General features: G+C 40.5%; 3 protein-coding genes across 6 annotated transcripts; 2 read left to right on the top strand and 1 right to left on the bottom strand.

Moving 5' to 3' along the window:
- Positions 1-37500: 37500 nt before the first annotated feature.
- On the top strand, positions 37501-103629 carry znf462 (zinc finger protein 462). 4 transcript variants are annotated; one of them, XM_047372228.1, is made up of 13 exons: positions 37501-38258; positions 76692-76948; positions 77161-82355; positions 82562-82696; positions 85263-85693; positions 87291-87409; positions 89441-89638; positions 93772-94027; positions 94120-94256; positions 96089-96312; positions 97910-98294; positions 99297-99423; positions 99891-103629. In XM_047372228.1, exons 2-13 carry the CDS (start codon positions 76732-76734, stop codon positions 100108-100110), a joined length of 7644 nt encoding a protein of 2547 aa, XP_047228184.1. In that variant the 5' UTR covers positions 37501-38258; positions 76692-76731; the 3' UTR covers positions 100111-103629. The 4 variants fall into 4 exon arrangements, with proteins under 4 accessions (XP_047228184.1, XP_047228182.1, XP_047228183.1 ...); XM_047372226.1 differs by having other exon boundaries at positions 37503-38258; positions 85266-85693; positions 99294-99423; XM_047372227.1 differs by having other exon boundaries at positions 37503-38258; positions 96092-96312; positions 99294-99423.
- A 4784-nt stretch (positions 103630-108413) lies between these two features.
- On the top strand, positions 108414-116587 carry rad23b (RAD23 homolog B, nucleotide excision repair protein). The gene is made up of 10 exons (XM_047372880.1): positions 108414-108612; positions 109260-109341; positions 111971-112050; positions 112320-112510; positions 112597-112652; positions 112939-113066; positions 114317-114455; positions 114577-114704; positions 115942-116112; positions 116250-116587. The coding sequence occupies exons 1-10, from the start codon at positions 108547-108549 to the stop codon at positions 116361-116363; spliced, it is 1155 nt and encodes a 384-aa protein (XP_047228836.1). The 5' UTR covers positions 108414-108546; the 3' UTR covers positions 116364-116587.
- Positions 116588-118546: 1959 nt separating this feature from the next.
- On the bottom strand, positions 118547-122750 carry klf4 (Kruppel-like factor 4). Its single transcript, XM_047372879.1, has 5 exons — positions 122062-122750; positions 121836-121944; positions 120403-121270; positions 120009-120179; positions 118547-119611 (listed from the first exon to the last, which is right to left on the bottom strand). Exons 1-5 carry the CDS (start codon positions 122064-122066, stop codon positions 119436-119438), a joined length of 1329 nt encoding a protein of 442 aa, XP_047228835.1. The 5' UTR covers positions 122067-122750; the 3' UTR covers positions 118547-119435.
- Positions 122751-144179: the final 21429 nt, after the last annotated feature.

Raw genomic sequence — 144179 nt, 5'->3', positions numbered from 1 at the left:
TTGAAATCGGCCTTAAATAAAAGGATCTTCAATCAGACTTAAAGACAACTATTATCCACAAGCTGTCAAACTACTGAACTCTGGACAATAATACTGCACGAAACCACATCTGTGGCACTTTATTTGCCTATTTCTGTTGCATGATGTGTACTTTTTTTGAAACACCTAACAATAACAAGCACACAGAAATGAACTGAAGAGAGCAAGATCTTAAGAACACAAAAAACAGCAAAAAAAACGGTCAAAATACATACATAAAAGAAAATCAAAACCTAAACCTTCAAACTGTATCGACTCAGGACAACTACAGTACCTTGCGAAAGTATTCGGCCCCATTGAACTTTTCAACGTCTTGCCACATTTCAGGCTTCATACATAAAGATATAAAATTCTAATTTTTTGTGAAGAATCAACAACAAGAGGGACACAATCGTGAAGTGGAATGAAATTTATTGGATGTGTCAAACTTTAACAAATAAAAAACTGAAAAGTGGGGCGTGCAATATTATTCGGCCCCCTTGCGTTAATACTTTGTAGCGCCACCCTTTGCTGCAATTACAGCTGCAAGTCGCTTGGGGTATGTCTCTATCAGTTTTGCACATCGAGAGACTGAAATTCTTGCCCAGTCTTCCTTGCAAAACAGCTCGAGCTCAGTGAGGTTGGATGGAGAGCGTTCGTGAACAGCAGTCTTCAGCTCTTTCCACAGATTCTCGATTGGATTCAGGTCTGGACTTTGACTTGGCCATTCCAACACCTGGATACGTTTATTTGTGAACCATTCCATTGTCTCCAACATCCCCCGGGATCTGGTCGAAGCTCTCCCGGAGGTGGGAGTTGAATACATCCCTGGCCGAGGGCTCCGCCAGGCGTTCCCAGCAGACCCTCACTATGCGCTTGGGCCTGCCGAGTCTGTCCGGCTTTCTCCTCCTCCAGCGGATCCAACTCACCACCAGGTGATGATCAGTGGACAGCTCAGCCCCTCTCTTCACCCGAGTGTCCAAAACATGCAGCCGAAGGTCTGATGATACGACAACAAAGTCGATCATCGACCTCCTGCCTAGGGTGTCCTGGTGCCAAGTGCACGGATGGACACCCTTATGTTTGAACATGGTGTTCGTTATGGACAATCCGTGACTAGCACAGAAGTCCAATAACAAAACACCACTCGGATTCAGATCGGGGAGGCCATTCCTCCCGATCACGCCTCTCCAGGTGTCACTGTCGTTCCCCACGTGGGCGTTGAAGTCCCCCAGCAGAATAATGGAGTCCCCGGGAGGGGCACTTTCCAGCACCCCCGACAGGGACGCCAAGAAGGCAGGGTACTCTGCACTACCACTTGGCCCGTAGGCTGAAATGATAGTCAGAGACCTCTCCCCAACCCGAAGGCGCAGGGATACAACCCTCTCATCCACTGGGGTAAACCCCAACACGAGACGGCTGAGCTGGGGGGCAACAAGCAAACCCACACCAGCCCGCCGCCTCTCCCCGTGGGCCACTCCAGAGTAGAAGAGAGTCCAACCCCTCTCAAGGAGATGGGTTCCAGAGCCCACACTGTGCGTGGAGGCGAGCCCGACTATTTCTAGTCGATATCTCTCGACCTCCCGCACAAGCTCAGGCTCCTTCCCCCCCAGTGAGGTGACATTCCACGTCCCTAGAGCCAGCCTAAGCATCCGGGGATCGGGCCGTTGAGGTCTCCACCTTCGTCCGCCACCCAATCCTCTTTGCACCGGTCCCACACGGTTCCCCCTGCAGGTGGTGGGCCCACTGGGGGATGGCCTCGCGTCTCTCGTTCGGGCTTGGCCCGGCCGGGTCCCGCGAGGAGCAACCCGGCCACCAGGCGCTCTCCGACGAGTCCCGACCCCAGGCCTGGCTCCAGGGTGGGACCCCGGCTCCGCCGTACCGGGCGACGTCACGTGCCTCGATATTGTGTTCTTCATGAGGGGTTCTTGAACCATTCTTTGTCTGACCCATCACCTAGAACCTGTTTGCCATGGGAGACCCTACCAGGGGCATTTAGGCCCCAGACAACATAGCCTCTAGGATCATTTGAGCACTCAAACCCCTCCACCACGTTAAGGTGACGGTTCAAGGAGGGGGTGTCCGAGTGGACCATGTTCTCTGCATCTATTGTCGATGCTGCTGCCCATAGCTGCGGCCGTAAGGTCTGCGGTGCCTGTCGTGGCGGCAATCCCAGAACCCGGTGGTGGACACCGGCAGTAAGGGTTGCTGTTAAGCTGAAGAAGGAGTCCTATCGGCTGTGGTTGGCTTGTGGGACTCCTGAGGCGGCTGACGGGTACCATGAGGCCAAGCGTGCTGCGGCCCGGGCTGTGGCAGAGGCAAAAACTCGGGCCTGGGAAGAGTTCGGTGAGGCCATGGAGAAGGACTACCAGTTGGCCTCGAAGCGATTCTGGCAAACCGTCCGGCGCCTCAGGAGGGGGAAGCAGTGCTTTGCCAACACTGTTTATAGTGGGGGCGGGAGACTGCTGACCTCGACTGAGGACATTATCGGGCGGTGGAAGGAGTACTTCGAGGATCTCCTCAATCCTGCCATCACGCATTCCGTGGTCGAAACAGAGGCTGGGGACTCGGGGTTGGACTCTTTCGTCACCCAGGCTGAAGTCACCGAGGTGGTTAAAAAGCTCCGCGGTGGCAAGGCTTCGGGGGTTGATGAGATCCGCCCTGAGTACCTTAAGTGTCTGGATGTTGTAGGGCTGTCATGGTTGACACGCCTCTTCAACATTGCGTGGCGGTCAGGGACAGTGCCTCTGGACTGGCAGACTGGGGTGGTGGTCCCCCTTTATAAGAAGGGGGACCGGAGGGTGTGTTCCAACTACAGGGGGATCACACTCCTCAGCCTCCCTGGTAAGGCCTACGCCAGGGTATTGGAGAGGAGAGTCCGACCGATAGTCGAACCTCGGCTTCAGGAGGAACAGTGTGGTTTTCGTCCCAGCCGTGGAACACTGGACCAGCTCTATACCCTCTACAGGGTGCTCGAGGGTTCATGGGAGTTTGCCCAACCGGTTCACATGTGTTTTGTGGACCTGGAGAAGGCATTCGGCTGTGTCCCTAGTGATGCCCTGTGGGGGGTGCTCCAGGAGTATGGAATCGGGGGCCCTTTATTAGGGGCCATCCGGTCCCTGTACGAGCGGAGCAGGAGTTTCGTCCGCATTGCCGGCACTAAGTCGGACCTGTTCCCAGTGCATGTTGGACTCCGGCAGGGCTGCCCTTTGTCGCCGGTCCTGTTCATAACTTTTATGGACAGGATTTCTAGACGCAGCCAAGGGCCAGAGGGGGTCTGGTTTGGGGACCAGTGGATTTCGTCTCTTCTTTTTGCGGATGACGTGGTCCTGCTGGCCCCCTCTAGCCAAGACCTACAGCATGCGCTGTGGCGGTTCGCAGCCGAGTGTGAAGCGGCTGGGATGAGGATCAGCTCCTCCAAGTCCGAGGCCATGGTACTCGACCGGAAAAGGGTGGCTTGTCCTCTTCAGGTTGGAGGGGAGTTCCTGCCTCAAGTGGAGGAGTTTAAGTATCTCGGGGTCTTGTTCACGAGTGAGGGAAGAATGGAGCGGGAGATCGACAGACGGATCGGTGCAGCTGCCACAGTAATGGGGGCGCTGTGCCGGTCCATTGTGGTGAAGAGAGAGCTGAGCCGAAAAGCAAAGCTCTCAATTTACCGGTCGGTCTACGTTCCTACCCTCACCTATGGCCATGAACTTTGGGTCATGACCGAAAGAACGAGATCACGGATACAAGCGGCTGAAATGAGCTTCCTCCGTAGGGTGGCCGGGCACTCCCTTAGAGATAGGGTGAGGAGCTCGGCCATCCGGGAGGAGCTCGGAGTAGAGCCACTGCTCCTCCACATTGAGAGGAGCCAGTTGAGGTGGCTCGGGCATCTATACCGGATGCCTCCTGGACGCCTTCCTCGGGAGGTGTTCCTGGCACGTCCCACCGGGAGGTGGCCCAGGGGACGGCCCAGGACACGCTGGAGGGACTATGTCTCTCGGCTGGCCTGGGAACGCCTTGGGCTCCCCCTGGAGGAGCTGGAGCAGGTGTCTGGAGAGAGGGACGTCTGGGCGTCTCTGCTGAGTCTGCTGCCCCCGCGACCCGGTCCTGGATAAGCGGAAGACGACGAACGAACGAACGAACCATTCCATTGTAGATTTGGCTTTATGTTTTGGATCATTGTCTTGTTAGAAGATAAATCTCCGTCCCAGTCTCAGGTCTCTTGCAGACTCCAACAGGTTTTCTTCCAGAATGGTCCTGTATTTGATCCCATCCATCTTCCCATCAATTTTGACCATCTTCCCTGTCCCTGCTGATGAAAAACAGGCCCAAACCATGATGCTGCCACCACCATGTTTGACAGTGGGGATGTTGTGTTCAGGGTGATGAGCTGTGTTGCTTTTACGCCAAACATATCGTTTTGCATTGTGGCCAAACAGTTGGATTTTAGTTTCATCTGACCAGAGCACCTTCTTCCACACGTTTGGTGTGTCTCCCAGGTGGCTTGTGGCAAACTTTAAACGAGACATTTTATTGATATCTTTGAGAAATGGCTTTCTTCTTGCCACTCTTCCATAAAGGCCAGATTTGTGCAGTGTACGACTGATTGTTGTACTATGGACAGACTCTCCCACCTCAGCTGTAGATCTCTGCAGTTCATCCAGAGTGATCATGGGCCTCTTGACTGCATCTCTGTTCAGTCTTCTCCTTGTTCGAGATGAAAATTTAGAGGGACGGCCGGGTCTTGGTAGATTTGCAGTGGTCTGATACTCCTTCCATTTCAATATGATTGCTTGCACAGTGCTCCTTAGGATGTTTAAAGCTTGGGAAATATTTTTGTATCCAACTCCGTCTTTAAACTTCTCCACAACAGTATCTCGGACCTGCCTGTTGTGTTCCTTGGTCTTCATGATGCTCTCTGCGCTTTGAACAGAACCCTGAGACTATCACAAAGCACGTGCATTTATATGGAGACTTGATTACACACAGGTGGATTCTGTTTATCATCATCAGTCATTTGGGACAACATTGGATCATTCAGAGATCCTCACTGAACTTCTGGAGTGAGTTTGCTGTACTGAAAGTAAAGGGGCCAAATAATATTGCACGCCCCACTTTTCAGTTTTTTATGTGTTAAAAAAGTTTGACACATCCAACAAATTTCATTCTACTTCACGATTGTGTCCCACTTGTTGTTGATTCTTCACAAAAAATTTGAATTTTATATCTTTATGTTTGAAGCCTGAAATGTGGCAAGAGGTTTACCAGTTCAAGGGGGCCGAATACCTTCGCAAGGCACTGTAAATACATAATTGCACCACACTTTTGAGAGTTTTACTGAATTTTGAAAAGCATTTATATATTTTTTCTTTAATTTCAGGAGGGATAACTACTTTTGCTGATCTATCACATAAAGTCCCAATAAAACATACTAACGTCTTTGGATTTAATGTGACAAAATCTATAGGTATGAATTTTTTTGTAAGGCACTGTGTGTTGATAGAGGAAGGGCAGGATGGGTTTATTCAGGGGATGTGACTGATTTCACATCTTCTAAGCTTATTTCTTTGTTTTAAAATAAAAAGAAATTACCATCTTTTGTCCCAGGTCAGTTTCCCCTGTATTCTGGTTGTTTGGGTTTCTAAATGGGGCTTGGTGACCATTACCTGTTTGTGGGAATGATGATATATCCCCATCATCCTACCTGCCATCCTAGCTCCATCTTACTGTAGCATCTTTGTTCTACCTCATCATTGTCTAACTGTCATAATAATCCCATCTTGGAAAAAGTAGAAAACTGAGTCAGGAGTTGTTTCTTGGTTAATCTAGATGTAGGGTTTTGAAGTATCCATGGCATCCAAATCCTCTGCATATAGTCTATTAGGTTGATTGAATAGCAGCATTCAAGCAGTTCAAGGTTAACTTCCATTGACCATGTGTGTCAGTGAGGATGCCACTTTCTCATCAAACTTTTCCAGTTCCCAAATATCTGTATGCAGACCCTGTTTATCTGGGTAATGTCTGAACTGGCATGGCATCATTTATATGTGCATATACTCTTAATAATACAGACAGCAATTCAGCCATAAAGTGGTAAAGTAAAATCTACATGACATCACAGAGCAAAATCACCAAAAGCTGAGGTGAATAGTTCACAGATGTCACCAACTTTCTACAGAGTCAATAGATGCAGATCTCCACACTTCAGGGGGTCGTCAGATTAGCTCAAGAACGGTGCCTAGAGAGCCTTATGGAATAAATATTTATCATGCCTGGCAATTGTCTTTTTGTCTGGCTATCCAATGGACAAATCTGGCTTTGACATTTACCAGAAGAACGGCACTTGCCTGATTGCAACATGTTAAATGTAAAATTTGGTTCAGAGGGGTTTATGGTGTGGAGTGTTTTCAACTGAATTGGCCTCTTAGCACCACTGAAGGGAGCTCTTAGTACTTTCTGCGAAAGTGCACGATCATCTCGACAGTCTTGAGTGGATTGAATTCCAGGGGGTTCTGACCAATTCAGTTTCAATTCAGTTTATTTATATAGTCCCAATTCACAACACACGTCGTCTCAAGGCACTTCACAACAGTCAGGTACATACATTCCAATTAATCCTAATCATTGAACAGTGCAGTCAGATTCAGTTATTTATTCAAATTGGATAAAAAGTTTTGCTATCTAAAGAAACCCAGCAGATTGCATCCAGTCAGTGACTTGCAGCATTCACTCCTCCTGGATGAGCATGTAGAGACAGTGGACAGTCACTGGTGTTGACTTTGCAGCAATCCCTCATACTGAGCAAGCATGTAGCGACAGTGGAAAGGAAAAACCCCCTTTTAACAGGAAGAAACATCCAGCAGAACCAGGTTCAGTGTGAGCGGCCATCTGCCACGACCGACTGGGGGTTTGAGAGAACTGATAAACTCTGACCCTGTTTTTAAGGTCAGAGTCTGAAAGAGAGCACATATAATTAGTTACAGTAAAAGCTCAGTCAGTAGCTATGTTTGGTCATAGCTGAAAGACAGGGCCAAGTGGATCATCGGTAGAAGGTGAGCATTAAGTTGTTGCCAGCAGAAGCTTGGACGATGCCCCCCTCCAGAAAGGTGTCACAAGTAGATAGAGTCAGGTCAGGTGTAGCTTCTAGGAAGAGAAAAGCGAGAGAACATAAAGTTAAAAGCTGAAATAACAGCAAATAATCCAAAATTGGAGAGTAGTGTGAGAATGTAGTGAAGAGAGTGAAAGTGGTCATTATGTCCTCCAGCAGCCTAAGCCTATAGCAGCATAACTACAGAGATAGCTCAGGATAACCTAAGCCACTCTAACTATAAGCTTTATCAAAAAGGAAAGTTTTAAGCCTAGCTTTAAAAGTAGACAGGGTGTCTGCCTCATGGACTAAAACTGGGAGCTGGTTCCACAGGAGAGGAGCTTGATAACTAAAGGATCTGCCTCCCATTCTACTTCTAGAGACTCTAGGAACCACCAGTAAACCTGCAGTCTGAGAACGAAGTGCTCTGTTAGGAACATATGGAACAATCAGATCTCTGATGTATGATGGAGCTAGATCATTAAGGGCTTTATATGTGAGGAGGAGAATTTTAAATTATATTCTGGATTTAACAGAGAGCCAATGAAGGGAAGCTAAAATAGGAGAAAAATGATCTCTCTTTTTAATTTTCATCAGAACTCTTGCTGCAGAATTTTGACTTAGCTGAAGGCTTTTAACTGCATTTTGTGGACATCCTGATGGTAAAGAATTACAATAGTCCAGCATTGAAGTAACAAATGCATGGACTAGTTTTCTGAAGCATTTTTTGTGTATAATAGCCAGTTTGTCATATTGGAGCTTCTCTTGGTGGTCAAAATGCTATTAAAACACAGAAAAGGTGAGTTTTCAACAATTTGGTTGGGATTTAAGAGGTCTCTCTTGAAAATGATATTTTATGTCTCAGCGAGATTTAGCCTGGAGAAATTGAGGTGAAATAGAATTAAACAAAAAAATTCAACCAGGGAAACATCTGTCTTGACCATGCAGCATAAAGTAGAGCAACAGGTTCTGCAGCAGATGATATTCACTCATCTCATCCTGCATTGAGTCTGGTTTTATTTGAGAGAAGCATCTGAGAGAGCTTAATATCACTGTGGCAGCTTCTCCAACAAACTTGGAACAACCTGCCTGCCAAGCATCTAAATTCATGTACAGGGCAAATTGCTGTCATTACCAACTACTCCCTACATCAGTAAAACTGTCAACAATCTAATAATGTCACTTCACAGCTGCTTAACTTATATGAGGCATGTACCTGCTGATTTCTAAATGAGATGTAAGTATACTTTATGTCACAGAAAAATGCCATTTAAAAAGCTTTTGATTCATATCTAACACAATTCAAAACACTGCGTATGCACACACATCTAAATTATATGTATATAAATTATATGTATATATGTCAATCTTCCATGAAAAAAGGTCAGAATGTATCTGAAGAGCAATGCAGTGGTTTGAAACTCCCTTCTGGTAAAAAATTACATGTCTGCACAATTTTTGACAGAATGTATTTGTACCAGCAGAATCAAATCCTTTCAAACATTTTAAATACTTTTCATGTCTTTTGATGGTAGGCCCATTCCCCCGTTCAACTGAGATTATCAGGGCTGCACAAATTTCTGGAATATTTCATTCCAGGATTTTATAGCCAGGGCTGTGCAGATGTTCTTCAGATATCCACAGAGGTTTTATTGGACTCACATTAGACATTATCGACAGGTATGTTGCTTTCTGTCCATCTTGTTTTAAGTGGTGTGCTTTGGATTATTATCAAGATGGAATATTCCTACTCTGGCACCCTTCTAGAAGCTGCTAGTCACCTTGTGAGCCAGTATTTTGACATATCCACAGACACGGTGTCATCTATAAATGTCATCTCCTCAACAAAATCTACACACATGGTTTACTGTCAAGACAGGACATTTACTGTGGTGATCCTGGCTTAGCGCAGGTGAATTCAGAAAAACAGGTGCGGCAGCAGCAGCCCTGCTAATGAAATAAGATATTTTACTCAGTAAAACTATTAAGATGTGATGGCAAAATCAAGCATTTACTGCGTCCTTCCAAAAATATCAGCATCACAGATAAGTTGTTTAAAATAAATCCATCATTTAGTGCAGCAGCAAAATCACACACACCACAAATTTGAGAAAAATCCAACTTTTAATATGAACAAGTTCATTGAATGGGGGGAAATATGCCACTTTAACAAAGTCACCGCTGTCACTGTTGCTGGTATTGTACAACCCTGTTTTTATTTTTCAACAGGACAGCATTTAGTCTTTTCCTATAATATTTCATAAGGTTGGAGCACCTAGACAGATGGATTTTTTATCATTCCTCTGTACAACAGTCTCTCCAGATCATCCAAATTGCTAGGTCCTGTTTTATCTTCTCCTTTTTCAGCTCACCAAACATTAATTTATACAGGACTGAGGCTTTGGGACTGAGTTGGCAATTAAAGATGTTGCTTTTGTGCTTGGTGAGCCCATTCAATGTTTATTTTTGGCCATTTCTTTTAGATTATTAATACTCAACGAGAACACCTTTTTAGTTTCTAAATTTGGTATTAAAACTATTCTGGTATTCTAAAATTCTAACAAGATTCCTAGCACATTTAAAAGAGAAATGGCCCCACAGCATTATATTTCCTCCACCTAAAAGTGCGCATGAGGTGCTTTTAGACATTTTCATTTTTGCTTTCATTTTTGTCCAGCCTTGTTTGTCTCAGTTGCAGCTGTTTTAAACAGCCTAGTTATAGCTCTGCCTGTAGATATGATCAAGTTTAGGTAAGCAGATATTTGGTTATGACAATTTCTTGACTTAGGAAGATCAACACACATCTTACATGAATGATGAAAGAAACTGATGTCTGTATGACGCCATGTTACTGTTTGTGTATACTCTGGCCAACTTTAAAATGTATTTTATTGGAAATAACAAGTGTGTAACCCATATTAAAAAAAATTCAGTTATTTCTAAACATTGGATTTTTGTACCCTGCTAAATTAATGCAAGGATTGGACTTTCCATCCTTGCTAGATCCTGGGTTTCTGGTGCCTATCTCCAACAGACTCTGGGAGATAGCTGGAGTACCCGGAGAGAAGCAATGTATGCAATAGGAGAACATGCAAACTCTATGTAGAAAGACCACAGGTTGGGATTCATACCCAGGTCCATACAACAGTCTCACTGTCCTGTCGTGCAACCCAGGTAGAATTTTTTTAATTTAATGTGAGATTATAATAACAATAATTATAAATGTGATTTATGAAGCATTTTAATAGAAAAAAAGATCTCATAGTATTGAAACAATAAGAGTAATAGAAAATCAAAATACGATAAACTAAAAACTCATAGGTCAGGGGAAATGCTTGTTTAAAAAGGGAAGTCTTTAAGGCCCTGTGGTGGTCAGGGAGGGAGCTCCAAAGGTAGGGGGCAGCTGCAGTCCATAATGAACACGCTGCAGCAATAAATAAACAGACTAATTTTAAGATGTGTTACATATCTTTACCAGGGCTATTGATAAAAGCAAAGGAAGCTGCATGTGAGCAATTTTGAAGAGTGGCTAAGGGAAATTGGCCTCTTTGTCACATTATATTTATAACCAAGGAAACAGGAAGTCATAGATTATTAATATAATGTCATGATGTAGGGTTGTTTGGTGTTTGGTTTCGGGTTTCTTCTTATGTTTTTCACAGTTAAGGTTTTGACTCATGCTTTTTGTTTTGTCATCTTGTTCATGTTTTGTCAAGTATGGTTTTTGGATCTGGTTATGCTTTTGCTTCATGTTTTTCTAGTTTGTGTTCAAGAGTCTGTTTTGCTCCAGTCACGTCTTGTTCTATTAATTAAGTTTATTCAGTTCACCTGCTTCAAGTTAATCTGGCTCCTTGCTCCACCTGGTTTTCACGCCATATATTCACACCTGTTCTGTTTAGTCTTGGCAGAAACATCTTTCATTCTCATGCTCATGTCTGGCTCATGTCTAGTTCTCTAACCAAGTCTTGTTTTTTTTTTGATCATGCCATGCCTGTCTTGCCTGCCCGTTTGTTTTGTTCCTGCCTCCTGCTGAGTGTGAGTTTTTGTAAATTAAACCTTTTCTTCACTTACCATCACGCTGCCTGCTCGTCTGCATTCTGGGGTCCAATTCCAAGTAAACCGTGACAGAACCGTGACATATAAAGTCCCTAGACAACAATCAACTTGAAAAAGAGAAGTGTACATTTCAAAACATGCTTCATTTATGTTTATTTCATAGGACATTTTGAGGAAAATTTTATGCTAACAATTATTTCTTATTTCTTTTTCAATTATTTTCAATGATTTTTGCAACTAAATAACCTTATTTAAATTAACTGTCTTTTATAAGCATGGTCTTTTAGAGACACATTTGATTAATTTAAATGCTGTGGATGGAGGGCGCTGTAATCCTTAAGAAATATTAAATAGATTTAGGATCTTCACTTGTACTGTATGAAAAGTTGTTTATATCTTAAATGACCAAACAAACCATCTTTGTAATGGTATACAGCATGGCAATGTGATCACCTTCATAATGAAACAAAGAGAGGTTTTAGACATTCAGTATTCTGTGATAAAATCTCAAACTATAGGTCTAACATCGCTTTTAACTCAGAGTGTGAAATCTGGGGGAAATCCTGCTGTCATGCTTAATATGAAATGTAACAGTTTTTTCAATGAAAATTGTGGTTTGTTTCCAGACCTTGCATTGTTTACTGGTATATGAGCAGAAACCTTAATTGACTGACTCATCTTGCTTACTTAGCTGCATCAAAGAATAAAAAGGCATTAATATATGTTGATGTCAACATTAATCCATTAAAAAGTTGTAGACCATAACTGATGTGATGACATCAGTATTGGTAGGAAACCCTGATTAACTGTCTCAGAGGACAACATGGACAAACCCTTATTTTTAACAGCTCGATGCAGATGTGCAGAACTGCTCCTTGATCCTTAGGGCCTCCTGCTAGGCTGGAGGCCTAAGAGGAACTAGATTCTCACAGGACATATTGTCAAATCTACCAGCTGTACACATACTAGAGAAACCCTCCTAGTTTGTAAGTTATTTCAATAGAATCTTACTTAACAGTGAATTTGATCATTTTTGCTCATGTCCGGGTTTGAGCTGTGGAAGGGGGGGTTGTCAGGGGTCCCCCTTGGTGTGGTGTCATTTCCTGTTTGGCAGCCTATTTTCCTTGAGGGATGTGTGGGCCCCGCTGTGGGTCTGCACTGGGCTTTTGTGGGGATCTTGTCCTCTATGGGGGGCTACATCACCAGGCAGGATTGCACTGTGGCATCCCTTGGACTTTGTGAGTTCTGCCTGCCAAAGTGGGTTGATGCCTGTCAGGCAAGGGTTCCCAGGAGGCTTCCCCACCTCAATGCAAGGAACTTGAGTAAGCGCCTGGCTACTGGGGTAACCTTGCTGTGTCTGGGGTTTTGGTGCCCAGCATCAAAACTTTTGCCTTGTTGGCATTGGGACAGCTGTTCCTGTGCTTTGTTGTGGACCTGCCTCTGTGTTGGTCGCATGACTATCCTGTGGGGATGCCTGGTGTTTGTCTGCCTGGGGCTGCTGCATCTTTAAGGGGCCAAGCCTACTTGCATTTCCTGATTAGGCACTGAGTGTTGCGAGGTTTCTATCCCTCTTATCTAACTTCTGGCAACTTCTTAGGTTGACACTTCCACACACATATCTATCCCTTACAAACCCATGCATCAACACACCCATACATTTACAGTAATCCAAATGGCCGAAGGTCATAGAAATATGGTACAAGTTCCAAACAATTAGGCTCCCATTTCAAGATATCCCTTTTCTAGAGTGAAACATGCAGGCAACCAACTTATCCTACTCAAAACTGCGAACCACAAAAAAACAGGAAGAGAAAAAATTATATTTTTTGTAATGTTTTTCACTGCTGAACTCAAGTTTATATTTATATGCAGTAGTAGTTATCTTATAGTTAACTTGAAATTAATTATGTCCAGCAATACACATTCTGTCATACAGTTAATTCATTTCATCATTGGCTCAATAATTAACTGAACAAGTTGTGTTTAATGCAGAATTCAAAACAAAAGATCAATAAAAAAAAGGTTAATAGCTTTGTGGATATCTGGTGGGCTAAACTGGAAGTGGACCCTCACCTTTCTGCTCCATAATCTGTGTAAAAAAGCCTGTATGGATATTCAACATTAATGTTTTATCTCATTTGAAACACTTTAGGCATCTGGACAAATTACACATAGCATTATTTTTTTCTATTTTTAACATAAAATTGAAATAAAAACAAATAGCAACTATCTTAGTTATTTTTAATGTTTCTCTGAGTACAAATTATTATTTGATATCCAAAGGATTTTTAAATATCTCAGACTTAATTTATTTAATATAATCTCAGGTAGACATTTTTTAACATGCCATTTTCACTAATAGGAATGTAATTTTGGCGCCTTAAATACAATTGTAAATAGTAAGAAAGAGGTTTTGACCACAGGAGAAAAGCTAGTATGGATGATTAAATAAGTAATAAGACACACAAGTCTGGATTTATAATCTCACAGCAACCCGCCAATCAGAAATTGGTCTGCGTGTGTGTGTGTGTGTGTAGCAATGTCCAAACTATGAAATAGTGCAAAAATTAACAATTGAAGAGTATATTGGCTATATTCAGTATTTAAAGATGAAGGTGTGGCATTTGTTAACTGCATGCAGATCCTTCTTTTGCCATATGCGATGTTTTTTTTTTGGTTGTAAAGATTCTTATTCAACTGAAGTAAATGACGTGTGCGTCTCGACCTAAGATGCTGTGTTTTGATCAAAATTAAGCTGCTGCATTTGTGCTGCCACAGTTTTGACAGTGCCAGTATGTTGTGTGTTACCAGCTCATTGTAATTCATTGGAAAACTGGCTTTGCTTATTTTGCATATTTTGGTGAGATCATGTTCTTTCCTGTGGCTATGTGAATACTTAATTCAAGGCAAATATATCCAGGAAATCCCGGTTGGTGTATAAAGATTTTTATCATCTAAAGAGGCCTGTAACTAGTAGTAAAAACCATTCATTAACTTTGTCCACAAGAGCTGAAAGCAACACCAAGCAGTTTAGGCCGTTGCATTAGGCAGCAAATAGTTGCAACAGAATTGTCATAACACTATTTTACAGGGAAAGTGAGAAAAGATCAAATTTCACTTCGATATCACATCAAGTTTTCTGCAATGCATGTTTGCTGTAGCGATATCACAAGAATCCACCTTTAAATGCTTCCTCAAGAGTTGTTTTCACAAATACAAAGATGCACACACAGACACACACAGACAGTCATGCTTTGGCTCACACACGCAGGCCTGTGAATGCACACAAACACTGAGAGAACTGTCAGTTCATCTGAAAACCCTTTACAAGTTATCATATCGTTCAGCCCAAAGGACATCCTCTTTGAACGAGGCCCCGTTCTCAGACACACCATTTCATTTGTCCTCATAATTCTGGCTTAGCACAGCTGACAAGTGTGATGTCCTTTTGCGTGCCCCGGCTGAGGGGAGGGGAGAAAGTGCTGACATGGACACTTGTCCCATGAATTTCAGCCCAAGTGACGGGAATCTGCTGATGCTGCCGACTGTCAGGAGGAAATCTCAACAAAGAAGTGAAATTAAATGACGACAACTTCTTCGGAGTTACACCACAGCTTTAATATTTCATATCTGCTTCCAAATCTTCCACGTCTATTTATTGTCTGACCTTATGAGAGCGCAGGTTCAAAGAATCAAGGAAATAGACAAGATAACAATGTCCTTTCATGGATCCTGGCCACTGATTTTTTTCACTGTTTGGAATTTCAAAGAACGCCTAAATTATTCCCAAAGAGTGCAAAGGAAATTGGATTATTAAGCATTCCAGTCATGCTTTTAATTTCAAGAAGAAATTCACATTCTGAATTGCTCTGTCAACACAATTTAATGCATTGCTCGCAAATGGTTTAGAAATACTTTTGCTTGCTGTTTGTTAAACATTGTTCAAAAATACGTTAATTGCCCTGAATTGTTTAAGTTAAATGTTGACCAAAAGAAAAAAAAAATCCATATAATTCTTGGAAATTAGGCAGATCAGTATTCAAAGGATACCAAACACTGAAAGCATGACATAGTTCTGATGGGATTTAATTAACTAAAAAGAGTAGTCCATAACCACCCTTCTCATTTTATTGTGTGTGTAAAATATAAAAAAAGGTTTAAGGGATATGAATACTCTAACAACGGTTTAAACAAGAGGAAATAATAAGTGAAATGAAAGTACCCAGTCATTTAAAGGAAAACACAACAGAAATTCAGGTCACAATAATGCCTTGAGTACTGATTTTTGGGACTAGACCCAAAAGGATTATTTTACCAACTGTACACAGTTGACACACATTTGTTGCAGCATTTTACAGCATCATCACCATCATCAAACAAAAAAAATAAAAAAGAACATTTAACGAGTTTAAGAAATAGTCAAATTCTTGAAACCTTACAGTAGATGTTTAAGAAAAAAACATCCATGATTATATTTGACCTCATCCTAATGTTTTGTTGTGGTTTTCCCCCCTCAGGAAGTGGCACACTTTCATTTATTTCTTATGATTGGATGACATCCTTGGTGCAAAGGTGTGACCTTGGAGAGACCGTGCCATATTGTTGAAGTCACAGAGGTGCTTTTTATGTGCCGTATCTTCTCACATGTGAGGGAATGGAGCTGGAAAATCGCGTATTTTATGAAATATGTGCTTGTGGTGTTATTGCGATCGTTTCATTTGAGTTTGCTGACAGATCAAAAAGCCATTAAAAAAAAACAGAAGTTTACAGAGGATCTCATCTTACAATAAAACCTCCTGAGGATTGTTGGGATTCTGATGTAAAGACACAAATCAGTCTGCACTGAATCCTGCCTAGAGTACAGATAAATCTGTTGGCAAAACGACTACTGCTTTGGATGGAGTAGCTATATTTCTGACCAATCAGCATGCTCTCTTTGGGACTGAAGCTTTGCACTGTTTAATTACAGAAAGTGTTTGTCTCAAAGGAAAACTAGCTTGTTAAGATATTTACTGTTATTGTGCTTAGTATCTAAATCCTGTGTTCTGAACAACTCCGCTGACTTTGTAATGGCACCATAAATGTACTGTTTCACCAAACAGACTACATTTACCACTGTGAAAAAAATACTGTGAACTAACATGTAGATATGTCTGAAACCAAGAGGGATGTGTCTCAAACCCTGAGCCCCTGCTTCTTGTGTGCATTGCAAATAATTACATGCAGGCAATAGGAGAGATCAGATGGTTTTCTTATGATTTTAAATGAATAAAAAGTGTACAGTAGTAAAATATTGATAGAATAGAATAGAAATAAACAAGCTCATTGTTATGTCCAAAAAGAAGCAAGAAGAGGAAAAAAACGTATTAAATCCGACCCCTGTGCCTATATGATATGTAAAGTGACCATAAAAAACACCTTGTAGTCTTTTGGCACCCATGGAGTCTTGAAATGTATCAGTCTATGACCAAAACTTTGCTTTCTTGGTTGAAATCCATGTTCTCGACCCAGTCCTCGAATGCAGCCACCTGCAGCTGGTTTGAATCAGAATCCCCATTAAAAAACACCAATGTTTGTAGACATTGCTTTTTAGCCCTAAAAATCAGCATTTACCAGTTTTAACATAAACACTACAATGGTTGATGAGGAATATTGCTTGACTGCCTGAGAGTATTTATCTACTTTGTTTTTTTCTTTTGCTGTTCACCTGAGTTTTCATTGTTGCCTGATTCAGAGCGCCTAGTTGGGTTTCCATTTGAGATAAAGAAAATCACTAGACTTCATTCTTTAAAACTTAAGAAAACCTTTTTAATGCCAAAGAAAATCTGTCTAGTCTAGTTCTGGTTAAATACGGGCCTTGGTGAGAATCTGCAACTTCAGGTATTACTACGTTTAAACTGTGTTTTTCTTTTTTTTTTACTTACCAATTGTTTCTGTTAGATTTAATTTGGTTTAACTAAAACTGCTTGTTTGGGTTTTCTTTTAGGTTTAGGCATTTAACAGATTAGTTCAGATTTCAGCACCTCCTATCATATAATGGGCAATCCTACAAGAAAAACTGGCAATCTGCAAGAGTTGAACATCTCTTTTCACATATGCTCTCCATCCAATTGGACTACGTTTAACATGTTTTGCAAAGAAGAATGTTTCCTAAAAGTTTCAAAATTTCAAATAAAATGATTGACAAAAGAAATTATACTGTCAATATAGGGAATTTATTAGGAAACTGTAAGGTCAAGCTTGATTGATTAACATTGACTTACAGAGAAATGCTTAAGAGTACAGTGAGAAATATAAAAGGAAATGTTAACTGTTTCTCAGACGTTTCTGTGATTGTTGGCAATAAATGTTGCTCCCATGTTTGTCTCTCCACAGCAATCCTGACTCTGCCCGTATTAGCTGAGATGCTTTTAAAGGGAGCTGACATCAAAATGAATTAAATAGGGTTTGCTGACAGAATACATATCAAATCTTAGGACATGCAATGGTGGGGCTGCGGCATTTGCAAGGCTTATGACTTCTGCTGAGGCTGTGGATCCATCGCGCCTCCTTCGGCACTCCTCTTCTCACTGCGGTTTAGATGAGGAAAAAGGAAGGAGAAAAGGGAAAGGGAGAGAACTCTTGATCACCTGCTTTGTCTGAAGTGAGTCACCTTGCAAATATATGAATAGCAAATGCAGGAAAAGTAATCTGGTGGCGCACAAGTACATCCTCCCATTTGCATATCTGCCAGCCCCTGTGTTTAGCTGCTGCATTTTAACACTTGGCATCTATGAAAACGCAAAGGTATGCATATATTTTCCCCCTTTTTGTTACTACACCTTTCTTTTTTGCAGATCTCTCACTTTTGTCTCCTCAATCCTGGACATGTTTTCCCCTTCATCTATCTGCTTTCCCCCTCTCTACCCCACCCATGCTTTTCTTCTCCTTAGGTCTCCCTCAGACATCAGGGTGAAGTTCCTTTCCCCCCACAGGGTGCTTGACAGGGTAGCAGGTGGAACGAGGACCAAATGACAAATATTCCGTTCCTTTTTCTCCCTGTATCTCTCACTCACTGTCCTGCCAGAGGCTTTCCTCAGTTATCCTTCCTCCTTCCTTCCAACAGCTTTCTATATCTGAGCACATTGATATTCAAATCTGATCCAGGCCCAGTTCCTATATTTGAGCTGTGGAACTTGAACTTGGTTATCTAGAGACTAGATAACCAAGAGAGAGAAGAGTTGCACAATATCCCAAGCCCGACTAAATGACATCCTCAGACCTCTGGCTAAATAAATGTATACAGTAAAAATACACAATGCTGCATACAGAGCCTTGAAGAAGTGTTCATACCTCTTGAACGTCTTACATTTCACCACATTTTAGCAGAAATGTATAATATGCATTTGCAGTCAGCCCCTCTGATTTAATACATTTTTACTGTTTTCTATTTATTTTGTGGCAGTAGTTACCTTTATTTTCTAAGTTGACGGAAAGGGAAAAGGGGTGGAGAGAGAGAGAGAGAGAGAGAGAGGGGAAGACATGCAGCAAAGATCAAGGCGTCGGGACTCTAACATTGCCTCCGTACATATGTCGCGCGCTTTACCTCTGCGTCACCGCCTCACCTCACCCCTCTTATTCAATACTTTGTAGAACGGCCTTACCCCTTATTCATTGCAAAGTAGCTCAAACTCAGTCAGATTGGATGGAGACCACAGATTCTCCATTGGATTTTGGTCTGGACATTGCTAGGCCATCCAAAAGCATGAATATGCTTTGATCCAAGCCATCCTATTATTGCTCTGGCTGTATTTAGATCTATCGTCCTACTTGAAGGTGAACCTTCACCCAGCCTCAAGTCTCTGGAAGCCTCTAACAGGTTTTCTTCCAAAATTGCCCTGTGTTTAGCTCCATGTTCTCATCATATCTGACCAGCTTCGGTATTCATTTGCATTAGACATTTTGAAAAACGTGGATCCTTTTCCTTCCTCTTGAAAATTATGCCATACTTTATTTTGATTGATAACAGTGACGCAGTTGGTAGCACTGTAGCCTTGCAGCAAGAAGGTCCTTGGTTCAATTCCCGGCCGGGGGTCTTTCTGCATGGAGTTTGCATGCTCTCCCTGTGCATGTGTGGGTTCTCACCGGGTACTCCGGCTTCCTCCCACAGTCCAAAGACATGCCAGTTAGGTTAATTGGTAACTCTAAATTGTCCTTAGGTGTATGAATGAGTGTGTGCATGGTTGTTTGTGTGTTGCCCTGCAATGGACTGGCGACCTGTCCAGGGTGTACCCCGCCTCTCGCCCATAGACTGGAGATAGGCACCAGCTCCCCCACAACCCACTATGGAATAAGCAGTAGAAAATGACTGACTGACTGATTGGGATTTATATTATATATAAAGGTTATGGCTGTAATGGGACAAAATGTGGAAAAGCTGTAGGATAATGTTCAATTAAAATGTGAGTGCAAGATGTAATGCACATCAAATATGTGTGCAGATTAGGTCCACATTATCTTCCTTCTGTAGAGAAGATCCAAGAGGAGAGGTGAGGAAGGACTGTTTCCCTGTCTGCTGTTGCTCTTACTGACATGGTCCCACATGACATGTGAATGAAGCCAGAGTCTAGCATCTGGCCATGAGTTATCATTATCTTTGCCATCTCCTCTCTGATGAATCTACCGCAGCTCCTTGCTGAGGAGCACGGCTTTATTTAATGGGCTCTTTCAGCCGTGGTTTGCCAGACAGAAGCCTCTTACAAACCCATTTAAAGAAGGTTCTATGGATTTCATGGTTCCCCAGGCACTCTCTCCTCCTTTCAATAAGGGGAAGTCCAAGGCTTTATCCATCCGTCAATGGGTCAGGGGAACAGTGGATGCAGCAGTTTTTTTAATCCCTGAGATGCCACTGTCCACTCTGTGCTCGGCTGTTCTCTGATAGGACAGGCTTGTTGTGCAGCTCTCACCTGGGGACGTTTGAGTTCCTATGGCAGAGCAGATTTATTGTTGTACAGATGAGGATAAAGTCCGGCCATCTTGGACTGTGCCTGCAGACAGGAACTCAGATAAAAGGTTGGAGGGAGCAATAGAGAAATATTGGATTCAGGTGCTTCTCAAGTAAATACACATCTACTCATGGGCTGCACAAACATGCCTGCCTCAAATTTGTTTTTTTATCATTTTGCTGTGAATTGTACATGAGCACCAAGAAGAATCACATTTGCAGGAAAGGATAACAAGACCGTAACTAAAATAAAATGAATTTACATGCCACCTTTCATAGTGATAAAAAAAAATCCCAGTGACAAACAGGCAGTTGTATATTTGTATGGTTGATGTTTAACAGCTACATCGACAAAATTTGCAGTATATCTTGGTGGATTCAAATGGACATTAAACAAAAACATGAGACCTCAAAAATAAGGAAACTTCATTAGAAACATCTGAAACAGGGTATAAAATTAAAGAAATAAAAAAGCTTACAAATAAATTATATTATGAGATTTATTTTCACCTTTTTGCTATTTTCTTTACTGATCGCTGTGGCAAGACAAACTTAGCTCCACGCCCAGTCTTATTTGCCCCAACTCTAATTGTCTAAAACCTTCAGGAATTGCTCTGAGCACAGGTATGAGCAAATTTAGGGGAGTAGCTGTTTTCTTGAGTTATGAAGATCAACACATGTCCTGGGTTTTCAAAGAAATTTGTCACAACTAATTTTTTAAGTTAAAATTTCAAAATGTTGCTCTGACTACAGATACATGCACACTTAGGTTAGTAATTATTTTCTAGCCATTTCCTGACATATAAAAGGCCCCATACATGTACCTTACCTAATTGATTGATTCATTTTTTCCCTTTTAAAAAGTCTTGACCCATGTTTAGAGAGGCTTTGGCCCTCGACAGGCTTTCCCCTGGGTCGGGTCCTGTCACGGCAACCTGTGCTACATGTCTTCACCACATTCTCTTTCTGTCTACTTTCAAGAAATGACAAAATGAAGACCACTGGTGGCGCAAAATAAATCTTTTAAAAAACAAAGTCCTGCTATTTTAAAATGTTCACAATGTACAAAATTCACAATGTCTTAGAAAGGGAAGTAGGCCAACGGCATTACATATCCTCCACCACGCCAATCCAGGATGGTAACCTTGGGTCCTTCTCCAGTCTTGTTTGTCACAATTCCAATGTTGTCTGATGTTTAAATGGTTTACATTATTGCTCTGACTGTAGATATGGGTTGGTTTGGGTGAGTAGTTAGTTTCCTGTAGTGATTCGCTTGATTGTTGCATGTTTTCTTGTCTTTCCCATTTTGAAGAGTGACCAGTTGAAATGGGCTTCTAGATGATGTCATATTTATAGCCCAGGAGAATAGAGAGTTATTAACTACCGATTAAACTACTCAACTTAGGATGTATGTCATGAATTAAAATGTTTCATTTACATATATTTAAAAGGATTTATGTATGAACACCAATGATATTGCAAAAGGAAGTAATTTCTTAAAAATATTTTCCTGCTAAATAAATTTACTCTAAAAGGTTATAGTGTAATGTTATGCTGCTGCAACAAAATAATTATCATGTAATATTAACTTTGTGTTTATTTGGTGTGGCACTTTTTCTGAGAATCTTTGGCTGAATGAAGATATTTGACACCATCAGATTTATGAACACATCATTAGCAGAGTGATAGTGTCAACAACATGTTTGTGCTTCGGTATTTTTGTGCACCTCTTCACTGCTTCTTTTGAGTTCTCTATGGGATGGTTAAAACATTTTTTACATCCGCCTTTAAAAAATTTTTCATTTCACTTATGCTTCCATCAAATTATTGTTGTTTTGAAGAACACATTTTTGACTACAAACCAATTACAGGTCCTTCTCAAAATATTAGCATATTGTGATAAAGTTCATTATTTTCCATAATGTCATAATGAAAATTTAACATTCATATATTTTAGATTCATTGCACACTAACTGAAATATTTCAGGTCTTTTATTGTCTTAATACGGATGATTTTAGCATACAGCTCATGAAAACCCAAAATTCCTATCTCACAAAATTAGCATATCATTAAAAGGGTCTCTAAACGAGCTATGAACCTCATCATCTGAATCAACGAGTTAACTCTAAACACCTGCAAAAGATTCCTGAGGCTTTTAAAACTCCCAGCCTGGTTCATTACTCAAAACCCCAATCATGGGTAAGACTGCCGACCTGACTGCTGTCCAGAAGGCCACTATTGACACCCTCAAGCAAGAGGGTAAGACACAGAAAGAAATTTCTGAACGAATAGGCTGTTCCCAGAGTGCTGTATCAAGGCACCTCAGTGGGAAGACTGTGGGAAGGAAAAAGGGTGGCAGAAAACGCTGCACAACGAGAAGAGGTGACCGGACCCTGAGGAAGATTGTGGAGAAGGGCCGATTCCAGACCTTGGGGGACCTGTGGAAGCAGTGGACTGAGTCTGGAGTAGAAACATCCAGAGCCACCGTGCACGGGCGTGTGCAGGAAATGGGCTACAGGTGCCGCATTCCCCAGGTCAAGCCACTTTTGAACCAGAAACAGCGGCAGAAGCGCCTGACCCGGGCTACAGAGAAGCAGCACTGGACTGTTGCTCAGTGGTCCAAAGTACTTTTTTCGGATGAAAGCAAATTCTGCATGTCATTCGGAAATCAAGTTGCCAGAGTCTGGAGGAAGACTGGGGAGAAGGAAATGCCAAAATGCCAGAAGTCCAGTGTCAAGTACCCACAGTTAGTGATGGTCTGGGGTGCCGTGTCAGCTGCTGGTGTTGGTCCACTGTGTTTTATCAAGGCCAGGGTCAATGCAGCTAGCTATCAGGAGATTTTGGAGCACTTCATGCTTCCATCTGCTGAAAAGCTTTATGGAGATGAAGATTTCATTTTTCAGCACGACCTGGCACCTGCTCACAGTGCCAAAACCACTGGTAAATGGTTTACTGACCATGGTATCACTGTGCTCAATTGGCCTGCCAACTCTCCTGACCTGAACCCCATAGAGAATCTGTGGGATATTGTGAAGAGAACGTTGAGAGACTCAAGACCCAACACTCTGGATGAGCTAAAGGCCGCTATCGAAGCATCCTGGGCCTCCATAAGACCTCAGCAGTGCCACAGGCTGATTGCCTCCATGCCACGCCGCACTGAAGCAGTCATTTCTGCCAAAGGATTCCCAACCAAGTATTGAGTGCATAACTGTACATGATTATTTGAAGGTTGACATTTTTTGTATTAAAAACACTTTTATTGGTCGGAAGAAATATGCTAATTTTGTGAGATAGGAATTTTGGGTTTTCATGAGCTGTATGCCAAAATCATCCGTATTAAGACAATAAAAGACCTGAAATATTTCAGTTAGTGTGCAATGAATCTAAAATATATGAATGTTAAATTTTCATCATGACATTATGGAAAATAATTAACTTTATCACAATATGCTAATATTTTGAGAAGGACCTGTATATGTTTGTTTGCATTGATTTATTTCTCCTCTAAAGGATGAAAAACAACAAATCTGTGATGGGGTAAATGTTTTTTCAAAGGCTAAATCTCTTCCAAGCTACAAAAGAAATCCTAAAAATATAGTAGATCTTAACTAAAACTGAAAAAGTCCTTGGTTCAAATCCAGGCTTGGGCTGTTTCTGCATGGAGTTTGCATGTTCTCTCTGTACATGCGTAGTTTTTTTTCTCCAGGGTACTCGGGCTTTGTCCAAAAACATATCATGTAGGTCAATTGGTCTCTCTAAATTGCCCTTTGGTGTGAATGGGTGTGTGCATGGTTGTTTGTCCTGTGTGTCTCTGTGTTGCCCTGCGATGGACTGGCGACCTGTCCAGGGTGTACCCTGCCTCTCACCTGTAGACCACTGGAGATAGGTCCCAACTTCTCCAAACAATCCATAAATTTTTCATTATTATAAAGCTTCAAAAGTAATTATTTTGCCATGATAAATTTGCTAAAATAGATTTAGATTTAAAATAGATTAAAATAAGTTTTTAGACCAATGTCATTCAGGTAGTTAAAAGCAAGAAAGATGTAGTAATTTTAAGTCCTTATAAATCAGGAGAGAGAAACATCTGTTATTTTTGAAAGCATCATCTGCAATGACTCAGTTTGCCAAAGAGACATTTTAAGAAAATGCATCTTTAAGGACGGTGCTGCTGAAACCTTTAACCAGATTTACTCTTCTACCTCCACTTTGCCCTGTAACACTGTAGATGAGCTGGTAGATAACTTTCATTCTAAAATCTCAGACATCATTGATTCAATTGCTCCAATTAAAGTGAAAGTCGTTTCTGGGATGAAAATATCTCCGTGGAGAAGTGCTCCACCAGTCAGAAGTGAAAAACAGGAGTGTCGAAAAGCTGAACGCAGGTGGCAAAAGACTGGACTCCAGGTTCACTATATTATCTATAAAGAGAGACTATACAGATATAACCTACAACTGAAAAATGCAAGGGAATCTTTCTTTTCTGAGATCATCAGCAAAAACATGAACAATGCTCGTGCATTATTTGCCACGGTCGACAGGTTAACAAACCCTCCTGTAACTGTAGCATCTGAACTCCCCTCTACCAGGGCCTGCAATGAATTTGCTCAACTCTTTACTGAAAAAACCCAAAAGATCAGAGGGGCAGTCAGCACATCCACATCACCTCCAGTACCAATGTTGTCTCCAACTAGAACTGATTTTGACAAAATTTCCCAATTTCACCAAATAAACTACAAAATCTTAGAAGAAATCGTACAGCAACTAAGCTCTTCTTCCTGCTGTCTCGATCTTTTACCCACAGATTTCCTTAAGAAAGCTTTGCCTGTAATAACATCTGATTTAACACAAATAATAAACACGTCCCTTTTGTCTGGTGTTTTCCCCCAGGCCCTAAAAACAGCAATTATCAAACCTCTATTGAGAAAGAGCAACTTGGACAAGCTGCTACTACAGAACTACAGGCCTATATCAAACCTCCCCTTCATCAGTAAGATTATTGAAAAATCTGTGTTTCAACAGTTAAACAACTTCCTAACAACAACCAACCGCTTCGATGTCTTCCAGTCAGGCTTCCTGCTCACCACAGTACAGAGACTGCTCTTGTGAAGGTGTTCAATGACATCCGTATAAATGCAGACTGAAGAAGAACCACAGTGCTGGTATTATTGGACCTTAGTGCAGCATTCGACACTGTTGATCACTCCATTTTATTAGAGCGCCTGGAAAACTGGGTCGGCCTTTCTGGTACAGCACTCAACTGGTTTAAATCCTACTTGAAGGACAGCGACTTTTTTGTGTCAGTAGGTAACTTTACATGAGAGACCACAAAAATCACATGTGGCGTTCCCGAAGGATCCATCTTAGGGCCCCTCCTATTCAATATCTACATGCTCCACCTAACTCAGATTTTCATAAACTACAACGTAAGTTATCATAACTATGCAGACGACACAACTACACATTACGATGTCACCAGGTGACTATGAACCCATTCAAGCGCTGGGTAAATGCTTAGAAGAAATCAATGCATGGACGGGCCAACATTTCCTTCAGCTGAATCAAAACAAAACTGAAGTAATAATCTTTGGACCAAAGGAAGAGCGTTTAAAAGTCAGCACACAGCTTCAGTTAATACAGCTAGAAACCACCAGTCAGTCTCGAAACCTGGGTGTAGTGATGGACTCAGACCTGAACCTTCAGGGGCACATAAAGACAGTAACAAGGTCGGCCTTCTATCATCTAAAGAACATCTCCAGGATTAAAGGACTAATGTCTCAGCAGGACCTTGAAAAACTAATTCATGCGTTCATCTTTAGTAGAATTGATTACTGCAACGGTGTCTTCACAGGTCTGCCTAAAACGTAGATCAAACAGCTGCAGTTGATCCAGAACGCTGCTGCCTGCGTCCTCACTAGAACTAATAAAGTGGACCACATCACCCCGGTTCTAAAGTCCCTACACTGGCTCCCTGAAGCTCAGAGAATAGAGTTTAAAATACTTCTGTTAGTCTATAAATCACTGAATGGCTTAGCACCAAAATACATTACAGACTTGTTGTCAGTGTATCAACCACCCAGACCTCTCAGGTCTTCTGCCTCAAATCTACTCTGCAGAACCAGAACCAGAACCAAACATGGAGAAGCAGCTTTTAGTTCTTATGCTCCACTAATCTGGAATTAACTCCCAGAAAACTGTAAAAGCGCCAAAACCCTAAGTTGCTATAAATCAAGATTAAAAACTTATTTGTTTAGAGTGGTCTTTGACTGTGCCATCTAAATATTATTAGTTACGTTTTCTGTCCAATTTTCCTTTTGTTTTCCTATCCATCATTCTATTCTCTTTATTTTTTTTTATTACCTCTGTTGTTTGATTTTCTGTATCATTGTAATGTTTTTCCTTATGTACAGCGCCTTGAGTGCCTTGTTGCTGAAAAGCGCTATATACAGGTCCTTCTCAAAATATTAGCATATTGTGATAAAGTTCATTATTTTCCATTATGTCATGATGAAAATTTAACATTCATATATTTTAGATTCATTGCACACTAACTGAAATATTTCAGGTCTTTTATTGTCTTAATACGGATGATTGTGGCATACAGCTCATGAAAACCCAAAATTCCTATCTCACAAAATTAGCATATTTCATCTGACCAATAAAAGAAAAGTGTTTTTAATACAAAAAACGTCAACCTTCAAATAATCATGTACAGTTATGCACTCAATACTTGGTCGGGAATCCTTTTGCAGAAATGACTGCTTCAATGCGGCGTGGCATGGAGGCAATCAGCCTGTGGCACTGCTGAGGTCTTATGGAGGCCCAGGATGCTTCAATAGCGGCCTTTAGCTCATCCAGAGTGTTGGGTCTTGAGTCTCTCAATGTTCTCTTTACAATATCCCACAGATTCTCTATGGGGTTCAGGTCAGGAGAGTTGGCAGGCCAATTGAGCACAGTGATACCATGGTCAGTAAACCATTTACCAGTGGTTTTGGCACTGTGAGCAGGTGCCAGGTCGTGCTGAAAAATGAAATCTTCATCTCCATAAAGCTTTTCAGCAGATGGAAGCATGAAGTGCTCCAGAATCTCCTGATAGCTAGCTGCATTGACCCTGCCCTTGATAAAACACAATGGACCAACACCAGCAGCTGACACGGCACCCCAGACCATCACTGACTGTGGGTACTTGACACTGGACGTCTGGCATTTTGGCATTTCCTTCTCCCCAGTCTTCCTCCAGACTCTGGCACCTTGATTTCTGAATGACATGCAGAATTTGCTTTCATCCGAAAAAAGTACTTTGGACCACTGAGCAACAGTCCAGTCAGTGCTGCTTCTCTGTAGCCCAGGTCAGGTGCTTCTGCTGCTGTTTCTGGTTCAAAAGTGGCTTGACCTGGGGAATGCGGCACCTGTAGCCCATTTCCTGCACACGCCTGTGCACGGTGGCTCTGGATGTTTCTACTCCAGACTCAGTCCACTGCTTCCGCAGGTCCCCCAAGGTCTGGAATCGGCCCTTCTCCACACAATCTTCCTCAGGGTCCGGTCACCTCTTCTCGTTGTGCAGCGTTTTCTGCCACACTTTTTCCTTCCCACAGACTTCCCACTGAAGTGCCTTGATACAGCACTCTGGGAACAGCCTATTCGTTCAGAAATTTCTTTCTGTGTCTTACCCTCTTGCTTGAGGGTGTCAATAGTGACCTTCTGGACAGCAGTCAGGTCGGCAGTCTTACCCATGATTGGGGTTTTGAGTGATGAACCAGGCTGGGAGTTTTAAAGGCCTCAGGAATCTTTTGCAGGTGTTTAGAGTTAACTCGTTGATTCAGATGATTAGGTTCATAGCTCGTTTAGAGACCCTTTTAATGATATGCTAATTTTGTGAGATAGGAATTTTGGGTTTTCATGAGCTGTATGCCAAAATCATCCGTATTAAGACAATAAAAGACCTGAAATATTTCAGTTAGTGTGCAATGAATCTAAAATATATGAATGTTAAATTTTCATCATGACATTATGGAAAATAATGAACTTTATCACAATATGCTAATATTTTGAGAAGGACCTGTAAATAAACTTGACTTGACTTGACTTGGAAGTATTCTCCATCCTCAGTCTCTTGATTGTGTCCTAGAGAATTTGGAGCCACTAGTTAACAGCATTATCAGGGGCAATCACTTCACTGGAGTCAGACAGTGAGGATTTGAAAGTCATAAAGTTCTCAACAATGATAAATTATCTGCCAACACACACATAAAACACATAAAAAACACATTTTCCTGTATCAATTGTGAATTTTGTGTTCCTCTTTAAAAAAAATATGAAAACTTCAATAAAAACATGTTTATATCAACAAAATCTTAGGCATAGTATATATGACATTCTGCTAGAAAAACAGAAAATGCATTATTGCTTTTAGCTGCTTTGTGCAGACTTAAAAACAGCAAACATTTTTGCATAGTCTTTCATGGTCCCCAGTGTAGTAATCACAGTGTCTATTATTTTCCCAACACATCCTGTTTTTAACACCCTATAACACACATGCAGTTTTATAAATGAGCAAAATGAAGCAAAATAATGCACAAATTTATCTTTACAAAAACATCTTTAAAGTTTAACATTTTGATTACAGGATGAGTGGGTGCTAAGTAAAAAATATTCCTTAATTTTAGAGATCAAATCGTCCCAACATGACCTTAAAAGCATTACTTTGCTATGCATGACTGATCTAGAACCAGCTTGACAAAAACTAACCTCCTTGCTGTGGGTCCATTCCACTGACACTGAGGAATTTGAAACATCTGTAGTGGGGGAATTAAGCCCACTCCTCTTTACAAAAAAACTGTCTAAATCCTTTAGGTACTTAGATTCCACTCACATCTCAAGCTTCAGCTTCCTTTGCATAGGATTAAGGTTCTAAGACTGCCTTAGCTATTCCATGACTTTACTGTAGTTCATCTTTACCCAATTCTTTATTTTATGTTATTTTTGGGTCACTGCCATCCCAAGAGACCCAAACAGGACCCATGTACAGTGTTCTAGCTGAGGAAACAAGGTTGACTAAATAGTTTAACAAAACAAAGTAGCCTAATTTTGGTATAAATTGCTCTGTAAATATTTGAAGATCTGAAAAATAAAAATGGTCTCTCATGATGACTTTTTTTAAACGAAAAGCATATAAAATGTTGGCGTTGATTGCTTTCTATTTTTCTTGAAAGGATTTTTGAGAATTTTTGAGAATTTGTGTCTATTCAAGTAACCAGAAATGGGACACTTTCTTTTGAAACACTTGCTGCATTTAACCAAGAGAAATAAATAGGGGCACTAAGGGCTGTTTTTTTGTAAAAATTGCTGAATATTTGTGGCCCTAGTTACTAAAAAACTAAAACAAAAGCAACAAAACATGGTTAATAAAATTTGTCCTATACTAAAATCTTCATGTTTTAGGTTGATTTTAATATGTCAGTAAAAATCATGGATGATTTTTAAAAATAGTGTCCATCTGCATCAGCTGCCTGTGCTGGCAGACCTCAATTGTGGTGGAGGGCAGCACTGAATCATTTTGAAAGCTGCAAAAGGCCCACGGCTGCACTTTGGTCACCTGTGATATAGATGTTGTTTGGAAAACCTAAGATAGGCCCATATCTGTGCCTGCTGTAGCAGGGCTCAGCAAGATTGCAATCTATTGCAGTCACCATTGGTGACACACTAAGAAAACTACACACCAATGGCTGTGTAGCTGTTATCTTCATCCTATGAGGGAAGATCTGGCATGGAGTTGTAGAACAAGGATGATTGATGGTGATTTTCTATCTACTTCACTAACGAATAATCACAACAACTGCTTTACCTTCTCAACGAGCTTCTTGCTGATGGTCTTGAATCTCTTTCCAGCCTTCTGCAGATCTACAAAATCATTAATGGCATCTTTTGTCAGCTTACTGGTCTTCCCAATAGTGGTGGATGAGTTGGAATAGAAGAAACGGATTCAGGTTTATACACAGAAGTCCTACTTACGGCGCCGCACAAGCAGGCAGCATGCTTCAGCACTGATGCTCTTTACAGGAAGGGTCAGAGAGACCCTATCTGCTGAGGAGGCTGAGGTCCTTTGGAGTGCAGGGGAGCGCTGTTAAAGCGAAGTCACTACGAGCGTATGAAAACCGTTTGCACACATTAGCACACATTTAACTTATCCAAACAAGACTCCTGAAGAAGTACTTCACCATGACCTTAAATTCAGCTGAAATGGTATTTTATTCCACCTAGGATGTTCCTGAGATTGCCAGAATATCCGCTGTTATGATCAGAACCTGTTTATTTAGATGCCTGTCAATAGATGTCAAGTGATTGATCGTATTCAACTAGTTTGGAACTCAGTAAGCTTTGAAATAATCCACAAATAACTTATGAGTAAGGTAATGCTTTTCAGCTTTGAATCATTAAGAACAAGAAGTAATTCTAAAAGTAATTCTAAGCAACAAGAGCAGGTAAATGTTTTTAATTATATATGGAAAGTTATGCAACAGTTTAATGCTTATAGTGGAGACTGTAGTATATATGAGAATGGGTATGCACCTTCACATAGTCCCTGGGATGAATGAATAGCAGTACATGGATAGGTTATTTTGTTTATTCTACTAAAAATGTAGAATTTGTTAAGATGGGTCATGTCAAAGTCCTTTCAGCTATTGTTCTATTAAACAATATTACAATCAATAGTGCTGAAGATACAGTAGAAGTCACAAATACATAACAGCTGTGACATCAATATTTTACAAATGTATTTGGAGAAATAAAAGCATTTTTTTAAATATCAAAAACAACAAATTAAATATTTTTTACTCTATTCTATTGTTTGCAATCACAGCTTGAAGCTTCCTGCAAGACAGCTCAGATTCTTCTAAAGCTCACTTCTGCTTTTAAGGAACACATATTTATTGCTTTAACTTTGGCACTTTTTTTGTTGTGTATTGTATGTATGACAAGGGTGGTCATACATACAGGTGGGGAATTTGTATGTTTGTATGTGTTCCAGTAGAGATGAGATATACAAGGCCATGAAGGTGTATCTCCCCTATATGGATGCCTTTTTTTTTTTAAAGAGATTTTAATATAATTATTATTATTTAATATTAATATAAAATATCTTGAGTGAATACAGAATGCAGTTTTCAAATTATTTTATTTTGTCACATGTGAATGTGACTATCAAGCCTTCTTGGCACCACATTCAGGAGGTACTTCTGAGCACAGCCCCTGTAGAGGAGACCCCTGGGCAAACCCTGAGACACTGGAGGGACTAAATGTTGCCTGCAAATGCCTGGGGATCCCCCAAGATGAGCTCGAGAGTGTCACTGGGGAGGTTTTCTAAATTTGTCCCCTGTATCTGTTACTGATGCATGAAAAAAACAAACAGACAGAAAGACGGACGGACGGACGGACGGACAGATGGATGGATAGACGAATATTCCTTATGCAACTGACCGTTTGCCTAAAAGCGGCATATATGTAACAGTTGATACTGAATATTTTTTTCTGTAAACATATCGTTGCTCAGTTCCAGCTCAAATGTTCTGCCTAAACTTTATCCACATGATTTGTTTACATGATTTGTTTACAGCATCTTTATGTGCAAACTTCTGATGCTAAAAATTGTGTGGAGGAAATTGAAAAGGTTTTCTTTCGATGAGCCCTGTACATTTTCCTCAGACGGTTGATTTAACGCTATAAGCATTCCTGTGAGTGGTTTTCTCCATATGTCCTTTAGCCTATTGAAAGTGTGTTATTTTCTTATATCCTTACTGCCTGTTCCAGGTAAAGCATTTCATTTCAAACGACTAGGCAATTGCTTCCTAGGTTGTAGTTAGGTTTGAAAATTTAACTTTCTTTCACCTTCTCTTTTCTAATGGAAACTATAACATCCAAACTTGTATCTCTTCACATGGTCAAAGTTCTAACTGATACTGGATTCATAGACTTTTCTTAAAAATGTACAGAATACAAAAAACACATTTGTTTCCTTACGCTGTTTAAAGCAATTCATTTTCAGGCATTAGCTCATATTTATTTCATTACTGTTTTAGAGTAGTATCTGCTGAATGCTTATGATTGGTTTGATTGGCTGAAAGTAGAAGGGCTATGAGTAATTGCAAATAATTTGATTTTTAAACAAAATAATTTAACCTGTCTTCTTCTCTCCAAGCAAGTTAAACATCTAAGAATGATTTGCTGATCCATTCTGGACTAAGTGAAGTACAGTGGATTCAGATCTAGTCTTCATAAGTGGACTATACCCAAAGATGTATTTCTGAATAATCTCTCTTTTTTCCCTTAAATAGTCTAACGAAGTTAGACCCAAAATTGTTCCTAGTTCTTAAAATACCCAAAAGATTTCCTGTCATCAGTCATTATCTACCTAACAAAACATTCTCTCCTGATTTCCCACTGCTTTGGCCATCTGAATCTCTGGTGGAAGGTCCTTTTTTAGCTGTGCAGGCTAAGGTTGGAAGGTGTGAGGGGGAGGCCAGACCAGTGGGGATGTCCTGGCGCAACCTGCCCTACGTTGTATGCCGGATTCCTGACCATCTCATATTAATCAGATTTCCTGCTGCAGCCATATGTCCAAGCAGCATGATAAACCCTCACTGCTCCCCAGCACCTCTTAGGATGCACTGTCAACACAGCATGTGTTTGTCTACAGTACACACGTTGCTCCTCAAGAGGTATTCCTTCAAATAACTGCTGAGACATTGAATATGTTTGGCATGAGTAACTGAGGTGGCTTTTGACTTTTTTGGTGAGTAACGGGTGGTAGAGAAACAGCAGAAACAGTAACATTACATCTGAGGTAAACGTGAAGGAGGAGGTAGCCACTTTTTGGCAAAGTGAACGTTGCCACATTGTTAGGGAAATACATGGGGCTATGGACGTCACTGCAACAGGAGAACTGGCACAATGGAAGTGCATTAACCAAAGCTCATTCCTGTTTCCATCTGTCACCTCATCCTTAACAGGATGTTACATACTTTGCATTCTTACACGACCTCATTCCCAAGGTGCTATAGCTTAGATAGTTTATTTCGCCCTGCTTAGCGACAATGTGGAGGAGATACTTGTGTTTCAACTCTGGTGACAAGGATAGGATACTGATAACACAGAGAGCAAAAATCATTTGTCCATCTGAAGCTTTCTATTTGGTTCCACAAAGAGATGCATCTCGCCATCCATAATTCATAGAAAAATATCAAAAGAGGGAACATTAACACTTGTCAAACATGATTAACTACGCAAGTATCTTGTATCACAAACTGAATTCCCTTCTGCATGGATGCCTGGATGTCAGACAGCAATCCCCAGTGAGACTGGACAATAACTAAGTCTGAGGTTTTCATGTGGCACAAGCAGGAGAGGGAGAAATGCTGGAATATTGATACAGTTGGATATATTAGAATGCTGAGGAGATTTCTCTCAGTGTTCATGAAAATAATCAATAATGGCTATATTTTCGTCAGATTAATCAGATGGCCATGCATTGTCCTATAATGAAAAGCAAAAATAAAGATAAAAATACAGTCATAAAAACTTCTGATCTTCCCATTTCATTCATTTTATTTATAAAACATACAGTGCCTTAGAAACCTACTCATACTCCTTACCTTTTACTAATTTTATCATGTCACAACCATAAGCTTTATTGTATTTTATTGGGATTTCATGTCATGTGATAAACAACACAATGTACCACATAGTTGTAAAGTGCAAGGAAAGACAATTCTGTAAGGAACTTTGTTAGAGAACATAAGTGAAAAAAAAAGAATCATGAAAACCAAGGAACACAGCAGACAGGTCAGGGATAAAGTTGTGGGGTTGCTTTGATAGTGGCCTTCAGGTCATCTGCATTGTTGGGTCTGTTGTTTCTTATTTTCATTTTGACAATAATCCATAGATTCTCTATATGGTTCAGTTCAGGTTAGTTTTCTGGCCAATCAAGCACAGAAACACCATGGTCATTGAACCAACTTTTGGTACCACTAGCAGTGTGAGCAGGTACTAAGTCCTGTTGGAAAATTAAATCAGCATTTAGCTTGTCAGCAGAATGAAGCGCTCTAAAGTTTCCTAATAAATGGCTGTGTTGACAGTGGACTTCAGAAAACACAGTGGACCAACACCAGTAGATGTCATGGCCCCCACAATCATCACTGGCTGTAGAAACATCCCTCTGGACTTCAAGCAACATGGATTCTGTGTCTCTCCACTCTTCCTCCAGACTCTGGGAACTTGATTTCCAAATTAAGTGCAAACTTTACTTTCATCTGCTTTTGGCAATATCTCAGGTTCAGGATAGGATTTGTTTGTGCATAGCAGTTCTTGATGCGCAGACTCCAGCCTCAGGCCTCTCTTTGTGAAGCTTCCTTTAAATTGTTGACTAAATTTTGCTTCATAGTCCTCTCAAGGTTGCAGTTATCCCTGTTGCTGGTGCAACTATTCCTATCACACTTTTTCCTTCCATTCAGTTTTCTATTGATATGCCTGGATACAGCACTCTGTGACAAACCAGCTTCTTTACTGATGGCATTTTGCGGCATACCCTCCTCGTGGAGGGAGTCAATGACCGTGTTCTAGATATTTGCAGTCTTCCCTATTTGTGTAAGCAACTGACTCATGAAACCCTTGCAGGTGTTTTGATTTAATTAGCTGATTAAGGTGGGAAACTTTTTCACAGTGTTCTAATTTTGTGAGACAAATTGTTTTGGGTAAGCCATAATCATCAAAATTGCAAAATACAAAGGCTTGAAATATTTCACTATGTGAAATGAATCTATAAAAGATAGGAGTTTAACTTTCTGAAATGAGTGACATCAAATATTGAACATTTCACAAAATTCTAAATTTTTGAGATGCACCTGAATGTAATTTGGGTGCATCTGTGTTCATGCAGTAAAACATCTAAAACATGCAGGATACCAGCCTTCGACAACCAAGGTTTCCCACCCCTGACCTAAACAGACAACCCTGGCAAAGTAACAATAATCAGAGGAAAAGCTTTATTGTAACTTAAGAGGAGCTGCAAAGATCAAGAGGTCAGGTGGGAGACTTGCAATGATTAGACCTCCAATCTACAGATCTGGCCTTTATGGAAGACTACAGCTACTTAACACATGGCAATTCCAAAACCATATTGACTGCACATGCATAAAAGCAAAAGAAAACATCACGCTCTCCCTCTTTATACCGCCCTGGGCAACCTCCCATGTGGTCCAAAACCCCCACTGGTTTCAACACACCCGATTTAAATAAATGGTTTATTACCATGCTCCTGCAGAAACTAATGTAAGATGATTCTTCAGATGAATAACTCAGGGGGGCTGAACATAAATGCGCACCACACCTTTCAGATTTTTATCAGTGTAAATGTTTTAAAAAACATATATAATTTTCCTTCCACTTCAGAGTTATACAGCATGTTGTGTAGGTCTATAAAAATATCAATGAAATACTTAAAAATGTATGGTTGTAAAGTGACAACATTTTTAAAGTTTATATGGGGTAAATACTTTTTGGGGCAATGTGTAAGGTCCTAGATAACAGATCTTCACCAGCAAGAGGACCAAGGAGTCCTGCAACAGATGGCATTTCCCAACCCCTCCCCTCTCACTCCACCAGGGCCCATATATCAGCAACACAGACTCAGTCTGGGATTAGATGGAGGAGCAAAAGCTGCTGGGTAGCCTAAATCTACAGAAGAACCGTGGTAAGTTCTCCGTGATGCTTCAAAAAACCTACTAGCCAACAATCCTGAAGAGCTGTTTGCTGATTAATAGACGAGTGGATCCTGAGCCAAATACTGACCTGTTGTGTGAAGGCTTGTAAGGCCTTCAGAATGTTCTTAATCTGCAAAATATGACCTAAAAACTCAGCTGATTTCTGCTTGAAATCCAACAAAAGCGAATAAACCATGCTGCCTAGGATACAGTACAACAAATCTGAGGTAAAATAAAAACACTGATCGGATAAATTGTAAAGCTGGAACACATCTTTCTTCTCTCCAAATCAAAATGTTCCATCAAAATAAGTCCCTAAAACATTTTGCAACAGCTCGTTGTCCATGTGGACCTCATGTGATCACCCTGCAGAGTCCTTTTTGTTGAGCAGGACTATAAACTCATGAACATCAGCTGTTGTAAATGGTTGGATGGATACAGCTGGTCCTGATTTTTTTCTATTTGTAGTTCATTTGAATTAAAACAAACTGGCTAAGTTTAAGCTAAACGGAAACTGGTTCTTATCTTAGACTGCCGAGTGTTATAAACTATTTTAGGAGCCTCGTAATACACTTCCACAATCAACTGGGACATTATTTCTCGTCATTTCTTAAACCTATGGGTATTTATTAAAATACGATAGACTCTCTCTTTCAAATTTGATTTTCATGATTGTCAAATAATTGATTTATTTCAACTGTGAATACCTCTGAACTCTAAATAGGTTTGTACATCTGTTTCTGGCTCTTGAATCCTGTCAAATAATCAGTGCTGATTTCTTTAGGAAATAAATGACCAAATTAGATTTTTGACTAAATTATTTTCTTTTTTTGTTTTAATGGTCTTCATCCACTGTCAAAATTGAATGATATGGTGCTAGAATTACTACAATCAGTCATCCACCCATTCATTCACTGACAGTAAGCTACATTGTAGCCACAGCTGCCCTGGTGGCGGACTGACAGAATTGAGGTTGCCATACAATCGGCACCACGGGCCCATCTGACCACCATCAGCTGGCAAGGCAGGTGAAGTGTCTTGCCCAAGGACACAACGACTGAGACGGACAGAGCAGGGGTTCGAACCAGCAACCCACCTAATACAGGATGAACCCCTACCACCTGAGCCACTGTTGTCCAAAAATATGAGAGCTTCTCAGATTTTATTTTTCCTTCCTAAAACTCCTGCTTACTGGTAAATTTAACTTTTTTATTTTCATTTCTCAATTATTGCTCAGACTGTAACTATCAACAAGTTCAGACAAGTTGCCATTTCCTGACACCCAACTTGAATGGCATTTTCTCTTATCCTTGCCATTTTGAAGATTGGTCAATATATAATGTTAGAATTAGATAGAAAGATGTAGGAGTACCAAAACCAACAAATACAGAAATATTCACAGATACGTATTCACTAAGAAAAACGCTCTCAGGTGATTTATTACACTATAGTTGCTCAATCATGCAAGGCAGGTAGGTTGCCTCTCCTCACTAGCCACCCACCCATCCATAAATGCCTGCGTGCCCTCTTCCTTGCTTCTTGCAACTCAAATCCCCAACCCCCTCATCCCACCCCAGGCATCCAACCCCATCCGTTTACTACTGACATACATCTGAGCAGGACCCTTGCACCTTTTGTGCTGGGCCCTTTGTTAGCTGGTCACAGCAGTAGCCTGGAGGAGCACATCAGCCATGTTTTTTTTTTTGTGTGTGTGTGATTGGAGCAAGGACATAAAAATAAAATTAAATGGGAAGTGGGATTTATGTGAATGTATTAATTTGAATAACCATTTTGTTGTTTATAAATAGCTACAGGGTCCTCCACTCTTACTAAATATGTGTTTTTGACAATTGTTTCTATATATATATATATTTATGGAAATATCTATCTTTCTATGTATGGTGATGATGTGAAGCTGCAGCATCACCAAGGTGAACTGCAGATAACCTCATGACGTTGCGCACATAGTATGCCAGCCTATATAAAATTCACGTTGGCCGCATGTATCTGCTGGTGCTCTGAGCCGCTGATAAGGCTTTGCAGATCACCTGACTTCAATCTAGATGAAGGATGAGCTTCTCGGGTATAGATATTGTCCATCCTGCTGATGCTCCCTCCTCGTCTCATCGTAAACTCTTGTGCACCCTCTGGTGCTTGCTAGTCTCCCAAACTTCTTTGTGTAGCCTGCTTTGCAGATTGTCTTCCTTGTCTGTGTGGTTGCTCATTATTCAGAGACAGACGGATCTCAGGTCATCTGCAGCTGCAGCGAAGGAGAAGCAGGAAAGATGGCGATCATCTATTAGACCGACCGGGCGCACGCATGAAAAACGAGGACAACTTTCGGGAGGATCGCTCGAGGAGAAGATTGTACCAGTGAGTTTTTGGTTTTAATCTCCCCTTGCTTGTGATTATGTGTCCAGATTCGTCAAGATTTCTGCTGGGCTTTCAAGGTCCAAGAGAACGTCGGTGTGGTAGATCATGGGATATAATTTGGAGAGCGCCTCGTGAATGACCTGGAAAGAGCTGCGTGCTCGCTCGTTTTCAGTCCAGGGTCCAGACGTGGAAGTCGGGGCGAGATTTTTTAGTGACTAGGCAGCCCAAAGTCAAGTGGGTCTTCTCGCTTCCCAAGCCGCCACTTCCTCGCTTATGTCGCCTTTTGGTTTGTTGTGAAAGTGACACAAGGAAATGGACGCGGCGGCAGCGTTGGTGCTGGCGCAAACTAAGAAGCTCGCCTGCGTGCTTCGGCAACACCGGAGCAGAGTGTTTTGTTATTTCGCCGGCATGTCTGGTCAGGGGAATTAATCGGTGCCTCCCCCCCTCTCTGTGGTGCCTGCGCGGTAGCTTCGTGGAGGAGCCATTGCTCCCGGTTGCTCTCCTCTCCCAAACCAGACTCCATTAGCGACACAGAGGAGCTGCCATAGCCGCTGGTCCAGCCACACACACACACACACACACACTCACACTCACCATGAAAGCCATGTCCAGTGCTTTCCTATCCCCTCCTCCTCTCAGCTTCTAGAGAAAGAAACCTTATCAGCTAGCGATTTTTGGACTCGGTTCTCCACAGCGTTGGAGCTAGATATCTCCAAGATAACCCCCAGTTTGGTTCTACCTATATTATGTTCTAAGCTTTTTGTTCTTAGGTGCTTATTGCTACAGTGTTACCAGCTTAACTTCTTGGAGGTGCTGTTTTGCTTGTCACTGGTCTCAAGTCAGGTATGTCACACAAAGTAGGGCTTCACCATAAAATGGAGGAAGGGAAGATGAGTCTCCAAGGAGAGCCCCTGGAGTCAGACAGGCAGGCTGAACAAAGGTTGTGTTCAGAATGAGCTCATCCACCTTTTCTTCATCTTCTTCTTCCTCCTCCTTCTTCAGCTCTTCTTCTGCTTTTTCAGCTCGGAAGTTTTAGTGTGCTGAATGAAAGCAGAAGAACTTTGAAAGTGGTGGAGCTTTCAAGGTTTTAACTCCCATGAGATTGCTGCGTTCATTCACATGCATACTAATAGGCATGGGCTGGTTACTGGTATTAAGGTTTTTAAAAAGTGAACGTTTGAAAACCACTCAAATTTAAAATTATTTTGTTCATCTGGTTCAATCTCATTTTAATGAGATGCAATTGAAATTACTGGAGTGAATAGAATTTTCTAATCTGGAGCATGAGGTTGCATATACACTCCCCTACCTGTAGCTGTGCACTGCCGGTCAGCTGGCTGAAAAAGGACCACTATATTTCTTGGGTGCTGGTCATTTTGCCTCTTTGCAATTAAAGTGAATACTTTATTTATCTCAGGAGGGAAATTATTTTGTCAAAGTAGCATCTAACAACACAAATGTTGCACCTTTTTGTATAGTTTTGGCCATTTCGTGTCCAAGTGTTTCAGGTACAAAATGGTGCAGTCTGCCACAGGACAAGTGGAGCTGACCATGTGTCAATTTCAACCTGCTTTGATAACCAGTGATTTAAATTATTTTTCTACTTTCTGCTCATAGTCTCTTGTAATGAAAATTGTTTATTTCTCCAAGAAACTACTGGTTGATCAGCATCCAGGGGTCTTGTTTCATAAAATTGATGAAAACTAAACTAAAATGAAACAGGAAGTCTTATAGAAGGGTTGTAGAAAATAATAATTTTCAGGACTTCTGTGGCTATATCTCTATAGTCTTAATATACTTAACTAAATAAAGATATGCAGTGGTTAAAGTGCATGGTTTGTTTATGGCTTAGAAATTAAAATAGGAAGAGACAAAATGGCAATTTGAGCCAACAAGTTGGCAAAGGAGCAAACGAAGACCAATTTATTCTGTCAGCTAATATTAGCTTGTACTAAATAGCTTATCATAACTTATCATAACATGAGATAAATGTTCTGGATCATATTTATAACTGTCAACATATTATTTTGGCAGCAGTAGGATTATTTGTTGCTCTTTCGTGTCTTTTAATACGTATTGTACTTTGGTCCTGTATGGTCTTTTAAAGTGATTTATAAACCAAACTGGATTGGAATGGACTCGTAAAAGAAATTAGCTCATTTTAGGTTTTTGTTTAAAATTTGTCTTTTATTTCTTTATACAGGAACTTCTTTTGAGACTCCTTGTCTCATTCATAAGAGAGACCTGTTTGTTTAAAATTTAAAGGCATAATTAGCATAATACTCTAATACCTTGAGACTTTTCTCAAAGTGATCATAATGTGAAAATCTAATACTGGCCCATGGCATCTTACAAACTTACATCGGAAGATCTTTAGCAGAAACATTTAGAACATTCTACGCAGTGGTTCCCAAATGTTTTATAAAAAACTACTAGCAAATTGTCCAAGTACCACAATGCTGTCAGACATTTCAAACATTATTGCAAATCTTTGTCACAAGATGACAATTTTTTGAAACCCTCTGGTACAGTTGTTTGAAGGATGCCATTTAAATATGCATTACAGTCTTCCTCAAAATTTTAAATTTCCAAGTTTTTAAGTTGCAAACAATGGCAGAAATATCCCCAGAAGTTGAAATTCTGGTGTGAAAATTGGACAACAAAATCCAATATGGCTGCCTTGCATATAACACTTGATGGCTGCCGTTAAAATGGTTTATTTGCGGCCACGTTGCTGATGGTGTAGGGGTTAAGCACGCGACCATATACAGAGGCTACAGTCCTCGAAGCGGCCGTCCCGGGTTGGAGTCCCGGACCCAGCGACATTTGCCAAATGTCTTCCCCTCTTTCCTGTCTGCTTACTGTCAAAAAATAAAAAATAAAGGCCACTAGTGCTGAAAAAATCTTTTAAAAAAAATGGTTTATTTGCTATTTTTTTGTACATTTAACTAGAACACATTGCATTAGGTTTGAAGGCACTCCCAGGTCTAAGTTTCGACTGTAGTGGTAAATAAAACACATGGAGCTGCCACATGTTCCTAATAAGATTGTACAAGGAGTTCTTCAGATTTGTTCCTCCACTCTATTCTTCTGAGATGTTTTTGATGAAGCTGAAGATCAGTATGCTTGGACTACATCCCAGTCAATTTATTTGTATTTATTTAGCAAATTGCTGTGCCAAAACTACTTGTCAGTGTGGGTAGTCCACGTAGCACCAGTACTGCTTATTGCACAGTTTGAGACCCCTGGTTCTAACTACTGGTGGCCGTGGGGATTGGATTTTAAAAGCAGAAGAGTACCTTTTTTTTTTTTTTTTTTTTGTTTGTTTTTTTGGTCATGCAGGTAGTTAATGTTCAACAAAGTGGTGTCAACACACACATTTGCACACACACTCTTCTGTTTGAGTTTGTGTGAGTGAGTGAGTGAAGCAATGGATGTTGCAGGCAGCTTCTTATAGGAAGTTCTCATGATGATTCTTGCTTTGTTGTGGATCAGTTTCCAGGCTACCCTATCATGCACCCGCTGGTGGCTTTATTTTCAAAATAAAAGCAGATCTACAGAACTTATGATAGTTTGGACTTAAGGGAGTGGAGATCTTGGCTGCACATGTCCTTTTTATTACACAATTACTTGTATTGATGTGGTTTTCAATCAGATCAGGTGTCATGCATGAACATACTCTGCATTCTCTTCTCAGCCTTAGGTGACATCTTGTGCATAATAGACTAAAGGTGTCCAGTTTTCTTGGAGATTGAAAGGAGGTGTGCTTGTAGGCTGCTGAGTGCGTGTGTGTGTTCTGCAGCTCTCCTAGCCACTGTGTGAAATCTTGCTGACAAGAAGCCTGTGAGCTTGACACAGTGTGTTGCGACAAAGCTGGGGCTGGGAAGAGCAATCAAAATGGTGGCCACGCTCCTTCTCTCCCCACCTTGGTAGGGCAGACAAGTTCTCGAGGAGGAGCCGATAGAGGACAAGCAGGCGAGAATCTGCTGTGGTAGACACATTCGCTTGGCAAGACAGGCTGCCTGCAGTGGATCTTGTCTGCTGGAAGCTGTTGCAAATGAGCTGAAGGGTGATTCAGGTCTTTTGGTGGCAGAAGCTCCAGTGCAGATAGCTGGTGCTCTGTTTGCACTTCCAGCTCAAGCTTCAGTTTTCACAAGTGTGCAACACATTCCAGGCCAGGAGTTATTTTTTTCTGCACAAACAGCTGATTGATAGGATTCTACCTTTGGGGTTTCAGAGTCTTTGAGACTCCTAAAGTCCATTGGTCAATTTTACTGCTGTAGCAATAAATGCACATCTTAATAAAGATTGGAAAGCACCATTTTTAATGCTTTCGTATGCTAAATGTTAATCTGGACAATCAATCAATAATCTGATCATCAGAAACTGAAGCAGAGAGAACCTAAATCAAATATTTACATGTAAACTGGTCCTTTGGTGTTTTGTAAAGGTTGTTGGACTTAAAGCCTTTTATCAGTTCATATGAACCTATGCTTTCACCTTTTTTATCCAGTTTGTTTCAGAATATAAATTCACATCTTAAACTAAATATATACTCAAATGTTCTTGAATTTATAATTTTGCACACATCTAAAACTTTTAGTTTTAAATATGTGATAGTTTTCTTACATATCTCTGAGCATTTTAATCAAAATTCTGAATAACTATAGAAAATTACTCATTCAACAATAATCCTAAAGTCCTAAATAGGATGCAACTGGACTTCTCTCATTTCTTGAAGACGTTTGAACTCTCATCTCAAAAGATTTCTTCAGTTCTGATTATGGATTAAAAGTATCAGGCTGATGCATTGTAGCCAGAACGATGACACTGATTGGGCCGCTACGGTCACTAATAGGGCCATTATAGTCACGTTGGGCAATAAGAAAACAATATAATCACATTTGCCACATCTGGTGTTTTAAGATAGAATAAAATAAAAGCCATTAAAACAGAGTGAGGGGAAAAAGTATAAGTATAGATATACAGAAAGTCTGAGAATGGTTAGTGTTGAAATCTGTGTGTGGAACTGTAACCAACAGAGGCCCTTTGGTGAACCTTTGTGGCTCCTATCTTAACTGCAGATGTCTTTCTTTTTGTTTCTATATGTTCTCTGCTTGTAACCTCAAAGGACCAGTTTCCTCCAGTCATTCACTTCAGTAAATTTGGAAAATTCTTCAGCTCCACAATAAAAAAACAAAAACAATGTTGTATAAATTTTTTAATTGATTTAATTTATACTTCTCCTAAAATTAAAATATCAAACCTTTTTATGGATTATTATAATTTACATTTAAGACATACCCAATTTAATACCTTCAATTTACCTTATTTAAACACTTCAGCAATTCAAATATAACTTTCTTAAATTGGTGTTTTTCAGCGCAGGTATGTGACACTACTGCTTTTATACCCATAGGTTGCCTAACTTTAACATTTTCCTATGGTATACAGTCAACTTATAACTGTTGCTGATGATGCCCATTTGTTTTACAAGCCAAACTTCTAAATATACATTTTTCCAAGATGATGGAGCTAGTTGTAGATAACATAAGAGCACATTGATTATAATTGTCTAAACATACCTATTTAATAGCAGTTTTTGGAGTAGAAAACATTTACAGATCAGGCTGAATGTCTAGGGATAATTTCCTTTCAATTGTGCTTCCCTGTAAAAGAGGTAGGGGTTGGACTGATCAACCTTCTTTCAGGCCAATATCGCATAACTTTCTGTCTTTGATGAGTAATTCAGATTTCTTTGTAAGAACTATAAGATATACATAAGGAAAAATGATCTGAAGTTCTTAGTGTTGTTGCATTTAATGAATAAAAACTTTTTTTGCTTTTTGATCATTTGACCCTCTGATCACCGGTCAGAGTAGGTCATATAAAAATTACATGATTGCTGCATCTCTACTCATTGGTTTTGTAGTTTTTCTCCACGGCATGACACCACCTGAATTCCTCAGCTAGAGCCACAGAAAAAATCTAACAAACTAATCAACAAAAGAAAATGATGGAAAAGCCATGATGAACAAGTGTGCAAAATTAAAATGTAATTTAAAAGCTAGTGTGGAAATTGTACATGTATTTTAGGCTACCTAGGGACTTTAAAGACCTTGTAGAAACCCTTTACCTGAATTGAAGGATCTGAATAACTTTTCACTGCAGCTCATAACTAATCAATAACTTATTGACTTGATTTGGAAGCACGCTTGTCCTAATTTAAATTAACACCAAAATTCAGCTCTATTTTTGTACAATCCTAAAAGCTGTAATGTTTTTGAGGTGTTTCAGGTTCACAGCGAAAACTATTTTAACTGGTAAGACAGGGGATCAAAAGACCGAGACCTCTGTGATGGTTTGAATGCTGGAAGGAAGTGGTCATGTAGCTCATCACTCACCCTGTTTCTCTATCGTTACCTCCTCCTCTCTGTTTCACACGTACACAGCATCTCCCCTATTCCTTCCCCTCCCATCGTCCTAACCTCACTCATTCAGTTACTCACACCGCATGATGCACTCCTCCATTCTTCTCTACCTGGGGCGGTGAAGGAGGCCAGGAGAGACGCACAAAAGCAAATTGAAATGCTCCAGTGACTGCTTTCTTGACGTGATGCATGGCTCATTTGATACAGTCTGGCCCTGCTGTTACACTAGCAACCAAAGTACTGGACAGATAAATACTACAGAGAAAATCCCTTCCTTTTGTCTCTAGCTTTGTGCTGATTTTCATCTTCGGATGTCCTGAAACCTCCAAGTTTCTTTGAGATTGTGTGAAAACTGTTGTTATTTACAGTATCATGTTTTATGCTGTGTAACTTTTGGCCTGTTTTAAAGAGCAAAACGCACCATCATGTCTGGGTTTTAGGTAGAACAAGGAAGTGGCTTGGTAGAGATGTCATTCCAGTTTCTGTTATCAGTTGCCACGTTACACTGCTGCAGAACTGGTTCCTCCTCTTTGCTTTCCATCTGAACATCACAGTTCATAGAGTTTCCATTCCTGGAGAAAAAAAGGGTTTGTAGCTCTGGGAAGTTGTCTCCTCTCAACATGTATGTACCTAAGGAGCAGATTTAAAGAAATCATGGGTGTAAAGTGACTGTGCTGATGTGATGGTGTGTCCTGTGGGATAAATGTTGAGTCTTATGGTTTGCAAATTCATCATGATTTAATGTCCTTCTGCAGTAGGACACAGTGAACCTACTCTCAGCCTCAAGCTGCCTGTGGGAGAGGGAGGAAAAGAAAAAAAAACAAAAACCTCTGGCTTCTTTGGAGACGCCCGTTCCTTAGGCAGTGTGGTGCCTCTGGACAAGGCCTTCATTGAGCAGGAACAGGACTGGTCTTGTAGGGAGAGATCCACGCTGGCTTAGCCTCTGAGACAACAGAGCTGTCCATCCACGATTAAATATTTAGAAGTTCGGAAAGGAGGTCCCAGTGGTAAGTTAATATTGATGCGTCTCTCGTCTTTCCCATCTCAAACTTGTTGAGTTACCTCAAAAGGCCAGTTTGGTGGATCTAGAGAAGAAGATACCCTCCTCATCTCATCTAAACGGTGAAGGTTTTTACTGTTTCCTGAGGGTAATCTGCTCGAGTTTACATTTTGAGCTCATAGGTTATTTTTCTGGTTTTACTGCTTCCCTTATCCTCCTGTGGTTACTCTGAAATGCTCTGTCCTGACTAGCTTGTAACCTCACCCACCTCCTGTAACTGAAGTAACTGCCATGTCAGGCTTACAAGGAAGTCGGCATTGCAGTGTTTTCTGGCAGTTGTCCACTGAGTGCAACTCACAAGAAACCCTTCAGTGCATCCTGCAGCTTTTTCTCGTGATCTGTTTCTGGGGAAGAAACACAGAGTCGGAGGGGCCCTTTTTTTTTTGTGTCATTAGAGACGTAGTTGGAATGAATTCGAGTTGTGATGGGAACCTTTGGTGGGAGGAATAAAAGGCATACAGTGCCTCTCACAAGTATTCATACTCATTTTTGGCACTAACAGCTGTAGGTCCTTTGGGCTACTGAAATTGTTCCTCCTTCATCTCTGCAAAATAGCTGAAGCTCAGTCAGATTGGATGGAGAGCTTCTGTGAATGTCAGTTTTTGAGTCTTGCCAAAAATTCCCAATTGGATCTTAGTCTGGAGTAAATATGTGTCGATCCAAACTAACTCAGTCTCAAGTCTTTTGCTGCCTTCTACAGGTGTGGTTCCAGGATTTGCCTTTTTATTTAACTCACTTCAAGAAAAACATACCCAAAGCATGATGCTGCCAACATTATGTTTCCTAGTGAAGATTGAATGTTTAGAATGAGTGTTTGCAAGTAGGCCAGAAAGCAGAAATGTAATCTCATCTGACCAGAACACCTATTTCTACTTGTTTTGCCAGTTTGTTGGATGGCACTACTTATGGCTTTCTTATCACTACTCTTCCATAAAGGCCAGATCGGTTGGGTGCAGATTTGTGGCATGCAGGACTGATAGTTGTCCCGTCAATAGGTTCTCCCCTTCTGAGCCGTGAAATTCTGCAGCTCCTCTGGAGTTACCAGTGGTCTTGGCTGTTTCTCTGATGGCAGTTTAGGTCGTCAGCCATGTCTTTAGACCGTGTCTTTAGCCATGTAGATTTTTACAGTTATGCCGTTGTGCTTTCCATTTTCACATGATTGATCAAACAGTGCTCCATGAGATGTTCCTAGCTTATAATCTTGCTTTAGAAGATAATATTGCTTTAAATGTCTTCACAGGTTTATTCCTGACCTGTCATCGTGTTCCTTGGTCTTCATGATGCTGTTTGTTCACTGATGTCCTCTAACAAGCCTCTGAGGCCATCACTGAACAGTTGTGTTTTTACTGATATTAAATTTCACACAGGTGGAAACTTTAATATCAGTAAAGTTGACTTCAAAAGCCGATTGGTTGCAGAGGATTTTAATTAAGGGTATCAGATTAAAGGGTTTCATGTTCAGAAGTGTATTACCAAAAAAATAAATAAACTATGTATCATTTTTCATGCACCTCACATCTTTGCATTACTTTGTGTTGGTGTATCACAAACAATGCCAAAGAGATACACTGAAGATAGAGCTTGTAGTATGACAAAATGTATGACAAGTAGTTCAGGGGGTCCGATTACTTTTGCAAGGTGGTGTATCATGGGGAGATTTTGTGCTTAATACCTGGAGTTTGTGTTTCTGAAATGATGCAGAATTTAAAAGAGAAGGCAGCAGATTGATTTGAGGGAGGAAACTATTTCCTTGGAGAAGCGATCTTCCAAGGCTGCATGGAATGTAAGGTTTCCTGGACTAATTGTCCTTGTGGAAAAGCACTTCCTGGTTTCTCTGTGAGGTCTGTCCTTGTCTCCTTGGTCATGTTTGTTTAGCCCATGCATGAGCAGATGTGCTTCAGTTTTAGGAGCTCTGAGTCAGCTCTCCCGTTCGACAGTGGATATGTTCTGGTTAGACTTGCTTGTTTTTTTTTTTTTTTTTTCCCTTTAGCCTACTTGTGTATATGATTTAATTTCTCTGAATTGTTTTTAAAACCAAATGGAAGAAAGCTCTTGAGAAAACCAAATATACCCACCTAACTACCTAAAATAGTAAAAATAATCACACCTGAAGCTATTATTAAATTGTGCACTTAATTGTTTTTAGATGGAATATTTAATCATGTTGCAGAGGGTTGCCCGGAGATTCATCCCTCATGCTTTCCTCTCCGATGTTATTTAGGAGCCCACATTTTTTATTTACACAAGCATTCATGCATCTTCTAAAAGTTTTGATGGCAGGATTACTGTAAGTTTTTTATATAGAGGCAAGATAACCAGACTTTGGATGCGGTCTTCAGCTTCTGTCACTGTTGACAAGAGCAAAACCACACATCTCACTTCTGCTTTTTGCGTCTCGGCCATGACAGCCTGTAGGAAGAACCGGCAGGAGGGGAGGCTGCTTGCTCAGGTCTGCGCTCTTAAAGCTAAATACTTCCATCTGTGTAACAGGATAGCCGAGGCGAGCAGCTCCTCCACTTTGCTCGAGCAGGACGGTCAAAGACCTTGAGGAGCACAAAATGGCTGGCCAGCCATGCCACTGATACACCGGCGCGATTGGCTGTGTCTCCTTGACCGCTGCAGGGTCTGTCTGTGTGAAATGGAGTCCTCTGTGTGGAGCGTTGGCCCAGCCTCAGCTCTGATGCAGAAGATAATTCTGTCAGCCTCGAGAGGGAGAGACACGAGAGCAGCCAAGTGAGGTGACTATACTAAGAGAAGGCTGAGCAGAAGACTTTCAGGTTACTGCTCAGTAGACTTCCTTCCTCATTTAATCTTGATTTGTGTTGGGAGATATTTTCACTTTGCATCAGATGGCAATGGAAAGGTTCAGCTTATTTATTTTTTTGGTTTTCTAACAAGGATAAAGCAAGTGATACAATGAGGGTATTTGTTATCGAACCTTCACACCCAGGAGGCTCTCACTGAGGAATTCACCAGCTAGTTGTTTTCTGAACATTTCAGCCCTGAAGGTCACATAAATACTTCTGAGAGACTCAGATCTGAATGCAGATGCAAAAAGCTCATATTCTGATTGTATTTTTCTTGCTGGCGAGTCTTCACCATGACAACCTGAAGATGGTAACGACAGAGACGATGGCCCTTAAATGGCTGCTTCTTTGTAATCTGCCTGGTCATTATCATCTGAGCAAAAAGAGGCCAAATGTTGTCACCAAGTGCTCTGTGCTGCAGTCGTCCCTCTTTGAGAAGTAACAATCTGAGCCCTTTGCTGAGCACAAAGGCTACCCTTGGAGCAAGGTTACTTGTTCCATGATGGCCAGCTTCTATCTCCCTCTTTTCCCTCTCCCCAGTGTAGCTTTAGAGAGAAACGTTGAAAAAGAGAGCTGGACATATTAGGAAAGGAAATGTCTCAGTTTGTATTGCAGAACTGAAAAGAGGAGAACGAGTTAACTAATCTCACTGCATGGGTGATGCCAGGTAACCATCTGCCACAGATAAAGAGCTCAACACACAGGGTTCCTACTCTTGTCTGGACAACCTTAAAACGTATAGTTTACTTTTTAACATCTCCATGTCAGGATTGGTATATATAAGAGAAAATTAAGTATGGAATAATGCTTAGGTTTCCAGATTTATTCCTTAATATATTTTCTGAAAGATAAAGAATATCTTTAAAAAATACTTCACAGATTTTATCTTTAAATTGCCTCAACAAATCTTGTGTTTAACCTTTTAACCATATTGACTGAGATTCTACAGATAAAGGAGCAGTCATTGAAAAATAATGAAGGGTCATTTCCCAGCTTTTGTTGGCCTCTGGACAACATAATTTGTTTTTTTTTGCAAAATAACTACTATTTTCTTATAGCTAAGGTACCACAATAGCAAACTGGGGTTTAAAGCATCTGTATTTACTGTACAGCAGTGGTTCTCTATTTTTTTTATACCACTAAGTTTTCCAAAGACCACCATTCTGTCAAGAAATTTGGGAATTTGTACCACAACAGGTGTTTGTCACCAAAGATATAAATAAACAAAATAAAACGTAACCCTTTAGATAGGCATTCTATTCTTATTCAGAAGTACAAATTTGAAAGTTGGAAATTTAAAAAATAATTCCTCATTAAGCTGGAATTCCCATGGGAAATGCGGAACTCCAAACCCGGTAGTTTTTTTTTATTTTTTTTTTATCATTGAATCTTTTTAACATATGGTACTGTACAGCCACTATTTGGATTAGTGTTAGAAAGTATGCAGAGATATACATTGCTGTTGGCTTCTATTACTAATAATAGTTACCTTGGCCATTGAGTAAAATAACTGGCAAATCTAATGCCTGATGTGTTTGAAAAAATTCATCTTTTTGGCTGTTTGGGCTTATTAGCTCTACATGCTACATACATGCTAATAAGGAATGGGCACTGTGACCCAGTCTAAGCATCAATCCTGCAAAGCTTCCGTCCCATCTATGAATGATTTGGTGAGACTGTAGTTGACCCTTCATATGTTTGTCACTAAAATGATTACCTGTGATACACCTTTCTTTTGTGTAAGGTTCAACCCTTTTAAAGGGTGTAATTCTTCCTTAAAGTGAGAAAATTTAATGCCAGTACTGTTTACCTTGCAAAATGTTGATTTAAAAAATAACGTCATAGTAACACTAAAAACAACCTAAGGACCATCAGTGGTAGGTCTACGTTTATCCTAGTGGAAGAATAATGGATGCAGGATAAGACAGTCCAGATTTGACAAGTTTAAGTGTTTATAGATTTTGAAATCGGTCAATTCAGACCCCAAGTTGGAGGTCAGACATACAGATAAAATTTATGCTTATACTATTCTTTTCTTAAGGCATATGTTTTATACTCAGTTATCTAAAACATACAAACGAATGGAAGCTTGAAATGGAAAATATATAGGAACCCCGAGCTCTTAGACTTTGCAGTATAGACAATCCAGATGTTAAATAAAAAACGTTCCTGTCTCTGGGATAATGGCCGTATTATTCCAACCAGGAGCCCATGTTAGGAGCACAGCTGTATCCCTCCTCCCTTCCACCTTCCTGCTATTTTTGATCTCAGGACTAGCTTGGAACCTTCAGTCAGCCGAATGCTTTGAGGTTCAAAGATCAAAATGGCTCTGCTAGTTGTCCTCCATTACAGAGGTGGCATGTGTTCAAGCTGTTATGCATTAACTAAACTGACACTGAGAATGTTTTTTGAATCCGTTTTTTTTAAAGCATCACTGAAGCTGCAAACCCTGCAGACAATCTTCTTGTTTAGCTGGAATCTTTAGATAAGGGACCCCTATCCTGCTGCCATGAGGTGTTTCTCTCTCTTACTTGCTCTGAATGTGACACAAGTGAAGGTCAGGCAGGAGACAGATCAGCAAATCTTGCTGGACTGCAGTGTCTGAAAGGCTCTGCACATGTATTTATGGCTCCTCTGAGGCAGACTGGAATCATAACGCAGATCTTCTCAATGTTCACTAGAACCTTGTCAAAAACCTTGATGTTATTATAAATACACAGAACTGAACTTACCTAGGAGGGAGCCAAATAATACATGTATAAAAATTTGAATCAACCAAATGCCTTAGTTATACCAGAAACATGGTGACAAAAAGAACAAAATGACAGAATGAAGGCCATGTCTACTTGAGGTCACCATTCTATGATGGACGGTCCTCTTAAGCGGAAGCTTTGAGGGAAAAAATAAAAAACTACCAAGAGGCCTACAGCAAAGCTAAAAATAACTGAAGGTCTGTATGGTTGAATCTGTCTGCGACTTGCACTATTCTTGAGTTGTGTGTGTTCTGCATACTTCTAAGCTTTCCTCAAGGCAACAACATAAAAGATGTCTTCTGGCCAAGATGTCCATTTTAATGTTAATTTCTCCAAGCATGTGGTTAATTCTCAAGCCAGGAAGCAGAACTTGTCGTCTGAAGAAATCAAGATAGAAATCTTAATTTGTAAACGTGGAGCACTGGGACACGGAGTGCAGATCTAAACCCTATACTACACAGCTGTTTAGTTGGGAGGTATGAAAGTTTGGAGGATCAAGAAGAAGTGGTAGCTTGAGGGTAATGTCCCAAACCTAGATTCTGAGAGCTTAAGAGCTGCTTGAGATTCCACAGATGCAGCTGCAGTCTGTTGTAATACTTGACGAGTTTGTCCAGACCTATTTGAAAGAGAACATTGTTTTTGTTTTCTATAAATGTAAAAAAAAAATATATATATATTGATTTTTAAAGTACAGCATCTTACAAAAGTGAGTACACCACACCCTTGAATACACATTATTGTAAATATTGTATAATATCTCTCAATCGGACAACACTGTATATATAACACTTTGATACAATGTAAAGTTACCAGTGTACAGTTTGTGTAACAGTGGAAATTTGCTTTCCACTCAAACTAACTCAACACACAGCCGTTAATGTCAAACGGTTGGCAACAAAAGTGAGTACACTCCTAAGTGAAAATGTTCAAATTGTGCCCAATTAGCCATTTTCTCTCCTAGTTGTCACGGGACTGATTAGTGTTACAAGGTTTCAGGTGTGAATGAGGAGCAGGTGTGTTACATATGGTGTTGTTGCTCGCACACTCTCATACTGGTCACTGGAAGTTCAACATGGCACGTTATGGCAAAGAACTTCCTGAGGATCTGAAAAAAAGAGATGTTGCTCTACATAAACATTGCCTAGACTGCAAGAAGATTGCCAATACCCTGAAACTGAGCTGCAGCAGGGGGCCAAGACCATCCAGCGGTTTAACAAGACAGGCTCCACTCAGAACAGGCCTCGCCATGGTTGACCAAACAAGTTGAGTGCATGTGCTCAACTACAAATTTGGAGGGTGTCTTTTGAAAGTGGACATATGAGTGCTGTCAGCATGGCTGTAGAGGTTGAAGGGGTGGGTGGGTCAGCCTTTCAGTGCTCAGACCCTACGCCGCACACTGCATCAAACTGGTCTGCATAACTCATCCCAAATGGAAGCCTCTTCTAAAGATGCTGCACAAGAAAGCCTGCAAACAAATTGTTGGAGACAAGCAGACTAAGGACATGGATTACTGGAACCATGTCCTGTGGTCTGACGAGAACAAGATAAACCTATTTGGTTCAGGTGGTGTCATGTGTGTGGCAAGCGATAACCAGGTGAGGAGCACAAAGGAAAGTGCGTCTTGCCTACCTATGTTCAAGCGTGGTGGTGGGGGTTTCATGGTTGGGGCTGCATGAGTTCTGCCAGCTGTGGGGTGCTACAGTTCAATGAGAGAACCATGAATGCCAACATGCACTGTGACATACTTGGCAGAGGATGATCCCCTCCCTTCAGAAACTGGTCCGCAGGGCAGTGCTCCAATATGATAACGACCCCAAACACACCTCCAAGATGACCACTACCTTGCTAAAGAAACTGCGGGTAAAAGTGCTCGACTAGCCAAGCATGTCTGCAGATCTAAGTCCTATACAGCATCTGTGGGGCATCCTGAAATAGAAGGTGGAAGAACACTAGGTCTCTAACATCCACCGGCTCTACAGGTCCTTCTCGAAATATTAGCATATTGTGATAAAGTTCATTATTTTCCATAATGTCATGATGAAAATTTAACATTCATATATTTTAGATTCATTGCACACTAACTGAAATATTTCAGGTCTTTTATTGTCTTAATACGGATGATTTTGGCATACCCAAAAAAAAACCAAAATTCCTGTCTCACAAAATTAGCATATTTCATCCGACCAATAAAAGTGTTTTTAATACAAAAAATGTCAACCTTCAAATAATCATGTACAGTTATGCACTCAATACTTGGTCGGGAATCCTTTTGCAGAAATGACTGCTTCAATGCGGTGTGGCATGGAGGCAATCAGCCTCTGGCACTGCTGAGGTCTTATGGAGGCCCAGGATGCTTCGATAGCGGCCTTTAGCTCATCCAGAGTGTTGAGTCTTGAGTCTCTCAACGTTCTCTTCACAATATCCCACAGATTCTCTATGGGGTTCAGGTCAGGAGAGTTGGCAGGCCAATTGAGCACAGTGATACCATGGTCAGTAAACCATTTACCAGTGGTTTTGGCACTGTGAGCAGGTGCCAGGTCGTGCTGAAAAATGAAATCTTCATCTCCATAAAGCTTTTCAGCAGTTCGAAGCATGAAGTGCTCCAAAACCTCCTGATAGCTAGCTGCATTGACCCTGCCCTTGATAAAACACAGTGGACCAACACCAGCAGCTGACACGGCACCCCAGACCATCACTGACTGTGGGTACTTGACACTGGACTTCTGGCATTTTGGCATTTCCTTCTCCCCAGTCTTCCTCCAGACTCTGGCACCTTGATTTCCGAATGACATGCAGAATTTGCTTTCATCCAAAAAAAGTACTTTGGACCACCGAGCAACAGTCCAGTCCTGCTTCTCTGTAGTCCAGGTCAGGCTCTTCTGCCACTGTTTCTGGTTCAAAAGTGGCTTGACCTGGGGAATGCGGCACCTGTAGCCCATTTCCTGCACACGCGTGTGCACGGTGGCTCTGGATGTTTCTACTCCAGACTCAGTCCACTGCTTCCGCAGGTCCCCCAAGGTCTGGAATCGGCCCTTCTCCACAATCTTCCTCAGGGTCCGGTCACCTCTTCTCGTTGTGCAGCGTTTTCTGCCACACTTTTTCCTTCCCACAGACTTCCCACTGAGGTGCCTTGATACAGCACTCTGGGAACAGCCTATTCATTTAGAAATTTCTTTCTGTGTCTTACCCTCTTGCTTGAGGGTGTCAATAGTGGCCTTCTGGACAGCAGTCAGGTCGGCAGTCTTACCCATGATTGGGGTTTTGAGTGATGAACCAGGCTGGGAGTTTTAAAGGCCTCAGGAATCTTTTGCAGGTGTTTAGAGTTAACTTGTTGTTTCAGATGATTAGGTTCATAGCTCGTTTAGAGACCCTTTTAATGATATGCTAATTTTGTGAGATAGGAATTTTGGGTTTTCATGAGCTGTATGCCAAAATCATCCGTATTAAGACAATAAAAGACCTGAAATATTTCAGTTAGTGTGCAATGAATCTAAAATATATGAATGTTAAATTTTCATCATGACATTATGGAAAATAATGAACTTTATCACAATATGCTAATATTTTGAGAAGGACCTGTATAATGTCGTCATTGAGGAGTGGAAGAGGACTGCAGTGGCAACCTGTGAAGCTCTGGAGAACTAAAATGCTCAAGAGAGTTTAGGCAGTGCTGGAAAATAATGGTGGCCACACCAAACATTGACACTTGGGCAATTTTGGACATTTTCACTTGAGACAGTATTCACTTTTGTTGCCGGCACTTTAGACATTATTGCTGTGTTTTAATTATTTGGACAGCAAATTTACACTGTTATACAAGCTGTACACAAAACTGAAAGGGGCGTACTCACTTTTGTAACATGCTGTAGGTATATTACAGCTGCTGTCTCAAGAATGTAAACACACCTACAAATCAATGTATCAATTTACTTCCTGTTAGTAACATAGGCAAGACGTCAAACCTATGTTTGATTTATCTAAAGAGGAGCAGAACTTTTTTTTAACTCAACCCAATAGCTTTATGTTTTCAAATACCTATATTTCAAAAATCAACTGATCTGAAATGTGAGCACGGGTTTTCTAACCTGGGACAAAATTGATGTCCCTGTACTGAAACCATGAGTGAGTTGCATGCTGTATATCGACCCTCAAAAACATGCATTTAAGGACATTATTTCTTTCCACTATCCGAAAACATGACGATGTATAATTTTTTTAACACAATAAACACATATCTTGATATTATATATATTGAATGATTTGTTTTGTAGATTCTTTTCAACATCTTGTGACCTCTTTTGTTATCATAATTTTTATTTTTGTTTCAGGAGTCCTTCATAATGCCCAAATCCAAGTTTTATGGCAGTATTTAAAAAAAAATAAAAAATGTTTTTTTGAAATGATGCCAATTTTTGTGCTGGGTCATGACTTTTCAACCCTTCCAATGTAAATTGATGAAGATTTACATTTATGTTATACTTATCCTAATTTGTAATCTACACATATGATCTTAGTATGTTGGAATGTCCTTCTACTCTTCTTTCAAATAAAATCATTTTGGTTGACATACAACTGTTTTCAAAAGCATTACTAACATATCTAGCTTAAACTTTGTTTATTCATGGTTAACTATCTCCTCAAAGTTAAACCTTAATGCAAAACTTGCTACCCTTGACTACCATTAACAAGCTTTGCTTCCCGTAGCAACGAAAACCTGTTGGTGAAATTAAATGGGCTGCAGCAGCAGAAATAAAAACAAACGGTTGGTACTCGGGATTGAGCAAAGATGCGTTTCATTAGTTGAGTTAAACGTTTGACTCATAAGGGGAAGCATGTGCCATATCTTGTTTCACAATTGGTCTGGTCTTGAAATCTAACATATTTTTGCTTCATGATGGACCTGGGTTTTTGATGTGGAAGTGATTGTTTAATGTCTCTAGTCAAATGCTGGGCAATGATTGACCTACTTTCCTGAATGCTAAAAGCCTCTAGATAAGTATCTGTCTCCAGATTATTGCTTAAATTTTTGATCAGGTGTATGGTTTATATTTTAGGAGAATTTTGATGTCTCTGTGCATCTTAAGGACACTTTGAACCCTTCGGAGTTGGTTGGCTTACTCTGGTCAGCGCCTTAAATCCAAAGTTGCCTGACTGGTTTACATAGTTTTGCTTACACATGTGTAATGATGCTTCCTAACTTGCGTTTTTTGACCAAGCATAACGACCCCATAGAGCTGAATTACGGTTGGTGATTAGTTATCTTTCTAAGAGTCGGAGTAGTTTACACACAGATGTGTACTGAAATTACTGATATATTTTTGTCGTTTGGTACACTTTTTCTTAACTTCATTTCATACCATTTCCATCATTTTTATTTAATTTGAAGAGTCGTCTGATGAATGTTATGACAAAATGTTCATAGCGAACATTATTGATTCTTCACATCTCTTCTGAAACGGGCCCGACTCATTGATCGGGCAGGTGGGATCGATGTTTCATCTCTCTGTATTCAGACTTCCTCAAATGAGCCGCACCATGTGTTCACATGGTTTTAGGGAAGGGCTCTGCTCTGATCACAGGCAGAGAGGAATGAGGTCAGCGTCCATCTATCTGGTCCCTTATCACACAAGAGCTGAAATACTGTTTTATAATATGGCAGATACCCTCGTCAAGGAATCACAAACAAGATGTATATGTCAGATTAAGATGAATAGTTTGCCAGGTATTTCATTATTTTCAGTAACTAAAAATCAAGGTTTCAATCAAGCCAATTTATACATGTATTTGAAGGATTACTCTTTAGGTATTTTCTCCCTTAAATTGATTGTTAAATTCTCCTCAGTCGCTTAAACCATTGGATTTCTCATCAAATCCTAATCAGTTCTGCAGCAGCATGTCAATCCTAAACCCACACAGTTGTTGACGTATCTTCATCAGCAAGAAGAAAAGAGGTCTTGCAACAGATGGTATTGCCCACCGCCCCCTCCCCCGCTCCATCCGGATCTGGATCTGAACAACATTCAGTCAGTCCAGGATTATGACGCGAGATACATTTCCAAACAACCTAAATCCACTGAAGAACCACGGTTGTCTCAAAGTGCTGTTTCTAAGCCCAACAGGAAAACACTTGTACTATTAAAGGTCCATTTGTGATGCTGCTGTCAGTCTTCTTACCGGATTGCAGAGATATGAACACATCTCACCTGTCCTGGCCTCTCTTCATTGGCTCCCTGTGAGTTACAGAAATAATTTTTTTAATTTTATTGCTAGCTTATAAATGCTTGAATGGTCTTGCTCCTCTGTACCTCTCGCATCTACTCAAGCCTCATCTTCCTTCGCGGGTGCTTAGATCAGCCGACCAGTTATTTTAATTGTCCCAAAAACTAGGCAAAAATTTAGAGGTGACCAAGCCTTTTCTGTCATGGCTCCCAAACTTTGGAAAGCACTGCCTTTCAAGGTCAGACAGGCATCCTTGCTTCCTATTTTTAAGTCTCTTTTAAAAAGACCTCTTTTCACAATAGCGTTTGACCAGTTGTGAGTTGACATGCTTCTCTGTTGTATCTATTGTACTTTATGTGTTTTAAATATCTGTTGAATGTCTTGCTTTATCTTTTATTTATTTATTTTAGTATGTACAGCACTGGCCACCTTGCTCTTTTCAAGTGTACTTTATAAATAATTTGGATTTGCGGTCACTGAAGGGTTAAGTTTATTGTATTGTATAATATTACATTTGACAGTTTGATATTCCCTTATGCTTTGATGAGGAAAATTATTAGCAAACGAAGATCAGTTGTGTTATTCACTTTTTCTGGTTTTGTTTTGAACAGCTATTGACTACCAGAGCCAATTTGCATGAACTTTAAACACAATTAAGAACCACAGCAAAATCTAGTCTTTTTTTTTTTTTTTTTGCTATATAGTAATTCTAGGTATTTATTTATTAATAGCTTAGACAACCTTTCACAGGTGGATTCTCTTTGGTATCACTTCTTTTGTTCTTAAACCTTCAGGTGAGAATGATCCACCAAAAACCCAGATGGACACATAAACTGTATACTCTGTCTGTGAGGTGATGCTGGTCCTCTGAGTTTGTGCGTCTGTGCCTACAGTCTCTGTCGACTGATTGTTGTGTGCAGGGCAGTTAATTTAGGTGCAGATGGGCGCGTGTTAGTTGACAGTACAAATGTTAATTACATTTCCTGGCTACCATTTTGCTGTGGTCTCGGGGCCTGCCGTGCCCTGTGTTTGTTCACCATAAAAAATTAAATGACATTGTAAATGTGTAGAAACACTGAAGTGTTAACAGCGCTGAATTATTTAGTTTTATTATGTTATTTGGGTCTTCAAGCGGCTATCTGCTCTGAACACACCGCGTTTTCTTTCTGCTCTCGGTGCAGGAGGACGCTTTTCTTCGAAAAGTGCTATATAAATAAACTTGACTTGACTTGACCACCTTTAAGTAAATGTGACAAACTCTTAGCAAACTGTTGCTTATTTATACATCCAGTTGTTGGAGACCAGCTCCTCAGGGGTCATATTTCTGGCCAACTACTAATGGTGAATCATTCAGTCTCTTTTGTTTTTATATTTGGTGTCTAATAACGTGTTTAAGCGTTTAACAAGCTTTAAACAAAAATCGATCCCGAGATCTAATTGCATTAATTTAAAAAGCTTGCCAACTGTAGATTTAAAGCTACTTCACAGGAGTGATGGGTGTTGCTCCGTCAGTTACTGCATCACTGTTTGTTTTTCATGAGGAAGAAATATTTTTGCCATGTTATTCTTCATTTTTGTTTTTGTAATCAAGGGAAAAGTATAGGTGCCTTCCTTTAGATAGCTGACTCAAAACTGTACAGCAACAGGTGGAGGAGGGGCAGTGTGTTATTCTAGGCTCCATACAGCCAGAGAAAACTGATGAAAGTTTTGAAAACTTTAACTTTTTAGCTGAGTGCTTTAAAATAGGGGGTCAGTTTTATGTTTCAATAGCAACTTTACTAGTCCATGAGATAATGATCAGAAACCTGATTCTTTCTGGCTTATGATTTTCTTTGTTAAAAGTGTTGCTAAACCAGTTAACTTTTTAACTTTTTTTAATTAAAATAGAGATTCTCTAGGGTGCCACTATTGGTTCTGAGAGGCTCAGATTAATCCGTTTTGAACAGTTTTTGTTAATTCTTCCTAGAAAAGTGTTTCCACAAATGATCTGTTGCATTGCTCTCTCACATCACTGAAATAGATTTCCCTGAGGATTTACAAAAACTGTGAAACTGCCTCTTTTACATGTGGGATGTGCTAGACTGTAAATTAAGGATTATACGTCTTGTTTTCTGGGGGTAAATGGTTAGTAAACCTGCGAGGGCTCCAACAGAAGGGAGCGTGGTAACATTTCCCACACATGTGGAAGCAATGACTCGGTTGTCCTGACCCTCTAGTCATGTCTGTGGTGACTCTGTTTGTAACTCAAGGAAGCCTCTACTGTGGAAGTCACCTTGTCTGTACTGTTTTGGTTTTCCATCTGACTGAATCTGTTTTCATCTGAATCCAGTTTGGTCTCGCATATTCAGCTGAACTGGCGATGTTGTTTTGGTCTTCAGAGAAGTGGTTTGGGGTGAGGGGGGTGGTGTTGGAGGCAGCCTGATTGTTGCCAAAACAGCTTTGACCCACCAAGGCGTGAAGTCCACAAGACCTGAAGGTGCCCTGTGGTATCTGGCACCAGTATGCCGGCATCAGGTTTGCTACTGTGCTGTTGACCAGACGTGTACCCACAGACCCATTCACCAACATGGCCATTACCACTGCAAGTTCTTCGCATTGCTGTCTGTGAGCTTTCAGTCCACCTTGGTTCACCTCATCGGTTCCTGGCTGAGGGAGTTTGTTCAGACTAGGCTTGGGCCGGTATGAGATTCTAACGGTACAATAACCGTGAGTGAAAATACTACAGTTTTAGAGAAGTTTAAAACGGCAATATGTGATGTCACAGAAAAGCGACAATTATTTATTTTGATGTTGATTTTTACAATTCTAATAACATTTATTAACCTTTTGCCATTATAGAGTAAAACAAGATGATACAGACATATACCAGACCTATAATTGAGGCTCTTCTGAAGCTGACTGCACCATTTTATTTTCTGATGATAAAAGAATGTAATGTGGAGATTCCTGAAGGTTTCCAACATTACTGGCAAGAACAAAAGATCCCAATTGGGGATGTTTTCCAAGCAACACAGTAGAGGAGCCTTTTCCTTGGAACTATTGAGCTTCAGGTTGTCCAGAGGACCTTAACCAGCAGAATAAGTCCCCTTGTTTTCGACAATCTTGCATGTTTCTCTCATCTAAATCTTGTTTTAAAATGTATGGATGTAATTAAGGTTTACAAAAATGAACTTCAGTTTCAGCCCCTCACAAGAAATCTTTGCCACATAGAACAATGTTTCCACCATCTTATTTGCAACACTTGCATCAAGCATTTCTAAATGAAATGTGTGAAGTAATCAACAAGAACAGAAACAAGAACAGTGGGGGCTTCTCACTACCTCGTCCTGTTTTTTTTAACAGTTTTAGTTCTGTTTTGAATCGTTCTGTTTTTCCTGGGGGCTGCAGTCTTAAACTTTTTAAACAACTTTCAAAAACCGTTTTGCAAGAACCTTTAAGACTTCAGTTGGACATATTTTTAAATAGATTATTAAGATGTAAACAGGGTCATAATTCTCCATTTCTATGACCCCTCTAATGATCACCAGGTTTAGAATGACCTAATGAAAAAAATCTAACTTCGAAAACAAACTTTGACTTTGAAATTGAGGCCTTACATCAGTTTATTACTGTTTTCAAAGTCTTTCAGTTGTATCTGGGAAAGAGAATGATTAAAGCCCAGGTGCCAAAATAGATGCCTCTTGCTGTGGCTTGACTTGGCCCTCACTTGCATCAGCAGATGCTTGATTTCGGCACCAAGAATTGATCCTTCACATACAATAAGAGTGCAAAGGTTCTTCATACTGTGAATGTGACAGGCTTTATTAGGATCATCATGCAAGACTGTCAATTATATTTCGACTTGATGTCTTTCTACATCTAACAAGACGAAAACAGTCAGAAATTCACAACCAGGGACAAATTTGAACATTCTGTCGCTAAGTGTGATTTAATAGTTAGATGCTCAGGTATTTATACTTGAGGTTTTTTTGCAAAATCAGAAGTATAGGTGTAAGACAGCAGAATCTTATTTTCTCTGAATATTTTTGAAGTTTGTCCTTACAAAAAAGGGGCAGATTTGGTAGAGTTAGAATGGCAATTAAGTGTTAACTAAAATTAAAACAGGAGTGGGGGAAATATCCACATAACCTACGAGAACGATATCCAAAAGCTGAATTCAAATGAAAATTATATGCACAAGTATACTTTTCCTAATACTTTTTGTAGCAGCTTTAATGCAGAGAAAATCAAAGTGTTGCCATCCACTCTTAAATAAATTCCAGTTTGTTTAATGGGGATTTTAGGACTGATTTCGAGTCATGGATGATTTAATGAGTAAGGTTGAAAACCTAATTAATTTTAAAGTTTGGAAATGTAAATGAAGCTATAAACCGCAATCTGCCCTTCGGCTTTTTGTAAAGTTACAAAAGGCTGACGGGGTAATCTTGGCCAAATGATTTGCCAGGTAGGCTACACTATTGTGCCAAAAGTATTTACTTTTACAATCTACTTTTACACGTACATGGACTTTAATGACATCCTATTCATAATCTATAAATTCTACCTTGTTGATGGACTCACCGTTTCGAGCAATAGCAACTTTCACTATTCTGTAAACATCGTCCACAAGGTTTAGGAGTGTGTTCATAGTTAGATGAGAAAACCAGAATTGCAGCCTCTGCTCTAATTCATCCCTAAGGTGTTGAAGAAGTTTGTGGTCAGGACTCCATGCAGGTCAGACAAGTTTCTCCACACCAAACTTTGTACACCTGCAGCCATGGAAGTGATTCTAACAACAGAATTCATTGATTTGGTGCCGTGACCCAATACTTTTGTCTATATAGAGTATGTTGATAGCAGAAGAATATTTTTTACTGACACAGGCTAGCGTTTTGCAAACATTTGATACACAGCTGTCTGACAGCACTCAGCAGGTACTTGGTTTCCAATGCTAGAGTTGTTTGATGGATGATTCTAGTGGTATTTGCAACCATAACCTTTGAATGAAAAAAAGTATACTTTCAATTCAAAAACTAGTCCATGTCTAATGCTATCTTAAATTTTTAAACCAGAAAAGGTTTTACAGCGTCTGTCTGGAGATTTCGGAGTCTGAAACATTAATATGTCAGGGAGGTCAAGGGAAAATTTCAAGGTACAAAACACCTACTGGTAGCTTTAGCTGATTCAAGCGATGTGCTTGATTTTTCCTCTGTTTTCAGTCTCTAGCGGAAACATTGTCAACACAGAAGAGTCACAAGACGTTTTTCATACAAACAGCTGCTTTTGCTGTATGCAACTCAGCATTTGCATAAACTATAAATTTTTAACCTGGGTTGACAGACAAAGTTTAGATTGTGCTTCTTGTGCACATTTGCCAAATTTCTGTAGAAAAATGACCCAATTTGATAGAAAAAAAAAACATCATAGGGTTCAGCGTTTGAGTGCATGAAATGTAATTAGGGAGGAGTCCAATAAAAATCTTCCTACACTCAGTCAATACAGTAAAATTTGAAAGAGTGAAGACAGAAGGATCAAAAATCCCAAATCTACCGTGAGTTACGTCTAAAAAGCACAAGCTTAAGTTCTGAAGAATCCCTCCCAGTTTTCTGTCATGTAGAATCAGCGGGTACGTGCAGATCAGCCAGGAAGTAATGATCTTGAAACAATGGGTGCAAATTAAGAGTTGAGGTGTGCTCACAGTAAACAGGCTTAATTTGGTGAAAATCATATGTGTCTGATTCATCCAGAAAAGTCTTAAAGAGACCATGATGCTTTTCCCTACAGCACAGTTTTAAATTTTCTGAGCAACACAAAATGATGTAAGGTGATTATTATCTGCAATAGTTCTTTGTGACATCTCAGCAGGTAAAAATGTCCTTGAATGCAACCTAGAGTTCATCAAGCGCCTTTAACCTGTCTGCTTAGCTTTAGATGCTTAGAAGTTCTTGCAATGAAAGGGTAGTGGTCCTATCTAAGGTAGGACATTATTTGTGTCAATAATGCATCACTTGGTTTGACATGATAAGAGTTTGGAGAGCTAAATAGACCAGGTCCAAACGTCAGGTGTGGTGGAGAACTAAAGTCCAAACAGGTGTGAACACACCGTTTGAAATGCTTAGCTAACCCTCGGTAACCTTTAATGTAACATCTTGCTACTTGGGATTTGATTGAGTATCCCCTTAAAATTTTTAGACTTGGTACTGGCATCTTATTTGAAAATATGTCTGTGTTCAGAGAAGCTTTTAAAGTAATCTCATGCTTTAATCTGGTTACCAAAAGATCATATTTGTAATCCACACCTATTTTCACAGAACTAAAACTAATATCAGATGACCTAGGGACATATTTGTACAGAAATTTCAACCAGGAAAGGTTTTCTCATCTGTTGCAATGGAGTTTAGTCTTTTACATAAAAGACTAAACGGCCGGCCCCGAGACGACAGCAAAATGGTTGCCGGGAAGTGAAATTAACATAAACGTCAAGATGTTCCTGCACTTGTTGCCATCTTTTTAAAATTCATTTACGTGTAGAGATCTCTAAACTCATTAAAAACATGCTTCTACATGTCATATGCTTTAATGAATACCATAAATTGGCCTGTTTTGCAAAAACAACTAAAATGGAATAATTTATCCACTAGTATATAGATTACTGTTGGGGTGGGATTGCTGTTGCAGGGGTCCAGGGAAATATTGGAGCACTGTCTTTGACAGTGGCTGTGTAAACCTCCTTGTCTCAGGAGCTGAATAGCTGTTATTTACATAGTCGGTGCGCCAACATGCAGGAGTTGCTGGACATGAACCTGTTTGTCTTGTAGGGCTGTACAGCAGATGCCTCGTTTCTTGTGGCTGCGATGCATTTATGATAATATTATCACAGCAGAGTGCTTTAACTTTTTATGAGCATCGGGTTAGATAAATAGCTTTGCTTGCTCTTTGGTCAATAAATGTCATCTGACAATCAATATTCGATTCATATACCAACTTTTTCCACAGATTTTACACATTACAACCTAAACAACACATCGTATAGGGATTGTACTGTATGTGGTAGACGGGCACAAAGTTGAACACAACAGAGAAGTGGAAGGAAGATTATACATGGGTTTTCAACATCTTTAACACAAACAAAGTCTAAGAAGTTTGGCAAACATTTTTATTCACACCCATTTGCTAAAATACAGTTTCCTTCAGACTCGTCTAATTAGTAAATAGATTCTGTCTGTGTACAATTTAATCTCAGGATAAATCCAGCTGTTCTGCGAGGGTTTCAGAGGTTTGCTAGAGAACATCAGTGAACTAACGACATCGTGAAAACCGAGGAACACAGCACGCAGGTCAGGGATAAAGCTGTGGAGAAGCTTCAAGCAGGAACGCTGTTCAGCCCATTATCTGAAAGCAAACCACAGAGCATTCTGGTAGCCTACAAAGAAATGGCCCTCCACCCAAACTGACAGGCTGGACAAGGAGGAAGATATTTGGTGAAAGATGCTCTAGTTAAAAGAGACCAAAATAATTTTTGGGTCTAAATGCAGAAGAAAATGAGTAGTGAAAGAATTACAAATTAGCCCTCCGTGTTACCCTGAACACACCATTCTCACAGTGAAACTTGGTGATGGCAGTAGCATGCTGTGGGGATCCTTTCAGCTGAGACGAGGCTGCAGGTCAGAGTTGGTTATAATATGGATGGATCTAAATAAAGGGCAATCGTGGAAGAAAAAGATTGGGGTTGGAGATTCACCTTTCAACACCTTTCACAGCATATTCATGTGTAAGTAAACGCAATCAAAGTATATACCTAAATTCAACTGAGGTATTTGGCGCAAGAATTAAAAATGAATGTTTTCAGATTTTCTTCATCCAATTTGACTGAGCTTGAGCTATTTTGCACAGAAGAATGGACAAAATTTCAGTCTCTAGATGGGCAAAGCCAGTTTAGACATATCCCAAAAGAATTGCAGCTAAAGGTGGTTCTACAAAGCTTTGACCCTGTGTTGGTCCATCAAATAAAATCACAGTATGTTACATTAAAGTTTGTGGTTGTAATGCTATATAATAATGTTCAAGGTGTATGAATGCATTGTCAATAGAGGTTTGACTGGGATCGAATGAGACTTGGTCAGTTAAACCTGAAATTGCCTAATTTTAAATCATGCGTTGAAGTAGATGATTCAGTACAATCTTGTAAGCTCTGTTGTCTTTGTTTCAGGTAGCTCGTATGTATTTGTACAGAGTAGTTAAATGATAATCCTGCAAGTTTTTCTGATTGAGGCTATTTCTGTTGAAAGTATGAAGGTAATGTTTCAAAGCTTTGGTAATTGTATGCTGTAGTCCTTTTAGTCATTTTCGTGTCTTGTGTCTGCAAGAGAATGAGCACAGCATCAGATCTACTTTGGTGAACCCTCTTTCTAGGCGTCATGATCAGTGCAGCAGTTTTACACTCTAGTTTCTCCTTTTTGTGCGAAAAGCCAACTTGCTCCTCTGCAGACACAGTGGGATCTTTCTCTGAGGTCTTCTGGGTAAAGTTGAACAGTGAACGGACTGAGACAATCTGAATTTGAAGTATCAAGTGGTTATCTACACACGTCTTCTCTCATTTAGTTTTTTTTTCTCTTTTTTAAAATAATTTCCTTTTGAAGGAAAGAAGCATTGATTCCTCACTGATGTCATCTCATCTCTGCAGAAATCGATTCTTGCTATCTCCTGCTTTAGCTGTTTTTTTTTTTAAAGCAGCCTGTCATTTTCAATCAGCTGGTCATTAATTATTGAGGCAGTGCAGGTTGACGAGACACACATCCTGTCTTGTTTGGGAGGTGATTCATCTGCTGCCAGAATGCAGCCAACATATTATAATGTAACATGTCTGTGGGCTCCTCTCTCTCAGGAGGGTATGAGGTGGTAGCTCTAACCCACGGTTAAGGACAAAACCTCTGTACTACTAATCAGCTTAATGCTGGCTTATTCAAAGGCCCTCTTTCAGACCAAGCAGCTGCTGTCAGCCAGTTTGAGTAGAGGGTGTGACTGCTGGCAGAGCTCGCTGATGCAGAGAGACCGGTTGGTGATTAACAAACACCAGTAGACTTTGGAATCTGGGAAGCCCATTCCACAGGCTTTGTCTTGTGAAGGTCTACTAGGTAGCTTCGTCATGCTCTCTCCCTGCTTTCCCTTCCCCTCTCCCTGCTTTTTGCTTCGTCTTCTCCTCAGGGTTGCAGAGCTTCAAGATAAAGAAGTTCAGACATGCCTCACATTTTTAGACCCCCTCGTGGAGGCTAGTTGGCAGCTTCTACAAAAAGTAGTAGCTCTATCCACTTTTTTTTTTCTTGGTGCATGCTGCCTGCTCTGACCTATTCCTTCCATCCCTCGGAGAAGAGGAATGAAGCATTTCTCAGAAAATCTCCTGATGTGTGAGATAATGTTCCTAAGAAATGAAAGGACTAAGCAGAGCGAGAGTGGGAGATGTTTTCTGCTGAGCTGTGTGGGCAGACGGCTCGGGTACACCGCTGTACATCTGGCAGATAGATTTCTGTCAGCAGCTCTCCAGTGACCGGCTGCTTGCCTTTCAGGAAGAGGATCAGATCTGCGGGTCCATGTTGTGAACACCTAAGCACACATAGCCTGCTCCTAAAATGGCTGCCCTTGAAGCTCAGCTCAGAGGAGGATCTGAGCTGCTCAGGCGCTGTCTGCTGGGGCCCCAGCTGACTAGATGAAAGCAGTTGCACAATCTCACCCATTAGTTTGGTGTGGCACAGAGACTTACTGGCTGAAAAGACACAGCCAACTGCAAGGCAGATGGTGGGTTGAGAAGGAGGTTTTTCTTCCCCACTTCATGGCTGTATTCCTCTCCCTTCCTTCCTGAAAGGCTTCTCTTGATATCCATGTCAAGGAACCTTGTGTTAGCAGCCAACTTTGTTCAAAACAGGAGCAAACTGCCAGGAGAGGGGTGTGGACATGTGAGGAGGCTGTAACCTGACCCTGGCCAACAATGGATCAACTGGTTGCTCAGGGACATGCAGGCAGTTGGGGCTGGTTTGATTGGAGTGCTCCACTAGCTGGCCTTTAGGGTTTGGGAGGTAGGATGGGAGGATTAGTTTCTCTGGTTAGATCAGATCAAATGATTTGCTTTTTGAAAATTAATTCAAAATTAAAATGTAGACCTTTTGATCATTTTACTGTGAAGACCAGAGTAATTCATAATACTGGTAGATTTAGAATTTAAATGATTTTTTTTCATCCAAGATGTTTGTTTTTGATAAGACACGCCAAAAATTTCCAAATAATTAGTTAGCCTACAAAAGGTATAGTTTTGAAAAAAATGGCAAAATTGCCATGTTTATTGGTACAGTTCTCTGTGAGTTATTGATATATACCATTTACATTAATTTATTGGCAAGTTCTCTTGTCCTTCTCATTTTGAAGAGTGGCTGAGAGTCATGACCCTTTGTCAGGTCAAACAATGCCTTACAAAAGTATTCATCCCCCTTGGTTTTTCACCTATTTTGTTACAGTCTAACATGTAATTTAAATGTTTCTTAATCTTATTTTATGTGGTGGATCTGCATAAAATAGTCTAAGTTGGTGAAGTGAAAAGAGAAAATTATGTATACAAAAAAAATTAAAAAAAGAACACAACTGAGAAAGCCTGCACGGGAGTCTTTATGCATAGAGTTTGCATCTTCTCCCGGTGCATGCGTGGATTCTCTCCAGGTACTCCAGCTTCCTCCCACAGTCCAAAAACGTGACTGTTAGGTTAATTGGTCTCTCCACATTGCCCTTAGGTGTGAATGAGTGTGCGCATGGATGTTTGTCCTGTGTGTGTCTGTGTTGCCCTGCGATGGACTGGCGATCTGTCCAGGGTGTACCCCACCTCTCGGCCGTAGACTGCTGGACCAGCTGCCCCGTGACCCACTATGGAAGAAGCTGTAGAAAATGACTGACTGATGAAACTGAGAATTGGCATGTGCATACAAACGTGGACAAAATTGTTGGTACCCCTCGGTTAATGAAAGACAAAACCCACAATGGTCGGAGAAATAGCTTGAATCTGACAAAGGTAATAATGAATAAAAATTCTATGAAATTGAACAAATGAAAGTCAGACATTGCTTTTCAATAAACTCATGAAACAGGCCTGGACAAAAATGACGGTACCCTTAACTTAATATTTTGTTGCACAACCTTTTGAGGCAATCACTGCAATCAAACAATTCCTATAACTGTCATTGACACTTCTGCACCTCTCAGCAGGTATTTTGGCCCAGTCCTCATGAGCAAACTGCTCCAGTTGTCTCAGGTTTGAAGGGTGCCTTTTCCAGACGGCATGTTTGAGCTCCTTCCAAAGATGCTCAATAGGATTTAGGTCAGGTCTCATAGAAGGCCACTTCAGAATAGTCCAATATTTTCCTCTTAGCCTTTCTTGGATGTTTTTAGCTGTGTGTTTTGGGTCATTATCCTATTGCAAGACCCATGACCTGCGACTGAGATCAAGCTTTCTGACACCGGGCAGCACATTTCTCTCTAGAATCCCTTGATATTCTTGAGATTTCATTATACCCTGCACAGATTCAAGACACCCTGTGCCAGATACAGCAAAGCAGCCCCAGAACATTACGGAGCCTCCTCCATGTTTCACAGTAGGGACAGTGTTCTTTTCTTCATATGCTTCATTTTTCCGTCTGCGAACATAGAGCTGATATGCCTTGCTAAAAAGTCAAATTTTTGTCTCATCTGTCCATAGGACATTCTCCCAGAAGCTTTGTGGCTTGTCAACATGTAGTTTGGCAAATTCCAGTCTGGCTTTTTTATGATTTGTTTTCAACAATGGTGTTCTCCTTGGTTGTCTCCCATTAAGTCCACTTTGCCTCAAACAATGTCGGATGGTGCGATCTGACACTGATGTTCCTTGAGCTTGAAGTTCACCTTTAATCTCTTCAGAAGTTTTTCTGGGCTCTTTTGTTACCGTTTGTATTATCCGTCTCTTTGTTTTGTCATAAATTTTCCTCCTGCGGCCACGTCCAGGGAGGTTGGCTACAGGCCCATGGATCTTAAATTTCTGAATAATATGTGCAACTGTAGTCACAGGAACATGAAGCTTCTTGGAGATGGTCTTATAACCTTTACCTTTTAACATGCTTGTCTATAATTTACTTTCTAATCTCCTGAAACAACTCTTTCCTTTGCTTCCTCTGGTCCATGTTGAGTGTGGTACACACCATGTCACCAAACAGCACAGTGACTACCTGTAGCCCTATATATAGGCCCACTGACTGATTACAAGAATGTAGACACCTGTGATGCTAATTAATGGACAAACCTTGATTTAACATGTCCCTTTGGTCACATTATTTTCAGGGGTACCACCATTTTTGTTCAGGCTTGTTTCATGAGTTTATTTTTTTTAAATAATTCTGTTGAAGCATGTTTGAAAAGCAATGTCTGACTTTCATTTGTTCATTTTCATAGAAGTTTTATTCATTATTACCCTTGTCAGATTCAAGTTATTTCTGTGACCACTGAGGTGTACCAACAATTTTGTCCACGTGTGTATGTGTATTTCTAGAATTGCGCCTCTCAAGGTGGCAGCAGGTTGGAGTAGCTCTGTTACTTTTGATTCTGATTTATTCTTTTTTGGGAACTATTCCTCTTGTGGTGGATACAGTTGATTTTTTTTGGACTACTGTCCACTCCGGTGTCGGATGCTGTGCAGCTTGGAGGATTTTTCTTGATACTTTCTATTTTTGGACATTTGTTATGATGCATTGCCATGGCAACGGGGTTGTTTCTTACAACCGGGAGCAGCTGATTAATATCTCAAAAGCTCAAATAATACTTCAACTACAACCCCAAATCCCTGATGAGTTGAAAAGGAGACGCCGTGGATGCAGAGCAGGAGCTAAGAGAAGAGAGAGAAGGAGGAAGTTCAAACCATCTCTTCCGTCGACTATGATGGGCAATGTGAGATCGTTGGGAAACAAGTTGGATGAACTCCAAGCCCTACAAAGGACCCAGCCAGAGTACCGGGCATGCAGTATCATGTGTTTTACTGAGACATGGCTGCAGGATCATATCCCCGACTCCAGCGTCTCTCTGCCGGGCTTTTTAACAATACGAGCAGAAAGAGACTTAAAGAGGAGCGGCAAATGTAAAGGAGGTGGACTGGCAGTATTTAAGAACAACAGATGGTGTCATCCAGGACATGTTACTGTGAAGTGTCCACTCTGCAGTCCAGATATTGAACTGTTGGCAGTAAGTTTTCGTCCATATTATTTACCCAGAGAATTCACCAGTGTTATTTTGGCAACAGTTTACGTTCCACCTTCCGCTGTTGCCGACACTGCATGTGATGCCATCAGCTCAGTTGTTGCTAAGCTACAGACACAAAACCCCAATGCTTTTGTGGCAATTTCTGGTGATTTTAACCATGCTTCACTCTCTGCTACACTTCCAACGTTTCAACAGTTTGTCAGCTGCTCTACCAGAGAAAACAAAACATTGGATTTGTTTTATGCAAATGTCAAGGACTCATACATCTCTACAGCAAGACCTCCGCTAGGCAAATCAGATCACAATCTTGTTTTTCTCTGCTCGAAATATAAGCCCCTTGTTCAGAGGCAACCTGTAATAAAGAGGACTGTGAGAAAATGGTCACAGGAAGCTGAAGAAGCTCTGCAAGGTTGCTTTGAGGCTACAGACTGGGACGCACTGTGCCAGCCACATGGAGAGGACATCAATGCCATGACTGAGTGTTTAACCGACTATATAAACTTCTGTGTGGATAACATCATCCCCACCAGAACTGTGAGATGCTTCCCCAATAACAAACCTTGGATCACCAGTGACCTGAAGGACCTGCTTAACAAGAAAAAAAGAGCCTTCAGAGAGGGAGACAGAGAATTATTGAGGTGTTTACAGAAGCCACTTAAAGTCAAGATAAGAGACAGCAAGAAGGTGTACAAGACGAAGCTGGAGAGCAAGCTCCAGCAAAACAATATCAGAGATGTGTGGACAGGGATGAAGAAGATCACAGGCTTCAAGCAGAAGGATGATCAGACCGATGGACGTCTGGACAGAGCCAATGAACTGAACGTATTCTTCAATAGGTTCAGTTCAGAAACAAGCTTCACATCCTCCTCTCCTGCTCACAGCCAAACAGACATCCCATCTTCCTTTGACCCACAGGACCCACAGCTGTCCAGTAACACCTCACATTTTTTATCTTCCACCTCAGCCCTAGACCCTTCTACATGTTTGCCATCAACCATATCAGACGATGCTGATGCTTCCTTTGCTTCCCCCTTCCACCTGTGTGTCTCAAGAAGTCAGGTGAAGAGACAACTGGAGAGACTGAATAGGAATAAGGCTGCAGGTCCAGATCATGTCAGCCCTAGAGTCCTGAAGGCCTGTGCAGAGCAGCTCTGTGGGATTCTGCAGCACCTCTTCAACCTTAGCCTGGCCCAGAAGAAGGTTCCGGTGTTGTGGAAGACCTCCTGTCTTGTTCCGGTACCAAAGAAAACCCACCCATCAGTCCTCAATGACTATAGACCTGTTGCCCTGACATCCCACATCATGAAGGTCCTAGAGAGACTCCTGTTGGCCCACCTGAGTAACCAAACAGTAAACCATCAGGACCCCCTTCAGTTTGCTTATCGCTGTGGAGTTGAAGATGCCATCATACACCTGCTTCAACAAACCCACTGTCATCTAGACAAAGCCAGCAGCACTGTGAGGATCATGTTCTTTGATTTCTCCAGTGCATTTAATACAATCCAACCTGATTTGCTTTGTCAGAAACTCCAGAAGACTCAGGTGGAGGCCTCAACAATCTCCTGGATTAAAGACTACCTGACAAACAGACCACAGTTTGTGAGACTGAAGGGTTGTGAGTCTAACCAGGTAGTCAGAAGCACAGGAGCACCACAGGGGACTGTACTCTCACCATTCCTTTTCACTCTGTACACCTCAGACTTCCAGTACAAGACAGACTCCTGTCATCTGCAGAAATACTCGGATAATTCTGCAGTCGTGGGGTGGATCAGAGGATGGACAAGAAGCTGAGTACAGGATGGTGGTGGACCGCTTTGTGGCATGGTGTGGAAACAATCATCTCATGTTGAACGTGACTAAAACAAAGGAGATGATTGTAGATTTTAAGAGAAACAGGAATAAGTCAAACACTATTTCTATCATGGGAGAAGAAGTGGAGGTGGTGGAGGAGTATAAATACATCGGTGTTCACCTGGACAACAGACTAGAGTGGAGATGCAACTGTGAAGCCATCTACAAGAAGGGACAGAGCAGACTGTACTTCTTGAGGAAGCTTAGGTCCTTTGGTGTTTGCAGCAAGATGCTGCATATCTTCTATAAGTCTGTTGTGGAAAGTGTGATCTCTTCTACCATCATCTCCTGGGGAAGCAGCATCAGAACCAGGGACTTAAAAAAGCTCAACAAGCTGATAAAAAAGGCTGGCTCTGTTCTGGGGACTCCTCTGGAACCTCTGGAGATCATTGTGGAAAGACGGATTCTTCATAAAATGAAGAACATTATGGAGAACTCTGAGCATCCTCTTCATAAGACTGTCCTACAGCAACAGAGTGTCTTCAGTCAGAGGCTTCTTCAGATCTGCTGTAAGACGGAGCGCTACAGGAGATCCTTCCTGCCCACAGCCATCAGCATCTACAACGGCTCTTTGAAGAAACCTACATAATATGAGCTATAACAACATTTAATTTCCCTTTGGGATTAATAAAGTATTTTTGAATTGAATTGAATTGAATGTATCCAACCGCTTTGCTATGAAGCCCCTAAAAGGTTCTAGTGCAACCAATTACCTTCAAAAGTCACATAATTAGTGAAATGCAGTCCACCTGTGTGCCATGCAAGTGTCATGATCTGTCGGTATAAACACACCTTTTCTGAAGGGCCCCATAAGCTGCAACACCACTAAGCAAAAGGCATCGCAAGACTAAGGAGCTCTTCAAACAAGTTTGGGACAAGGTTGTTGAGAACTACAAGTCAAATTGGGATTATAAAAAATGCAACAAAAGGCGGCTCTACAAAATATTGACTTCGGGGGGTGAACAGTTATGTACGCTGAAGGTTTCTGTTATTTTGTCATATTGGTGAGTCCTGACCTCAACCTTCTTGAACACCTTAAAAATGAAATGGAGCAGGGGCTGCAATCCTGGTTTGTCTCATCTATGAACACACTCCTAAACCTTGTATGAGATGTTTACTGAATATTTAAATTTGCTATTGCTGGCAATGTGGGTTCATCCACAAATTGGACCTACAGATTAAGAATAGGATGTCATCAAAGTTCTTGTACATGTAAGGTAGACAGACAAATACTTCTGACAAAATAGGGCATCTTTAACAGTGGGGGCAATGCTATTGGAGGACACTGTCCAGTTTATCTGTATTTGACCCAGTCAACTCCTGGACAAGAACAGCCCAGACTCAAAGTACAAAGTTACTTATGCAGATTATTTTTCATAAACATCTTTTTGGCAGTTTGATGGATTTGGCAAACTTTGTTCTTCACTGCAGTGTGAACTACAACTGTAAACATGCAGAGAAGAGACTTTCTCAGCTAAGGCACAGACAAAATTAGTCTTTATTAATTAGTCCGCATTTGCTGAGATAGAGACGTGTGTTTTTCATACACGCGTATCTTTAAATTCAATGTTCATTTTGTCTTAAGAAATTGTCAGGTATGTTATCTCCTGAAAGCCTTGAACACACCATCAACAAACAAAATGTACTCAGTTTAAAAGACACTACCCAAGCTCTTACACCTGTTCAGGAGAGGCTTTTACAAATGTGAACTGCTGATAATGGAAAACATAATCAGAAGCAGTAAAGTTTGAGATTTTCTTAAGGTGGAGGGATGGTCAGCAAATGACATGCTATGGTACAAATTCATCTCTTTCAGTAGATCTATGCTTATTCATATGAAGAAGTAATGCTTTACAAACTGTTGACATAAAGTCAAGTGTAAAGTTTGTACTGTTTAGTGTCCACACACATAAATGGCTCTTCTCTTTTTGCTCCTGTAATTTAATGTAGTCATTTGAAAACAATACGTAATTATCACGTCACAATAGTGACCTTGATTTTCCTCTGGCTATTGGAGTGATGACCAAAGAAAACCAGACTTAAATTAGCCAGGCGTTACTGCTCTGTACATGTACCACTGTGCTGACTCCTTTCATTAACAATAATAACATACCAAAGAGCGACGTTCACCTTTCCTTTTTGAATGCATGCAAACAGTTTGGTCTTTGACTAATAGAATAATCAAATGAGTTCTTGCTGCACGAGGACAGTTCTTAGAAGCATGGCTCGTTATTTTTTTTTGCAAATGTGTGTTATAGTAGTATTAATATCTATTTATTTCCATTTAGAAGAATAGCAACTCGAATAATATGATATGCAAACAAAATGTCTTGCATGATAAACATTCCCTTGTCATCCAAGGTTTTAATAGAACCACAGAGAGATGTAGTGGTTTGGAGAGTGTGACTTTTCAGTGACTGTTTTGGTCCTGCTAACATGTGCAGCCAGAGGTTTCATAGAGTATTCACAGTGAATTTGTATTCAACCTTCCATGTATTCATTCCATAGTTTTCTGAGTCTCTTTGAATTTTAACTCAGGTTTAGGTTCCTGTAGTCTAAGTAGGGCATCCTCGGCATCCTCGTGTTTCTCCATGTTGAAAGGAAATGGATCGTGACATGTTTGATGCGGCTATAAACACCAACATGTATAAAGAAATGGCATAAGTGGCTAGTGTTTGTATTCGAGGTTTTGTTTGGCGCTAAAAATGGCCTGATGTGTCTATTGTAAATCTATGCAGTGTCACAACTATCTTATGTTTTGTCGGGTTATGTAGTTATGTGATAGTTTTGCATAAAAGCATGTTTACTAAAATATAAATCTCAGGCACGCTGAATACAACCCTTTGTGTTTAGGCTAAGCAGGTTTGGGCGGGGCTAATCATTCACGATGGGTTGACCAAAGCTATTTTATTTCAAAGTTCATTTAATAAAATACAGTTAGAGCTTAGCGAACATTTAGACAACCCAGAAAAGGAAGATTTAGTTACCCCTACCCTCTCTAAGGTGGTTCATCTTTCAACATTCTTCTGGGATCTTCCTATAGATTTTTTTTTTCTTTATGTATTTTTATAACACAAGCTGTAGACTGAACTGGAAGATTTAACTCTTGTTTCTTAATAAATAAAATAATTTCCATTCTAACAACCAACTCCAATGAGGGCCTGGTCGCTTGTCCACGTTTAGCTCTATTCTTAAGTTTAGCTCTCTTCATTGCTGGATTGTTCCTCAACCCCCTTTTTAAATGTCGTATCACCAGCATCCATTTTTCCATCCATGTCGGAATAACAGAGACAAACATAAAGCTTCCATTTCTTAGTTGATTCATTCAATCTTCATAGCAGTTAGAACAATCAGATGGAATATTCTGTTCTAAATACTGTGGAGCTGCTCTCCAGCTGTTGCTTATCCCAAGGTATAAAAAAAAAAAAGAAATTGGACAAATCAACCCATAATCCCTCCTCAGTCCCGGCATTGTTCTTGGAATAATGCTATGCTGAAAAAATTTAACCTGCAGCATCTACTGAATCCTCCCCTCTGCAATGTCCTGTTAGACTACCAGAGTTTACAGACACATCTAAACATTCAAGAGGTTTATAACTTTTAATTAGGTTATGTTGTGAAGTGTTCAGGTTTCTTTTTTGTTATAGAAGAAAGACTTTGAAGTGTTTTTTTTTTTAAAGACAGGACATGAAACTGCAAGATAAAGTTATTGTGTGACACCCTAGAATCAAGACGATGTAAGAGCTTTTTTTAAGTGTATTTACTTATTTGTCATGCGGAAAAGTGTGTTCGCATCCAGCACCTGATTTTTCATTGTTCACAGCAGCAGTCATTATTTGTAATCATCTAAGACCAGAACCAAGCTCCTACTTATGAAAAGTCATTTAATGCTGTTGATATAGATTGAATTCAGCTTGATTTTCCCAGTGTTGTCAATTATTAACTTTTTAGCATAATTTCCTCTATTGTAGTGTATACAAAGAAAATAAATATCTCTGTATATTTATGTGTCATTTATGAAATTAATGCAACAAAGCAGCGTGTACTCATGATTTTCCCTCTTCGATTTGCAGGTTTCCCTGATTTTCCAGGGAGTTCTCCCCCTTTTCAGTGATGGAGGTGTTGCAGTGTGATGGCTGTGACTTCCGCGGCGAGTCATACGATGACTTAAAGACCCACATTCAGGAAGTCCACACTGTTTTCCTGCAGCCCTCGGATGCAGATGAGTCGGGCTCTGTGCGAGAAGAGGATGAGGAAGGAGAAGAAGAGGAAAATGAGGATAAGGAAGACAAGGATGACCAGGATTACATGCCCCCTAAAGCTGGAATGAGTAAGCCCACCACAATAATCAGATGATGCTGTTATTTTGTTTAGGATTAAGAAGCATTTCTTTGCTCTGCGTTAGACTCTACATAGCACAGTCTAGATGCATTTTTAGTGAGTAGATGAAGAAATAAATGTCTCTGTTAGGAAAAAAGTAAATTTTATCATTGATGTTTTTAATAAATAATTCTAAAACATATCTTCTATACTTTTTTTCAGGTCCCAACTCTTCTGAAGGCCTCAACCAAACGTCAAAGAAACCAACTACTGAAACCCATCTTCCGTTTTACCAATGCAAGTTTTGCATCCGTTACTTCCGGTCAAAGTCGTTCTTAAGAAATCACACCAAAAAGGTCCATAATGTCACAGAGGATGATTCAGATGCCAGTGTCTCCTCAGACACTGCTAAGCAGGCCAGTTACACTGTAATAACGCACAATGATCATTCAAAAGTATATTCCTGTCAGTATTGCACGTACAAGTCTCCCCGCAAAGCAAGGATCTTGAAGCACCAACTAATGTATCATAACAAAGTTCCCTCCAGTAGCGCCGAAGATCAACCAGAGCACATCGAGGCTGAGGAGGAATCTGAAGCAGCTGCTGGACTCAAGGGAACATTTCCTTGCGAATGGTGTGCCTACCAGACGGACCAGAAAGACAGCTGGACTAACCATTTGGTAAAAGAACACAGTGATAAGGTGAAGATCATTTCCAACACTGAAAATGTAGAAGAGGAACCAAGCGCAAGCTCACCCAGGCCCATTTCTCCAACCTCTTCCCCTAGCCCGACAGGATCAAATGTGATTTTGACCGGAAAAGAAGATTCAGTGGGGAAACCAGAACAAATGGTAGAAAATTCAGTTGCTGAAATCTCATCAATTCAATATGCACAGATAAGTGCAGTCACACCCAACAGCACAGGTTCTTCTATTCTGTCAAAAAGATTTGCCTCCTCTGATATCTCGAACAATGTCACACATGTGGACGATAACTTGGTCAATGAGGACGACTCGAGGAGCAGCTTGGAGGATGACGACGACGAAGAAGTGGGTGATATAGATGATCCCAGTTACACAGGAACCCTCTCTGCAGATGCAAAGCAGCTGTTAACAGATGGCGATAATAAATTACTGGAAACTAAAGGAATACCATTTAGGAGGTACATGAACCGATTCCAGTGCCCCTTCTGCTCCTTCCTTACGATGCACAGGCGGAGTATATCCCGCCACATTGAAAATATTCACCTCTCCGGCAAAACCACAGTGTACAAATGTGACGAATGCCCCTTTATTTGCACCAGCCCTTTGAAGCTCGGGACACACAAGCAAAGCCACACTCCCTCGGATTTGGAGACATTGGACCTTACAGGTGATAGCCCAGAGCCTCAGAACGATTGTGCCACAGAGCCACTTAACGGGGGAAGTATAAGCTCCAGAGTGAATGGGAAAAAGCAAACCAGCACATCAAATGACCAGCAGAATCCTCATCGCTGCACACTCTGCAGCTTCTCTACCACCACTCTAAAAGGTCTGAGAGTCCACCAGCAGCACAAGCACTCCTACTGTGATGACTTAGATTCCACTGTCTTTGAAACCCAGATGAGTGACCAGCCAGACACTGAGGTGGAACCTTCACCAATGTTTCTGCAAAAAACCCAGACATCCATATTAGGATCTGCCACCAAGAAAACATTGGTTACAGGAAAAAGAGCCAGGAAGTCCATAAATGACTTGCCTTTGGATCTGTCCTCAGTCAAAAAGAGAACTAGAATTGATGAAATTGCCAGTAACCTTCAGAGTAAGATAAGCCAAAGCCAGCAGGACATGATCATCACCCTGGATGACATGGATGATGAAGACAATGGGGAAAATAATGGCAGTGGTGACGAGATTAGAAACCACGACAACAAAAACCCGGTCTTTGCTTACAACACGCATCTGTTTCATCAAGAGTCCCCAATCTCTCATGAAGGAGGCAGAATAGGGAAAAGAAAAAGCAACCCCAAATTAAAACCTAGAAACATTCCAATATCTCTGACTCTCTCCGACGATGGTGAAAATATCTCAGCTGATCCGAGTGACGGCACCATCCACGAGAACATGGACTATTCAGACGATTCTGGAACCATGCGGTTCTACTGTAAACACTGTGATTACCACAACAAATCAGCTCGAAGTGTGAGCACTCACTACCAGAGGATGCACCCTTACATCAAGTTCAGCTTTAAGTACATCCTGGATCCTGAAGACCAGAGTGCTGTCTTCCGCTGTTTAGAGTGCTACATTGAATACACAAATTACAATGACTTGCACCAACACTACATGGATCACCACCCAGAAGCAAGCAACGTGCTCAACTTCAACCAACCGCATCTTCTGTACATGTGCAGGTTTTGCTCATACACAAGCCCCAACGTCAGGAGCCTGATGCCTCATTACCAAAGAATGCACCCTACCGTAAAAATCAACAATGCCATGATCTTCTCCAGCTACATTGTAGAGCAGAGTCACAAGACCAGTGAATCGCAAACACTTAGAGAGATATTAAACTCCGGCCCCAAAAGTTTTAACTCATCATCTCCAATGCCCAGGTCCTCCTCAAGCCCAGTGTTGAAAACGGTTCCCAAGTCTCCAGAAGCCAGTGTCGAGACAGAATCTCTCAAAGAAACTATCAGTAATGTTGTTGTGTATGACTGTGATGTGTGCTCCTTTTCCAGCGCTAACATGCACTCAGTGTTGGTCCACTACCAAAAGAAACACCCAGAGCAAAAGGCATCTTATTTCCGTATACAAAAAACAATGAAGGTGGTCTCAGTTGATCAGTCTCACCCTTTGGCAAACTCCTCCTTCAGCCCTGCTATCTCCTGCACTCCAAAACAATCCAATATAACTGTGTTTGGATCAGATGAAGAAATGTACTACTGTAAACACTGTGTGTACAGCAACAAGTCTGTTGTTGGTGTGCTGGTCCATTACCAAAAAAGACACCCAGAAGTGAAAGTGACAGCTAAATACATCAAGCACGGCCCTCCCACTCCCGGTTTGATGAAATTGATGGATGAACTGCAAATTGCTGCTCCCAAGCAATTTTTAAAGCAATTTCAAAATAATGGCCACAATGGCTCCAAAAACTCAAGCTCCAAACTAGGAGGTGGTGAAAAAGGGGAAGAAGAACTGTTCTTTTGCCAGCACTGTGATTATGGCAACCGCACCGTAAAGGGAGTGCTGATCCACTACCAGAAAAAGCACAGGGAAACCAAGGCCAACGCCGACCTGGTGCGGCGTCACACTGCAGTGGTGAGGAGTCAGCGTGAGCGAGCACAGATGGTCCAGTCCAGCAGCGCTTCCTCTTCTGCGATCTCTGCTTCTGCAGACAATGAGAATGCAACACCTATGCGCTCCCTTAAGTGCAGACACTGTTCGTATACAACCCCCTACGTGTATGCCCTAAAGAAGCATCTAAAGAAGGAGCACCCTACTGTGAAAGCAACAGCCATGACCATTTTACACTGGGCTTACCAAGATGGGATTCTGGAGGCGGGTTATCACTGCGAGTGGTGCATTTATTCTCATGCTGATCCACAGGGCCTTTTGCTTCATTACCAAAGACGCCACCCTGAGCATAATGTTGATTATGCATACATGGCCAGCAAGCTGTGGGCAGGGCCAGAAACCACCCAGCAAGGGGGAAATGTGGACACAAAACATTACAAATGTAGAGACTGTGCCTTTGAGGCTTGCTCAATATGGGACATTACAAGTCACTACCAGGCTGTCCACCCCTGGGCTATCAAAGAGGATGAATCTGTGCTTTTGGATATCATCAAAGGGAATGGCTCTGATGAAAGGTTTCAGCAACAGGTTGCAAAGGAGCATGGATTTCTGGATTGCCAGTCTGATGAAGGAGCACTAGTTATTGCCACCCCACTTCAAGAAAGCCATTCCCACTCACGCCTTTCCATTTCTAACAATCCTTATCAATGTACTGTGTGTCTGTCAGAGTACAACAGCCTCCACGGCCTCCTAACTCACTACGGCAAGAAGCACCCAGGCATGAAAGTAAAAGCTGCAGATTTTGCACAAGAGGCAGACATCAACCCCAGTTCTGTTTATAAATGCCGCCACTGTCCGTATGTGAACTCCCGCATTCATGGGGTCCTCACTCACTATCAGAAGCGCCACCCAATAGTTAAAGTCACAGCCGAGGACTTTGCCGATGATATAGAGCACATATCAGAGCTGCACGAAGGAGACGACAAGTTCAAAACTCAGAGACAGGGCTATGGTGCCTACAGATGCAAATTGTGCCCGTACACACATGGGACGCTGGAGAAACTCAAAATCCATTATGAGAAATATCACAATCAATCGGCATCAGATATATTCGCACCCTCTCTGAGTAATCTTTCCTCCTACAGAGAAATGGAGCCAATGGCTGAATGCAGCAGCAGTAATATTTCAAGCGCTGCTAAAGTGCATGAGGTGAGTGAGTTGGACCTTGCCTTCTCTCAGTTACCCATCAATAAGCCAGAGAAACATGCTGTATTCAAGTGTCAGCTCTGCAAGTACTTCTGCTCCACAAGGAAAGGCATCGCTCGCCACTACCGCATCAAGCACAACAATGTGCGTGCTCAACCGGAGGGTAAAAATAACGTCTTCAAATGTGCTCTGTGCTCTTATACAAACCCTATCCGCAAAGGCCTGGCAGCGCACTACCAAAAGCGCCATGATATTGACGCCTATTACACTCATTGCCTGGCTGCCTCCAAGACGATGAGTGACAAGCCCGCCAAGGTGATCGCTCAGCCGCCATCGGATGGGGAGTGTTCAGAAATGAGCGAAGAGCTGCGTTTGGCAGTGGAGAGGCGACGATGTAATCTCTGTGGATTCCAGGCCTTTAGCAGAAAGAGCATTGTTTCGCATTACATTAAACGCCACCCAGGCGTCTTCCCCAAGAAGCAACATTCCAGCAAACTTGGCCGCTACTTTACCGTCATTTACGCTAAGGAGCCCGAGAAGGCTGAGGACGGCGTGCCAGATGAAGAAGACAAGGAAGTGTTGGAGGTTCCACTGGAACCGGAGGAGGACGGTGATGATGACTGGCTTCCCTTCAAGTGTCTGAAATGCTACCGGTTGTCCTTTAGCACAGGGCAGCTGCTATCTATGCACTACAATGACCACCACAGTGTAGACCTGAAGAGGGACTTCTTGGTTTCATCTATCCCTGAGGATGAGGAGTCAGAGTTATACGAATGCTCCCACTGTGAGTTAAAGTTTACGGCTCTACCTGATCTGGCTGATCATCTTCTTAATCACAACGAGGAGTTCGAGAAGAGGGTTATGAGACTGGAGAGGAGGAAGCAGCTTCTCGGCAAGCAGAAAGGAACAGAGCTGCTGGATAATAAACCTGAGAAGGTGAGCATATTGAGCTCTCTGAAATGTTTGCAAATCAAATAATTATTTTGGCTTCAATGGATAGTTCAGAATCTTTTATACATGTTTCTTTTTAAAATGTAAAAGGCAGTTAAAATCTTACCTGTTGTAAATAACGCAGCTTTAATAAAGATGACTGAATAGTAAATAAACCAGATTCTGTTTGTTCCTTATTTTTTTGTCATCAGGAAAGCCTTACAAATAAAACCCCCATAGGATTCAGGTGCAACTTCTGCGTGGAGATCCACCCGACCCTCCGAGCCATCTGCAACCACCTTAGGAAGCATGTCCAGTATGGAGAAGCCAAACAGGGTCATGTCAAGGTAAGGAAACCTGTTTAATATTTCCATGTTACAGATGTCATAGTAGACAAATCTCCCTTTTCAAAGATTCAATTGCAAAAATGTTTATGAAACATAAAAGATTATTTCATTCACACTTTAATGCAAGTATCTTTAGATCATGAGTTAATTATCTCAGCGTCTTAAGATGCTCGTGTTAACGACTTAATTGTTATGTAATTGCAAGAATCCACTTATGGTTATCAGGATGCATGCAGAGTGTCATGCCAGCATGCATGGATGTCGTTTTAATCACTGCATCAAGTAATTTGGCTGAAAATGTGAGTCAGCAAACAGGGATGCTCTGTCTTTAGCAATCTCATATTTACTTATTGTAAGAAGACTTTGTTTATTTTTAGTGAAAAGGTTATTAGTAAAATTCTAGAACTCTGAGCAAAGTTTCCTACTTAGAGTTCCTACACAACGTAGAAAAATGTGGAATTTGATTGAAGTCTTTTCCGCATCTGTGTGTAAAAAAAAAAATCCACCCACCGATATATGTCTGTGATCCATCCATTCAGACTGTGGCTCAGATTTCCTTCAGAAAGCCAAACTCTTAATCCTGCCCCCTCGCTGTTGTAATTGTCAAGAATAAGATGTCAAACTGTTCCTGTGAGGAAATTATGTTCCCCGAAAAGAGACTCCATGCAAATGTAAAGATTCCTGCTGTGCTAAAATGATCCAAAGATCTTATTTTAGGGCGCTGTAAAAGCATACTCTTCGAGTCCCTGGTGAGTCTGTGTTGTTTCCTGACTCTCAACCTCTGAGAATTGCAGTGATCTGTTTTAATAGACTTTGGTCCTGCATTTTGTTTATTACTGAGGAAGGCTGTCAGTCTCCCTGGGAGAAAATGAGCTGTGCTGTCCCATCTTAAACAAGAGGATGGAGCTGTGAGCCATAACCTTTTGGACAGTCATGGGTAACAGTTTGTGAATTAGTATTCCACTGAGGCTGCCACAGAGGACAACAGGCCTGAGGATCCCACGACATACTCAGATGGAGGCCTGACTTTTCCATCAATCTCAGTCTGTCTTTACTTGTCTAAGAGGAGATAGGCAGACAACCACTGACAGTAAAACAGTTTTGGGTTTACAGAATCTTGCAAATGAATTGCCCTACTTTTTGTGTAATTCTAACCAAAAACCTCAAAGTACTTTGAGATTTTTAAGTAGAAGGAAAATTATATATGGTTTTTCTTTTTTTCCTTTACAAATAAAAATCTGCAAATGTTGAGTACATTTGTTTGCAGCCTCTCTGGGTAAATATTTTTGCAAAACACCTTTCACTATAATTAGAGCAATTCCTTTGGGGTATTTTTTTGCCAGCTTTGTACCTCTTGAGACTAAAATCTTTGTCCATTCCTTCCTATAAATTTACTGAAGCTCAGCCAAATTGGATGGAGAGCATCTTTGGAAATCAATTTTCAGCCTTTCCCACATATTCTTAATTTGGATTTAGGTCCCAACTTTGTGCCATTCTAACACATGAATATGCTTTAATCCAAACATTCCTTTGTAGCTATAGCTTTAGATTTAGAGTTGCAGTCTTGCTAAACGGCACACCTCCAGCCAGTCTTAAATCTTCACAGCTTCTAACAGGGTTTCCTCCAGGATCAGTGTTTTATTTAGATGCATCCATCTTTCAAGAAGATCATTCCCACCGTATAATGGGAAGGAATCATTTCCGTTCCGCTTCATAGTTATTTGAAGTTTTAAATGAGTTAAAACAAATGCTGTTAATGGACTTTAAAATCCAGTTTTAAATCAGGAAGTGCTTCTCAGAGATGGATACAGAGGAGGCAGGAATAGTGAATTCAGGAACTGGTTGAGCCTGTGGTTGGTGCTTCTTATTTACGGCTGCCTTAAGTCCAGGGTCAGGTCCTTCCACAGAAAGAATGAGTTTTCTCCTGGCAATAAAGAAAAGGAGTGCCAAGATTGTCTTTCTGCTCTTGCTGTCCATAGCTACTGGCCTACTCCCCAGCAGACGACGAAGGTAAAAGAGAGGTGGAAGAATTTAGTTTTTGTGTAATTGTAGACAGAATATATGCAAAGTTGCAGCTTTACATTCTAACCAAATCTAATTAATCACTACTAATAAAATGGTTATGGATTGACATGCTTATAGATTAATAATAAAATTAGTTTTAAGCACAAAAATAAGATCCAGCAGGGGGACTCAAATTTGATTGGTGCATCCGTCTCCATACCAACGCATTCTGGAGTCTGTACCATAAAAAGAACAGAGTTTTCAAGTTAAAGTTAACCCCAGAAACGCTGCCTTATATCCCTAAAGGTGAACACAGATGGAATAAGTGAAGAATATTTGCAAATATAAGTTACTGTATTGACTCAGAATTGTTAGAAAGTTGATTCCATAAAAGTTGAAACGATAAAAACAAAATAGTGGATAGTAATATATATTCTGAATTTTTAGAAGCTTTTGTCATGAAAGAAACTGCATATGCAAGAAATGCAGGCTTACAAATGGGATAAAAATGTAAAAATGAAACAGTTGGTGAAAAAAAAAAAAACTTTTTTTTGTTTTGCAGCAGGAAGTCACTGACATCCCCCTGACCCTGCCTTCAAACACTCTAACCAACGGCGACTTGGAGGAGGATGAAGTAGCTGAAATTGACGGCATTGACCTACCCGAAACCTCATCGCTCGCCCCGCCATTTTCAATACATTCTTCCGATCATCATGTTGACGACGCTGAGTTGGACACCATGGATCCGGACGCAGAAGTTGTTGAGGGGACAGCGGCCGCCCTGGTGGCTGCTGCCAGAGCCGCGGTGTCAGGGGCCCAGCTGAACCAGCGGCTGGCAGCCGGGGGTCACCCATGCTCCCAGTGCGACCGGGTCTTCATGTCCATGCAGGGGCTGAGGTCACACGAGAGGAGCCACTCGGCCATGGCTCTGTTCAGCAAAGAGGGCAAATACAGCTGTCAGTATTGCCATTTTGTCTCACCCTTCAGACACAAGTAAGTGAGGAGGAGTCATGTTCTTGATGCCTGATGTTATTTTCCTCTTCATCTTAGCTGCAAATACAGTACATTTGTTTACCAATTTATCTCAGTCACACATTATTGCGTCTTCCTCTAATAGCGTTCTGTTGCCGAATCAGTCATTTCTGAAAGGGTCCTTTTTTTATAATTGTACAAACAGTTGAATAGTTTCTTTGTCCATCGTTGAAGGGTCTACCTCAGAACCTTGCAACTATGCCAGTTAAAATGTGTCTTCCATTAAATGTTGGACTCTTCTCTGTTGTATTTGGAAGTTTGTGGAGAATGCAGATATGTGTCCTTCTCTCCATCCTTGCTTTTGTCCGGCCTGTCTGAGTTTGTGGCTTTTGTAGCTTCCATGTAGAAAACCTGCCTTGTGCAGAAATTCATTGGTTTTTTTTGCATTTATATTTTAAAAGGATCAGCAGGTTTGTGGATGGCATTCCAGAACCAATCCTACTAGTTCAAAGCAGTTTTTATTGTTCCCTCTTGAATTAAACAGACTGAAAACAAAACTAAGTCAGGAATTATGGACATTTTATTCAGTATACGTGAATTAGTCACTGACATCTTGCCCCCTGCTCTTGATGAAAGCCTTTCTTTCTTCTGGGTCAGCAAAAGGTTTGGAACCCAGATTAAACCAGTTTTTTTCACCACAAGAGCCAATCTGGAAAAACCGGTTGGAATCAACCGTTTTATAACATGAACGGGTTTGACATTTTTGAAAATATAAATTCTCAGGGAAAGGTTTATGGAAAAAATGGGAAAAGGTTTTTCATTTTTGCAGCCCTGGTAAATAATCTTTGAGTTGTTGGTGTAATCAACTGCGACATGATGTGCTGTAGGTGTTTTGCTTCTTTCAATTAAAAAATTGCTTTCTTTTGGCAGGGAAAACGTCTTGTTTTGTTTAAGTTGAATCAAAATTAGATGAGATAACCTGCATGCACCACTAAACATGTATTTAAGATGTAGCCCTGTTTCCTCCATTATAAACTTTTCACTAGTAAACCCTCTTATTCTGACACCATCTGTCTTTCGAATCACCTGGCTGTTGAACTCATTTTGTTCCAAGCACAGTTTTACACCTCGCTCTGTTTACCTGCTCACAATCCCTCCGAATCTTCAATCTTCTCAGAGATTTGCTGCCTGCTAGGAGGGAGAAGGGCAAACATTACAGTGAGAGAGATCGGACATTTGGGTCCTGCGATTTGTTTTATTTGCCGCAGAGACACGGAGAGCGAGAGGGAAAGCGAGAATCCTCTTCTCCTCTGAGCTCCCAGGTGTAATCCCTCTGCACTGTACTTGCCCCGACCCAGAAAGAAGCTGCATTCCCATGCCACCGCAGAGGGACTGGCAGTAAAAACACAGCTCCAACTGTCTCTACAGGACGCTAACACACTCATTCCCTACAGGGGATTGTGGGTAGATGAGTTTGTCTTTCTTGGCTCCATGTTATGGAGTCTTTAGCAAATGTGTAGCTGTTGTTAGTTAGGTAAACGGTATTATATTTTCTCCTTTTTCCTTTTCTAATTCCATCCTCCCCCTTTATTTCTCTGTCCTGTTTGTGTCACGGCAGCCTGGACAGACATGTGCAGTCTCATCATGGCCACCACAAGCCGTTCAAGTGCAAGTTCTGCCCCTTTAAATCTGCCTACGCGAGTCGCCTGAAGAGCCACCTGCTTAAGGCCCACACAGGTAAACACAGACCTGCACGCTTTTGCATTGAGTCACACCTTACAGCTAAATCCATGAGGCCTAAACAGCAAGTTAACTTTTATTGACTATACAGAACATAGTGTTTGAGTTCTACTTATTGAAATGCAAAGAATCTTATCTTTGGTTGAGATTAAATATGCCTTACCTGATGTCTCCTGTTTCACAATCAGGAACTTGAAATGTTCCAAACATGATGTTCTCCCTAGATAAAGCTCAATAAGGAAGTATTTTTCCAGCCAAACCACTTCTTGTAAAGCCACATTGCATCTAGATCAGATTTGCTGCCTTAAGAATGTGCTTGCTTTTTGAGCCCATGTAACAGAAACTGGGAAATTAGGCCCTGTAGGTGCAAACACGACATCAGACATTACACAGTAACTATATTGGCTACACCGACTGATAATGTGGAGATCAGCTTTTTTTGTCTTTGTTTAAATTTTGTGGCACTAGTTGCCTTTATTTCACAGTATTTAGACAAGAAATGGGCAGAGGGAGAATGGGGGGACACATGCAGCAAAGCGCCCAGGGTCGCGAATCGAACCCTGGACAGCTGCGTCTAGGACTTATAGCCTCTGTAAATGGGGAGCACGCTCTACCCATTCCTGCACTGTAGAAAAGTCTGGATTTTCTACAGTGCCTTTTGGAAAGTATTCATAACCCTTAGCATTTTTCACACTTCATGTCATGTTATAAACTCAAACTTCAATGTATTTTATTGGGATTTTTTTTGTGATGGACCAACATATAGTGGTGCATAACTGTGAAGTGACAGGAATACCAAACAAGGTCTATAACTTTCCGGACAAATAAAGATCTGGACCTGGACTGGGTCATTCCTAACACCTAGAATAGGCTTTGATGCAAACTATTGTCCTGTTGGAAGGTGAACCTCTGCACCTGTCAAGTCTCTAGTTTCTAACAGGGTTTTCTTCCTGGATTGGCTAGTATATAGCTCCACCCTTCTTCCCCTCAACTCTCAACACTTTCCCTATGCCTACTGAAGAAACACCTGCATAGCATGATGCCGTCACCACCATGTTTCTCTGTGAGGACTCTGTTTAGGATCATGTGCAGCGTCAGTTATCCTTTATACATAGCATTTTGCCTGTAGGCCAAAAACGTCCAATTTAGTTTCACCTGACCGCGGTACTTTTTTACGTTTACAGTCTTTCTTTCAATAATGGCTTTCTTCTCATCACTCTTCCTAAAAGACCAGAGTTATGAAGTACACAACCTATAGTTGCTCTGTTAATAGTCTCCCACCTGAGATTTCAGCAGCTCCTCCAGAGTTACTGGTGGTCTTTTGGCTGTTTCTCTGATTATTGCTTTCCTTGCCTGCTCTGCCAGTTAATGTTGTTTTTTGGTAGGCTTGCAGTTGTGCCATACTTCTCCATTATTAGATAATGAGTTGAACAGTTTTCATTGAACTGTCCAAAACTTTGAAGATTGTTTTACAACCTAACCCTGCTTGGGTGTTGTTTCTTAGTCTTTGTGATACTGTTTGGTCACTAAGGTTCTCCAACAAACCCATGAGTGCTTCACAGGACAGCTTTATTTAGACTGAGGTTAAATTACAGACAGGTGGATTCTGTTTACTGATTAAGTGACTTTTGAAGGCAGTTGGTTACATTGGATTTTGCTTAGGGGTATCAGAGTAAGTGGGGCTGAACGCATACATTGAAAACCATAATTTTCCTTCCAATTAACAATAATGTGAAACTTTTTGTTGGTCCATCACAAAAAAACTGTAGTTTCTAGATGTAACATGACAAAATTTGAAAAAGTTCAAGTACTTTTGCAAGGCTGTATAAATGGTAAGTGATTGCACGCTGTCTCGCCTGTCACAAAATAGCTCAGATGGCATTGTTTCTAATGGATATGTTTGTCTCAAACCAAATTTTTTCTGAAGTATTGGATTTTTATTATTTCTGCAAACCACAGTACAATGTTCTTTCTGTCTAAATAGGAAAAACTAACTCAAGCAATTCATGATTGTTCATTTTCCTGCAGGTGAACAGTACACATACAAGTGCTTGTCCTGCCCCTTCTCCTCTATGACCATCAGCCAGCTGAAGGAGCATTCTCTGAGGGACCACGGCGAGGCTTTGACCCTCCCTAAACTACGAGCTGCTACCCAGGCTGCGCACACTGCCATCAGGCTCCCCCGACAAGCCGTTCACACAGAGGATGCTCATCTGACCCCAGATGGTATAACATCATCATTAATACGTTTTTCAGTAGATAGGAGACTATTCACTAATGATAACTGGAGACATTGAGAGGTTTTACAAAGTTTAGATGGGATGTCTTTGTTACAGATTATGAAAGGGTTGAATAAAGATAAAAGTAGCTAATAGTACTTTCTAAAGGGTGCAAAGATTCAACATCATTAGTTTATTTTTTGAAGTTTCACATCAACCATTTCATTTTTTTTAATGTCAGACATCTTTATTTTCTTACAAACACAAAATAAATTCAGCTTTGGATTTTTGTTTCCCAGGTTCACCTTCAGTTTCATCTTTGACGCCATGTCTTTGTCGAATATGTTTGGTCAAAGCGGCACCTCGACTGTAGTTTGACACGCTGCTGTGTTTTTTAGGTTTTTTAGGCCGTGGTTTTTCTGCAGCGGCGTTAGCTTGCAGGCTTTTCTTGGCAGCAGCTGTCACCTTGCTGCTGGAGCTGTGGAATCTTCCCTGGAGCTGGAGTCATGCAGCATTCCTCAGTGCACCATCCACTGCTGTCAGCTATGCACTATCAGGACAAATGAAGCATTGAGAGAGAGCCGAGCTGACATATTAAATGTCTCCGTGCTGCGTCAAACCAGCTACCTTCCCCTAATGTCTGAAATTTAGACTGAGCAAGTCTTTTGTTCTTCATTGTGAAGATCGCCGATCAATTGCCTCTGTTTTAGCAGCAATATTTGTCCAGATGGACATACAAACGACAATGAAACCCAAAATGTTTAAGCTGTTAATTTGATTGAGGCCATCTCCTTCTGCTACTAAAAGAGGTGCCTTAGTTCTTATTGATGCAGTAAACATACAAATCACCAATGAATTTGTTCTATATCTGCTTATTTTATTTCCACAGTGCAACATGAAACAACTGTGGCATTGTTAAATCATCAGAACATCTCTGCCTCTTCTGCAAAACTCTGAAATTGGATCTTAGAAAAATTGTAGAATGTGCAAGCGTTCCTTGTGTGCTTCCTCTCACTCTGGTTGCTGAATTAGGCATTTTCTACATGGGTACATAATCTATTAGTGTCACTTCCGTTTATTTATTGATGTGTTGGAGGCTTGAAGTAGGACGAGAGTATGAGCCCCATCACTGATATCCCAGACCCTTGGGAGTGGGGTGAAGATGAGTGAAGATGCTCATGCCTACATTTTTATACCTGCAGTAGTGGAATTGCACACTTTGCTGTTGTCAATTCATGAACTGCTGTAGATTATGGTGTTTAATGCATGTTTATTAAACAAACCAATGTCTGAACACTCTTGCAGATACATCCTTGAAGCTTTAGCTAAACACCAAACTTTGGCTCTGACTTGAATGTTTTTTGTGGGACAGTCAAGAACACAGGACTTCAGATTTTATAAGAATGGCACAAAAACTTCAAGTCTACTATCGATCAAACAGATGGATTGTTTTTATCTTCATGACAGTTTTAATAGCAACATTTGGCATGATGGTTCCCTATCTATTAATGCAAAGGTTCACCCTCATGCGGTGTGGTTAGCTAGGACACGAGCAGCATAATGAATCTGCAGAAAAGATGCAATATTCATAATCATCAGTGGGATAGATCGTGGAAGACAAATATCAGTTTTTTTTTATATTTCAATTAGATTTTTATTTTATTTTTTCTACAAACAAGGCTGAAAAGTGGGGTGAAGCCCAAACTTTAACATTTCAATGCAGTTACAGCTGCAGGTTGTTGCTCATAGTTCAATAAGAAAGAATTCTCCTATTTCAGCGGTGAACAGACATTTTCAAGTCTTCTCACAGATTCTGAATTTGATTTACAGGTCCTTCTCAAAATATTAGCATATTGTGATAAAGTTCATTATTTTCCATAATGTCATGATGAAAATTTAACATTCATATATTTTAGATTCATTGCACACTAACTGAAATATTTCAGGTCTTTTATTGTCTTAATATGGATGATTTTGGCATACAGCTCATGAAAACCCAAAATTCCTATCTCACAAAATTAGCATATTTCAACCGACCAATAAAAGAAAAGTGTTTTTAATACAAAAAACGTCAACCTTCAAATAATCATGTACAGTTATGCACTCAATACTTGGTCGGGAATCCTTTGGCAGAAATGACTGCTTCAATGCGGCGTGGCATGGAGGCAATCAGCCTGTGGCACTGCTGAGGTCTTATGGAGGCCCAGGATGCTTCGATAGCGGCCTTTAGCTCATCCAGAGTGTTGGGTCTTGAGTTTCTCAACGTTCTCTTCACAATATCCCACAGATTCTCTATGGGGTTCAGGTCAGGAGAGTTGGCAGGTCAATTGAGCACAGTGATACCATGGTCAGTAAACCATTTACCAGTGGTTTTGGCACTGTGAGCAGGTGCCAGGTCGTGCTGAAAAATGAAATCTTCATCTCCATAAAGCTTTTCAGCAGATGGAAGCATGAAGTGCTCCAAAATCTCCTGATAGCTAGCTGCATTGACCCTGGCCTTGATAAAACACAGTGGACCAACACCAGCAGCTGACACGGCACCCCAGACCATCACTGACTGTGGGTACTTGACACTGGACTTCTGACATTTCCTTCTCCCCAGTCTTCCTCCAGACTCTGGCACCTTGATTTCCGAATGACATGCAGAATTTGCTTTCATCCGAAAAAAGTACTTTGGACCACTGAGCAACAGTCCAGTGCTGCTTCTCTGTAGCCCAGGTCAGGCGCTTCTGCTGCTGTTTCTGGTTCAAAAGTGGCTTGACCTGGGGAATGTGGCACCTGTAGCCCATTTCCTGCACACGCCTGTGCACGGTGGCTCTGGATGTTTCTACTCCAGACTCAGTCCACTGCTTCCGCAGGTCCCCCAAGGTCTGGAATCGGCCCTTCTCCACAATCTTCCTCAGGGTCCGGTCACCTCTTCTCGTTGTACAGCGTTTTCTGCCACACTTTTTCCTTCCCACAGACTTCCCACTGAGGTGCCTTGATACAGCACTCTGGGAACAGCCTATTCGTTCAAAAATTTCTTTCTGTGTCTTACCCTCTTGCTTGAGGGTGTCAATAGTGGCCTTCTGGACAGCAGTCAGGTCGGCAGTCTTTCCCATGATTGGGGTTTTGAGTGATGAACCAGGCTGGGAGTTTTAAAGGCCTCAGGAATCTTTTGCAGGTGTTTAGAGTTAACTCGTTGATTCAGATGATTAGGTTCATAGCTCATTTAGAGACCCTTTTAATGATATGCTAATTTTGTGAGATAGGAATTTTGGGTTTTCATGAGCTGTATGCCAAAATCATCCATATTAAGACAATAAAAGACCTGAAATATTTCAGTTAGTGTGCAATGAATCTAAAATATATGAATGTTAAATTTTCATCATTACATTATGGAAAATAATGAACTTTATCACAATATGCTAATATTTTGAGAAGGACCTGTAGAGCTCTGGACTTTCGCCTGGCCATCGTAAAACATGATTATGTTTTGATCTGTACTGTTCCATTGCATCTCTGGCTATATGTTTAGCGTTGTTGTCGTGCTGGAAGGTGAACCTTCACCTCATCTCGTCTCATGTCTTTTGGTGCCATTAACATGATTACTTCAAGGATTGCTTCAATCCATTTTCCCATAAACTCTGGCCAACTTCCCTAAACCTGATTCTCCATCAGGAAAATGTTTTTAGGGCTAGTTTTACCACAACATTTAGGTAGCAGTGTAACACCTGGCTATCTTCTCGCTACTCTTCCATAAAGACAAGATGTGAAGAGCACGGCTAATCTCCTGTCAAGCAATTCTCCCACCTGAGCTGTGCAGCTGCAGCTCACCCAGGGTTACCACAGGCCTCATGGTTGCTTCTCTGCTTATTGCTTTCCTTACCTGCTTATCCAGTTTGGGTGGATGGTCGTGTCTAGGTAGATTTGCAGTGCAGTACTGTCCCTATTTTCAAATGATGAACAGTGTTCCTTGAACTGTCTAAAGATAGGAATATTACTTTATAACCTTACCCCGTCATTCCTGACATGGCTGGTGTGTCCCTTGGTCTTCATGTTGCTGTTTGTTCACAATTTTTTCTTAAATTGAAATTACTCACAGGGGGCTCACTCTTTAAGATGGTAATAATCCCTCTCGTTCCTTTACTTGTTTCTCAGATCCATCAGACCTGGAGTCAGCTGATGTGTGTCAGCAGCTCAGTCACTACCAGCTGGCTTCCCGGAGTCCGATGTCTTCCAGCTTTCAACCCGGTGGCTCCACGGCGTGTGACGGTCGTGCAGACGCCATCCTTACATGCGAGTTCTGTGAGTTCAGCTCCGGTTACATGCAGAGTCTGCGGCGGCACTACAGGGACCGCCATGGTGGCAAAAAGCTCTTCAAGTGTAAAGACTGCTCCTTTTTTACCTGCTGCAAGTGAGGAAAATTCTTGACGTTCAATCCAAGTGCTCTGTTCCCGTTTTAGGATGTTGTAAAAACTGGAAAATCCATCTCTAAATCTTTTTCAGGGATAACTTCTCAATGCATGTTGAGGCTGGTCACAACAGTGGAAGCGAGGAGTTGACTAAGGAACTGCACTGCCCTCTTTGCCTCTACCACACCAAACACAAGAGCAACATGATTGATCACATTGTTCTGCACAGAGGTAAGCATCATGTATCACAGGGAGCATGAGTTTTAAAGGAGTTATTCTAGATTTTCAGTGTATGTTCAATCTGTGCCAACCCTCCTAATGTTCCAAGAATAAACACGTGCATCCTTTAACTCCAGTTAAACTTTATGTAACTTTATTTTCATAACAATTTTTTTTTAACCAAGATTCATATGTAGTAATTCGAAATTCTGTCTTATTTTATCTTAGCTTAGCTTACCTTAGTTTGGCTAAGCCTATCTTATCTTACCTCACATAAGCGTAGCTTAGTTTAGCTCAGGTTAGCTCATGTCATCATTAGTTAATTTCAACTTACTCCAGCTCTGCTACATTTTGGTTTAGCTGAAGTGGCTTATTTTATCATGTCATAATTATTTTAACTGATCTTAATTTATTTAATCTCTTCTTGATTTAGCTTAGGTTGGCTCATCTTACTTAAGCTTTGCTTCTTTTGGCTCATCCTATATCAGCCCAGCTCAAGTAGTTTAGGTCATCTTAATTTAACGCAGTTTGATTTAGTTCAACATGTTTTATTTAATCTTAGGTTAGCTTATTGTCTCTTAGTTTAGCTCAGTTCACCTTAGCTCATGTTAGCTGGGTTTATTTTACCATGTCTTATTTTAGTTTATCTCATCTCAGTTTAGGCCAGTTTTTTATTGGTGCTTATTATGGTTTAGCTTAGTTTAGTTCATCTTAGCTTAGCTTAATTAGCCTTTTTTAGCTTCTCTAAGTTTAACTAACATATATGACCTTGACATGAAGCAGTTTAAGTTACAGACACTAAACTAATTCAAAATACAGTTTAGACTTACAAGTGATAAAAAAGCAGCATAGATAAATAAACTGTTTTCATGTTTCAGAGTTCAGCTGTTTTTTATTTTATTCATTCATAGCACCATTCTTTTATTTTGCACTAGACAGACTTCAAGATGTTTCTGGGGATCAACAAAGCTGGAGTGTTAATTTCCACCAAAGCAGTTATTTGCAAATGTTTTACTTTTCTAGAATCATGAAAATGAAAAAAGAATTCCTTATTTTCACTGGGAATGTTTACATTGCAAAAGACTATATTTCCTACTAGTTTCCAGTTTCCTGTTGGTTCCTACTTACTTGCAAAACCTAAAACAAAATGTCCCTTTTAGCATTTACTAGTCATTTGCTTCCTTATGAAACTAGGGTATCCAACTTTTATAGCTGTTTTACAGAACATAATTTTCAGTCATATAAATCTTTTAGGGAAGTATTTGTACTTCGTAACAGGGTGCAGTATAACTTTATTGGTTTTGTAGGTGGGTTACTTTTCTTTCTCCGGGGATGACTAAAGTTACCAGTCTGTTAAACACACTAATAAAATACAAACCAAAACAACAAACTCACAGCCTTTAACTCACCTTTCATGAATCTTCTGTGTTTTCAGTTTTTCTTTTACTTTAACAAATGTTTAATTGTTATTATCATTTTTATGGAATTTGGTTGCAGATGGGAAAGATGATTTTCTGGGATGCATTAAATTTAAGCCTCGACCTATGAATGCAGTTCAGATAGGGCAAACATAACCATTAACATTTTAGCTTCACAGAGGGACTCAACACATGGAAACTGATGCTTCTTTACATTTTGTTTTTTTACCCTGGGGTCTCTCACTGGTTCCCTGGAAACCTCATAGTGACATAAGGGCTACAGGAAGTCCCTATGCTCTGTTTGCTTTTACTCACAACAGTGCAGCACAAAGTGTAGTGTTGCATTCAATACAGATCTATGCAACTCTTCCTCCTCCTCCTTTTCTCTGTAACAATCGAACTAATTTTTACTACCTTCTCCATCAGAAGAACGCGTGGTTCCTCTGGAGATCAGCCGCTCCAAGCTTTTGCACTACCTAGAGGGCCTTGTGTTTAGCTGCCACAAGTGCTCCTTCACATGCTCAAGTGACCATGCCCTGCAGCTCCATCTGCAGAAGCACGACGAGCTTAAGCCCTACCAGTGCCAGCTGTGCTACTATGACAGCAGCCGCCGCAGCCAGTTAGAAGATCACCTTCGCCTGGAGCACAAGGTCAGTTGGAGACCAGTATGTGCAGTTTTACAAAACTACATTTTCATTTGGTACACAGAAACTTTGACCAAATTTCTATGAGGAGAGACTTGGTGGGTGAAATACACCGGGGATTTTTAATTCTTCTAGTAGCAGCAGACAAAATGAATGCGTTTAAGTTTTTACTTAAAGTAGCGAAACATTATATGCAGAATTATTATTATTAGCTTTAACTACATCCTTTCAAATGCTGAAATAATTCCTTATGTCTGGTGTTATTATAATCAACTAAAGCTTTTTAAACCACAAGAAAAAACAAATATGTTGGTCAGCAGTGGCCATCATTGCAACAGATTCTGGAAGCCCAGTTCGGCTGGAGTTACAAGATCCTTGTGTTGGAAAATTCAGCCACAGATTTTGGGAAATGAACCAGAAGTTCCTTCCATCTGCTTAAATGACCTAATATTCATTTAATTAGGTCAGAATCTAATAAAACATGAAGCAGCCCAAGGAATGTTTCACATCATATGAAGGGACTCAGATCTGTATCTAAGATCACTTCAGCCTTTTATAACAAATGTACATTTTGAAATATTTGGAAACATTTATGTTAGAGTCGGTGTTTCATTGTTTATTCACTGGCAAGACCAGATATATCATCAGATGTTGGATTTATTTTTTCCCCTCTGGAATCTAAACCCTTGACCAGCCTCTAATTCTAATTAAAACACTTTAAAAAGCATGATCAAGAGAGCACCATGTCAGGGGCAAGCTGAATAATTCAGAGTTCCATCTGTTTGTGCTGAGGGAGTTAAAGAACACCATACACCTAATTCTTCACCCGGTATTTGATAGAAATGTTGCAGAAGAAAGAATAATCTCATTTATACTGTTCAGGTTTTTACAAGGTTCTGAAAAAATAATCGATATAATCAAATATACAGGCTGACGATCTGCATTTTGTGACTTGTATGATCACAGTTCTATTTAGTTCAGGTACAGAAGAGATGATAAACAGCCAGTCATGCCAGTTTTTTAATAATACAACTTTTAAACATGAACCTGAGGGTAGTCACATCAGCTCAGTTGTTGATCATCTAATGTGACAGATCGAATTCAAATTGCCAAACTAATGCAGTTTAAACTTTCTTCAAAAGTGATCTGCTTGGAAACGGTCCTTCAAATCAAATGTTTTGAGTGGGTTTACACCTCTATTTAGTGCTGTTGAGATGTGATTAGATCACTTGGGTTAGATGTTGGTGCCAGGTGTGAATGGGATCTGAGTTTAAGCTTTTTAAGCATCAGTGTCCAGACTTGTTCCAATGAGGGCTAAAATCATCAAGTTAAAAGCATTCGCCAGCCACAAAAATATGATTTTTCTTTTTAAATAGTCAAGGCTTATTTTATTGTGATATGTTTTTGTTTTCATCAACGAATAAACTAAATATTATTTGAAAATCTTGCCCTATAAAAGTACATGAAAAGTGTCAATCTCCCTCTGCTTGCAGGCCAATTAAGCACCATTCTTGAATGGCTCTCGGGCCGTACGTCAGACACCTCTGATTTAAAGATATTATGAAAGCATTTAACGGAAAACTGACTTGTTGATTCTGATCAGGTTATCCGTAACTTCGAGCTGATGGGCCGAGTCAACCTGGACCAACTGGAGATGTTAAAGGAGCAAGAGAGTAGCGCAGAGGAGGAAGAGGAGAGTGAAATTCTGGAGATGGTAGTGGATGGAGAGGCCACCATGCAGGAGGAAGAAGAAGAGGAGGATGAGGAGGTGGATGACGAGGACGATGAAGGAATGGAAATCATCGGGAACATGATGGATCACTCGGAGGAGATAGATGATAAAGAAGTGGAGGAAAACATAAAGGAGGATGAGGAGGAGAATGAGGGGCTGAAAGAAGAGGAACAAGAAGAAGAAGAAGAAGAGGAGGAGGAAGAAGAGGAGGGACAAGACGTCATGGAGGTGGAGAAGGAAAACTCTGTTCCACAAGGTAAATATTCAAATGAACCAAAGGCACAAATCTGCTTTTATGAAGTGTTTGATAAACATATTGTCACATCATTTAAACACATTTAACAGCTTCATAATGAGCTAATCAATGCCATGTTTGTTTCTGACTGCTTCTTAGTTACGGTATTTATTCTGTGTCAAATTATATAACACAAAACGCTGACAAGTTTCATTAATCAGAGTGAAACACTGAGCTATTTCACACTACTACTTTAATTTATTCTAGCTTTCCCAAAATATTGTGTTTTATAATTTATTGTTGTTTAGCATGGAGTCAAGATTTATCTTTCTTTGCTACATGCATAATATTAATTAGGTAATGGAAGTAAATCATTTACCATAATAATAACAATAATAATTTGGTTGACATTTGCATCTTTTGAAGCCAAGCAGGAATAATCGCAAAAAACCTTGACATACTTTTAGACAGACGAGTTAAATAAATAAAGCACGTAACTTGGCGTTACCTCATACAGTACTTTAGTAAAACTTGGTTTTAAACCGTCCTTCCATTTATTTTGCTTGCCACACACCCTCACAGTAAATGACATCTCATAGGGGGCTTCAGAGGGAAATGGTCCCATCCGACTCAGACGAATATACATAGCCAAAGAACAAGCTAAATTATAGGAAATGGTGCAAGGGACGAGACCCAAAAGTGAAACAAGACAGAACAGCAGGAGTCAGTTATCTCAAAACCAGAGTTGACTTGTTTCTTGATAAAGCTAACAGCTACGCGCACTTAAACTCTGTGGTGTATAATTAAAAGAAAAAGAAAAGGTAATATGAGACAAGTACAAGAAAATAGCAAATCTTTCTGTGGACTGACTCTAGATTGGTATTGCTTTGACAAAATAGGTAACAAAAATCTGACTTGAAGTCTAATTACTATGACTTTTTTCCCAAGAACAATGACTTAGACTGTAGTTGGTTTACTTTGTCCTAAAGTTTACTTATTTGTTTTAACTCCATTTCCCAGAAGTCATGGCATCTCCTAGCAGTACCAGCTCTGGGCCAAGCAGTGGAGAGAAGCGACTTCCCTGTGAATTCTGTGGCCGCTGCTTCACTAACAGCCTGGAATGGGAAAAACACGTCCTGCGGCACGGCATGTAAGCCTGAGTACTGCTGTTTTTCTGCGTTCTCTGTTGCTGCACTTTCCCTGCACAGTCAGCTCCAGGGGACTACACTTTTACATGCCGCATGCTAACCATTCAACCTTTTAATGTGGAAAAAATGACAGGGCTCTACACAGCTTTTAAAAGTCAGGAAATATATGGAACTTCATTAAGGTTTTCCCAGATTTGGATAATGATTGAAAAAGTAAATTAAGTATGGAGAACAACAAATTTCTCTCTTTTTCTTTTTTTCTCTCTCGCTCACTCATGTTTGCAGTTCTAAAAATGGGCCAAAAGTGGAACTGGGAGCTCTGCTATTTTCAGGCTCGAAAATGATTGGTTTTGGAATTTAGTGTAGACACCCGGAAATTAATTTGTTTTATGGATTACATCGACCTGAGCTTTGCCTTCAGGAAACAGCTAGTCTTACATTTTCTCTCATCTCCCTCCTTCCTCTTCAGGGTTGTTGATAACATTCGCCTGGACGCCAGCTCCACTTCAGCCATCGAGGCCTCAGCTCCGTCCTCCACTGACTCCTCTATGAACGCGGACTCAAAACTGGAGCTTACCAGTAATGACAAAGAGGAAGAAGATCCTGCTGATCTCCCACTGACTAGTCAAAGCCAGTATGTGGAGGACAACGAAATGCTTCACACCAAAAAGGATCAACAGTCTCCTTGAACTGATTGTAGCATCTCCATGCTTATAAAAAGTTGGAAAAATCAGCGCAGAAACCTTTGGGAGGCTAAAATAAAAAAAAAAGTGACTTTTTATCAGTTGGTGCATTAGTAGATTTTTTAGGTGTTACATATATAAGTATTAGGTTGTGCTGCATTAAAACGTCTGAGCCCTTTTAAATGGGCAGTCCCCTTGGACAGAACTTAATATATTGGTAACCAATAGTGAACAGAACTCTTTTATCGCTGACATTCTGGTCAAATCCATGGTGAAACCTCCCTACCTTGATGAAACCAAGCTATTTATGAAGGATATTGTCCAAATTGATGACTTAAAGTTAGCATTTTATTATTTTAAGCATCTTTGGCTTAATACTCCCTCCCGTTGCTCATCATTGGTGAATTTTACCTTTAAACCAACGATGGGTGAAAGAGTTTGCCCTACTGAACAGCGACTGGTTCTTACGTCTTGGTGAAATTCTGGACTTTTTTCCATCTTGTGTTAAATGTGTGGGAATATTCCTTTAGAAACAATGGCACCTTACCTATGTTAGTAAAATCAAAACTCATTTTTCATTTTAGTGATTTTGAACATTTTTCTCAGCCTTTGTAGCAAATTGCTATAATCTAGGTCCCTTTATATTATATTATACTGAGTATAAGCCTTCAACCTGTGAGACCCGACTCCTTTAACCTGTACTTTTTGTTTGTCCTGTTTATTGGTGAAATTACACAACTCTGTTATCCCTGTCGGATGTCATGTTGTTAAAAGACCTAGAGATATGTTTCAAGTGTCATAACTGTCCGTTCAGAAACTAGCAACAGCTGAACAACAGGTTTAACAAATAATGGCCTCTTGATGAAGGCAGATTACACTTGTCTTTTCAGTGCTAAATGCTGGATTTGGTGTGTGCAAGGCTATCTGCAGAGACCCAGACAGCATGAACCCAACCAGAGGTTCACTGGGTTACAGTGTGCACAGAATCAGACCGCTGTAGGTTCAGACCTTGGCTGCGTTTTGAAACCAGTGCCTTACAATACAACTCGTCTATCGGCAAAAATAACTAACAGCTATTTAACTTCTTTAGGAAGTTAAAGACATGATCAACAACCAGTTCTACGTCTATATTGTGCAAAAGTAGCACACTTCTTGTTCAATGAAGATTGGAATCAGTGAATATGTATCAGTCCAGTAGCGTGTGGTTTAGCAGCTTAGTCCTCCATTACCCCAGCCTAAAGCCCCATGGTCCCCACGACCTTCGCAATAGTTCAAATGCTGCTAAATCGCAGCAAATTTTGACTGCTTACTTAGATGCCATCCTACTAGAAGGCCTATATGATGTTTTTTTCATTCTCTGCAGGTGTGAGAGATATGTGTCATGCATTTGAACCGCAGCCTGAAGAACTCCCACCTTCCCCCCCACTCTAGCAACCTGTCAATATGTACAATTTAGAGGCGAGTGCACTGATGTCTTTGGTTGTTTTCTTATGTTTTTTTACAAGCAACGATTGTTCATCTCAGCTGCTTGGTGAGATGCGTTTTGTTGCAACAATGCAAGGGCGGGACCTTCGATGGTGCTACCAGGCTCCTCCACGCATCGCCCAGAACCCCGCCACCACTGCGATGATCACCATCATTTCACCACAGAAGATTAGTGTGCAGGGTTTTCTGTATATACCAGAAGACCTCTCTTAGATCCTGCAGAGGACATTCCATGTTCTTGTCACGTTCTTTTTCTGTTCTTGGCAACATTGTGTCAGTTTGGGGCTTGGTTTTCAGTCGGTTAGCCGTTTTTTTTTTTTTTTATTGGCTTGCATGTAGTCCTTGAAAATCGTACCACAAGTTTAGGGCGGAATCGCTGTTGTGCTGTTTCTCTTGATTCGGTTTTAACAAGAAAAACCACTGAAAAGACAAGTGTAAGCAAAGCAGAAAGTCCCAGATACAAGGAATTGACATTTTAGGAGGTAAAGAAAATACTGTTAAACTCTTATTCTGTGTTGATAAACCTGTAGTAGTCCACATTTGTGTTTGTTTTTTTTAATGGTTTATCCTGTTGATCTTGGAAAAAAAAAAAAAGCAGAGATTGTATTTGTTGGAAGTTGCTGCTTAAATGCCCTAAAGCCTTATGAGACAATGATTAAGTTCAATTTGTGTCCAATTTGAGTAAAAACCGACAGGAAACCGTAAACAATCTGTGATTAAAAACAGCGGAAAGCTCTGAGTTTTAAATTTGTTGAAGAGCACAACCAATGGGGCTGTGTTCTCGGTACCAAAATATTTATGAAGCCTGTCGTGTTTGCTGCTGTAATCGTTTTTTTTTGTTTGTTTGTTTGTTTTTTTCTATTTGCATTGAACTGTCAATGGAGAAGGTGAATTCTGGGTTTGGACCTTGGAATCCTGGGATTATACTTCAATATGTAGGGCCCAGGATAGCTACATTTTTTCATCCATGTATAGAAAACAAATCTCCTTGTTAAGTGTGTGAACTGTGGTGTTTTAGAAAGGATTATTTAACCCTATTTTCTTTTTGGTGTTTTTATTTTTCAGGGGAAGAAAAAAAATATGAAGATAACCTTTAGAGACTTTTAAATCTCAAATCCAACATTATTAAGCTGTTGTACAATGTCTGGTTGCTTTTTTGTGCAGGGAAGGAGAAGAAATTAAGCATAAAAGGAAAACTTATGCAGTTCTCAATTACTGGGCAGGGTTTTTATTGTGCCGAAGGAAGACTTGATGCACGCAGTAGTCCATTTTGAAGCATGAACCCCTTGTTGCTCCTTTGAGCTTCGCCACCATCTGGCTTTCTAGTCAGCCTATAGATGTAGCTGGTTCATGTCTCCAAAATCTTGTCACTCCACCATCCTCTGCCGGTTACCAGCATTGATGACGAGTCATTTAGTCCATGTATACCTGCCCATAATCTCATAATCTTTCCCTCAACAACAGGTGAAGGCAGAAGCCCTTATCTGCTCCTCAGTTTCTGAAATACCTTAAAACCAGTTGAGTTGGTGCTGAATCTTGAAGCTGTTCTCCCATTTTGCAGAACCAACTTGTGTCTACCCCTGAAGGGAAAAGTCCGTTGAAAGTAGTTGTGGTAGGAATACAGTTTTCTTGCACGTCCCGGTGTAAACTAGAGGACAAGTCTGGACAAATGTGGCCATAAAGCTGTCGGCCTGACGTTGTTCGTTGTTCTGTGATGAATCCTTCACTGTGTTCGGGATCCAGACTGTCAAATCCCCAGTTTACCAAATGTTCTCGCCCCTGCTGAAGACACACTGGATACTTGTATATATGTTTAGTTTGTTTCAAAAAGCATTTCTCTTTTCAGACTGTTGTCTCCATAGTTTGAAACTAGAATTTCTCCTTGCCTTTTTCCCCTATATAATTCTGATTACCTGATGGTGGGTTGTGATGTTGCCTAGGATGATTGTTTACAATTTTATTCCATTTATCTCTGGATATTCTGTAAATATTGTAATTCATTGTCTTTTTTTAACTTGATAATAAAGTTATCAGAATACAGGTTGTTGCCATCTCTGATCTAACACATCCTTTAGAAAGGAGAACTAAAGCTTATTATTGAACTGTTGAGAAAAGATGCCATTTTACCTCATTAACTTGTTTGAATTTTGCACATTCCAACTACAAACTTTCATTTAACGCATTTAATTGTATGAATGAAGTTTAATTCAAATAAAAAGAAATGGTGTGAGGTGGATTTATATTTAGCCTTCTGGTTCAATACTTTTGAGAACATTTTGATGCAATAATAGTTACAAGTCTTTTGAAGTATGTCTTTACTAGCTTTGCACTTCTGGGGACTGAAATTTTTGCCCATCAGTCTTTGCAAAACAGCTCCAGCTACCTATCCTTGGATGGAGTGCATCTGTGAACTGCAATTTTCAAGTCTTGTCACAGATTCTTAGTTGGAGTCAGGTCTGGACTTTGACTAGGCCACACATGAATATGCATATGTTACAAACCATTTTGATGTAGCCCTGGCTGTATGTTTAGGGTCATCCTGCTGAAAGGTGAGCCTCCACTCCTATACAGGTCCTTCTCAAAAAATTAGCATATTGTGATAAAGTTCATTATTTTCCATAATGTAATGATGAAAATTTAACAATCATATATTTTAGATTCATTGCACACTAACTGAAATATTTCAGGTCTTTTATTGTCTTAATACGGATGATTTTGGCATACAGCTCATGAAAACCCAAAATTCCTATCTCACAAAATTAGCATATCATTAAAAGGGTCTCTAAACGAGCTATGAACCTAATCATCTGAATCAACGAGTTAACTCTAAACACCTGCAAAAGATTCCTGAGGCCTTTAAAACTCCCAGCCTGGTTCATCACTCAAAACCCCAATCATGGGTAAGACTGCCGACCTGACTGCTGTCCAGAAGGCCACTATTGACACCCTCAAGCAAGAGGTTAAGACGCAGAAAGAAATTTCTGAACGAATAGGCTGTTCCCAGAGTGCTGTATCAAGGCACCTCAGTGGGAAGTCTGTGGGAAGGAAAAAGTGTGGCAGAAAACGCTGCACAACGAGAAGAGGTGACCGGACCCTGAGGAAGATTGTGGAGAAGGGCCGATTCCAGACCTTGGGGGACCTGCGGAAGCAGTGGACTGAGTCTGGAGTAGAAACATCCAGAGCCACCGTGCACAGGCGTGTGCAGGAAATGGGCTACAGGTGCCGCATTCCCCAGGTCAAGCCACTTTTGAACCAGAAACAGCGGCAGAAGCGCCTGACCTGGGCTACAGAGAAGCAGCACTGGACTGTTGCTCAGTGGTCCAAAGTACTTTTTTCGGATGAAAGCAAATTCTGCATGTCATTCAGAAATCAAGGTGCCAGAGTCTGGAGGAAGACTGGGGAGAAGGAAATGCCAAAATGCCAGAAGTCCAGTGTCAAGTACCCACAGTCAGTGATGGTCTGGGGTGCCGTGTCAGCTGCTGGTGTTGGTCCACTGTGTTTTATCAAGGGCAGGGTCAATGCAGCTAGCTATCAGGAGATTTTGGAGCACTTCATGCTTCCATCTGCTGAAAAGCTTTATGGAGATGAAGATTTCATTTTTCAGCACAACCTGGCACCTGCTCACAGTGCCAAAACCACTGGTAAATGGTTTACTGACCATGGTATCACTGTGCTCAATTGGCCTGCCAACTCTCCTGACCTGAACCCCATAGAGAATCTGTGGGATATTGTGAAGAGAACGTTGAGAGACTCAAGACCCAACACTCTGGATGAGCTAAAGGCCGCTATCGAAGCATCCTGGGCCTCCATAAGACCTCAGCAGTGCCACAGGCTGATTGCCTCCATGCCACGCCGCATTGAAGCAGTCATTTCTGCAAAAGGATTCCCGACCAAGTATTGAGTGCATAACTGTACATGATTATTTGAAGGTTGACGTTTTTTGTATTAAAAACACTTTTCTTTTATTGGTCGGATGAAATATGCTAATTTTGTGAGATAGGAATTTTGGGTTTTCATGAGCTGTATGCCAAAATCATCCGTATTAAGACAATAAAAGACCTGAAATATTTCAGTTAGTGTGCAATGAATCTAAAATATATGAATGTTAAATTTTCATCATTACATTATAGAAAATAATTAACTTTATCATAATATGCTAATTTTTTGAGAAGGACCTGTATTTATCCCCATCAATGTTCCCATCAACTGTAACCAGCTTCCCTGTCCCTGTTAAAGAAAAGCATCCCCACAGTATGATCCCACCACCATCAACACGATTTCTTATGGCTTTCTTAAAATAATTGCTTTCTTCTTGATTTGCTTTGTTTTTAATCCTTTTTAGGAAGCAGCTGTGGCACTCCCAGTTTAGTTTTTGCAGCCCATAATCTTTCCATTTCTTGATGGTGGATTGAACAGTGCTCTGAAAGCACTCGGACCTGCTGTGGTCTTTATGATGCTGTTAGTCCTCTAATGTTCTTCAACAAATCTATGAGGCCTTTTTGTAGCAGCTGGATTTATAACAACGTTAAAACATCTGAAGGCAATAGGTTGCCCTGAATTCTATTTAGGAGTATCGGAGTACCTGAGGCTGGGGTCCTCATTTTAATCTAAAGAAATTTTGAAAATCATGTATTTTATATTTCTTTTCCAGTTAAAGCTACCCAATAACATACACAGATGTTTGTGATTGTAATGTGAAAAAATGTGGAGACATTCGAGAAATATGAATGCTTTTACAAAACACTGTTTAAAGTCTGATTTCAGGAATAGGCACTAATAGTCACTGCACTTGGGAGAGAAAACATGTCTGTAGCCTTCATTTTATGTTACACCCTTGCCATCATCTGTTTCCCTCTGCGCTACACTCCATGCCCTACAAGAACCTGGCTGACTGAAACCACACAGAGTGTGCTTCTGCATGTATTTGAATATCTGTTCAAGAAGACACTGGCATGCTATGCTGCAGTGCAGATGTTTTCAGAAAATGGCCTCAAGTTTTTGGAAGTCTATTGAAATTTCTACTGAAATTTTCATCTTCTCATGTCCTTTCCTACCGTGCCTGCTGAAGGAGGGGCTGAGTCTTTATTTCACATGTCTAACATCATCTTTTAAAAATATCTCCGAGTCACCAGGGATCAGACTGTAATCTCTGTAGCTCACCACTTCAGAGGAGGCCGATGGCAGACTGACGACCCCTGGAGACAAGAGGGAGAGGAGAGGGGAAAAGAGGACAACGGTACTGCTGCTGAGTGGAGCAGCATAAGGAATGCCTGATGAGTGGATGCACAGGCCAAGGCCAGGGAGGGCACTGCTCCTTCTGTGAAAACTGGATGGACGAGGGGGGTAGGCTGAGTGGAGGAAGAGAGGATCTCAGGATGCAAGCAGAACAATAGATTCAAAGGGACGCAGGAGGACAGCGAGAGAAGTGAAGAAGGATGGGCAGATGGATTGTGCTGCAAAACAAAAAAAAGTACAAGACAAGATTGCAGAAAACCTCAAATATTTTATCCTTTGCACTTAGCAGGCCTCCTAAAGTATTATCTGGACAGCAACATTAAAAAATACTGCAGTACATAAAAGCTCCAAATATTGAGTGATGGGTAGGTGATTTAAATACTAGAATACAGGTAATAAAGGGCTGTGATTGTCAAACATTTTTCATATTTCTTTCTTTTTTTTTTTTATTGCAGCACGAACGGCAATCCAAGACGTAAAATACAAGACCTCTGAAGGCTTCCTCAAAGGTCATGGGTCATCACCAAACCTCAGACTCTTTTTTTTAATGTATATACCAATAATACTCAGTCAGACTGAGTGTTAAAGATAGACCTAAAACCTTGTGCTGCTCAGCAGAACAGTGTCCAAACAGTTTTGTGATGTTAGTAGAACAAATCGTTTTTTCTCCTGACGGAGGCAACTTTTGTCGGAGTAAAAAAGATCTGCTATGACAGGATGTATATAGAATATATTAGATATAATAAAACTCTTGGCCAGGGTTTCACAAACTTAAGCATAAAAAACATTATTTATGCATTTGTATAGCTGCTTGTTTACTTTCCTCATGATGATCAAGTTTGTGAAGCTCGCCAGTCCCTTCTGCAGCAAAACACCCACATAACATGATGGTTATGGGTATCAAGGTACACCAAGGTTGTAAGAAGTTACTGTTTTAAAGCAGTTAATTTTCTCATCATATTGTTTGCACTGTTTAATGAGATGCCACAGAAAGTGTCATAGTTCCTTTGGCTACATGAAGCTCCTTCTCTCCTACCTTTTTCTGCACTTTGCTGATCAGCAAGCTGAAAGAATACAACTGCACTTTCCACCAATAAGTTTGGAAACAGTCCTGGTTTGGAATTAAACTAAAAGTCACCCATCACTCTCATAAAGGTGTGAAGTAAAAATAATTGTGTCTCATGTTAAATATTTTAGTTTGAAATTGAGTGTGAATAAAGTGATAAAACTGTGATATTTTCACTCAGTGCTAGTATTGAATCAATAAGTTTGCTCCATAGACTGTATGTTAGTCAGTTAAGTCAATTTTATTTGTAAACGCATATATAAAGTGCAGGATCAGTTAAAAATGCTGCGGAAGTCCAAAGAATATAAGAGAATAATATGACATTACACAGACAAATAAAACCCATCACAACCAAATATTTAGTCGAGTTTAAAAGCCAGTGAATAAAACATGTTTAAATAACATAGTAAAAAAAATATTAAAGAACGTTACGATTACAAATTATGGGTCAAATTGAACGCACCATAACGCCACATGTTTTTCACCGTCTAACCACTAGGAGGAACATAAACCCGATGTATAACACACGAAGAAGAAAACCGAATAGTCATGGCGGCTGACAGTTTGTGATGAGCCGACGAAAAAACAGTGAAGAGTCTTTCAAGTTGGATTCAATTGGTTTAAACCAGTCAAGTGGGTGAAGCTCGGCCGACAACATGCTGATAACTCTGAAAACGTTACAGCAGCAGACCTTTAAAATTGACATCGATGAGGAGGAGACGGTGAGAGTTAAAAATATGAGTGAAGGGGGTGGAGTGGGAGTGGGGTATCGCGTGGAACCAACAACAGTTTTGCAATGTCTCAAAATAGACATACTTGCGGAAAGGTTTGCGGAAACTCATGGAATATTATTTATTTAGATATCCTAAATCTGTTGTACTAGGGCTATGATTAATTTTGTGATCATTTCTGAGCAGGTTAATATAACTGAGTTGTCCATACTGAAAAAGTGACTTGTGTTATCAGTAATTAGCCGCAGCCCGCCTGATGTTCCAGATGAGGTTTGAGATGATTAACTTACTAACTTTTACTTTCGGTAAGCTTATGTAAAGTTATATTTTCATGTACGGAACTCAAACACCACTTAAATATACCCAAGAAGGTGCTATAACTATTTTTCTGCCTTGAATTTGTCTGTAAAAAAAATAATTTAACCCTCAGTTTGTGGTGCGAATGTAGAAGAAAGCCGTTATTTCTGAAGATGGTTTGTCTCAGAGAGTTGGTCCGTTTAACCGGTTTTATGGAAGCAGTTCATGCACACCTTGTTTGTTACTCTTAGCAACCAGACATGATGTATTTAGTGCTGAAAGGATTCGTGCAACAAAACATGGAAACAACATTGTTAACGTTTTCCGTTTTTCTTCCATAGGTGAAAACGTTAAAAGAGAAGATTGAAGAGGAGAAGGGGAAGGAAATTTTTTCTGTTGCAGGACAGAAGCTGATCTATGCTGGTATGATATTGAATGGGGCAGTTTCTTCATACATTCATCTCCACGTTTATTAGAACCCTTCGTAAAGATGTGGGGAAAAGCCTGAAAATCATTTTATTGCTATAGCATAATCTCACACTGAAAACAGGGATCCTGTGCACTCTGGAAGTATGGTATTTGATTTTCCAAGTCTGGATTAGTAGATAAAATTATTTGTTTGTTTTTGTTTCTTCCGGTCTTTTCTTCACTTATTTTTAGTCGTCCTTTCTTCCATTATATGTTCCTTTCAATCTTTGTTCCTAGTACTTCCCATCCTTCTCTCCTTCCTTCCTTCCTTCTCACTTCTTGTCTTCCTTCCTTTTTGCCCTCTTCTTCTGTCCAGCCTTCTTTCATTCCTTTGTATTTTCTTCTTTTTTGTCTTTCCTTTCTGCTCTCCATTTTCTTCCTACTGCCATCATTTCTTCCTTCCATTCTTTGTCCCCCTCCCTCCTTACTTGCATCTTTCCATCTTTATTTCCTTCATCTTTTCCTTCTTACTGTTCCAAATTCCTAGATTCCACATTTAAAGCCTCAATACTTTAATATATCTGCCTCAGATTCATGAACTTTTTGAATTACCAGAAGACTTAAATAAATCTGCTCCACTCTGCAAGTTAGTGGGTCACCATTTATTCTTTTAGTAGAATAATGCCCCAAACATGTGGCAAAATTAAAACATAGACTTAACTCCCACAAAAAAGCTGAAGAGAAGGTAGCAAATGACCCAGAACTCTGGATGACCTCAAGAGACTGCAGTGGTCGCGCTCTCTGAATGGTCCAACATGATGAAATGTTACACTACGGGCTTTCCATTTGTAAAAAGCGGGTTGTATAAAGGATCAGCAGCAGAGGGACCAACAATTGTGCCACTGGTGATTTTACTAAAAACAGTTATGTCTTTATATGTTTTTTTTATTCACAGCCAAATAAATGCACTAAATATAAACGTTGGACTTTTCTTTGTTGTTCAGTGGGAGATTACGGTATGGCAATAAAGGAATACAAATTTTCTCTCATCTTTTTCCAATAAATGTGATCAGTATTGTATTAGTTTAATTTCTCTGTTTATAAAATTCATTGATTATAAGCTGCTTGATTTAGTGGAAAGAAAAAAGTCTTACCATACAGCCAGGGGAGAACTGTAGGTTTTCTTACATGTGGCATCTGATCTGTTAAAGCCTAATTGTTTAGCTGTTGCATATTTTGACAATCACTGCCTGGCCACAAAAAAAAAAGGTCACACACTAATATTTTGTTGGACCGCCTTTAGCTTTGATTATGGCACACATTCTCTCTGGCATTATTTCGATAAGCTTCTGCAATGTCACAATGTTTATTTCTACCCAGTGTTGCATTAATTTTTTACCAAGGTCTTGTATTGATGGTAGAGTCTGATCGCTGTACAAAGCCTCCTCCATCACATCCCAAATATTCTCAGTGGGGTTAAGGTCTGGACTCTGTGGTGACCAATCCATGTGTGAGAATGATGTCTCGTGCTACCTGAACCACTCTTTCACAATTCAAGCCCGATGAATCCTGGCATTGTCATCTTGGAATATGCCCGTGCCATCAGGGAAGAAAAACTCCATTGATGGAATAACCTGGTCGTTCAGTATATTCAGGTAGTCAGCTGACCTCATTCTTTGAACACATACTGTTGCTGAACCCAGACCTGACCAACTGCAGCAGCCCCAGATCATAGCACTGCCCCAACAGGCTTGTACAGTAGGCACTAGGCATGATGGGTGCATCACTTCATCTGCCTCTCTTCATACCCTGATGCACCCATCCCTTTGGAACAGGGTAAATCTGGACTCATCAGACCATATGACCTTCTTCAATTGCTCCAGAGTCCAATCTTTATGCTCCCTAGTAAATTGAAGCATTTTTTTTTAGGTTAGCTTCACTGATTAGTGGTTTTCTTAAGGCTACACAGCTGTTCAGTCCCAATCCTTGAGTTCCCTTCACATTGTGTGTGTGGAAATGCTCTTACTTTCACTATTAATCATAGCCCGGAGTTCTACTGTTGTTCTTCTTTGATTTGATTTCACCAAACATTCAGGATTTCTTTCCGGCCACATTTCTTCCTTGAAGATAATGGGTCCCCACCATCCTTTCAGTTTTTAATATTGCGTTAGATAGTTCTTAACCCAATTTTAGTAGTTTCTGCAATCTCCTTAGAGGTTTTCTCTGCTTGATGCATGCCAGTGATTTGACCCTTCTGAAACAGACTGACATCTTTTCCAGGACCACGGGATGTGTCTTTCAACATGGTTGTTTAAGAAATGAGAAGCAACTCATTGCACCAGTTGGAGTTAAATAACTTTTTTCCAGCTGAAACATAATCGCCCATGCAGTAATTATCCAATGGGAGGCTCGTACCTATTTGCTTAGTGAAATCCAGGTGGTGACTTTTTTTCTGGCCAGGCAGTGTATTTTAACAAATTCATTAAACATCATCAGTTGCGTTTTGGACTTTAGTGTGAAGCTAGATCATTTGATATTTGTTTTCCTAGAAATTATTTACACACATTATGATTCAGCAGAAGTTTAGTTAATATTAACGTATGCATTGTTTTAAACAAAGTCATTTCCTTTGTTTTTCTGACAGGTAAAATCTTAAGCGATGACACGCCTCTCAAAGAATACAACATTGATGAGAAGAACTTTGTGGTGGTCATGGTGACAAAGGTTAAGGATTTGCAGTTTCTACTTCTCAGTATTTTTCTTTTTTATTCAGCAGGTAGATTATTGTATTTCACCACATGAGGAGAGCTGATCATACATTTGTACAAGTTTGGGGTCTTTAATGATTTTTGTCTGAGGAATTTCTTTTACTGTACATTAGTCATCATTTAGAGGTAGAATAATAATAAAATAAAATACAAGTGAGAATTAAGCGTTGATTGTAAACCTTTTATTTGGCTGAGATATTTTACAGTCTGTAAATTTTTCCCCAGGTCAAAACGGCCTCAGCCACCACACAAACTTCATCGCCTTCTTCAGCTTCCAGCACCACAGCTCCTGCAGCCTCGTCCAGTTCAGAGAAGCTGGCAGAGCCGGTGTCCACTGACAACAAGCCAGAGGCCAAACCAGAGGAAAAACCTGCTCTGACTGCTGAACCATCCTCCACCACTAGTGGCAGTAGCGGGTAAGGATCAGATACGTACTCAACTGCATCATGTTTTGGAGAAATAACATGAGTATGTTTTTTTTTTTTTGCCTTTTCGTTTGTAGAAGCTCTGAGACTTCAACAAGCTCAAACCTGATCACTGAAGCTGTTTCAACTCTTGGTAAGGCTGCATGTATAACAGTCTTCAGTGCTTGATTATTTATTGACTGTTCTAATTATCATTAGGCACACATGTCCTTATACTCTAAACTTGCATGTTTTTCTCATAATGTTGTCTGAAGCACTGAAAGGGAACTGAAACATAATGAATATTATCTCTGAAAACTGCTGATTATTGATGCGTCAGATTTCTTTGACAGTAGCAATCTTATTCAAGTCATTTGACAGTACGGAGACTATTAAAGGTAGGTTGCTGCATTGGTGACTGTCTGTGATCTTTCCTTTAGTGACAGGTTCATCATATGATGCAATGGTGAATGAGATGATGCTCCTGGGCTATGGGAGAGAAGAAGTGGTGGCAGCTCTGAGAGTGAGCTTCAACAACCCAGACAGAGCTATGGAATACCTGCTTTCTGTATGTAGAGTCTTGTAGTTTCAATAAATACGCTTGTGAGCAGATTACAAGATTTAAACATAATTTAACTGATGAAAGGTCATACGTCTGTGTAACATTTGCAATGATGGAGCTTACATTTCCTTCTCCCTAACTGTGTTAAAGGTTTTGTTTCTGACTTCAGGTTCTGCAGATAAGCAGTTATTTATAAAATCTTTCAATGGTTCAATTCAATTCAGTTTATTTATATAGCGCCAATTCACAACACATGTCGTCTCAAGGCACTTCACAAAAGTCAGGTACATACATTCCAATTAATCCTAATCATTGAACAGTGCAGTCAGATTCAGTTATTTATTCAAATTGGATAAAAAGTTTTTCTATCTAAGGAAACCCAGCAGATTGCATCCAGTCAGTGACTTGCAGCATTCACTCCTCCCGGATGAGCATGTAGAGACAGTGGAGTCACTGGCGTTGACTTTGCAGCAATCCCTCATACTGAGCATGCATGTAGCGACAGTGGAGAGGAAAAACTCCCTTTTAACAGGAAGAAACCTCCAGCAGAACCAGGCTCAGTGTGAGCGGCCATCTGCCACGACTGACTGGGGGTTTGAGAGAACAGAGCAGAGACACAAAGAGAACAAAGAAGCACTGATCCAGGAGTACTTTCTATGGGAAGGAGAAGTAAATGTTAATGGATGTAGCTCCTTTAGTCATTTCATCTAGAAAGAAAGAACAGATAAATTCTGAGCCAGTTTTCAAGATTACAGTCTGAAAGAGAGCACATAGAGTTAGTTACAGTTAAGCTCAGTCAATCGCCATGTCTAGGAGAGAGAAAGGGTTAAACACTGAAAGACAGGGCTATGTGGATCATCTGTAGAGGGTGAGCATTAAGTTGTTGCCAGCAGAAGCTCGGACGATGCCCTCCTCCAGAAAGGCAATGGTTCCCAGGTTTTGCCCGTAAAAATATTCTATCCCTCACTCCATTGTGTGTCTACCTTGCATTAAAATATGTTGCTTTGGGTAAAGTGCTGCATTGTCTGCCCGCAAATCCTATCTACAAACCAGGCGCGCATCATAGTCGGTACACAATTTTTGTGTTCTTGACAGAAGACACTTAATTTCTTGTTGTAAACCCACGTGGAACACATTTCTAAATGCACTTGCATAGAAAAAAAACTTTTGAAAGGTTCTTCTGAATCAAGAACTGCAATTGTCATCCTCTCTCTTGTTGATTTAGTAACCAGTGTAAGGCCTGCCTCCTCCCTCAGGGTATGCCAACCAGAGATCAGGGTCCTGCAGCAGGACCTGACGCCACAACGCCTCCAGCGAGTGGCGCTCCAGCTGCTCCTTCTGGAGTTGTTGGCACTCCTGCCAACACTGGATCTTCACCAACTGCTACAGCAGGAGGTACATGAAACACACTGATTCCAAAAACAAGCTAAAGTTGCCTGAAATGAGGCATGTAATTATGCTTTCTTTGCCAGTTTTCTCGTTTCCTGCTGCTAACAGTTTTAATTTGTACTTCCAGCCAATCCCTTGAGCTTCCTAAGAAGTCAGCCTCAGTTCCAGGTGATGCGGCAGCTGATTCAGCAGAACCCTGCTCTGCTACCAACGTTGTTGCAGGAGATCGGCAGGGAGAACCCAGAACTGCTGCAGGTGAGGAAGTGCCAGAACTCAAGAATAGTTCAGTTCTAGTTGAAACATTTACTTGGAGAGGGGAGTTGCAATAAAATTCCAGTTAACTTGTGACAAAATTCCCTAATCTAACATTATGTTTAGGTCCAATGTTTAATCTAAAGATACATTGCCAACGATGCACCGTTAAACATTTAAATTAGCAACAGATATTAGTGTATTTTAACAGGACATCGTGTGAGAAGCCAAATCAAAGTAGTGCGTAATTGTCAAGTATTTTCTTCAACAAATAAAAAGCTGAAAACGCTGGCATGTGTTTATAATAAATCCCACTGAGTCATACTTTTTGAAACCAGCTTTCAGGGCAATTGGAGCTGCATGTCTTTTGGGTTATGTCTCTACAAGCTTTGCACCTCTGAAACTAAACTTTCCCATTTTTCTTTGAACTTAGACGTACATGCTTTGTGTCTCTGGCTGTATGATTAGGGATATTGTCCTGCTGGAAGGTAAACCTTGGCCTCTGCCTCAAGTCTTTTGCAACCTCTAACAGGGTTTCTTCTAGGATGTTCTGTATTTGGCTTCGTCCGTCTTCCCATGAAGTCTGACCAGCTTCCCACTGAGCAAAAGCATCCCCAAAGCATCATGCAGCCGCCACCATATTTCAAAGCGGAGATCATGTGTTTAGGTTGATGGGCAGCGTTAGTTTTCCTCCACCATAACATTTTGCATATAGGCCGTAATGTTTGGTTTTGGTCTGATATAACCGGGGCACCTTCCTCTATATGTTTGCACCCTTTCATAAACGGTAGACTTGCGAAGTGCACGAGTAATTACACTTACTTTGTGTTGGTTTATTTTAAGAAAAACATCAATATTGACTTAAATAATGTGATAAAATGTGAAAAGATTAAGAAGAATGCAATCAATGAATAATGGTTAAAAAGAAAAACTATTTCAAAGAAATCTGCATGTTGCTGCTTAAACGACTTGTTTTTCGCTGTTTGTTCTACTTTATTACCTTTGTGGTCTTGTAAACTAAAGGAGCTGCAGCACTTTATACCAGATACATAATTTATGTTGTCTTTAATGCAGAAAACATGGATTTCAATAGTTTGAACTCACCTGAATCATTTCTTATCACATAAACAACTTCCACACTGCTGCTTGCAAGTAGCTTTGGTTTTTTTCCACCCCTCCTTATACTGCGTTTCGTTTTGTGACACAGATCCATTGCTAAACTATTCATTTACCGCTATAGGAGATCAGCAGCCACCAAGAACAGTTCATCCAGATGCTGAATGAGCCCAATCCAGACCCAGTGCCAGCAGGTGGCGGAGGGGTAGCTGGAGGGATGGGAGGTGGAACACCTGGCGGGGGTCAGACGAGCTATATTCAGGTCACACCACAGGAAAAAGAAGCTATTGAGAGGGTGAGGTGGAGCATGACAATGTCCAGAACCAGTTGTTTTTTTTTAATCATTCCAAACTTCAGTGTTGGTAAATCACTAAAGCTTGATGGTTATTACAATTTTGTTAAACTAATTTCCATATTTTGCTCTCTATCCAGCTAAAAGCCTTGGGGTTTCCAGAAGGACTCGTCATCCAAGCCTACTTTGCTTGCGACAAGAACGAGAACTTGGCTGCCAACTTCCTTTTACAACAGAACTTTGACGACGACTAAAGGAGCTGATTTGTGTTTTCACCTTTCTTCCTCCACTGTTCAGTTGCTAATGTTCAGTATATATGCAAGCAAGCAAGCCTTTTCCAAAGTGTATTTTATTCACCAGTTCCAAATCAAAGTTTCATGATAACACTGGATAATTCTCAATTGGCGGCTGTTGTACAAGGACAAGCTGTTGTTAACAGGTTAAAATGGAGTAATTAAAATCCTATGCTTTTGCATCAGCCTATGTGCCTTTGTTTTATTACTTAAGAACAGTTGTTTTTGCAGATTTAAGGGTAAATCTAGGATGTTTTTGCAGTATTCATTGGCTCCTTGACAAAATTAAAGTGGAACCAAACAAGCAACATGTGTGACACCGTTTTTTCTGTTTTTCTTTAAATTCAAACCCCCGTACTTTTCTTTCTGCCATACCAAGTCCAACGAGTAGACGGATACTAGAAAGCATCTCCCCTGGTGAAAATCAGGATGATTTACCTGAAAAAACCTGCAGAGGGCGTCATAGGCCACAAAATGTTCCACAGTCAAACGCGCTGGTATGAACGTAATCCACATTAATGCGTCAATAATACATGTTTAACATCCGAAAATGGTTAAAGGCTCATATGTTACTTACTAAATATAGGTTTTTGTGCCCTTTAAAGCTTGAATACAAATTAATTGTATCATTAAATATTCCTTGATGTTTTTATAAGGCTTTTTTACTGTATAGTGCAGCATGATAATAATGGTCAGAAAATCCTTAAATTTACTTAGTTTTAAGACATAGGCTGTTTGTTTTTCATCGCAGTAATAAAACTGCCTTTATTGTGGTGTGAGACAGTAAAAATATATCTACTCAACTTTTATTTACATCTGGTTTTTCTAGTTCCCAAAATGCTTCACATGTAGACCACAAAGATACCAAAAAGATACAAACTAAGCTGAAATACAATATAAAAAAGAAAGTATAGACAAATAAGAACAAATGTGTTAAAAATTGCTTTCTAACACAGTTTCCAAAGAAAAGTGGTCAATTTGGTACAAATTCAAAACAAATGGCTTTATTGATGCTCCTCAACCTCCAAAAATACTATTTGCCATTAATAAGTTGGGCAGTGCTCCATCACTTTTGTCTAAAAGCATACCAATGAGCATTAGAGTAAAAACATTTATATTTCTTTTTCTACGTATAAATTTGACTACAGAACTGTTTCTCCCCCTCTATAGATCCATACATCTTCTAATTATTTTTATGCATTCATTCATCCATTTATTTCTCAGCTAATATTTGTGGATCCAGAGATGGTTTGTTCGATACCAGTTTTCTGAGGTATTCCTGAGCCCGTACACTGACTTCTATACCTGAATCAACAAACAAAAAATCCGATTATGTTAATATGAATCATTAGGTGATGAAGCTATTTTTCATGTAGAAATTATTCCTCAATTGTTACGCTAGTATTAACACGTAATCATTGAGAGTTCGTTGAACCCATAACTGTGAGGGTTGACCCTTTTTTCCATGTTACATCATTTCAGTTGCAATTTCTGAGTTGTTCTTAGGCTAGTTTATGTTAAAAATTGGGTTTAACATTCTTGCATTTTGAATTACATCCTATAAGGTTTCCCCTGTTTTGGGAGCACTGTTTTAAAAAAAAGAAATACTAAATAAAAGTGTAGATTTCTGTTGAATCATAATCAGCTTTATTACCACGTTTGTACAGACAAACAAGGAATTTGACTCCGGTACACTTTGACCTCAATAATAAAGAATCCGCCTTGCTACAAGCTAAACTCTTTCACAGCAGCTGAAACTTAATTAAAACAAATGTTGCTGAGTCATAATGGCACTCTAAAGGGGTAAACAGAGTTTAATTTTATGATTGAGGTAAATTTTGTGCCACTGTAACTTCATTTTCTGTGTGTTTTTATTCATATTTTCTCAGCACAGAGTAGCACTCAGATCTGGTGTCACACTCGATGTCTCTTTTCTTTTCTTTCCCCTGACAGGTGGAAAGAAAACAACGCATGGAAACAGGACATCGTTGGAGTGAGTTTTCTTCTGGAAAACTTTCAAATGACAACGTTGTGCTATATTGCCCGTGGCGGTCTCGTCATGATATGGGACGATGTTGTGTATGATGTGATAGAGCCATTTAAATACGCTCCTTTGTTACAGCATTGTATAAATCCCACCTTGCTTTTCTTAGTTCAAATACATTTTATTTCATTATACTGTAAAATACAAAACAGTAACAAAACATTTTTTTATGTACAAATGTACAAAGTTCAACATTATATTACATATTTTGGCTATAAACAAAAACAACATTTTTGTTCAGAGTTACTCATTCAATACAAAAATACGAATATTTCATATAAATTATTGCACTTTGCAGCTGCAGTGCGTTGTAGATTGCCATCGCTGTTAAAAAGTGTTTACCTGAAGTCATACTTTTTGGAAGAAAACACAAACTATATGGCACTTTTTTTTTTTTTCCGATGTTTTACCCTTTTTTATGTATTGTCCATCATCTTTGGTACCTTTTTATTTCTAAAAGAAACCTTCTGTGTTACTCAGCACCATTCTGTATAAATTAACATTGTACCTGAAAATAAATGGCTTTGGCAGGTGAAATGGGATGATAAATATTGTTGTCTTTATTAATACAGTTTGTTTTAACAGTGTGTAGTAGGAGTAGAGTCAGCGATGGCTGTGTTGCTCACTGCTAGAAGGCCTCTGGAGATGTTTTGTCTGTTGCTCCTGGTTTCCCTGAATTTTCCAGTTAAAAGACGCTGGCACCTGGTCCACCAAGTTTTGTCGGTTAAATAAGACAAATTCCAGTTTGGTCCCTTTTCATAAAGTTTTACAACCCTGGCTGAGAGGCCTCATGGAGTCACCTGCACAACCTAAGAGGGGCTCTTGAAGGAGTAATGCTTTTTTTTCTTTCTTTGTGCCATGAACACCACAGCGTGTCTTGTTGCTCGACATCAGCTTGAAGGCAAGATTTGGTAACAAAAAGCGTTTGTTCGGAATTCTGCAAACAGATATATACTGGCGCCTTCAGCCTTTGTCGCCTTGTCCGCATCTCATAAGTGTCTCTTCATGTGGAGAGCGAGATGGTCCGACCTGGAGAAGGCCCGGTCGCATTTCTGGCACTGGAATGGCCGATGACCCGTGTGTTTCCTGTAGTGGCGAGTGAGCTCATCGGAACGTGCAAACTTCCAGCCGCAGCCCTCCCAGTCGCAGTGGTAAGGCTTCTCCCCTGTGATGAAAAAACAAACATACACAGAGCAGTTAGCACCAACCCTAAGGGTAAAGTAGCCCAGGCTTTCCCACCTTCAGCAAGAAAAGAGGTCCATCCTGTCCTACAACTCTTGTATGAAAAGCCTAGCACTCATATTTGAGAAGGGATCAGTGTCAACCTGTTTTGCTGCACCTGACAAACAACTGCCCTACTCCACCCCCCACCCTTCTATGAAGGTGTTTATTCAACAACGTGCCAGTGATGTGGCCTGTTTTTTCCTAAATCCACAATGAAAGCCTTAAGCTGAATAGCTCTGGATAACAAAACAAGTTGGAGTAATGAGCAAGTCTTCGATGTACGTGCCTCATAAAGAAAAAAGGCAACAAGAGAAGAAAAACTGGAAAGAGAGCTATACCTGTGTGTGTGCGGTGGTGTGCTTTCAGGTGGGAGCTCTTTGTGTACGTTTTGCCACAGCCGACGTAGTCACACGTGTGTGTCGCCACCCTCTTCCTCGGCCAGGAGCGCCGACCGCGTTTGGGCTTCGGCTCCTCTGGTAAGCAGTCCCCGCTTGAGATCATGATGCCCTCTGCAGGGGAAAAAAGATGGCCAAAGTCATCGCCACGAAACAATAATGTCAAACTGTAGAAGAATAAAGATCTGAATAATAGAAAACGCTTGTACAGTCAGCATTGCAAAAACTAATGTCAAAGTGTTCACTTTACTAAAATTGATTTTGTTGAATAAGTAACGTCTCAGCTGGATTTACTGTACAAATTATCTAACATGAAGCTGAGTGGTGTGCCAATCACCTGGATACTGCATGGACGCCCCCTGAGGGTAGGAGGTGAAAACCTGAGAAGAACCATGGTGGTACCCCTGCGGAGGTAGCGGGATCTGAGAGAGAGGGTGGCCTAGCTGGTGCTCCCGGCCGAGAGGATTGTCTGGAGAAAGGGAAGAGGATGAAGATAACCTAGTGCCGGTCATGGTCCTCCCATTCCCTGGAAACCCATGAAGATCCAAGTTGCTTGGGCGCTGTTGTTGGCCTGCTCGCCCATGAGAATTCACCCCTGCCAGGTGCAGGTCCATAGGCTGTGAGATGGTGCAGTTACTGGGGTTCTCCTGCTTTATCCGGGTGCACACGAAGGATGGAGAGGCCTGCGATGTAGCAGAGTCCGCCACAGTGCCAACGTAAGCCTTGCCTATGTTCATGCCTTGGCAGTACTCTCTCATGTCCATTGTTGTCTTTACTACAAACTTGCCATGGAGGCTAGGGGGGTGGAGGTATGCGGGGTCCAAATCGGGCCTCATGAGTTCTGCCACGAAGCCTCCAGAAGGTGAAACGTCACTGATGTCTGGGATGGTGTAGAGTAGTTCACTGGTGGTGTCTTGAGGGGAGGGAAGTTGGTAAGACGAGGTGAAGGAACCTGGAGATGATGACATGGCCTGAGCAGAGCTACACCCCATGGCATCCTCCTGCTGTTGCTGCTGCTGCTGCTGTTGCTGCAGGATGGAGTTGGACAGAATAAAATCATAGTCCAAGTCCAGATCTGGCTCAATGTCCTTCTTGGACATGCCGGTGCTTGTTATGCTGGTGGCAGTAGGGTGGTCTGGGTCGCAGCAGTTGCTTCTCTCTGGCACACTGGATCTCTTAAGATGGAACAACTCCTCCTTCCATTTCTAGACACAAGTTACAGAGACCAGGTCAGGAGCTTGTTTGTGTCACGTTACCACTAATTACAAGAAGGTCATATGCATTTATGTCCTGCTCTACCTCAAAATAGACTAAAACAAAGTGAATAGATGTGCAGACAAGTTTAATTCAAGAAGGAATGTAATGGAGGGTGATAATTATGAAAGCTCAGCAACACAGCTCATTCAGGTGGAGGAAAGATCATTGGAATGTGGACTGCCTGGAATACTGGTATTGGCTTGAAAAGCATAAAAAAGGAAAATAAATAATAAAAACAAACAAGCTCAGATAACAACCAGGAGATTTTTCGTGCAATCACCACATAATAATATTCTTTCTAGGAGTTGTGCGGGAAACCATATGTTCTTTCCCAGTTTGAATGCCCTGTGTAGTCTGCATAAACTGGTGCACACCCCAGCAAAGAGTGTCAAGCCTTGACTGCAGTAATAACATGGGAGCTACAATGAAACCAATAAACACACTTTAAATAGAGGACTATAACAGATTACTTGATGCCCGAGGTCTATCTGGCACGCAATAAGTTATACTCACCAGATAGGCACCTCCTATGGCTCTGCTCTTGTCAGTTGGACCGCTGGCAAACGTGGAAATAGATGGGAGAAGCGTGCCACAAGCCATCTCGACGTCATTTGGAGGCTGCCTGAAATTACACAGAAAACACCGTAAATCCCAGGAACGATCCTGCAGAAGGAGGCGCAGGCTCCTTTATATTCCACAAGCAAGACGATGATCGGGCGATTTTAAGAAAAAGTTTCACCTCATCAGTTAGAATCTGTGTGCGGACTCCTAAGTATTCTTGCCGCGGACTGCACTGGATCTGGGTAGAATAAAATCCCCCGTCAGAAATGTTTTAAAGTTTCTGCTCCGCGCCGCACGCCGCACTTTGGCCCCCGAACATGCCGCCGCTAGATGGGCGCGCCGGTGGAAAAGAGGGGGGAAAAAAAAAGAAAAAGACAAGTAGCAAGTTGTGACAGATTGGAAGCTGTTTCAACGGGGAAGACAGAGAGGCGACGAGCAGGGGAATCCCTCCCGCCTGTTGCCGTGCAGGGAGACCGGCGGCAGTCTGAGCTGTGTGAGGAAACAGCGTGAGAGGTACCCTTAAATCGCTGGGAAACGCCTTCTGTCGCCCCGGCAACCGGCGCAGGAAAACATTAGAGGAGGGGAGGGAGGGAGAGAGAAGGGGGAGGCCGAGTCTAATGGGATAGAAATAAAAGAGTGTGAGGCACAGCGAGGTTTGTTTGTATTCATAGCAACGGTACCAATCCTTACTGCTTTTATCCTTGTGAAATGCCGCATTTTTCCAGTTGCAACACAGACTGACAGCAAGTACTCAGATTTAATGCGGTCACCTGCAGGCGTACATATCACCTGGAGGGCCAAAATAGATCACAAATAGATAATAACTAATGGGTTTATAACAACAACAACTACAATAATAATCCACATATGAATAACGACCTTTTATTTATTTTATTTGATTATAAATGCATTTTTATAAATATAAAATTGCCTAAATATTAAGTAAATCCACCTACCTCAGCCACCTTCTTTAGCATATATATATATATATATATATATATATATATATATATATTTATATATTTATATATATACATATATACATATATATAGTTCTGTCCCCACTCCTCTTCTCTCTGTACACAAATGACTACACCTCATCGGACTCGTCCGTGAAATTCCTTAAGTTTGCAGACGACACCACTGTCATTGGTCTGATCCAGGACGGTGATGAGTCTGCATACAGACAGCAGGTGGATCGGCTGGTACACTGGTGCGGTCAGAACTACCTTGAACTCAACCCACTCAAGACTGTGGAAATGGTGGTGGACTTTCGGAGAACACCACCCCCATACACCCCCCTCACCATCGTCAACAACACCGTGTCAGCTGTGGACCACTTCAGGTTCTTAGGAACCACCATCTCTGAGGACCTGAGATGGTCTTCACACATAGACACTGTTCGAAAGAAGGCCCAGCAGAGACTGTACTTCCTGAGGCAACTCAAGAAGTTCAACCTTCCACAGGAGCTGCTGGTCATCTTCTACACTGCCATCATTCAGTCTGTCCTGTCTTCATCCATCTCAGTGTGGTTTGGCTCATCCACAAAACAGGACAGGTGCAGACTGCAACGAATAATCAGGACTGATCTTCCCTCCATCCAGAACTTATACAGGTCTAGGGTCAGGAAAAGAGCTGCTAAAATCTCTGCAGACCCCACACATCCTGCACATAAACTGTTTAGAGTTTTACCTTCAGGCCGCCGCCACAGAGCACTGTTCACTAAAACCAGCCGCCACAGAGACAGTTTCTTCCCCCAGGCTGTTTCTCTGTTGAACATTCAATAGAGTACAAAACAACAGCATACAGATGTTGCAAATGCACCTTTTTATTTTTATTACATATGTGTATATTGTACATTGTAAATTTGTATATTCTGTAATGCAAAAACAAAACCAAAGAGCAAAGTGTACCGGAGTCAAATTCCTTGTTTGTATACGAACTTGGCAATAAAGCTGATTCTGATTCTGATTCTGATAAATATGCAGAGCCTTTGAATGAAGGCATATTCATTGCGTTAGAATGTCCCAGTCAAAGTCCAGCCTAGAATTTGTGGTAAGATTGCTGTTCACAGTTCTTCGTTGAAACTAACTGAGTTGTGCAAAGCTGGTAGAGACTAATAGCTGTAAATACTACAACAGTTGGTCCTACTACGTATTGACTCAAGTGAGCTGAATGTAAAGGCATGCCACACTTTTCAGAGGAAAAGCGTTTGTAGAACGTTTTGTAAAAACGTTTTCTTTGTTTTCTTTGCATTTTACAATTGTTGAGCAATGGTTGACTCTGAAAAATATTTTAAATGCGAATAAACAAAAAATATTTGATTGAGACCATAAGGCTTTCTTTTCTGGGTTTGCTGCCTCAGTTTGCACTGCAGTTAATCTGGAGGGGTGGAAAACTTGCTTTTCTAAAAGCCAATATGTCTTCTGGTTCTTAAATCCTTTGTATTTAAGATGTTGTTACTGCAAAGGATCAATATATTTTCTATCATCCCTTTAATTTGATTTTGAACTGTTCAGTGAACCCTTGTGTTCTTTTCTAATTCATCTGGAAAGCACTTAAAGTTGCACTTAAAGTTCTTTACACACCTGTAAAGAAATGATAAATGTTTTAGGTAGAGTTGTTCCTTTGCATAGACTTACAATGGCTTTACAATTTAGCTGGAGGAAATGTTACCAAACCATGTCAGTAAAATGCCATCCACAGCATTATCAGGTCAGCAAATCTGCTCTCTGCAGTAATCTAAGTTTCTCTCTTTTTCTTTAATTGTTGATTTGTTAATTAAGCCAGGATACATATTACAATTTACAATACTGTGCAAACATTTGAGTCAGACCTTATATTTAAGCTGTCCTTTGCTTCCAAGAAGCCAGTGTCTTATATTTTAATAAAGTCTTGTTGAGGATCTTTTAATGTTCACTTTCATTTTCATTTTTGCTGTTTAGTCTGTTGTTTGTTAGGCAACTTAACTCCAAATCATTCCAAGAGGTTTTTCAACAAGTTATCTTAAAGCATTTTCTTATCAGCAGCCAGTCATGTTTTTTTCTATTTCTTTATTTGAATAAGTGAAAAAGAGCAAAGATAAGGCAATTTGAGAGAAAGAATTTAAGCACCAACAAGGTCATTCCCAGTTGAAGGATGATGGATGCCCCAGGTTCTGTTTCAAGTCTTTGCTGATGTTTTAGTTTGTTACTCTCTGCTTATCCAATGTCCCCCCCTTTTTAGGCTCAAACTGCAGAATACTGTATGTTGCCAAGGTCAGGAACAATCACAGTAAAGTAAATTAAAAAGCAGCAGAAGCTCAAAAATCGTAAAGCCTAAAGAAACGGCCACCTTAGAATATTACAGGAACTTCTGGTTGCTTGAAAGGCAACATTTGGTGTGCTTTATAACATTTTCACAGCTCCAAATTATGAACTAAAACATCTATAAATCAGAATATTCAGATATTATCAAATATTATGATCAATAATATGATCAAACATATTGTGTTTGGGAAAATGATCAAATTAAGGTTAAATTATTTATGCAAATTTTTATCTATTCTGGCTTTCCATAAAAAATCCACTTTAATCCAAAGTCACAATAAAAATCAGCATGTTATTCAGGTTGTATTTGTTTTAAAAATCTTCATTAAAAAGTTTTAAAGCTTTCAAATGTGAAGCATTGCAGTTGATCTGACATTTTGCCGGATTTGCACACCATTTCACACAAACTTTGCAGTCCAGCGTAGCTCGACACACTGAGTCACGAGATCAAACAAAGCGCTCGCCACTGATCCTCCTGCATCAGGATCTCGTCTGTTAGGTATGTCAACAAACACGCCGGTTTCAACAGGACATGTTCTCCATAAACGTCTTGTCTGTGTCTTCACGCAGAGTTCCAAACTGCATAAATGCACAGAGCTTCAATAAGCAAACAAAACCCTGTGGGAAAAATAGGCATGGATACAGAGTCAAATGTGTTCTGTCAATAGATTGGGTATCCTGTTTGGCTGCTTTTGCAACAGGTTGACATGAATCCAAACATGGCCTGTATAGTTGAGATCAGATATTTACATAAACTGTATAATAAAACATTGCCCAATTTATTTTCCTCACTGTCTTAAACCTTTCTTGTTTAAAGCCAGTTAGGATTACCAAAATGTATAGAATGTTGTGTTACTTTCCTCATCTTCACACTTTTAGGATTATTTTGCCTTTAAACTATTTTGGAAATCCCTGATAATGATGTCAGGTCATTTTTATCTATTCACAACATTTAAATGAAATGGAGGCACACCTGTGGATGTATTTTAAGGCAACATGTGAAACAAATTGTTTTCTGATGTATGAAAGAAACTAAAGAAACCATCAAGATGACAGGAAGAGAATGTTAGATCTCCACAAGTCTTGTTCATCCTGGGTACTATTTCCAGATGCCTGAAGGTACCATGTTTCATAGGCATGTCCAGCCCTTATACTGTTCAGGAAGGAAACGGGTTCTGTGTCCCAAAGATTAACATGTTTTGGTGCAAAATGTGTGAATCAACCCCAGAACAAAAGCAAGAGAATTTGTGAAGATGCTTGTTGAAGATGGTAGGAGAGTGTCACTATCCACAGCAAAGCCGTCCTGTACTGACATGGGCTGAAAGGCCACTCAGAGAAGGAAGAAGCTATAACTCCAAAAGCAACATAAAAAGGAGGATTGGGATTTGCAAATGCACTCAGGGGCAAGGATCATTGAGCAACTATGGCACAGTGGGAAAAGTAGTCATCTCGAATTGAGGGATTGCTGCAAAGTCAACGCCAGTGACTGTCCACTGTCTCTACATGCTCATCCGGGAGGAGTGAATGCTGCAAGTCACTGACTGGATGCAATCTCCTGGGTTTCCTTAGATAGAAAAACTTTTTATCCAATTTGAATAAAAAACTAACTCCGACTGCACTGTTCAATGGTTAGGATTAATTGGAATGTATGTACCTGACTGTTGTGAAGGGCCTTGAGACAACATGTGTTGTGAATTGGCGCTATATAAATAAAACTGAATTGAATTGAATTGAATTCCAAAGGTTGTTGGTCCAATTCCAGCTTCCTCTTGTCACACACTAATGCTCTTAACCCCAAGTTGTCTACCGATCTTCTTATTAATTTCCTTTGTTAAGTGGTCAGCATGACTAGAAAAGTGCTATATAAACTCAGTTAATTTACCTTATTTTTGGAGACATCTACTGTGGTCTGATGAAACTGAAGTGTTTGGCCACATTGACCATTGCTACATTTAGAGGAAAAGGGGGAAATCTGAAAACTCCAGTCCAGCTGCGAAGTACAAGCATGGCAGCATCATGTTATGGAGGTTTTCTGCAGGAGGGACTGGTGCAATACACAAAATAGATGGTAACATGAAGAAAGAATATCATGTGGAAATACTGAAGCATCTCAAGACATGAGTCTGGAAGTTAACGCTTGGGCACAAATGGGTGTTCCAAATATAGAATAGCCCTAAGCATACTGCCAAGTTAGTTGTTGAGTGACTCAAGGACTTCACTCATTATTTTGGCATTGAGCAAATTGTGGCTGTTGGCCAAAAACCTTGTTTCTCCATACTTATACTTTTTTGTTTTCTTGTGAAAGCAAACTCTATGGATCACCCTTCACATCTATCTGTGGTTTCACTCATAAATATCAGTTGAAAAATAACAATAACAAAAAAATTTAATTTTCGGAGATACGAGGTCTTTATCTGTCAGTGATGAAATAGAAATAATTTGGGAAATCCTGACTGAGCTAAAGCAGGAAAGGTGTAGTCTGATTTAATGTCAGACACTTACAACAATGGTTACCTGTCTTTATACAGTGTATGTAAATGTTCTGTTCCAGCTGTATATTAAATTGACTTTCTTCAAATGTGTGATGAAAACAGAAGTGATGGTTTCGCTGACTGTGTGCGTAAGGTCCTTTAAGACCTGCTTCCTAAAGCTTGTTGGAAGACAATAGAGACTGTGCCATTACAGCTACATTCTTTATAATGGGACATAATGGTTTTGAAAGTGATCCTCAAAACAAAAGGCTGTCTTGAACAAGTGAGGTGCTTTGCTTTGGAATAATGACCTGGAGAAAACAGATAAAGACTGAGAAGATGACACCACTGTGTGCTGGGATCTTTTCCTCACACAATGAAGTCATGGCGGTTCTGTAACTCACACCAAACCTTTGAATGGAATACGTTAATACAACAGTTTTAACCGAATGTAGCGTTGAGAATGAAAGAACTTATGTGATACACTACTGCTGTGAATCATTTCAACATAACTTCAGATATTTTCTAAATACTGTGGTGATATAAGGATTGGATGTGGTAAGACTGACGTCATGGTGTTTTATCAGCAAGGAGAGGGGATTGAGATGGGTAATATTTTCCTCTTGAACTTTCAGTATCCTCAGAGTTGTGTTTTTGTCATGACGTTCACCTGAAGAAGCACCTTCACCACAGTAAATGTTTTTTAGGTGAGCTAAGGTGTTGTTCTTGGCTGTGCTAAGAGTTTCAGCTGAAACAGTCATAATACATTTTGAGACTCGTTAGAATAAAATGGCTTAATAAAACTTTGACAATTAAAAAAAAACTGCAAGCAACAGATAAATTGAAGGCCCTCCAGTTATTGTTCCACCCCTGTCCCTTGGTGAAGTCCACCCCCCCCCCCCCCCCCCCCCCCCCCCCCCCACACCCCGGCTGGAAGGTTTCCAATTGAATATGGATATCAGCAGATTATAACTCCAGACACTGAGGTTTTCTGCACTCTCTTCCAGATGCTATTCAGTAATTATAAAATAGCTTTCATTCTTTACTTATTAGATCCATAGATTCTTTACTTACTCTTCGATGTACTTTGCTTTTCTCTGAATGCCGTTGACAAAGAAGTGGTTGAAACAAAATTATTCCTCTGGCTGCTGCTGTTAGGGACAGCAGTTAAAGAAAAAAATGTTCAGACATGTTAAGAGAAGGGTTTGTTCACTATCTAGTGCATTGTTTAAGTATTTACACCACTTAAACTTTTCCACAGTTATTTATTATAAACAACTTTAATGCATTTAATTGGGACTTTATGTGATAGACCAACACAAAGTAGTGTGTGATTGTAGTGGAAGGAAATGATACATGGTTTTTAAAATTATTCACATATAAACATCTGGAAATGTGGCATGCTTTTATATTCAGCTGCCCTGAGTCATTTGCTGCAGTCACAACCAAAGGTCTTCTGGGGTATGTCTGTAGAAGATTTGCATAACCAGAGACTGAAATTTGTCTTTGTATAACAGCTTAAGTTGAGTCAGATTTTATAAAGAGCAGCTGTGAACATTCAGTTTTTAAGTCCTGCCACAGATTCTCTATTGGATTCAGGTCTGGACTTTGACTTGGCCATTCTAACACATGAGTATGCTTTGATCTAAACCAGTGGTTTCAACTCTGGTCTTAACTGTATTTCGTGTTTTAGACATGTTACTGCTCCAGAACACCTGATTCTGATGACTACATTACTTTCTCAGCATACTATAAAGTGCTCCATAGGCCTGCTAGTCACCTATTGATTTAACTCAGCAGGGTAACACCTAAAGCATGCACCACTGTGTGCCCTGAGGACCAGAATTCAGAACCACCGATCTAAATCATTTCATGTTGGCTCTGGCTCTGTATTGAGCTTTGTAGTCCTGTGGGAAGCTAAACCTTCATCCATAGTCTCAAGTCTTTTGCTTCTAACAGATGTTGCCCCAGGACTGCTCTGTGTTTCCACATAGCAGTGCAACCATCAACTCTGACCAGCTTCCCCGTTGCTACTGAAGAAAAGCACCCACACTGCATGATGCTGCCACTACCAAGTGCCACTGTGGTGATGGTGTATTCACGGTAACGTGCAATGTTAGTTTTCTGTCACAGTGTTATGGGTGTTGACCAAAAGGAACCATTTTGGTCTCATTTGACCAGAGCACCTCCTTCCTTTTGTTTTCTGGGTCTGCTACATTGCTTAAGGCAAACTGTAAATGCAATGTCTTACAGGATTTGTTCGTTACTGACTTTATTTTATCTAGCCAATCTTCCATGGAGGCTATAATTGCCTAGTTATTAAGTAATAATGTAGTTGTCCAGTCAACAGATTCTCTGAGCTGTGGATCTCAGCAACTCCTCCAGAGTTACCACAGACCAACTGGCTGCTTTTCTGATTAATGCTCTCCTTTCCTGCCATGTCAGTGTAGGTGGACAGCCATATCTAGGTAGGTTTTGCAGTCATGCTATGCTCTTTCCATTTTTGAATAATGGATTAAACAGAGGTGAGCTTGAGATTGAAAGCTTGGAAAATTGTTTTAGAAGCTAAACCTACATGTGAACAATTACAGTATTTTTAAGTCTTCACATTTTTCACAGCACATATTGGACTCTCTCCTTGCCCGGCCTGTCAGTTTAGGCGGACGGCAATGTTGGCCTTTGTAGGTTTGCAGTCGTGTCATACATTAGATGCTTTAAATATTGTGTAATAACCCAACCCTGCTTAAAACGTCCTTGGTCTTTATGATGCTGTTTGTTCATTATTGTTCTCTAACAAACCTCTTATGCCTTTACAGAACAGCTGGATATTTTTATTTTTATTTTATTGCACCAGTGGCCTTTATTTTGAAAGTTGCCTGACAGGAAATAGGATGGAGAGACGGGAAGACATGCAGCTAAGGTCAACGTGCAGGGTCTTGAACCCATTCATGGGTCGCGGGCTTTATCCCTGCGCCACCACCACGCCAAGGTGGACACTGTGTATTGATTAGGTTATTGGATGCAATGGATTTTACTTAAGGGTGCCAAAGTAAAGAGGGCTGCATACAAATGTACACCACACATTTCCAAAAGTTTTAAACATCTTTTTTTTCACCTCATAGTTATGCACTAGTTTGTATCGGTCTATCACCAAAAACCCCAATAAAAGACATTGAGGTATAGCATAGGAATATTCTTGCAGGGTAATATATTTGTTATTGAGACTTGGTCATACCTGGCAAGCCAAGTTCTTTCTGAATAAATTAAAAGACAAAAACTTATTAGTTGAGTCACCTTCAGTTCAGAAGGGTTCAGAGAGTAAAGAAAAAACATATAAATGCAATCATTTGTGGATAAAATTAGTTTCCAACTAATTGTTATGCATATGCACAAGACTTGAGTCAGTTGCAGCCAGCCCTGTACAGATGTGCAGAGTTGCACCAAGCCAATACTGAGCTTTCATCACACTGTATAATGTAGCTGTGTGGTTTCCACAGGGGACTAGAGCATGTGGTTAAGGTGTGGAGTGGTGGTCGTGGTTATGTTTCAGGTTTTGTGTAAAACCCACCAATTTAGAGGAAGGAGAAAAAAAAAGGGAGAAGTTCGCAAAAGAAACAACTGTGAGGAAGGGGCAGGGGGGAGAGAGAGGGGGAGAAAGAGAGAGAGAGAGAGAGCTCCTACTGGGCGGCAAGCTGTCCAGCGTTTGCCTGCCCTGGGATTCCTCAACAGCCTTAAATATGCCAGTTATTTTTAACCAGCGACGTAGCAGAGTCCAGTGTCCGCCCCTTTTGTTTGAATATTTCCTTTCTGTCAGAAGGAGAAATGGATAGGAGCCATGCTTCCTAGTCACATGATGAAGTCCAGGCAGCCAAGTGAGAGATTTTCAATGGGTTAAGCAAATGAGGAAGAGAGAAAGAGAAGGCTGGGCTGGCTGTTCCACACTCACACCAGCCCAAACATTCACCCAGCACCTCCCTTCTCTAACGTTTAACCACCTCAGAGGGCCAGATGAGGCGTCAGATGAGGCCGTCCCTCCTAATCAGATGCTCAGACGTCAGAGGCTTGGGAAACCGGAGCAGGAATTGGCGTTCGTGAGCTGGAGAGGAAATGAGAGTGTGGGTACGGCACATCGGCAGAAAGAGGCTTGAGGAGGAGGGCCCTGTGATGTCAGGCCACGGACCCAGCAGGATTAGAAGCCTCTAAAAAGAAAAGGCCCGGCACTGGCCTGATAGAGCTGGAGAGAGTGTGTTTTTCTGTCTGCCTGACATGGGAGAATCAGGGACTTACCATGAGCTCACCTTGTTGACATACCGAAAACTTGGACTGCTTCCCCTCCAAGTCTTGAACATAAAATCAGTACCAGCCACACAACTTGCAATGTTTGAAAGATCTTTTTTTGTTTTCCATCCAATGTTCATACACTCCAGTTAAAAGATTAGCATGCAGATTATTCCAGTTGTAGTTAAAGATACACATGATGAATTTACATAATAAAACACTGGTCAGAAAATGTCAGTAAATGTTTATCTTTTACCGTTTTAATGTCACACGTACCCGTCTGCTTTCTATGTTCCGCTTTCAGTGAGTGAACATTTTGCACATCATTTAAAGGAAATGTTCAGGTTCTACACAGGAACCTTCAAGCCAGGCAGACACGAAGCAGTTAGAACAAAAGGGTCTCTGTTTGGAGTCAAAAAAGATGTCATGCAAGAGCATGGCCTTTTTCAAAAGTAAAACCTTTAATCTCAACGTAAATTACCAGCAGACTATACTGACAAAAAAATCCCTTTAAGACAAAGTTTAATGATGAAATGAGGCAAAGGTTGACTTGTTTGGCTTTAGTATGTTTGGAGGAGTAAAGGTGAGAGACTAAACATGGCGAAGGCATCATGTTTTGGGGCTGCCTAGGTGCCAGAGGAGAATCATGTATATCATGTCAAAGTCCCTACCTAATTCCATGCTGTTTCATTTGGCATAGGGCCCAATAAAAACAAAATCCTTCTGATTTTCTGACTGATAAGTTGATCGTAACTCTGAATTATGACTTGTGAAAAAGGGAACACAGTAAAACATCTTAAAACCCATTGGTTGCAAAGGGTGCTCTAACCTTTGCTTTCTCTTTTGTCCCTCGTCCAAATTAGCAATGGTGTGGGAGCAGAATTACACATTTGATGCATAAATCAATGAAAAATAACTAAACATTTGGCCCTAACAGAGTCCAGAGTCAAGAACTAAATTGGACAGAAAATCTGTCGAGGAGGGGAATGGACTACAGATGTCCTGATAGAGATCTGCAAGATACAGTTGGCAAATAATGTCAAGTTAAGATGTTGGCTGCTGATGGATATCATCCTAAGAAGACTTGAATCAAAAGATGCTTCAACAAGAAATGAATTCAAGGTGGTTTACAACCAGATTATTTTTTTCCTTCTAAAACATTTGGTTGTTCTGAAGTTGTGTGTGTAGAATAGTTTTTACAGTATATGTGGACAAAAGTAAGAAATTATTTATTAAACCTTTTCACATCACAAAAATCCTGACCCTTTAACCCTTCTGAGCCTATGCTTGTACATACATTTACCTACATTTACCTAAATCTTCAACAACTGGTGTTGAAGATTCTTAACTGCCTCCTTTGACAGGGCCTAGGTCTGTTAACTTGCCATTATAGTGCCCATGATTGTATTACAGCTAATAGTTTCTCTAAGTCAGCATCGAAATGATTTGTTTGACAGTGTTCATCAAACTGACTACTCAGAACAATAGAAAGGTAAAAAAAAAAAACTCAGCGAAGATCTATGAGCTGTAATTTGTTTTTACATAAATTTGAAAAGTTTTTAAGCAGGTTTAAGTTGACCGAAGAGTTCAAAATCATCCAAGTTGTTCAGATGTGTCCACACGTGGCCAGGTTCTGGAAAAGACTCAATTTTGTTTTTAGATAACAGGAACCACCTGTATTTATAGGTTTGAGGTGAGTACTGTACTACCTGTCAAGCATGGTGGTGGTAGCATAATGCTGTTGGGCTGTTTCACTGCCATTAGTACTAGGCATTGCAAAAAATATACAGGAGGACAACCTCCAAATTATTCAACTTCGCATCAAATCAACGGCTAGCTGTTTGAAACTTGGACAGAGTTTGATGTCCCATCAAGTTAATGATCCAAAACAACCATTGTAGCTGGTTTTGGCAATGGATAAAGTAGGCTAACAATAAGCTTCTACAATGGCTCTTACCTAAACCCTGCTCAAAGTTTCTGGTCTATGCTGAAAACCCATGTTCGTGCCATGATACCAAACACATGACCTCCATGAATTCTATTGCTACAAAAAGTGCAATTGGCGAGGTAAGATTTAGTCAAACATTAGGGGAGGTGTATGTATATAATTGGGCCTGTGTAAATAAATTTAATCCCGTGTGAAATGGAGACAATCCACAATGAATTGAAACTTGTGCAAATGCTTCTTGTTTTTAAAGTCACTCCAGTTGTATATCATATAATCATTCCAACCTGGAAAAAGAAGTGACAAAAAATGATTCATAAAAATAAATACCAAATTATTACAACACTCATGTCCAATATAAGTGTATGTAAACTTCTGAGAAAAACATGTATTTAAGTTTTATCATACAATACATACTACGAGTTGGTGCATGACTCCCAACGCACATCAAATATGGTGATGACCAGCATTCTTTAACCTTACAGGAACAAATATCACTGAATCATATAATTCGTCATGGCTGTCGCATTTCTGAAACACTCAACTGGATCTACTGTATATGTTGCTGAAACGGTTCATAGCTGTAATGTGATACTGCTTTGATTGTTCAAAAGCTTAGACCTGTTCCCTAAATGTTGTCATTTACGGAGCTTAAACCCTGCATGCCATTGCTCGTAGAATTTTAAGCGTGTGGGATTTAGCTGTGGGCTAAACGCTTATGTGCATAGGTTTCGAATTAAAATTCTGAAACTGCCCACAAACCCTCTGCAGATGATCACCAGACTTGTTGAACACCATTGAGAGGAGTCCGGCATGTACAGTGCTTAGCATTTTAATATACTGAAATTCCTCTGGTAATTGTCAGATTTTGGGTAGTAGGCCTCTGTGTTCCTGCAAAGGTGTACAGTTGTGTGTTTCCCCACTAGGAGTGGTTGGGAATGTGTAACCTTTCCAAGGATCACTTTTTTCAGACCCTGGATTAGCTCTCTGGAAACATATAATTGGCTGAACCATTCAGGGATGTGAAATGACAACAATAATCCTGAATATTAGAACAGAGACCCTGGCTGAATGATCCATGGTTTGTAGAAGAGAGGAAACAGTCTGGGTGGGAAACTCCCATCACAAAAACCAGGGATCTCCTCATAAATTTACAGTGCAATAAGAGACGAGAAGCATAAACGTCACCACCATTTCTGCAAACCTCCCTATGGTATGCAGTTTAATATACACACATAAATCTGAGAGATGCATGGTCAAAGTTAGGACTGAGAAATATTGCAGGGCTACAATAGACTAAGAGCAGAAATGTGGAAAATTACTGTAAGGAAAATAATTGGAGAACTAAAAAATGTCTTGGTTCTTGCTTCAAAATCAGTGTAAGTGTGAAGGGGATTTTTCTTCATCGTTGCATTTGTCTTTGTGTACTGTAACCCGAGCAACACTAAAACTTTCGTGGCAAAGCGATGAAGGTAGGAGGCCAAGTCAAATCAGAAATGGCACATTGTGGTAACCTTAATCAAACTACAAATCATTTTAGTGCAGACTGATCGGCTGTGCGGAACGCTGCAGAGAGAACAATACTTGACAGGCCTAATTTAAGTGATGGCTTCGCTAGTCGGACGTTTTATTGACATTATGCTGGGTCTAATTGAGGAGGGGGTTTCAGTAACTCAAACCAGATGGGCCACCAGCTCATGAACTAACAGCTAACACACTTTCTACACTCCTTCACTGGTTGTGTTTTTAGGCATTTAACCCATATATCCATATATTAACCATATACTGATTCTACAATTTTGATCCCATACTTTTTATAATAATGAAATTCGAAGTCATTTTGCATGTTAGACTGCATAGTTCTTTAAAGCTTCTCAGATTTTCCTTTGAATAGACAGAAACGTCTAATAATCCCCTTAAGGGCATTATTTAAGTTTCTGAGAACTACAGCATGCTTATTTGCTTCCCTGCCAAATGTCAGATGAAAACACACTGTGTGGCTTAAGCGAGCAACAATAGCTTGAATTTGTATCAAGCTAATTCAGAAAAATGCTGAACACATTAAAGACCAAAAACTGTGGACTCTGTGACAGACATTTCTATCCTAAACTCAGTTATTTCAGCATGTAGAGAATTATCCCGTTGATTTATGACGGGGTCCAGCAGCAAGGAAGTATGTCACCAAAAATTAACTTTTCTTGAGAGTACATTGGGATTTAAGCAAGTGATCAGTGGTCACTGATGATCACTGATCACTATTTAAAGTGGCAGGACAGACTTTAAGTGTACTCATTACACAGTATGAATTAAATATTTGTTGCTATTTGTTTGTTAAATTTAAGGTGAACGATTAATTGCTTTCAGATTTTGAGTTATACATTTCTTATTTCCCACCAAAGTTTATTTATTGATCTTTATAAGACCTATGATTATGGCTTAGTGCTTACATTTCTCTGCAGTTAGCCTAGCGTTGTGTCTAAGTGTGATCAACCAGTTGTTGATGAGATTTAGGTGACATAAAGATCGTCATATCTACTAGTCTGCAAGGGTCCACTGGATTCTGTTGCTTTGAGCATCGAAAATGCACAAACAGGTGGCGTTTGCAAAGGGAAAACAACAAGTTTAACCACAAACAGAAGAAGAAACACAACGATGCTTGCTTGGTCAAAGGACTGTAAAGACAACTTAGAGATATAAATGGGAAAAACAGCAGATCGTTCCACATTGTTTTCTTCAAATCAAGGCCCGGTCCCAATTCCAATACTATACACTACGCCCCTTTATGAAGTGCATGTTGTTGGTTGTAAAAGTGCATGTATGGGTTGAAGTGCGCAGGTTACAAGCGTGCAAAAATGTAGAATTGGGACAGTAAGGGTTACATCATCGACTTGCATGTCTGCGCCGTAAATGCGACATAAAAAATGACGGGACATGTCGCTGTTTTTGCTGTCTTGCTGATAAAAAATATTTTAAAACAGCAACAAGCAATTGTTTTGAGGAGAAGAAAGCGCAGGAATCGAGGGAGGCTTATACACCAAACTCTGACTGTGTCACAAGTGTTTGTTCATATAAGGTAATTTAAATGTTATGGGCTAATGACTGCCCAGAATCACCCTGAAGCCGGTGACGTCTTACATTATTGAGCCTGGAAAACCAGTAAAAAAAAATATGTCGTCGGCTTGCTGTCTAAAGTTTACGCAATTCTTTTTATTATGATTTGAGGGGGACGGAGCAAAAGACCACTCTGGAGAATTGGGACACATTTGCACTTGAACCCATCAACCGTAATACGCAATTGAGGGACACAAGGGTGGAGAGTGCGAGAATTGGGACAGGGCCCAAGTGTCATGGTTGTTTTTCTCCTGCTCGCAATCAGACTTGTTGTTCTCTTTATCTGCTGCAAGTGTGGTCCCCACCTTTGGCCAAACATTCAGTCCAGTCACATAAATCTGGGCTGCACACAGACAACCACCGTGAGTCCAATCAGACCCTCCTAGCACCCAGTGAAGCAGGTAAAGGTGATGAAATTTGCATGACAATCTTTGCAGTTGAATGGACAATATAGAGCAAAATGGGAGGTTTGAATTAGGCCTTAAATCAGGGGTGTCAAAATTCGGTCATCAAGGGCCAGTGTCCTGCATTTTTTAGATGTTTCCCTGCTTTTAACACACCTGATTCAGGATTGTGCAGTTCAGCAAAAGCCTGGTAATAAGCCATAAATGGACATCAGGTGTGCTGAAGCAGGGAAACATCTAAAACATGCAGGACACCTGCCCTTGAGGACTGAATTCGGACCCCCTGCCTTAAATGAACAGTTTAGACTTTCTGAGGTTATGTGCAGTTATTATCAGTGATAGTTCCCTTCTCTGTGGTAGACAGATGTCCTTTCGCATTGAGTTTGTAGAAAAAAGAAAGAAATTTTCATAGCAGACAGCTATCTGGGGCCCCCATTTTAGCAATTTAAAATAACTCCACCTGAAAATGTCTTTATCTTTGGGATGCAATACTTTATTAGTAGATATTACACACCAACACTTTCCCTAACAATCATTAATTTTGTCACTGTCAAACAACATCTGGATTACATCACAAAGTTACACTGATCACTGTTGCCAGCTACATCAGTCTTGATTACCGTTAGGCCATCACTTCATTTAATTTCTGCTAATAAAGCGCTCTACCCCAGGGGTGGGAACATTTTCAGTTAAAGTTGTTCTTATCATCTAAAATTTGATAAAACGGGTGGGCTGATTCTTCCTAGCCATTAGGCTTCCAGCGCTCTGAGCATTTCTTGACTTTTCCACAAACTCACAGTGATGAGTTTGAAGTACACTTATCTGTATGCTACAGATAAGGGTACTATTACTGATGATAACTTCGCATAACTTCACTTAAAAAATACTGAACTCTCCCTTTTAACCACTGAATAAAACTATATTATATGCCACAATGGTTTTGTGAGTATTCCCGAAACTAGTAAATCATAATTTACACAAAATCCTAATATGGGGACAACATAGTAGGAGATTGCATGTGCCAATATTAAATCAAGTTATTTTTACAAAAACAAATCTGCAAACAATGTCAGGATCTGATTAATCCTGACATTAATGTGATGTTCATATGTAACATTAGCTTACATCTATATCCTTTTTATGTTTACTACTTGGCTGGATGTGGTTGTCAAGCAAATATGTGGATTTGAAAAGGTGTCGGACATTTTTTACTAATAGTTGGAAGTATATGTTTCACAATATTTGCTTTTTTCTGAGCTTAGTTTCACCTACCTGTTTATTATAGAACATATCTGCATTCTCCATCTTCTAAGGGATACTAGCTATGCGTCTACAAAAGTTTGCATTTCGTTCACCACTGCATAACACTTCAGAATCTTAGACACAGACACTATTACAGAGGAAAAACTACTACAAAGCCTGTTTATTAGACACATGGAATTAATGAGTCTCTAAAGAAATGTGGCTGTTAGAAGGGAGCTAAATTAGTGGCTTCATATGGCATTCTTCAGAACCAAAATGGGAAATTTGCCACATCAGCGAAGCACTCGTCATTTGTGGACATTTTTGAAACAACATCAGAGACTTTCTGATTTCATACCAACGGCAATCAATGGGGCACTTAAAAGCAATGAGAGTAAATTCAGCAGCTGCTAATGACCACTCATGACCCAGCACATAGACTATGGCGCTGTAATCACGTAGACTTCAGAAAACACTGAGAAGTTCCAAAGAATTAAATTAGGGTTCCCTGGCACAGTCCGCCACATATAGATGGCCGTAAACAGGACAAAAGAATGGTAATCATTAAAGTTTGGCCTTGTTGTAGCACCCTTAATAGTTTTCCTGCCCACAGATTTTATTGATTTTGGTTGAAAAGTCTGGCATAAAAGGTGGACGTAAAAAAAAAAACAGTTTTCTACTTTATTTTTTATATAAGATCAACTTCTGTGCTCTTGGTACTGGTGATTTTACTTGCTCTTGTTTTCCCACGCCACATAAGCATTTTTTCCCAACTTTCTGAAATGTAATACCAGAATAACAAATAGACTTTTTTGTATTTTTTCTTCAAATTCTGAAGTTGACATTAATTTCTCAGTTCTTCCCACAAGTTTTCTAAGGAACTGAGAACAGGGCCTTTCTGTCCTTGAGCCACTTTATAACTAATTTGGTTGTATGCCTAGAGTCATTGTTTCTTTGGAAGACTCATTTGTGCCCAAGCTTTAACTGGGTGATGCCTTGAGATGTTGCTGTAATATTACATTTCTTTCCTCATGATGCCCTCTATTTTGTGAAGTGCACCAGTCCCTCCTGCAGCAAAACGCCTATTGAACGTGAATGCTTCCACCCCCGTGCTTTAAAGTTGAATGGTTTTCTTGGGCTTGTAAGCTTCTGTCTTCTTCCAAATGTAATGATGGTTAATGAGGCTAAAACTTTGTTTTTATTTTCATTAGACGAAAAGAAATATCTCCAAATATTAAGGTCTTTGTCTCTGAGTGCACTGGAAAATGGAATCTTCCTTTTTATGTTGCTTTGGATGTATCAGCTTTTTCTCTCTGAGTTGCCTTTTAGCCCATGTTGGTACATGAATTGTTTCACTGTAGACAATTTTACACTCTTACCAGTTTTATTCAGTATCTTTGCAAGGTATTTTGCATTTGTTCTAGAGTTGATACTCACATTTCACAAAAAGTGGCATCTTCATTCATTTGGAAATTGTACGCAATATGAACCACAATTCTCTACCTGATATCTGTGCCGATGTCTTTAGATTTTTCTATAACGTCACACAAAGACGCCGTGAGTTTAAGGTCGTGTGCCTCCTGAAGGCTTATACAGCCACAATATCATCATCTGGGATTTTACAAATTGTTATAAAAAGCCCCGATGTAAAGGCACATGTTAGTGTGTTTACTGTAAACTTCTGAATTTTAAGGAAGTAACAAAAAAAATCAGTAAAAAGTCTCTCTTTCATTATTCTGGCAATTGGGTAAACATACATAGTTTTGGTAATCCCAACTGACCTAAAACAGGAAAGGTTTACTTTAATTTAATTATATATTGTTAAACAGTGCATGTAAATTGCTGGTTTCATCTGTATGTGTGACTGTAATACTTGTAAAAACAGACCTGTAGAGTTTCAGTTGACATAAAAATAAACATTTGGGACATTTTTTGGGCCAAAAATCCCATAAAAGCCACATTATTTGATGTAACTGCTGGATCGTTTTAGTTTGGGTTCCACAGTAAAGTTTGACAAAATTTCATAATTAATTTAATAAACATATCCAATGATTGTGGTACTTTAGTTTATTGTGTCTTTTGAGTTTTTCCACCAACATCTCCACCCATTAGACTCTCAGACTTTTTGACCCTATTGCCCTGTGCTGGTTTACAGAGCATATAGTCACAGTGAATGTGGTCCAGGTTGTTGATGGTGAGACATGCATTGACTTGGTATGTATGCCTGCTCACATGCTCCCTGTGGACCTGAGCTACCTCCATCTGTGCCAAGGAAAATGTGATGCAGAATATGGTGCTCTCAACATATTATGGAACTGCATAAAAAATCAGCAAAACATTGGTGTACAGACTCCATGTAAGCAATTGCACAACCACACACCTCCATTATGTGTGCTCAAGGAAAAATACAACTTTTTGCTTGTCTTGGAGGCCTGATCACCAGTGTCACCGCATTGACATACACAAAGAAAAACTCTTTCTGCTATTTTCAGCTAAGCCATGTATTTTATTGTAAAATAGGTGACAGGCTCCTTTCTGCCTGTAGAGCAAACAAGTGCATAAGCTGGCTCAGCAGTCTGAAAACAGGAACAATCAACAGTTTATGTACTTGCTGTAAATGAGTTGGCATTAGGACTTAATGGTTTGTGTGCTCACACATACCCAAGAGACCATCTTGGAGACTATCTTTTTTTCCTTGCTCTCCATGTGGTTGTTTGTGTCCTAAAAAGACTCATGAATAAAAGATCAGTATGTTATATACCTTTGGAAGATTACAGTGTCAGTTTCAGCCATGCTTTACAGAGACAGGAATCACCGTATTTCAGAAACTGCTGATCTACTGGGATTTTCACGCACTACCATCCCGGGGGTTTAGAGACAATGGTCCAAAACAGAGAAAATATCCAGTGAGCGGCAGTTCTGTGGGCGCTAATGCCTTGTTGATGCCAGAGGTCAGAGGAGAATGGCCACACTAGTTCGAGCTGATAGAAAGGCAACAGTAATTCAAACAACCACTCGTTACAACCAAGGCATGCAGAAGAGCATCTCTGAACGCACAACACGTTGAACCTTGAGGCAGATGGGCTACAGCGGCAGAAGACCTCACTGGGTGACACTCCTGTCAGCTAAGAACAGGAAACTGAGGCTACAATTTGCACAGGCTCACCAAAATTGGACAATAGAAGATTGGAAAAACGTTGCCTGGTCTGATGAGTCCCAATTTCTGCTGCGACATTCGGACGGTAGGGTCAGAATTTTGCGTCAACAACATGAAAACATGGATCCATACTACCTTGTATCAACGGTTCAGGCTGGTGGTGGTAGTGTGGTGGTGTGGGGGATATTTTCTTGGCACACTTTGGGCCCCTTAGTACCAACTGAGCATCGTGTCAACGCCACAGCCCACCTGAGTAATGTTGCTGACCATGTCCATCCCTTCATGACCATAGTGTACCCATCTTCTGATGGTTACTTCCAGTATGATAACGCGCCTTGTCATAAAGCACAAAGACTGGTTTCTTGAACAAGACAATAAGTTCACTGTACTCAAACGGCCTCCACAGTCACCAGATCTCAATCCAATAGAGCACCTTTGGGATGTAGTGGAACGGGAGATTCGCATCATGGATGTACAGCCCACAAATCTGCAGCATCTGTGTGATGCTATCATGCCAATATGGACCAAACTCTGAGGAATATTTCCAGTACCTTGTTGAATGTATGCCACGAAGGATTAAGGCAGTTCTGAATTCAAAGGGGGGTACAACCTGGTACTAGCAAGGTGTATCCAAAAAAGTGGCCAATGAGTGTATACATACATCCAACACCTGTGCTCGATGTAAACAACAGATAGAGAGAAGACTTTGACAGATGTTGTGCTGAGGGTCCGTTATTAACTGTGCTGAAAAATGGGACTTTCAGAATCACAGGACTATGGACCCATTCCAGTTCATTGAGAGATAAAACAACAAGACCCAGGACAAGAGTAAGGCGTGTCTTACCAGTTTATCTAAGGCTATTTTCTGGCATTAGAACCTAAAGGATGTCAAAGGCATTCCTCCTTTTAAATTCCCCTTTTCCCTCCACCAAGCTTTTCATTTTATTACAGGGCACATAGGCAAAATCCGCTTTTTTAGCCTTTAAATACATTTTGCTGTGTACTTGGAGTATGTAGGAGTACAGAAAAGTAGAATTTAGTCTCTCCAGGTGCTGCGTAGATATCTTTATATTCTGTTTAGGTCATATTTTTAAATCCATTCAGTTTTCTCTATCATCTGTTACGGTTTTCGAACTGTTATGTCATAGTATTTGCTGCGGAACAGCTAAATAAGGTCATGGACTCCCGGCCGCCAATTTTACGTATCCGCCATTTTTATTTCTCGCTGTAATTCTGCCGTCCAAGCTGAAGTATGCTGAAGCTGCAAGTGGATAAGTTCAGTTGTTGATTGTATTAAGCCACACAATGCATTACACCGTTCCCCAGCATCAGAACCTCTTCGGAGTGCCTGGTTAAATTTTATTTTTTATGGAAATGTACCCACATCAGTGATGGAACTCCTCTTTGTTTGCACGAAGCACATCAAGTGCCTTCCAGTACCTTCAGCAATCTCCGCCAGTATGAAGAAGGATTTGACAAAAGCCTTCATCTGATTGAGGGGTCAGTTCCTTCTGTCAATGGAAACGACGGACACAGCAAAGCAGTGAGCTGCAAATAACACTAAAATGTTGACAAACTTTCTTTTAGACATGATTTTATTGTGTTGATTAGACAACTTGGCCATTGTTTTGATAGCCTTCTGTATATGTTAGTGCTGTGTGCTGCTTTTATAACCGTACTGTGTATTTAGAATAGTATTATTACATAAACAGTTTTGCATTGTTTTTGTCTTGTTTCTGCAACTCTAGATAATTGTTATCAAACTGCCAAAATGGCCAAACAGGTCAAAGTGGAATGTTCTTTGACCTGGAGGGAGATGAGGTGTCCGTCGCATTTAAAGAGATGGCACCAAAACGAGTTGCTCTCAGATCCACCTCAGAACAGGGTTAAAAGAAAAGCCTGTGGAGCTACATAACAAGGAATTCAGACCAAAGCATTGCAGTTCCACTTTATATTGTGAAAAGGAAGGTTTTAAAAGCACAAGTCAAGTCAAGTAAAAAACTGCAAGTAATGTCTGAAACTTTGAGTTTAATTTTCAGAGACAGAGAGAAATACATTTATAAAACTTTTGATAAGGTTTAGACTTCATTTAGCTAACATTACTCTGATTGCCCATTTTCAGCTCACTTTGGAATTTCTCTTTAAGTAGTTGATCATTTGAATTGTTTTGTTTCTGCTTAATTAATCATTTCCAATCGAAGGGTCTATATTGCGATTTTCAAAATAGATATTTTTACAATGTGTCAATCTAAGTTAGTCCTCTTTAAAATATGTCATAAGATGGCTCATTTATTAAGAAAAATAATGTACTCCTTCAGACTAATTCTATATAGGTTTGACAATAATAAGGTTTTTATATTTTATATAAGAGTGGTAAACA

Source organism: Girardinichthys multiradiatus, chromosome 8 (assembly GCF_021462225.1).
Source record: "Girardinichthys multiradiatus isolate DD_20200921_A chromosome 8, DD_fGirMul_XY1, whole genome shotgun sequence".
NCBI classification, from domain to species: Eukaryota; Metazoa; Chordata; class Actinopteri; order Cyprinodontiformes; family Goodeidae; genus Girardinichthys; species Girardinichthys multiradiatus.
The sequence above is the reverse complement of the archived record's forward strand: the minus strand, read 5'-3'. Positions and strand labels throughout refer to the sequence as shown.

Coding starts and splice junctions, on each gene's coding strand:
- znf462 (XM_047372225.1), top strand. CDS start 76,732: ATGGAGGTGTTGCAGTGTGATGGCTGTGACTTCCGCGGCGAGTCATAC. Junction 94,028..94,119: donor TCCTTTTTTACCTGCTGCAA/GTGAGGAAAATT, acceptor AATCTTTTTCAG/GGATAACTTCTCAATGCATG. Junction 99,424..99,890: donor CACGTCCTGCGGCACGGCAT/GTAAGCCTGAGT, acceptor CTTCCTCTTCAG/GGTTGTTGATAACATTCGCC.
- rad23b (XM_047372880.1), top strand. CDS start 108,547: ATGCTGATAACTCTGAAAACGTTACAGCAGCAGACCTTTAAAATTGAC. Junction 109,342..111,970: donor ACAGAAGCTGATCTATGCTG/GTATGATATTGA, acceptor TTTTTCTGACAG/GTAAAATCTTAAGCGATGAC. Junction 112,051..112,319: donor TGGTGGTCATGGTGACAAAG/GTTAAGGATTTG, acceptor ATTTTTCCCCAG/GTCAAAACGGCCTCAGCCAC.
- klf4 (XM_047372879.1), bottom strand. Junction 121,271..121,835: donor CCATAGGAGGTGCCTATCTG/GTGAGTATAACT, acceptor ACTTGTGTCTAG/AAATGGAAGGAGGAGTTGTT. Junction 119,612..120,008: donor ACACCACCGCACACACACAG/GTATAGCTCTCT, acceptor TTTTCATCACAG/GGGAGAAGCCTTACCACTGC.